We start from the raw sequence: 109,023 nt of genomic DNA, 5'->3' as shown, positions 1-109,023 counted from the left end.
CAAGATTTATTTTAAATTACTTATATTTCTTTAAAATATAATTTTTGTAACATTTTTCTCCTAAAACATAATTATAGACATTCAGTTAAGACATTTGTTTTCACATATATAGGTATAGCATCAATAAATTTTTTTCATTAAGTAAAGCAAGAAAAATATGTTAGCTTTATGTTAATTATTAATGCATTTGACACGAATCACAGTCCTTTTATGTGCAATCCAGGCAAATGATTACAAAACAGTTTGCCCTTGAACCACATTCTCAAGGTTGAAATATTTGGATTTTATTTAACCAACAGGGGGAGTAGATTTTTTTCTTAGGAATCCAGGGACCAAATCTCAGAAGTATAGCTCTAAATACAGAATCATGTAAGAATGTTCCCTGAATAGGCTAAATAACACAATGTATGTGGATATACAGAATAAATAGCTGAAAAATTATCAAAAGTAGCTAATGCTATCTACCATTGTTAAATTTGATAGTTGTCATATAAATATGTATTGAATATGTATCTCCTATAAAACAGTGAACCATATTTTTCTAAAGCTCTGGAATGCCTCAAAATAATATTTTTCCCCAAAAGTGACCCACCATAAGTAGGAAAAAAAAGACACAAAACTACCTCCGTCCAAACAAAAAATTCAAGGTAGTCAGGACGTGACTTATCTGGGTGCTTTTCAGAACATCTGGTTTTCATGTCTTTAGTGACCAAACTCATTAAATGTTCTTCATTTAGGGATACCTATGATTTTAAAATTCTAGAAAGTTATTTAAAAAAATAAGTTAAATAAATATCTGTGAAGCTTGGGTGGTGATATAAAAATGATTCTCCTAAGCAGTCTTGCTTAAGTTTCACCCCAAACATCTACAGATATAACCTATGTAATTGCTAAGTCTGCATTAAATATATATATATATACACACATATACATACACACACACACAGACACACATAATCTGAGGAAGCACCAAGCAATATGAACCTAGCATGAAAGCATTTTTTCTATAGTAAAATAATTACATTCAACTTAACCGAAATAAATGTCAACTGGATTTCTCCTCCATTCTCTTAGTAACAAGGTGAGCGCTTGAGTAAAAATTACTGCTAATATTGACTTATTCAGTCTAAAAATATTCATTCTGTGCCTAGAATTGCATCAGATTCTGGGAATGTGCCCTGGAAATTCTCACAAGCTCCATGGGAAACAGACACATAAATAAAATTACAAATAATTATGAGTGAAATTGGACAAGTAACCCAGTCCAGGAGTGAAAGTATAGAGAAAAGATTTTAGGAGGTAATGTTCCTTGCCTGCCTTAATATTTTAAGAGAAACTTAGTCCCATGAAAATGATGGCCTCCTAGTCGAACCGAGTTGGTATAGGTTGTGGTACTAGGAAAATGCCAGGGGGTACATCTTTAGCAAAATCATAAATAAATGGAAAATAATGTATGTGGAAAATTACAAGAATTGTTACTAGGCCACCTGAGACCAAAGAATCCCATTTAGGCTATTCTTAAATTAATAACTACTCCCAATATAAAAGTCATACATTCAGACATTACTTACTAATCCAACAAATTGCCTTCATCTGTGGTTCCAAAACCCCAGCACTGAACATGTACTTTTGTGACTTCAAGTTCACCAGACCCATCTTTATGTGAGGAAATATTAGTAGCTGTACACATAGTATTAATTTAGTGATGTTGCCTTTCCTTCTCTGGATACCCTCCATTACCCCCTTATCTTCCACCCAATTTTAACAATGTCTTAAGTTGAATTATCAGATAACTCTTCCTGTAGGACAATTATCCACTTTTCCCAAGCACTCATAAAAACAAAAGGAGAAGGTTTCACTGACTCTAACTACTGTGTGTAGTGTATTATAAGTTACAAGTGACTTTCACTGACATGATTTTATCTATTTTTATAACTATTCTTTGAAATAAACTTGTTTTATTCCACTTTTATTGAGGAGAAAAATGAGATTCAGTGAATCATGTAACCAGTGATGAAGAAGCAGCATGTGTTTCTCACCATTTAATATCTTGTCAAAGTACAGATCCTGATTCATCAGGTCTACAGTGAAACCCAAGATTTGGCAATTCTAATAAGTTTCCAGGATCACCTGCCCGTGGCCCACACTTAGACTATCAGTGGTGTTGACTGAGTACGAAATGGGAAATGAGCTGACCTGAATTGGGGTCCTGAATTTGCTGATTTTTATCCCTTATAACTTTGAATCAATCACTAAACTTGAACAAACTTCAGTTTCCTAATTTGTACTAATTAATGCTTGTAGTAAATGATCTCTATCACCCTTTCTACTTATAAAATTCTGTGACTTTTTCATTAATTTATTCATCGATGTAAAGTCCTTAGAGTAGTTTTCTTCTGCTCTAAGACTTTCCTATTGCATGTGAGCTAAATGGCTAATAATGAACTGAGACAAATGCCAGTAAAATAGAGAAACACGCTCCTTTCTCACAGTTGTCTTCTTATATATTTAAAGAAGAGTACATTTGTTTCTTTTTCTATTATGAGTAGATGCTAAGTTTCATATGCAATTATGTAAACAGTTGCCTGATATTATTCTTTGAAATTCATGTGATATAACACCTAATAGCACTGAGATGGGCTTTCATTTGTTTATATCCTCGTGTGAGGACATACTTTTGAGAAATGATTTAAATGTCTTCAAATGTTGCCCTCTGGTGGAAGGATATGTTATTCTTCTAGAAGCAATGTAATCCTTAATGGTGTAATTAAAACTTTTATTGTTTTCTTTCTTCTCCTTATCTGCTTCCCCTTCTCCCCATCCTGGACCCTTTTCCTTTTTTTCTACTCTTTTCCTCCACCTTTTTTTTTGATACTTGCTAAATTAAAATCTATAGTTAAACATATAAAATATCTTTGTGAGCAATGTGTTTGCTATCACCTGACCAGGAACTAAATGTCTTTTAGAAATGGTTTCTTTTTATGAGAATCCCTCAGTTAGCTAAAGTTATTATGAGAAGTGTCACTCCATTAAAATTTAGCAAGGTAGTCATATGGGGAAATGGCTTGACGTTTCTCATTGCAATAGAAGGAATTGTGATAATTTTATGAATATTTCAAAATAGTAATGTTTGATAAGTTTCCTTTTCTGTCACTGTGTGTTTATGTATACATGTATACACATATAAGGCATAATATTTAATGCTATTTATAAATTATTGCTAAGGCATTCTTAAGGAAAATTTATTTCAAAAAAATGTTTCAAGGTGTCTAATTCTGAGGGTATTTTGAATGCAACAATTTTATTTATTATTATTTTTATCATATTTTTCCATTACCACTTAGCCCTGTTACACCCCCTTCCCCTCTGCAACTGCCACATGGTTGTCCATGTCCATGTCCATGTCCATGAGTCCTTTCTCCTTTCTGCTCGTTTCCTTCACCCCCATGGCTGTCAGCCTGCTCTCTGTCTGTGACCACATCTTGTGACTTCAGTTTGTTCATTAGATTCCACATAGGAGTAAAATCATATGGTATTTGTCTTTCTCTCACAGGCTTATTTCACTCAGCGTCATGTTCTCCAGGTCCATCCATACTGTTACAAAGGGTAAAGATTTCTCCCAAATAGCGTTTCGTTGTGTAAATGTCCCACAGTTCTTTTATCCACTCATCTGCTGATGGACACTTGGGATGCATCCATATCTTGGTGATTATATAAGTAGGATCTAATCCTCTCCACTGCTATATTTAGTGACCTAGTATAAAATATCTTCCACCCTGGCTTGTGTATCTCAGTGGATTGAGTGCAGGCTGCAAACCAGTTCAATTCCTGGTCAGGGCACATGCCTGGGTTGCAGGCCAGGTCCCCAGTGGGTGCCACATAGGAGGCAACCACACATGGATGTTTCTCTCCCTCTTTTTCTTCCTCCCTTCCCCTCTCTCTAAAAATAAATAAATAAATACATTTTTTAAGTCTTCTGGTTTCTCTGTGATCTGTTTGATTTAAAAAAACCTGGGAGCAGGAAGTTTTAAATAGATGTACATTGTAACCTGAAGAATATATATCTACTTAGCAAAAACATATGTGCATAATCACTGATGCAATGTGTCCTGTTTGTGCACATCTTACGCTGTATAGTTCACCACTGCAAAGATTTGTACATTGAATTCCAGTTCTTTAGTTTTGTACTCAAGGACAAAAAAAAAAGAAGAAGAAAAACCTATTCACTACATGCCATTGTACCTTGTAAAATATCCAAGGTTTGAACTAAATGAAGACCAAATATTGTTTTTCATTGTCAGAACAGTTTTTCTATCTTTAAACTCCACACTGTATACACTGAGTAATGAAATAAACTACAGAAGGACTTTGAAAGCATTAGGTCTCAAAAAATATTTTTCTAAAATAAAATGTTTGATTGTTTTTAAAAATTGGGGAAAATTAAGAATAGAAAAAATGCAACTTGTAAAGTGGGTAAAAAGAATATTATATTCTTCAGTATGAAAAGGGCCAAGGCAGAAATTACCACAACTAAAGATATTTTAGAGAAAAATAGATTAAATGACAAACAGTATGTCATAGTTTTGAGGTCTGATGAAATCATGCTTGACTGCAATGTCTATTTCTGGGTCCTAGAAGATCTTACTTTGCTTTCACCACCCTGGGTTACTGACTGCCTCGCCCTTTGGGTGCCATACGTTAGTCATTCCAGGTTGTAAAATACTGTCTTCCTTGAAGGAAAGTATCTAATGCTATTGAAATCCCCCATTTGGCTTAAAACACCTAGATAATAAAAAATATTTTGCTGCTGAAAGCATACTTTAATTATAATTTTGGAAAAGTAAAATCAGTAACACCAAAAAGTAATGAAATGCAGTGGCAACCATAAATATTTTTAACTGCTGCCCTCTTGTGGTCATAAAAGGAAAAAATTTCTTTGTGTTGAAAAGGCCAAACTAAAGCAGGTTGGTTTAAATTGTTTGGAAGGTAACAGATAAACGTGTTTGAAATAATTTTCATATTATATGTGTGACTTCTTCACGAGCATAAAAATAAAGTGGCAGATAAATTGCTATTTAAAAGCTGTGTCACAACTTACACAATTTTTCATGCCTGCCGGTGGGATTATGATCATGGTAGACACCATTACACTGTGGTGAGAACCACAGTGGGCAGGTCTTACCGTGTAAAATAGGCCGTGATAATTCACCCAGACTCTTTGGATATTCAGTGCCAATCCTTTCAGTCATATATCGTGGAGAAAGAGCATCAGAGAGCTCTCACACCACACTTAAAACCTGCTCTGTAACTGAACTGAGTTACCAAATTATTGAGTCAACGAATCCTTTTTAATTGACATTTAAGCCAGTTTGAGCTGGAGTTTCCATGACCTGCAACTGAGCGAATCTTGATCTATCACCTTAAATGCATTTGGATGGATAAATGTATGAGTGAAAGAAAAATGGATAAACAGAGCCAAGTTTTAGAACGTAAATTAAAAACACTGGAAAGGGGGTAGGGCCACATAAGAGTAATTACAGAACAACATAGTAGAAAGATGAAGATATTAGCTTCTTTAAAGCCTTCAAAATATTTGCTTATAATATTTAATTTTATAGGGAATTTCCCCCATTCTTCCTGACATCTGTTCATTGGCCAATGACTGTTCTGATGCTACCATTCCAAGTTGATTCCCACTTTCCCTTGTACATACTCTGTGAACCAGAACATGCTGTTACTCACAGAAGCCCCATTTCAGGCTCTTTTGCCATTATCCGCAATGTCACTCTCAACCTAATACCATTTCCCTTTCCTTCCATCCGCCAGTGTCCACATTGCTCATCATTCAAGACCCAGATCAGCCCCAGCTGGTGTGGCTCAGTGGACTGAGCATAGGCCAGCGAACCAAGGGGTCTCCAGTTTGATTCCCAGTCAGGGCACACACCTGGGTTGCGGGCCATGTCCTAAGCAGGGGGTGTGCAGGAGGCAACCACACACTGATGTTTCTCTCCCTCTCTTTCTCCCTCCCTTCCCCACTCTCTAAAAATAAGTAAATAAGATCTTAAAAAAAGGAGAGAAACCAAGTGTTAACGGTCCCTTGGCTTCTTAAGAAAACAAAAGACCCAGATCAAATGCATTCTCTTTCATGAGGTTCTTTCCTTTATCCCCTCACTGGAAATGGAGATCTAGCCATGTCGTTGGAAGAAATGTACAACAGTGGATAATGTCATTAAAATGCATCTTGTCTCAGATTCCCATCTGTTAAATAGAATAAATTGTAGCTAACTTTAGCAGATTAAACTAAACAATGCATGTAAGCCACCTCTCACAGGGCCAGGCACATAAGTGTTTAATGTGTGAGAGCAATCATTAAATCGATGGTTATTGTTATTTATCTAAGCTTCTTACATGACACTGGTCTATTTCTACCATTCGGTCTTTGAAAGTGGATCCCATACGGGCATCATATGCATTTTCCCTAAGTCTTGCCATAATACCTGACAAACTTGATAAACAGCAAACAGCTGAATAAACCAAGCCTCCTAATCTTTACTAACAGGTTCCTCTTGTGGCAGAGGGTATCGTATCAGTTTCCTAGGGCCGTCCTAACAAATTACGATATTGAAATAACAGAAATTAATTCTTTTACAGCTTAGGAAGCTAGAAGTTCAAACTCAAGAAGAGAGCAGGATTGGTTCCTTTCGTGAGGGAGAAGTCACCCATGCTTCCCTCCCAGGGTCAAGTGGTGTGTGGCGACCCCTATAGGTCCCTAGTTTAGAGATGTGACACTCAGATCTCTGCCTCTGTGGTCACACTGTTTTCTTCTCTGGGTCTTTGTGTCCTTTCTTCTTACAAGCCCAGTGGTCACTGGATTTGGGGCTCACCCTCACTCGGGAAAGATTTTATCTCAAGGCCCAAATTTCAGCTCATGGCCTATGTAAAGCCACATTCTGAGGTCCAGGTTCACATGAATCTTGGGGAGACACTGTTCAGCCCACAACAAATATGAATAAGGCTCCTTCTCACTTATAAAATGTTAAGAAGAATATGTATTTTACAGCTCGATTGCATAGATCCAGGCCCTGCCCTCCTCTTATTGGATCTGTGGCATTGGTCATATTACTAATTACACCCAGTTTCATGAGTGATCAGTTTGCATGAGTGATTATAATAATATTTATCTTAAAGAGTTCTGCATAGGTTAAAAGAGATAATTCTTGTAAAGGGCTTAGTATAGTCTGATTGTTGTTAATCAACCAATAAATGTTGGCTTTTGCTTTAATTTTTTCTTTTCATAGGGCAGGTATATCCACCTGGAAAGCTCAGGATCATCCCACTTTTTATGTAACTCCTTCGAAACATTTTCATCTTGGTTTAGGTGTCAATTTCTCAGGGAGGCATTCTCTGACACCCTCAAGAAAAGCTGAAAGTCCTTAACCCTCAAGAAAAGCTGAAAGTCCTTAACCTTTCATTAACCTCTCATTTCAGTCCTTAAAACAATTGTATGAGGTCTGTCTAGAAGGTATCCACCCATGTAATAAGAAAAAGAGATATTTACTGAAGAAGATACAAGATACAAGAAACATTGTACATAGGACAATGATGCCTAAGTCGCTTTTAAAGTAGGCACTGTGGGACCTCACACAGTTCTCCCAGTCGCCATCAGCTGTCCTACTATATTTTCCTGAATCTCATCAATGGTCTGAAATCTCTTCCCTTTCAAAGGTGATTTTAGTTTTGTAAAAAGCCAGAAGTCACAGGGCACCGAATCTGGGTGGTAGTAGGGGCTAATACATCTGGGTGATTTGATGTTTCACCAAAAAACTGCACAAGATGTGGTGCGTGAGTGGGTGTGTTGTTATCATGAAGCTGCCAATCACGGTTGCCCATAGCTGAGGCCTCCTGAACCGGCCAAATAGTTTCTGCAGAGGAACATTCAAGCTTAATGCAAAATTTGATGCAGATTTTGCATTAGAGTAGATACTCTACTCACTCAGTCATTTTGAATGTGACAGCAACACATGCTTCCTGAATAGCATCTACCACCCACCATTGACTAGAGCAGTGAAGTCATCATCGTTCACACATGCACATTCCAGTCCACTCTCCTTGGCTGCCAGCTTACATTGATGTCTCTCATGCCATTCTCATTATATTAACAATAGCCGGACTTTTTCTGGACAGACCTCATATAATGATTATTTCCATCAAATAATAAGTGAATGCATTTTAGGTCATTAATATTTAATATCTGCCTCCTCATGGAGCTGTACATGCCATAGGGACAAGAACTGTCTTTAGTAAGATAAGGACTCAGATTGCCTGGGACTGAACCCTCCTTGGGTGAGTTTCTTAATCTGCTGAAGTCTCAGTGTTCTCATATGAAATGGCTATAAGGACGTTACTTACCTCTAGCAAATGCTGTGAGGATTAAATGAGATCCTGTATATAAAATATAGATCTCACAGTACCCAACATATCCTAGGTGTTTAAACCTTGCTAATTAGTATTAGTATATTTTTCAGTCTCTGGCATCTAGTTGGATAAGTGAATGAATGAGCCAGGTTATTGGGCAAACCTAGGAATGCAGTCTCTGCCACAGATCAGCGTAACTATCCAATAGGCTCCAGTGACCTTGTTCTCATTAGAGATTTTCTTGAACTAAATGAGCTACAAAGCCCAAGGAAAGAGAGGCCACACCTCTGCCCCCAAATAATTTCCTCTATTGTGACTTTTACAACCCCATTTAGAAACAGAATTAAAATAAAACAGTTTGGAGATTTCAATTTGGTTCTAGCCCTAGGGAGTCTTTTGGAGCTGGAGAAAAGGCTTCTGGGAAGAGAGGGACAAAGATCAGAATGAGCGAGTCTGGCTCAGTAACAGTGAAGCGTGACTTCAGGCAGCAGTGCCTTCCCGTGAGGAGGGCTAGAAGAAGCTCATCAGGACTTGGTAGCTTTTACAGTGCTTTTCTACAGTCTAGGGCAACCCCCCAAAAAAACCAATAAAGGCAGCTATAAAATTTAAAAGAACGTCAGTGACTACCCTAAGAATAGATCGGTGTTCTGGAACAAATATGGCCATGGAAGAACATGCAATATGTATTTCTGCCTCACTTCTACAGCATAGTGACAATTCAGGGGCACAGCTTTGCCATCAGACTGACCCGGTTTAACACTCTGGTGGAAATGTCACTTTCTGGTTAAAGGGAGTCATGAATCACACAGCGTTTTAATCTACTTTTGCAGGGACCTGGTGGGAGGGCTGACAGATTCCCCTCAGGCCTCGTCTCCCAGGGAGTGTGACTTATATTTCCAGGGTGGGCCAAGGCTTCTAACTTTAAACTCAGGAATTTTTAAAAAATCAAAGCATTTCTGATGCTGATGCTCTGCAGACCTTATCTTGAAGAAAAAAAAACAGCAAGAAAATGACTGCTGCAGACAACACTTGGTGTCCACACATAGAGAAGGTACATATTTACCTGTGTCCTGTGGCAGACACGGCTGGTTGGCTCCCCCACTGACATTTGTGGTCAACCACAGCCCCTCCGCCTGTGAAGTAGACACTGACTGTACGACTGCCCACCATCTTTCAAATTGCCCAATACAGAAGTGAGAATCTTGTTAACTGAACCAACTGCCTCTGTCCATCTGCCCACCACCCTCATAAGAACGACCCGAAGTGCAGCACTGTCGAGTGTCCATTTGTTATGGTAGATGGTTGATGGTTGAGGTGCCTGGATTTGGGCGCCCTTGGTGGCAGTGGTGGCCGTTTCCAAGTGGTAGTTTGCCCAGGGCTTTCACAGTTTGCCACGAAAAGGCCTGTGTCTCCAGGGCCCTGCTTAGTACCTGGCAAACCTGAGTTATCTGTGACCCCCATGGGCTAGGGTGACATTGTCGACGCAGGCTTGGTGGTTAACTCAGGTTTCAGTAAACCAAGTTTCTGGAATGTAGTGCTGAGCAGTGGCAGTGGCTGAAGTTGCAGGTGTGTTTTGCAGTTGGATTTTTAAATTTTCTCCTAGAAGCTGAACTGAGGGTCTTCCCCACACCCTTCCAATGGTTCCCTGGGCTGCTGCGTTCACTGTGAATTACTTCTAAGCTTACACCAGCAGGAGTGAATTTACTGTTTCCAGCTAAGGTTCCTGTTTAGTACACCTTCTTGCTGTTTCAAATACCACCATGACAATGAGAGATACAGTAGGGAGGTAACATGAAATGATGAAAATGAGGATAAAAACTAACAGGAAAGGATGACAAAGTGAAAGGGAAATGGAGTTGGTGGTTTTGCTGGTATAATTAAAATGATGAGCAAGCTCTGGAACTGCCTACCTGTAGGACTTCTCGTACCTGAGCTGATAAATGTCCAGTGTTAGAGCATCACAGCCCAGGTAAGTAGCCACCCTAACTGAAACGGGCTCGTGTTCATCGTGTTGTTTATGGAACCTGTCTTTTCTCTCTCCATACACAGTATGTGACTTCATTTCTCTGCCAAGAGAGCGGACTGACGTGTCTACAATGATTTAGCCTACATTTCCTTGGACGTCCTTCCTGCCTCCTTTTCCCACAAAGTTTTAATTCATCTGTGTTTTCAAATATTTTTTATTCTATCTCATGCTAATTGCTTGTTAAAATTTCAATAAAATATGAGAGTAAACATATTGTTATATTTGAATAGATTGATAAATTCTAGGTATAAACTGGTTGGAAATGGTTAAAAATCACTATGTAAAAGCTGGTGGATAATTGCTGCTGCAGCACAGGTTTCTGTACAACAAAGGAATTACATCATCTTTTTTTGTGCCTTCAAAACCTTACATCCTGACTCTGCAGAACTGGCCCTAGAAGAAATACTTTAGAACATTGTATGTCTCCTCCAAACAAGGAATGAGACAGTTGTCAGTGGTGGGACATTTCCCCGGTGCTCAGAGCAGAAGGTTAAAAGAGGAAAAAGAAAGAAAAGGGGGGAGATAGTTAAGGGAAGGTAAGGAAGGAGGAAAGAGTAAGAAAAAAATAAAGGAACAAAAATAACGTAGGATGTAAGAAAGAAAAGATTAATCTAAATTGCATGTCCAGTATGAAAAGCAAGTGATTAAGAACACACATTACCTGATTTGTTTTTTAAGTAAAACCCCATTTGTCATCTTATTTAAAAACTCTTTCGGCTAACCCTTGCAATGTTTTCCCTTCAATATGTTAGTGATTCCTGTATCTTCCCAAAAAGAACATTTTGCCAGGACAGGAAACTACCAGCAAAGCCACGGCGCTTCCAGCCCACTTCTCCCTCCCTTACCCTGCAGTCTTCCTGGGGCAGAGACACAGGTGATGCCGACACCCCAGTCCCGCACGTCAAGCCCTGCTCTCTCCGGATCTACCATGCATCAGACTCACCCAAGCCCTTTGCTGCTGACGTGCTGCAGGTGGGTCTCACGGTGTGCGGAACCTGCAGACACCTGTACCACAGCCCCTGTTAGTGTCTTTGCCTCCCTTTAACTTGCTTTCTCTAGCACCCTGCCTATTTTCACACTGTTTGTGAGAATAAAAACTAATCATTTCCAACCCAGTATGTCAACCCAATATATCATGAATCTTCCAGAAGAGCCTTGGTGTTGGAACTGAATCTGCAGCTAATGTAAACTATTTTTTAAGCAGGTAATTCATTTCACTTCTGGGCAGGTTTAATAGAAAAAAAAACCATGGGTTCCACTGTTACAGATTGGAGAAGTTACTTTATCCCTCTGAGCCTCCATTTTTTTCCACATGATATAAAGACAGCAATCCCTATTTAACAAAATTGTGTTGATAAAAGAAATAGTACATGACATGTAATGTGCTTAATTTAGCATAGCGCCCAGCACATGAGCAAAAGCAGTTTTCTCCCTTCTGATCCCCACTACTCTAGCAGTGAAGTTTCTTTTAAAAGAAAATATTTATTTTTTAGAGAAAGGGGAAGGGAGGGAGAGAGGCAAACATGGACACTGACCTTTGGCTTTGTGGGAAGATGCTCCAATCAACTGAGCCACCACAGCCAGAGCCTGAAGTTTCTAAGAAAGTCTGGGTTTTGCCAGAGTACTGGAGTGGGTCTGCAAGAGTATTCTTAGAACATTTTGTGACAAATACAACAGCAATAAAAGACTCAAAGGGTCTCAGCCTGGGAACAAAGAAAGTTTTCAAGGATGGGAAGTGCCATCAGTTAAAACAACCTGCTCTACTTGGAAGAGAATGTTGGAACTTTATCACTGCATTTTATTTTTCAGCAATTCCTCCAATACGAATACATGAAGTGGGCACATAGTGGAAACTATAGCTCAGTCATGAAGAACCAGTCTTATTTAGCCCCAAGTCTAAATCCTCTTATACCGAGTGCTGACTGTATGCTTATTGAAAAACATCTATGTAGAAGCAGATCCACAAAGGTTCACCTTGCATTGCTCAAGGGTCAGCTGTAGATTGATTTGCAAGTACTTGTGAGATTAAGTCAACCATGAAAACACGGTGACCCCGCTGTCCATTGTTAAAGATATGAAAATAATGCAGATAACAGAGTGATTGGCATGATGATAGGTGGTACTATATGTCATTGTCATCATTAATACTTTGATTTTGGGTTGAATAAAATGTATTTTCATAAAAATAAAAAAAATCATCTCTCTGGCATTTATTAGCAATACCTAAATAGGTTAGTTTACTTCTGTGACTAAATTTCTTCTCTAGTTCAATGGGATACTAATATTTCAAATACAGGAATAATGTAAGAACGAAATGTGGTATTTAGTGGTAAGCATACAATACGTAAGTGATCATTCCATTCCATTCATTCGACGCATGTGTTGATGCATGGACTTAGCAGGTGCAGCCGTGTGATTGTCTCCTGAACTGTGAGCATCCCGGTTGCCTCAGGGTCACGTGTGGAAGAGAGCAGATATTGGTCTTTGCAGCACCAACTGTGTGGCACGGTCATCACCAAATTGCTGTTTTATGAGAACCACAGATTTGACTATAGAGACCAAGACAGATTTAGATACTTTCTGAGCCCATCGAATTTTTCATCCATCTACGTTATTCTTAATATTTATTGGTTATTGTTTTAGTTAGCAGTACCAACTTAAGGATCAGAAATACAAATCTGAACCCCAGCTTGGCCAAATACTAGGAGGAGACTTATGACTATACATTTAATGCTCCACGATATTTATTTCAGGATTTTAAAAATGTTTAGTTAGTGCCACTGACATATAATTGATAGATGTTACTCCTTTGAGGTATTGAGATGGATGAGTGTTGACAAATGAACACCCATGTAACAACTGTGATCAAGAGTAGAACATTTCCTTCATCCCTAAATCTTTCCTCATGCCTTTTGCCTATCTCTACATCTAGCCCTGTGTCCTTAATCTATTTTGTTTGTTCCAGAACTTCCTATTATTGGCGTATGACTCTGGCATATGACTTCTTTCACTAAGAATAATAGTTTTTATATTTACCCATGTTGTTACAAATATAATTAATTCCTTTTTATTCTATTCCTCTGAATGTATATACCAGTTTGACTACCAATTTATTGTTGCTGGACCTTGAAGTTTCATTTTTGGCCATTATGAATAACGCTATAAATATTGGAGTATGAATCTTTTGAGGTATAGTTCTTATTTTCTTGGGATTGCTAGGTCACATGGCAAGTACCTATTTAACTTTTTAAACAAACTGCCAGTCTGTTTCCAAAACAATGGCAATCATATCACTTTATATTCCCACCAACCACATGAGTTTCAGTAGCTACATCCTTGCCAACCTTGGGTACAGAGCTTTACTTTTCTTTAGCCATTCTAAAAAGTGGGCAAAGGTATCTCATTGTGATTTTAATTTGTAGGTCCCTAATTACTAATGATTCTGAGTATTTTTCAAGTGCTTATTTTACAGCCACAAATGCAGGCTTACCTCTATTTTTTCTCTTTTCCTAGATGTTAATTCTATTAGGTTGACCAAAAAGTCCATTTAGTTTTTTCCATAAAATGAAAGGCACATCAATTCATTTTTATCAACAACTTTATTGATCTGGATATTTTGAGTATGCCAGCTATCTCCCATGTGTTATAATGTTGACTGTCCTCAATTAATATCTCAATGTGATCACTATCAGCTTCAACTAGTCTACCCAAACGTGGAGCATCATCCAGCAAGAAATCTCCAGTACAAACTTCAAAACCCACTTTTGATATGTTTGATCAGTCACAGCACCTTCTCTGTACACTGCACAAATCCTTCTTTTTGCATTCAGTTGCATTTTTACCTTTCTTGAAAAAATAAAGCAGATGCTGAAAACCTGTATTTTCTTCCATCTTCAACATTAAAATGGCTACACAAAAACTCACCAATTTTGATTTTTTTAGTGCACACTGATATGACAGCTATCACAATACAATCTAACAAAATTGTTTTGAATGAAGGTAAAGACAACTAACCACTATTACAGCCATCTTATAGAAAAAAATAGATAAACTTTTTGGCCAACCCAATATATGGCCACAAATATGCCTGTGCCTCATAATTTTGATACTTTTCAATCAATTTTTTAAAAACCTTCTAGACAATTTTTCTAGTTTTTTTTCAGGGCTTCAGCGGTCTTAACAAAGCTCAGGGTATTATTCCTGAAAGTGTAATTTCTTCTTTCTAATTATGAATGGAGTGAATCTAACATGTTACTTTGAGAACAATGTTTTCTGATGCTTTCCATGAATTTCTCCTCCTAAAATTGATTTTCCTTCCTTTTTAATAATTTACATTGCTGTTCTCTGACTTCTTTTGATGCTTGTCCTGTTTCTCTTTAAAAACTTAAAGGCCATACATTTCCCCTAAAAACAACCCTCAAGAGGTACTCAGTGGACCCACATTTGAGCTGTACAGTATATTTGATACCATGTAATCAAAAAATTTTAAATTCCATGTTAACTTTTTGATATGTTATTTCAAAATTTATTACGTTATTTTCCTAGCTATCTTTTTGTTTTCTAGTTTCATTTGATTGTGGTCAGAGAAAATGATCTGATTTAGTTGTTTGTAATTTGCTGAGGTTTTTTTTTTTTAATGGCCTGGTATTTGGTCTGATTTTTGTCAATGTTTAGACTATGCCTACAAAGAAATGTTACTTTTCAGTTATTTAGTACAACACTCTCTGAAAGCAAACCAAGTGGATTTTTAATCATGCTGTTCCAATAGTCAAAAATTTTGTTTATCTACATGGTGGTTTGTACTGTGTAACTTGGTTAAGCTAGAATCGCATGACCAGTTGTCTTTTTCTCATAGGGTGTCAGGTTAGATTAGTAAGAGGAAGCCTGAGGCGAAGCTGCAGCTATTTCTCTGTGAAGGCCTTTGAGGCCAGACATGGTGAAGGACACACAGAAAGGGAACCATCCATCCAGTGGGCTCCGGCTTGCTGTCACTTTTTCCCACTCAAGGTCCAGGCTTTCCTGGCCAGCAGCGGCCCCAAGCCCGTGAGTGGAGTGTGGCGGCGGACTCACAGGAGCACTAGCCGCACAGAAGCCACAGCTCTCCGTAGACGTCAACAGCTTTCCTCCCCAGACTCACGCCCGTACTCGAATACCTGTGTCAGCTCCATCTGCCCACGTACGGCAGCGTTTCTCGAAAGTGGTGGGGTCTTTTCACTGACCCTTCAAGTCTTACTTCCGAGTTCCTGCCACAGCTTCAAAAGGCTTCCTTTCTATGCCAAATCCTTTATTCTACAATATTCATAGTAGCTTTGTTGCCCTGATTAAATCCTAAGAATCTATTTGTTCTTTTTATAAAAGATTTTATTTATTTATTTATTAGACAGGGGAAAGGAGGGAGAAAGAGAGAGGGAGAAACATCAATGTATGGCTGCCTCTCACATGCCCCCAACTGGGGGCCTGGCCCACAACCCAGGCATGTTGCCCTGACTGGGAATTGAACCAGCAGCCCTTCTTGGGCCTGTGCTCAATCTACTGAACTACACCAGCCAGGGCTATTTGTTCTTTTAAATACTTAGATTGTGATGTATTCACCTTAATTTCTGGCCTGTACGCACTTCTCTTTTTGGAACACATTTTACCTTATCCTCTTTCTCTTTAACGAAGTAGAAAGTACAGGTCTAGGGTCCTTGGAGTGTAAAATTTCTATTACTTCTGCACACTGCAGGACCGGCGGGCTTCTACAGATTTGGAAGTCCTGAGTCTACATGAGTTGGCAGACTAATGGGTTGGAATGGCAAATGAATATTTGATTTTATCACAGAAAATGATTGAGGCTAGGGAATTTGGCATTTTTATGAAATTCTTGTCAGTCTCAAACCCCCCAAAAGGTAATCCTGAAGGTTTTTTAAGACTCCTCTCCCAGAATTTCATTCTGTCCCTAGAGATCTTGGATAGGACCCGGGGACACTTGCTTCTCACAAGCAGCCCAGACAAGTCCAGTGAAGGCAGCTGTGTATTTCTTATTGGGCAAGACCAGACCAGAAAAAATTCAGAAAATATCTCAACATATTATTTATGTCCTTGGGCCTTTCTATTCACCTCTATTGCCTCAAAAAATAGAAAAAGAGGCAAAAGAAAACTACCATCTTCAGTTTTTCTGGGCCATCCAACCTCTATTTCAAAGAATTTGCATCTTTAAGTATAACAAACATGTAATTTTGTGAATTAAATGTATTACATAGAATGCATTTTAATATCCCTAATAAAAAAATGATGTAAAAACTCTTAGAACACTGAAATTCAGAAAAGATTATATCAACATCTTACTATAAGAACAAACTGAGCTCATGTCAAGATGCAGTGAATGTGAATCTCCTAAGATTTATTACTTTGGAGCAACTTTCCCTGTATACTGACCTCCTCGCACTCACGTGCACACACGCACACACACACACACACACACACACACACTGGAAGAAACAAAAAGCAAAACTTACTTTCTTGGTTAACAGCATGGTATATAATCATTTACAGGAAAGACACACCTAGTCAAATATTTTGCGAGGATGAAAGCAGGTATCTCACACACATTAAATCATGTTACTTTTAATATATTATCATAAATTTTTACATAATAGTAGAATAACTGATACACTTAACTGATATTACACATAAAGGAGAAGAGTAATAATTGTCTAGAAAAAGTAATAAAAACATATAGTAATAAAACATATAGTAAACCATGGTAGCAGAATTGTAAGCCTGGTCAATGGTACTTCTTTCAATGCTATTTTCCTTAATAACTTTATTTGATGAGATAACAACTATTGCTAATTAAAAACAACTAGTGGAGAGGTTCTTTCAAGAACAGCTGATTCCCCTTCTGCATGAGCAGTACAAACTCCTTTCCCTCAACTGGAGTCAATCAATAGAGACCCAGGGCTACATGTCACATCTGATACTATAAAAATCGCTTGGAATCAGTTTTTCCTTTGACACATAATAGTTTCCAACTTGAACTTTGTTGGCCTTTCTTTCACCCTCAGTACACAGCTCAGGAAAGAGACCTTCTTCTTCCCCTACAACAGCTGCACCGCGACAACCCCTGTCTCCCCACGGAAACGTGAACAAGTTCATAAGAACTGTCTGATCTCCTTCTTCCTTTTCTTTATCATCTTCTTTCCTTCTTCACCTTGATAACTGCTTAATGGTTTAGATAAAAGGAGAAAGTTAAATCCAGTAGTTACGAGATGCAGCAAAACGAAACAGCATTCAATTTAATTAAAATATTCCCTTTTGATGGATTACTCTAAAACAAATGTTTTGAAGTGGATTCTGCTTCTTGTATTCAAAGAAAAACTGATGAAGACAAGGCAAAAGATGACATTTGAAAAGAGTTATGTATTTTTCAGCTTTTTCCATAAAATTTCAAATAAAATCTCAAATGTTTCCTGGAACATTTCTGACAAAGTAACTATGGGTTTGACTGGATGATAAAAACATCTGCCATGCAGATAAATATCAACTTGCACTTGATAGATGCTCTTAATTCAGTCCTCCCATAATAACAAATGGGTTTTTAATCAGGTAGGACAAATCATCTGAATCAATTTGGCTTTGGACTTGGGCTAGTGAACTTTTAGATTAGTGAAGGATACTTGTAGTTCATTTTAAAATCTGTAAAACTAGGAGAAACCTCTTGGTAGAAAAAACATGAATACAAATATTTATCAGTAATATTTTAAAAGAAAAATACCTACCAGTCATAAGTACTATTAATTTATTTTAAAACTGCTACTTCCTTTTGTCTTCCATACATCCTAAAAACCCAACACTTGTGTTGGTTTAAGATTGCAATGAACAGACAACTTTGTGAGATAAATGTCTTCACTTTCTTATAATTAAACTCTATAAATACAGACAGGCCATAACAATTAAAAGCTATAGAAAGCCAATGTCCACATTCTTATTTTTATTAGCACCCAAGAAGGAAGCAGTATGAGCTGTGCACAATGTACAACATGGTGGCAATGCAGAGGTTCATTGAAAACATACTACATATCTACAGCTTCTTCGACAGTTAACACTGACTGGTTTTCTCAAGCAAGAAAATTACCTTCTCCACAAGTGAAACCATGCTCCAAGAATGAGATCATGTCAAATTACACAAAAATGTTCACAAGATGTATGAAAATGATGGACACCAAATCATTACTGCTAATACTGGGATCGCTGTCTCATAGTCTTATAAAATTCCTAATCCTCAGATCTAAACACTTAATATTGATTACTAGGTAAGACTGCCTGCCTTACACTTAATAATGACAATTCCATAAAAATGTATTAGCATCAAATAATGAAACACTACTTTAAAAAAACCACAGTGAAGTTTCTTCTTTCATATACAATTAAAAACACTATTTTTTGGAACCAAAATGTAATTTAAAACTAGAGATTCAAATAACATATAATTGAAATGTATCTCTCACTCTATAATGTTAAAATATATATAACATATAAAAAGAATTTTTTACAAGAAAGAAGAATAAGAACTAGCATATATGTGCTATTGGTCTGAGAGAAATAATTCAACAATTTTTTTAAACTTAGCTATCAAATCTATCACCTCATTCTTAGTTCATCCATTTTGGGTGTTAAACTCTGTAATTGATGTTAAACTGACAATTTCTCTAAAGCAGGCTCACATTTGAGACATTACATCCCAACAAATCATCAGCTGCTTGCATGTCAAAAGCACAGGGACAAGGCATGGAGCATTGCATAAAGGGGCGAATCAATACAAAAGACTGTAAATGCATTAAGAGATTTGAGATTGCTTTAAACAAAAAAATAACATTTCATGAACAACTTGCACCTAACTTATACAAATAGCTGATGCTCACACAAGCTTCATGATGCAAAAAGTCATTGTAGAAGACAAATATTTTTTTAAATAATTCAACAAGTTTTTACATTAAGGTCGATAAATGATCAGTGTGCCTTGTCTTACATTCCTTAACTATTAAGAAGAGACATTTACTGCTATATAATAGCTTTCATATACTTGAAGACCTGAAGCAATGTAATAACTTCTTAATGTGTTTTTTCCAGATAAGACAATGCGGTCTTGAAATTATTTTTTTCCCAAAATGTTATCTTTAAAGAACTGAGTTGTTAGTCTTTTGTTGAAACCCAATGTTCAGCCTCTTGAAAAATCAATTTTGCATTTACCTGGAAGGGCTATCTGGGATCCTGATGGAAACTTAACTTATCCAGGACAATTGCAGAAACAAACCCTCACCATGATATTTACCCAGTATATTTAATATGTGAGTTTTCTTATGTCATCTGACTTTGGTTTTTCATTTGCATAGTCTAACATTGCAGGATAAATACGGCTCATTGGGCCCCTTCTCTTCTTTTCTTTTTGTCCCAACATTTTTCTTGATGGGAAAGAGATATAAAACCACCCAAGAGAAGATCATAAAAATGTGCAGATTCTCTGGAAAGTGACGGGACAGCCCAAATCCAGTGTTTAATACAAACTGCAACATTCCATGATTTCCCATATTCTGATTCCACATGCACTTTTAATAATCATTTATGGAATCCCAGAAAACACCACCTAGGAAGGGCCCAGCCAATGGAGCAGACAAGTGGGACTCTTCTGACCTCCCAGAGTTAGCCTCTATAAAAATATATAAAAACAGAGTTAAAAAAAAGAACAAGGAAAAGGGGTAGAGTCGACACATGGCTTCGGGCCTCTGGCCCTAACCCAGGGAAAATGTGACGCTAGACAGGCAACCAGCTGCTTACTCATTTTGTTGACTAGATTGTTGATTTAGCTAGCTGTACTTTGTTTTCCTGAATCATGACTTCCTTGGCAAATTCATTAGAACCATCTCTCAAGTTCTCTTTTAATTTCTTAAGCTCAAAGTCATGGAGGATCTTGATAGTCATTAGCTTTTCTCGTTTGATTCTCTCCAGAACATCTTTTGGAACATCGGGGATCATCCAGGCCAACAAAAATTTAACTAAAAACACAACATGCTAGAGAAAACATAAAAAAATAAAAAACACTGTTAGAATTGTCAAGTGTTCAGCAGGAAGTTCCTACAAATCATTTCATTCATTCAAAAAACTGTGCTTGACACATGTGGTACAAAGAAAATAAAAAAGATACCCCTGTCCTGGCACTTTCCTCTAAAGACCAATAATAAACAGATAAATATATTCTAAAATATGTAACACAGAAACTGAAGTTCAACATGGTTATTGAATATACTCCTTATCTATGCTCCCTTCTGAAAACCAATAAAATATCTGAAAATGAATTTTTTAAAATGACATAACTCACAAAGACATAAAGAAAAAAGAGGGGACGGTGATAACAGACTCCAGAGCAAAGAAAGCTGGCACTTCTTAAACTTGCAATTGGTGACATGGTGATGTCAGAAACCAAAAAGACAAACACCAATTTTGTTTTAGATCATTAGAAAAGCTTAGGAAAGAAAGTACTAAGGACTTTGAAGGTGTATTTGTGGATGGAACTGAAACCAAGAGGATTTGTTAAAAATTTGCATATGGATGGCCCTTGTTGGAGTGGCTCAGTGGATTGAGCGCAGATGGGTCCTGGGATCAATTCCCAGTCGGGGCACTTGCCTGGGTTGTGGGCCAGGTCCCAGTAGAGGGCACAGGGGAGGCAACCACACATTGATATTTCTCCCTCCCCTCCCCTCTCTCTAAAAATAATAAATAAAATCTTTTTTAAAAATTTGTGTAAGGAGCAGTTGAATTTCCAGAACCTCTCTACCATCTGTAGATGTAGCAGCATTCCTTGGGTATGAATATAAAGCTTATAACTGTCTCTCACTGATCAGTCTTTTTTTAAATATATTTTATTGATTATGCCATTACAGTTCTATTTCCCCCCTTCATTCCCCTCCACCCTGCACACCCCTCCCCCACCATCCCCCTTTAGTTTATGACCATGTGTCTCAAGTTCTTTAGATTCTATATTTCCCATACTATTCTTGCCCTCCCCTCTATCTATTTTCTACTTACCGTCTGTGCTACTTATTTTCTGTACCTTCTCCCCCCTTCTCCTTCTCCCACTCCCCTGTTGCTAACCCTCCATGTGATCTTCACTTCTATGGTTTTGCTCCTGATCTAGCTGTCCTCTTAGTTTGTTTTTGTTTTAGGTGTGTGAATATGAACAGATTGCCAAGAACCACCAAATAAAATGTAAGCAGATATCTCACATGGAAGAAAAAGACTGAAACACAAAAATAAGAACTAAGAGGAATGACAGTAATGAACAGAGCAAAAGAATAGTAGAATAAAAAGACAAAGATATGAATCCATCTACTTATAGGAAAGAAAAAATGATAATTAATTTCAAAATAGGATGTATACTATCTGAATAACAGAAATCCCCCAAAAATAGAGTAGAGAAAAAGAGAAAATTGGCAAAGAAATAAGCCAAGAAAATTTTCTTAACTTGAAGGGTAAGTATGTTTTCAGACCTACAGGGTTTAGTGAATAGTCACAATGATGAGTATGGTCCAATGTAAAGAAACTGTCTTGTGAAATGTCATAAGACAAGGACTACTGAGAGAATTCTTAAAGATTACTGACATATAAAAACATCACAGAAAGGCTTTGCATTTTACAATACTGGAAGCTGACAGAAAATAGAGCAATGTCTTAAGACATTTCAGGAATACCTAAATAAAGCTGGCTGAAAAATTTTCAGGAAAAATGACTTTTAATCCTGAACTGTATGCCAATTAATCATCTATAAGGAAAGAAGTTTTTAATATATAAGTTTTCAAAAATTGATGGCCCAAAATTTTCCTCAACAGATTACAGGATGATGTGCTTCATTAAAATAAGCTAGCAATCCAAAAATGGGAGAAACATAGATTGCAGAAAATGTAGTGTTTAATACAACAGAAGGTGCAGAGAAGTCCAAGAAAGATGATCAGTCAGAGCCTGGGATGGTTAAAAAGTTAGTGAGAATAAGAAATAAACAAAACACACAAACAAAAAGATTCCTAGTGCAATTTACCAGACTGAAAGGTAATGAAAAATGTGGGAGTGGAAGAGTGATATACGAAGAACTGAGAGAGAGAGAGAGAGAGAGGGAGAAAGAGAGGAAGAGGGGGGAGAGGAAGGAAGGAAGGAAGAGAAAAACATGCAGATGAATATTACAGAAGACTGATGCCTTTTTTATCATGTAAAAGTATATGAATTTAAAAATTATTTTTATGGATAAAGATAAAGAAAAACTGATTAGACTTTGTGTGTGCTTGCATTAGACTTTTCCATTGTTGGGATTTACTGTAGAGTGCAAAAGTGCCACCTACTGAGTTAGCTCTCCCTTACTGGCTTTCACGGTTTATGACGTGTAACACTTAATTTGTATCTTAGTCAAATATCCCCTCTGTATTTGTTCATTTTTATTGCATGTCTTCTATCTATCATTATACTAGAAATCCCATGAGGCAGAAACATAATATATAGTGGACAGAGCAGTCACTTGGGAGAGGGATATCTGTCATTAAAACCCAGGTTTAGTATTAGCTCATTATCTCTAAAGCAAATACCTAATTTTACTAAGTCTGAGATTTATTTGTCAAGGACTAATAATAAAGTCTACATCATAAGGTTATTATCATAGCCTCTGGAACCATTATATAATAGGTATTCAGAAAGATCAGTGGGTTCTCTGCCCATTTTCTGACCCTCAAGGGGTGTGGCCATATTTCTTTTTTCCTGTCACTTTGATATCTTAACAATAGTAAATGAATAGTAGGCAATCATTATACTGAAAACATCCCTATGCTGCTTTTTATGACAACAAATATGTCAAAACAATTGATTGAGATAATGCCATTTTCCGCTGAGCAGATACCTTTAGAAACATATGACCAAAGGGAGCAAAGAGACTAAGGGGAATGAACGGTAAGAAGGGCTACAGGAACCTAAACAGCAAAGCAAACAAGCAAGCAAAATATAACCAAAGGCACTGAAATAGAGAAAAGGCTGACAGTGACCAGAGGGGAGAGGGGAGAATTTCAGGGGAAAAGGGGTTTACAGGAACAAGTATAAAGGGCACATGGACAAAAACTAGGGGGGATAGAAATGGGAGGGAGGTGGGGAGGCCCAGGGGGGTTGGCTGGGATGGGAGTAAAAGACAGAAAATTGTACTTGAACAACAATTAAGTTTTTTTAAAAAGACAAAATAGTAAAAAAAAAAAAAGGGGGAGGTACTTACCTCCATAACTATGATGAAGGTCATCTTGGCAGCAAGGACGTGCCAGAATTGCATATTATGAAAGTACTTCAGATCATGATCGGGAGGATATCTGTAATCTTTATACCTGAAAAATAGAAATACAAAAATTAGCTGGAGCTTCAGAGAGTCCTAGCATAAATTCCTATTCCTTTTATTTAACCTCCAAAGTCAAATCACAGTAAGATAATTGCTACCTTAAAACATTTCTGTGCTATAATACAAGTAGAAATGATGGCTGATGTACAGTATAGAGGTAGCAGGAAACACAAGTGCAACTTCTCTCTTGCCCTTCAAAGACAAATTTTGCTATCTCCATTTCCTCTCTTCCCACCCGCCTTAACACAGTTAGTTGTATCCATCACCACAGTGAAACCAACTGTCTCCTCTATTTAAATGGAAGGGACATTTTAATCCTCATCTTATTTGATCTTTTGAGAATAAAACTTGACATTCTATTTCCTTGAAATTCTATTTTTTCTTGGCTTATCTGACACTGCATTTTTTTCCTTACTATCCTTCTGCTGATATCCTTACTATCCTAAGTGTTCTTAGCACTCAACTTTGTGAGCTTATTGTTTTCTCCAAAGCTGCTAGAGACTGATATTCTTCAAAGTTTTAGCCTGGACATGACATCAAGAACTATGATATAAGTGACCATACTCTTAAAGACTACACTATGATTATTCCAGATGCAAATATGAACTGTGGCAATGCTTCTGTCTGCCTGCATTGCAACACTCTGCAGTTTCCTTTTTGGCATCCAAGATGAGACCACTGGTTCAAGGTTTAAGTTAAGGGGCCTTGATGTTCTTTCTTTCTTCATATCTATCTATCTGTCTAATAAAATATAACTACATACATATGATATACAAATTTTACATGAATATAAAATCTTTAAATCCTAGAGTAAAACGATCCTCACAGACATGAGACACTAAGTGGGGAAAGAGTACATTTACAAATTCAATTTCACACTCACTGCATGAAACCCTTTAAGTGGGATATTTTTATTTTTCATTCTTTTTTTCAGGATATATAATTAAGTTCAATTAGATTAAATGTATGTATAATACAATTATGCTGTATGATATATAGATATCACAATTTGGGGGCATTTGTTGCTGAGAAATATTTCCAATAAATAGAAAAGAAGAGACAACTCAAAATTGATGTTATTTTACTCATAATATTCTCTTACTTTGGGACATGCTGTGTTTCCAGATCAGAACCTTACAATGTGTGAATTCCAGAATCGATGCACTTTACTATCCAGCATTTGTACTGCCCATAGTAAAGCCTTTATATTGTAAGGCATGAAGGAAATAAAGAACAAAAGAAATATATCCAAAGGGCAAAATTAAAGAAAACAAGAAGAAACCTGCAAGTGGTGAAGTCTCTTCTTTCCGAAGGCGCAGTGTGGTTTGGTAAGTCATCTATCAGGAATATCGACAGGCTGTTATTGATATAGCCTTTCAAAGGGTCAGTGGAATTTTTTGAATAGGCGTAGTAATAAACTAGACGAGGAACGATGTCCGATGTAAATGCCACAATAAAAGCCTAAAAAGGATAAAACAAGAGGGAGATCATGAGCTAATAATCTAGTGTGAAAAATGCCTGATTTCTATTGCTCAGTTCCTTGTGCTACAAGGATGCAAAATGATTAAAATGCTATTATTAATCATGTTAATATGAGTCTTTGCCCAAAACATGAAATACCTCATTTATAGTATATGACTAGTAGTCCAAGATTTCACAGCTAGAAAGTGACTAAGTTGAAATTGGAACCTGAGTGTATCTGCTGCCAAAAACCAAGATCGTCCTACCACACCTCTCTATTTCCACCCTTCTCATTGTTTCATTCACAGTTTCCACTGTCCTGAACCAGGTTCGTTTGCCTGGACCAACTCCATATGCTAGAATCAAGGGCGTGGGCATCATTTCCAAAGATCCAAATAGTATGAACAATGTGTTTCCTTTAGGTTATTAGGGAAGTCAATTTAAAACCACCTGGCTCTGATACCTATAGGTTAGTGGTACATTTAAAAAAAACCTTATAATATTATTTCTATAGCTACTGGTCTATTCAGTTTTTCTATCACTGAATAAATTTTGGCAGTTCTTATTTTTTAAAAAAGGAGTCATTTCAAATAGATTTTAAAACTTATTGACCTATATACCAGTCTCTTGATTTTCTCACCTGTACCTTGTCACTTTTTCTTGTTTGAGGCTTTTGGAGTTTTGGTTATTTTATTTCTTTTCAATGAGCCAATCCTTGATTTACTTAGCAATTACATTGTTTTTTGTTTGTTTTCTAATTTGACTATTCCTGTTTGTATCTTTATTAATTGTTACTACTTTCTATTGATTAGCTTACATTTTTCCTTAGTTTCTTAAGTTAGTTTCTTCTTTTTTAAATAATAAAAGCATTTATTGTTATAACTTTTCTGTACCAGTGATTTTAGCTGACCTACAGGTTTTCCTTTTAATAATTTCCTCTTTATATAATGAAGTTGACTTAGAAGTGTGAATGTTAAATGTTTATTTACTCTTTTTTGGGTACTTTATTATCAATTTTAATTTTCATAATATTATTTTAGGTGAATATGCATTATAAAACTTATGCTTTGAGGAATCTATTTTTATTTCTATTTTTAGTGGTCCATAGACATAACAGGCAAATGCTGTGTATTGCTGTATATTATGTATACAACTCTACGTATAATCAAGATTTAATGGTACTATTCAAATCTTTACACCATTACTTGTTTCCTGTCTACTTTGTCATATGCTATGAAACTGTACTGTGCTATTTTAATGAGAGTGATCCTACAGTTTTCCTTGTGGATGATCTTAAAATTTTCCGAGTTTCCGTGTCAGAAAGTTCTCTATGTTGTTTAGTGCATCAAAGTTTAGGAATGTTTTATCTTTCTAGACTGTCCGCATGATGAAGTCAAAATAAATAGAGATTGAGTTAAGCATCATTCACATCTCCCGATCCCCAAGAAAACAAAATACAGTCACCCACCAAAACAGGTCCACTTACGTTACTTGCAACAGAAATAACAGTCATTCCATAAAGAATGTCTTGCCAAACACCTATGCTATGAGCTTTAGCAGCCACAGGTCTCCTGTACTGAGTAGTGAGTTTCCAGGCATCCACTCGGATCTCTATAACATTATTCAAGAGAGCAAGAAGAGGAGCCAAAGGAAAAGAGGCCACAAATAATGTAACAAATCCGAATTGGATTACTGCAGGGAGAAAAGAAAAATGTGCAACTCATTATCATGGAGGGGAAAAGAGGGAACACTCTGCCCAACTCCCACCACCTCCTGCATTTTGGGAGGATCTATACCAGCAAAACACTCCAGGTCTCTTTCCAACTGCCCACTTCTCCTCCCCATAAGAAGCAGTGACTAAAACCTGTTTGCTCAAACAGGAACGAGAGACAGGCCATGCATGGCTCAGTTTCAAACTTGCTGCTTCTTTTGAGATCTGCTTATCTAAAGAAGCATCTACTCTTGTTAGATAAGATATTCTTCTTAAAAGATAGTCTTTTATTTTTTAAATATATTTTATTGATTATGTTATGACAGTTGTCCCATTTTTCCTCCCCTTTATCCCCCTCCAACCTGTATCCCCCCTCCCACCATCATTTCCCCAGCTTAGTTCAAGTCCACGGGTCATACATATGGCTTCTTTGGCTTCTCGATTTCAGAGATAACATGCAGAGTCATCAGCAGGGAGGGGGAAGGAAGAGAATGGGGGAAATGGTACAGGGAATAAAAAGCATTAACCGTAGGTATAAAATAGACAGGGGGGGAGGTTAAGCATAGTCTTTTATTATAGTGTATGTTTAGGTCTATGATGGTCTAGCCTTGACACTGGCCCTGCCACAGCAGTGGGGTAATCAAGTTTCTCTGTCTTGCTAATCTGTGTACTTCCTGAGATCACACATAATGACTGATTCATTTGTATGCTTCCAACAGCCAGTACGTGCTGGGTATATAAACATATTCAACTATAAGCCTTATGAATGAATGCATTATTAAAGATTTGAAGAAGCTAATAGATAAAAAGGCAGTAAAAAACAACATATAGCTGAGAATAAACCAGAAAGTGAATTACTAAAACATCAGAAATATATGTAAATTATATGTGGAGAGGAAATATACATTTCCTGGAATAAAGTATTTGTTAAGGTCCCAATCCTTTGGGATACCTTGACATCTTTCTAAATTAGTTTTACTCTCCCCATTAAGACTTAACACCTGTGTCAGCTGTATTCTGTCACTTTTGGTTTTTTGTCTCCAACAATGTTTGGAATAAAAAAATCCACACACCTGGCAGTCTGGGCTTCCCACATGAGTCAAAAATAATCATGAGAATTACAGAAAGAAATTTCCACTGGAGGAAGGGAGGATCTTCCACTTGTCCTCTATTTTTAGGTGGATCATGAGTATTTCTGGATTTCAGCTTTTTTTTTTAATTTTCTTATTAAAAAATCAGCCTTGTCATCTACTAAACCAAGTGAACAAATAGCCTCATTTCCTGTCTTCTCTACTGACTCAAGAAATAAGAAATTAAGAGGAAGTAGTATACATAAACAGTTTAAATTTTCTATGTACGAATTCTAGATCTTTACCTAAAATCTTTGTGACCATGGGAAATAAATTAACTCATCCACATTTCAGCATCCTCTAAAATAAAATGCAGTGAATAATGACTACTCTGTAGAATGTTTCAAGATTAGAGATGATGTATGTGAAACATCCAGAATAAATTAATTTAGTTGTGTCTCAATAAATGGTAGTCAATCTTATGAAGCCTTGTATTTCAACTTTTTCATTTCAGCGATCATTTCTCTGATGCATTTATATACAAATCCATTTAAAACTTATATAATTAAAAATTAGCCTTAACACCCCATAGAGTAAGGACTAGCTAATTTCACTGCCAGCTGTATATCAATAAAACAGATTTCTTACTGTGTGTCCTAAATTTACCTATTTCAACCCCGGCATCACATGTCTGTACTACAGTGGAGAATCAGTAGCAATTTCAGGCCAGCTGGTTCATTCCACCATAATTTTATGGGCCTTAAGAAAAAGTTTTTAAAAAGCGTCTTTAAGTTCACCAGAGAAGCAGAGAAGCACCACTCAAAGAAGACACTCTGAGGAGACTACACAGGCAGGCTCCGTCATTCTCTCTCCTAAAATTTCACCTCAAGGTCTCTTCTCTGTTGAACCCTTGGAATATTTTGTGGATTTACTGTGTTCAATCTGGGTTTCCCTGGAATAACTGCTGTTAGTCTTCTTCCTTTTAGCATTAACTAAAGGAAACACCAAAATGTTTTGTGCTGAAAATGTTTTTCAACTTGTTCTCTCTCTGAGCAATCACTGAGGCAAACAAAAGGAGAAAGAACTATTTAAGCTAATTTGAGTCAGTTATTAAAAAGTGGTCCTTATTTTGTTTTGTTCAATATTAACACTCGATAGGAAAAAATTTTGTGAGCTTAGTGTTTTGAAACTAAACTTCATTCTACATTCTGTTTGGTAAGTAAAGTCAACATTGAACCAATCTTTTATATATTAATCCATTTATCTTCTCATCTACTGTCCAGTGATTTACTGAACACCTGCTATGTTGAAGGCAGAAAGAAATATTAAGAGCTGAAAAAACACTTATTTTAGTCAGCCTCACTCTATGTTTCAAGACAAGTGGTTAAAAATGACCTGTTTCTAGGTATTCATAGAACAGCCCAAGAGATCCAAAAGTTTCAAGGTCATGGTCCTGCTCCCATCGACTGTACAGCTTCTCAGAGTTGGTCCGAGCTTTTCGGCGTCTCCACCAATTTAGAACCAACCTGTTGGAAGTCATCAAAGTAAACACATAAGATAGTTTTTAAAAAGGGTTACAGAATCAGAGTGATAAATCTAGAAATTGACAGTAAGAGAGGTAAAGAAACAAGATCACAGAGCAAGCAGAGCTAAAGTCCACATCAAAACATAGTGTTCTTTTCATAGTACAAGACAAGGTCAAAGTTCTTTATTGGACTGAGTAAGAAAATATAACAACACTGACTCTCTTGATGGAAATATATTTACTCAGAGATGGTTCTGTTAAAGAACAAGTGGAGGCAAGCTTCTATAGAGGATGTTTTTTTTCCTATTTAATTCACTAACCTTTCAGTTGTTAAGATACTAAGGACACTCAAGGAAGTGAAAAATTGGTTACAACAGAAAATGCATGACAATGGAAGTGCAGAGGCTTATCTAACATGAAAATAAATGAAATAATCATAAACATAATATTACCTAATTCCATATTATATAAAAAATAAAACATTATGATAATGTTGGATTACTTTAAGGACCAAAGGTTTTTTTTTCATTTTATTAGAAAACCAAACAATGTGATAGACCATATGAACAGATTTAAGTAGAAAATATGAAATCATGTCAATTACTACAGAAAAACATACTTATTCAAGTATTTTAAGTACTTATTTATGATAGAAAAGTAGAGGAAAAAGAAAATTACCTAAATCTAATCAAAGGCATCTAGCATAATTTGGAGGAAAACATCATTCTTAATGGGGGGAAAGTTAGAAGCATTCCCTTTAGAACCAAGAACAAAGAAAGGGGGTATATTATGATCATATTCAAGACTCTACTAGAGATCTTAACCAGTAGAATAAGATAAACAATGGAAGTGAAGGTGTAATCTATAATTATTAACAATAATAATCAATATTAACAATGTGATTCAACTGTCTGCACAGAAAATCTAGATGGAGTTAAACAAAAATATTAGAATTAACTAGTAGAGTACATCAATACATTTTATTCCTTTATACTCATAGAACACAGGTATAGAAACATAATATTTATTCATTTTAAGGATTTATTTATTTGTTTTTAGAGAGAGGGGAGGAAAGGAGAGAGGGAGGGAAACATCAGTGTGAAAAAACACTGCCCCCAGCGCGCCCCCAACTGGGGGCCTGGCCAGGAGGCCAGGCAGGTATCCTGACCAGGAGCTGAAGCAGAGACCTCTTGCTTTGCAGGTCAGCTCTCAATCCATTAACCCAACCAGCCAGGGTAAAAACCTAATTTTTTAAAAAGATAACATTTATAACAGCAACTAAAATGAAAAGTACTTAGAATTGGATTTGACAGAGGACTGATATGACCCATATGTAGAAACTTAAATCTCAAAGTCATTAAAGTCCAAAATAAATGTTCATGAATTAAAAGACTTGGCATTATAAAAATGGTAGCTATTTTTATTAAAACTATTGTAAATCAATATTTTTGAAACAAATGTAATTTTATTCAAAAAACAAACTATTTTCATGCCAAGTTTGACAAGATGTTTCTAAAGTTTACACAGAAAGACAAGAAACATGGATCACCCAAGATATTTCTATAGATAACAGAATAAATCTTACCCCACCAGATACCAAGACTTACTACAACGCTGTACTAAGAGAGAGCAGTACTGGGGCAGGGCCTGCCCAGTCATGGGCCAGAGTGAAGACCGAGTAATAGTGCTTGCTGTCCTTGTTATATATGGCACAACTGGTGTATAGGTACCAGAAAAGTGGGGAAGAGGAACTTTTCAATAAATGCTAACAATGTTTTTCATTTTTAAATATCAGTTTTATTTTTTCCTCAGTGATGCGGGAAAAAGCTCACTATAATATTAAGTCTTGAAAACAAACAAAGTAAAGTCAGAGAGTAAAATGAGAATCCCCCCCAAATAAAACATGCAAGCACGTCAAAATTTTGTCAACAATCTAGGTTTAGAAATGTAAGAAGCTTGCAAGAGGAATAAAAGATTCCACTTTTGTTAGTCAATACTTGAACTTCAATCTGCTGGAAAAACTGTTCTTGTAAGTTGGTGGTAGCATCATTTGAAGGTACAGGGAGATGCAGAGAGGAGCCTGGCTCATTAGAGAGGGCGTGTTACTAAAAAAGCGGGGAGATGTGTGTGTGTGTGTGTGTGTGTGTGTGTGTGTGTGTGTGTGAGAAATTAAATTTGAACTTCACAGCGATCACAGAATCTTTTTCATATGCATTAAGAATTTAAAAGAAAAAGATAATGATGCTAAAAATTAAGAAATAAGTATATTAGAATATCTATTTGACCTTGGGGTAGGGAAGGACTTATTAAATAAGACAAGAATATGCTAACCCATATGAGAAAAGGTTAATACACTTTATTATATTAAAAATATGTATTTTTGTCTTCCTATAGTGGTGGTTCCTAACTGGGAGTGACTTAGCCACAAGAGTGCACTGGCAATATCTGGAAAACTTTTTGATTGTCACAACTGGGAAGAAGGTAATCTATGGGCATCTAAGGGGTAAAGACTGAGCATTTTGCTAAATATCTTACAATGCAAAGGGTAGCCCCCCACAACAAAAAGTTATCTGGCCCAAAGTGAGTGCCGAGGTTGAGGAACTGTGATCTAATGATGCTATTAAAACAATAAAAAGACAAAACTTCTGATGGTATAAAATACTTGCAACACATATAACCAACAAGACAAAAATATAGTAACCACAAGTTATAAAGCATTCCTACAAATGAGTTAGAAAGATAAACAAGTAAAAATGGTTAAATACCAACAGGCATTTCACTGAAGAGAAAATACACATGGCCATAAAATGTCCATTCATGTTCTTAATCAGGGAAATGCAAAATAAGACTAAAATGAAATACCACTTATACCCTCCAAATTGGTAAAAATGAGCAAATAAGACAATAAAGTACTATAGTGAATGTTTAAAAGGGACACTTGTGTACTGCTTATATTGAAACTAAAACACAAAGAGCTGAGACTGTTGAAAAGGTCACAGAACACTGGAGAATTCTGATGCGCTGACAAACAGATGGACATGTGCAGAACGAGAGTCAGTGGAAAAGGAGACTGCCCAGTTCAGGGCAGAGAGCTTGGCCGGGACCCCGGAAGGGCTTCTCTGTGCTTCTTTCCAACTACAAACTCTTAAGTCCCCACACACGGACCGTTATCTTCAATTTTATAATAATCTCTTGGTTGCTTTCTTAAAAAAAGGTTTATCATCATGATTTATTTTGAGTTAACTTTTGAATGAAGTATAGATTTACTTCAAATTTCATTATTTTGCACATGGACATCCAGTTGTTCCAGCCCAGTTAAAAACTGTTCTTTGTTCAATGAGTTATTTTTGCAACTCTATCCAAATAAAATGGCCCTATTTGTGTAGATTTATGCCTGCAGTCTCTACCATGTTCCATTGATCTATATATCTATCCCTTCACCAATCCCACTGTCTTGATTAATATGGTTTCATATGAAGTTTTAAAATTGAGTGGTGTCATTTCTCCAATTTTATTCTTCTTTATGTTTTGGCTATTTAGTTCCTTTGATTTCTACATGCATTTCAGAATCTGCTTATCTATATCTACAAAATCTTGCTACTTTGATTAGAATAACAAATCTATATATCAATTTGGGAGATAACTGGCATCTTTACTATGCTGAGTCTTCCAATCTAACTCTTTTCATTAAGCTTTGTAGTTTTCAGCACATGAGTCCTACGTATTTTTTAGATTTATACCAAAGTACTTCATCTTTCTGGAACTAGCGACTCTACCACTGATCAGTGTTTCTCACATCCCACACTCTTATTCTGTATTCTCTTCTTGCTCAGGTACATCTTTCAGTATTGTCCCAGTGAAGTTCAGGACTAGGAACTTTGTAAACTCTTAGTTCTTTCATCTTTGAAAAATGCCATACTTCCACTTGTACTTTTTATCATAGTAAACTGGTTCTAGAAATTTAAGGTGAATGTTCTTTTCATTAAGAATCTTCAAAATGCTCCTCTGTCATTTGTATCTAATACTACTTAGTGAGAAATCTGTCCACAGTAGATATTTCTTCCTCTTCAGAAAGATGCTCACGTAGCCTCCTCTCACTCTGTCTAGTCCTGCTGTCTCTCTGCCACACTGCACAACGTGCAGATTTCTCAGTGCTATTTCCCAGTTCACTCTTCAGAGAATTCTGTTCAGTCTGTAACTAATCCCATCTATTATACTCTTTATTGGAAGTACCCTTTTTCATTTATATATAATTGATTATTCTTTATATTCATTGTTCTTATGTCATTTACATCTGTATTCAAATTATTTCCTGATCCTTTTTAATGACAGTATCCCCTCCTTCTATGTTTTCAGGCTTTGCCAGAATCTTCTAGCAAGAGTAAGTTCACTTTCTAAAACCTGATTTTATTAGCAGCCTTGGTAGCATTAAATCTCAACATAAGTTTCAGAATTTTGCTTGTAGCATTAATTTTACTCATTTTTTCTTTTATTTCCCTGTCTGTCTCTTTCCCTCTCTGCATATTTATTCTCCCTCTTGTGTTTGGTTCAGGGGATACCTCTATTCTGCCCTCAGGTTCTCAATCTAGAGCCAGGACTTAACATTTAACAGTTTGGAGTTATTTCCCTGTGGCAATATTAGAGATGTGGTGATCAACTACTATTTTAAAGGACGTCTGTGTTTCTCCTTTACTAGTACATGAGCTAGAACCGCAGGGGCACTATGAACCTGTGGGGCACAGGTGGGAGCCGAGGAGAGGGAAACTTTTTTCATGAACAAGAGAAAATGAACACATTCCCTGGTTTAAAATAGACTGGACTGGGCAAAAGTAGGGTTACAGTTGTGAGTATGCAAATCAGTTTATTGTGTATTATTATTTATTAATTAGTGTATTCTTTTCCATATAAACAATTGTAAACCTACTTTTACGCACACTGCAGTTAAACTGGCCAGGCACTTGTTTAAACAGAGCACTTTTAACACACTTTATATGGCATGTGCTAAATAAACTCAACACTATCATTTCCTAACTAGGAGCCTTGCACAAGTGCAGGCTTATGATTCTTTGTCTTTTACTTTTTAAAATTTTTTTATTTTTTGATTCTTTGTCTTTTAATTCAGGGGAATTCTCATCTTATATTTGAGATCAACTGTTATGTTGTTTTTCTCTTTTTATGTCTTCATTATTGCTGTGCTTTTTGAACAGAGAGCAAACCTTTCATGTATCAGTATTTCATCCATATCCAATTTTTGTGCTTAAGTGTGTCCATGAAAAATGGAAACTTTTAGAGTTTAATTTTTGTTATCTTGATAATATGCAACATGCAGAATAATCTACAGAAGATAAAATATTTATATATCTCAGCAGAATCTTCCCGGGACAGGGAGACAATTACCTTTACCTTATTTAAAAGCCTGTACGTCCTTAATGCATTCAACTGTTGATTAAATGTGAAGGTTTTTTTCTTTTTTTTACTGATTTAAATACCTGCTAATGAAGGCATCATGATAACCAAAGAATTTTATCTTCTTCCAGAGGAAATCTCTCATGGTTACTTAAATCAAGCAAAAACTTCTAACTCATACATACGGGTAAATGGCTTCTTTGATGTTTCCGAAGATCTGTTTCCCAGTCATTATTATGGTCAGCTGGGTTGTCAATTCTATTAGACAGCCTCCAGGGTCACACTAGTCAGAAGCAAGAAGAGAAAGAAAGAAGTGAATGATGGAAGATGGGACTTGAGCCACCAAGGAAATCCCCAACCAGAAGAGCAGTCTGCAGATTTGGGCTGAAATGGATACTGACGGGATATCCAGGGTAGTTCGTTCAACAGGCCAGGTGTGATCGCAGACCAGTGCCAGGCTAGACACATTAGATTCAGCTGTGGAATGTGTTAACGGGAGATTTCTAGACCTCGTTCTTAGAAAATTCTGCATCTTTGTGTCTGGGTGAGAGCTGGAAGTTGTTATTTTCTCCATGTGATTTGGAGGCACAGCCAGGTTTGGAAACCACTGATCTGGACTTTTACCCACAGTAGAGCCCTTTCTGCCATACTTAGAGAAAGTCATTGTTCTTCCTTTGCTGGAAGCCTTCTGGAACACACAACTCATGTATTCCATTTCACGGCTCCTAGTTTGCTACGAATAACAAGCACAAAATGACTTCCGGCCCAAAAGGAACTGGAATGTCTCTCGGATGACAGGGTTCTAAGACCAGTATTCTCTGTGGACAGAGTCAGTGTCTTATGCACTTGTCTTGCAGTTTGAATAAATCTGAGTCTATGCTGGGCACAAAGAAGGTATTGACACCGAGTTACTGAGACCACAAACCTCACCTCTCAAGAGAGCTCTTACCTCTTCACTTCTCCACACATTAAACAAATACGTATACTTTCCAGGATAGCCCACAAACTTCCCTTTGAAGAAAGCCACGTAGAAGCAGGATGAGTAAAAATTTACAAACTGGAACAGGAACATTTTCAAGGTCAGACTGCTTTCATACTCCTGGTAAGTTCGAGGAATTTCTGGTAAGTAAAAAACACCCAGGTTTAATAATGCACTTTCCTGTTTCTTCTTAAAATGTTTTACTCCCTGGGACAAACAGATATCTAGTTACGTTATTCTGGGAGCCTGTTGACATGTTTCCCACTCTGCTTGTAATAGACCAATATTAAATTAACTATGGATCTGCGCGAGCCTTTCCACTGGAGACTTCATGTTAATCCAATTACTGGAGAAGCCCAGGAAGCTGCATTATCACAGGGCGAAGTGCTTGCCTGGAGACACACAGTGAGAATATGGAATTCACACCCCTATCAGACTAAAGAGCACTATGTTCACCCCTACACCCCATAGTACCTGACATTCTGTAAACATATCTGATCTCTCGTCTATTTTCAATGAGGTTTAAACAAAGTAAACATATCGAGGGCAGAGGATAACTTCCAAACCAAACTGTTTTCCTCTCCTGAATTCCACAGTTATGTAAATTTTTAAAGGCATGTCCCACGAATGGTGGTAACAATAGTCCACATTTTCCTTCTCCTTATCATGATGTACCATTTAATGACTTCCAAAGATAAGACATTAGGTACTTTTCACACCACAGTAAAGCATCACGATGCACAAAAGTAAAAGAGCATGTCTTTCTGTGCTGATCACCTCCAATCCAACCAAATCCACAGCAGTTTCAGTGACACAAATACTAACACACATCATTCTAGACACACGGGTAACACCTCCATTTTAGTGAAATTTAGTTGCATTATTATAAAATCTCAAAAGTGCACACTTCAGTACTCGGCTTCAAATGCATCAAACCCTATACTCCTTGCATTTTGACAAGAAAAACTTGTTTCAGCACTCGGCACTTGCTCAAGACTTGTCACACTGGCTAGAACTTGTATGAGACACAATGCCACCCCACAAGAGAAAACACTTCATCGTCTGGTACTCGGTGCTCATCGCTCTTGGCACTCATCACGAGTCCTGGAACAATTAACGATGAGTACAGAAGTACCACCGTACAAGTAATTTTTTCATCGAAGAAAGCTACCATTTTTAAAGTACTTCGCCCTTGGGTGTTTTCTGCTACGATGTTTTTGTTGTTGCTAGCAGAAAAAGAGAAGTAAAGTTGAGAGAAGAACTCCAAATTGGAGGATGATAGTTAATGAAAGTTGCTGCCGAATGCTCCCTGCTGGGTGGAAAACGTGCTCTTCCGGTCCCAGGGAGCATGTCAGCGCGCAGATTCGGAGGGGGGCTCCGGAGAGAGAGCACTCTCAGAAGGAGCTGGGGCCTTGAGCAGAGTCTCTGATCTATTTCCAACTTGCTGGAGCAAGACTTGAAGTGACTCTGCTCTGTGCTACTCTCCCGGGTTCATCCTCCCACTCCACCTGTGACCTCTTTACCCTCCTTCATGACTTTAGTACACCTTTTATTATCTTAAAAAATATGAATCTCCCAGTCAGGGCACAGGTCTGGGTTGCAGGCCAGGTCCCCAGTGGGAGCCACGTGAGAGGCAAGCACACATGGATGTTTCCCTCTCTTTCTCCTTCCTTTCCCCTCTCCCTAAAAATAAATAAATAAAATCTTAAAAAAAAGAAATGAATCTAGAGTCAAAGACATTGCAACTGGACAGAGAGGCACTAAATTTTACATTTATTAAGGAGCTGATCTATTTTTCTCATGATGGTTTTCAAAACCAAATACCTTCTAAACACCACACACATGAAATAAAAATTATCTGTGCTTGAAAAAAGTAAGAATTTTATTTAGGATTCAACTAATCCCATCAAGGGATGATTAAGATAAGAATACTCAAAAAGATCTATAGAATCTTTATTCTTCTTTTTAGCTCTTCCTCCTGCTTTCACTGTATTGGCCTGAATGTAGTTGTGAGGGGGTTCTGAAGTACCAGGCTATTGGGTCTACCTAGAGAGCAAAATTGCCCATAGATGTACCTTTAAAAAATCAACTCCCTGGTTATGATCCAAAAATGGCTGTGAGCACCGGTAGGAACCTTGTTTCAGAGTCGTACTAATAACTAGGCAGCTTACCCATTTTTGTAATCCAGGCAGATATCTTTTCATAAAAGAAATTTAAGATCAAGATGACAATAAAGTTCAGGCAGGATCCAGTGAGTGATGTGGTTATCTGAGGAGTGAGGAAACTTTTGACATGTTTTAAGGATGCGTCACTCTCCATGAAGCTAGAGAAGGTAGCGAAGACCGACAGGCGGTACACAATCACAGCTACCATGCACGCAATGACAAGAGACATCTGTGGAAGAGAAAGACAGGCCTGGTCACTCTGGTCCCTGCAGCCCTGCCCTGCGTGCACTTCTGAAACATACTGTTCTCTTCTAGTACGCTTAGCAGATCTGACATGGAAAAGAAACCAGATGAACACTGGTAAGGCCTAAGTTAGAGACAAGGTACATGAAGCGTCTGGGTAGGTCTGAACTAGAAGAGCATCCATGGCCTGTGCTCTCACAAGAGTTAAAAAAAACTAGTGAGGAGGCCAAATCCTGCCTGTGGTCTTACCAGTTTTGGCATGGCCTTGGAGTTACAAATGTGTTTTACATTTTTCAAGGTTGTGAAGAAAAATCAAGACAATTGTGTGCCAGAGACTGTTGGTGGCCCACAATGCCTAAAATACACATGGCCGCTTTATTAAAAAATGTTTGGCAACCTCTCCTGATTGTAGTTAAACATGTAGTGTATAAAGATGACTTACTTTCCCAAGAAAAATACATTTAAAGATTGTATTTCTCCTTAGAATATTGCCATTTAGTGGCCTGATAGTTTAGATATTTGTATAGATTTGGTATAAGTTTTATATATTTCGCATAGGCAAAACCCCAAAAATTTAGGGACAGCTTTATATCAATGCCTAGAGAATTTTACTCTGAAAGTTGAGGAACTGAATCAAATAGAATAAATACTCGAAGTAAAAGATAGAAAAACTTTCTGGGACCACACTCCAGAATACTTCTCAAGGAGAAACTGATTGTTACACCATTTATTCTATCCTCTTTTCTTAATAATTTTTATATCATTTAAGAAAATGTATATTTACAATAGTAAAATCAATACATTTAACAAGTAATGTTAAAATAAGAAATTACAGGACAACACAGACTGGCAAGGCTAAGCTATCGTCTATAATTGTTGATTTTTTATACTTCAACCTGTTAAACTCTCAGAGGTTAACATACTTCTTTTCCTAAAATTAAAGTCCAACTGTAAGAGGCACATGTTTGGAGAGAGGGCAGGAAACAGATTGTGGCGATCAAGGAATCTATCAGCTAAAAGGCACAGAGAAAACTTGCCTCCCTCATATGGGGTATGATAATTAAATGCTTCAAGTAGACACTTTCTGTCTATCCACCTCAGCAAGATAATGAAAGTTTAATGGCATGAGGGTTTTTTCTCTTTGTGCAGATATTTTAAATGGTGATAAAGATAAATAAATTGTTTTTAAAAAGTAACCAAAGAATGTGCAATGAAATTGTTTAGGCTGGTCTGGTTTCGAGCTGTCCCCTAGTCCAGGAAGAGCTGGGAGCGGGAGAGAGACGGGCTCTAAGACAAAGCGCCTCCCTCTCACCCCAGCTGTCTTTCCAAGGTTCAATTGTGGTCCATTATGGGAATTACAGTTTATTTTATCTAAGAGTTCTACTCAAGATAAAAAGAGGGGGGGGAGGAAGGAAGGGGCTCACAAGTCGTTCGGGGTAAGACTGTTGGGATAATGCTCCCGTGGCTGCAGATCCAAGGGATAAGTTTTTTGAAAATGCTCACCCATAACGTCACTGTGGCTCCTGACAAAAAGTACCACGGAATCCGATTGTACAGAGGCATGTAAGGTTCCAACTCCTATAGTTTTGAAGAAATTAAAGCAAATTTCAAAATCTACTCTCAAAGTTGGGACTTCAAGCAGTAGTCAAAATCATGAAGCCCACTTAAAGTAGAAACCTCCCGGAGTCCACTGCAGCTCGTGGAAAGCTACCTTCTAGCAGGTTCGTTCCCTTTAGGTAGAAAGCTTCAGGGCTCTCAGGTGAGATATTTTACACATGATATGAGACATCCCAGGTACACGCTATTTCTTGAATGCTAAAGTAGAGTGGTATTTAGGTCTCAGAGACAGGAGGGCAGCTGCTTAAGTAGATATGCTTTAATGATGTTACAATTTCACTCTAACTCAATTGAACTGAGTTGAATTGTGTTGCTCTGTAACTGCTCTGCGTGATATGAAACAGGATACCTTCTTATACTGATGGGATTGTGTTCTTCCACACAGGTCAGGGGCCCAGGCTTTTCCATTTTTATGCTTTTTAAGTCATTAATGGAAGATAGTTATTATACCAGCTGACATACTGTAAAAAATACCTATGAGCATAAATCTAAATCATATAATTGTATCTAAAATACAAGGCTTTACATCTTGTGAATTGTCAGGGCAGATAGTGGACACACAAGTCAACAGGTGGAGCCAGCTGTCCTAGGGCTCTATCGAACCGGGGACATGCGCATGTATGTGATTATGTCCATGTGGACGTGTGTATAGAATGTGTGTATGCACACGTGGTATGAGAACATGTGTGGATGTCCACATATGGATGGGTGTGTCCCTAATACGAGCTCAAATGTGAAAGCTTTGGTTGTTTTTAACCACTAATGAAGCACTGCAAATAAGTAAAAAAACTCAAGTCTTGATTTCAAAAGCATTACAGCTAAGTGGATGATTCACAGTGAATCAATACCTACTGTGTCATCAGCTAGTTTCAAAAGTAATCATTCAGTACATGTGGTTTTCATTTCAATTATTTTTGGCAAAGACAAGAGGCCTGCTTTTATTTTTTTATCCCATGAAATATGAATAGATACACATAATGTCATTAGTATGACAACACCTCTTTTAAACAATTTCATAATTTCAAAATGTTAATTTCCCCCAAGTTGCTAATGTATTTTCTCAGTTGTTTTTCCCCCTTTACACATTTACTCAATTTTTTAATGTTTCAGTGCAATTTAGTAAATGTTGAATGAATGCCTGAACTGGGTAAAGAATTTTGAGTTCTACACTGCAAGAACAGTGCCCTGAACGAGTAGGAAATTCTACTGAAGAGGCTGCATTACAGACATATTCTAGTCTCCTTTTAATAGCATCCATTAACACAGTGATTACAGATTATGGAAATGTAGGAGCTCTAAGAATATACAATCAAGAGTCTGGTGTTTGATGGCAAAGTTTACCTTCCGCTTTCACATGAAAAACACTGAGGTACCGAGAAGTCCAATTACTCAGTCAACATATGGCTGGTTTGCCAGTTAAAGATTCCAAAATAGAGACTTTTACCCCAGATGGCAGTTAAGTGATCTTCCCATTATAATCAATTAAAAAGGGACAAGTGGAATAAAATTTGATCTAATAAAACAAACATTTGTAAACCCAGTATCTTAATATAATACTAATTTAATTTTGCACATTAACTTTCGTTTCATGTCTACATATTTACATACTATATTTTTAAAGCCCACAGCCTTGGGGTTATTTCAGAACAACCAAGTGCCAGGGAGGAGTCTCTGTATAAATAAACGAAGACTGCCCATGAGTTAAGATTAACTGAAGCTGGGCCACGGGTCCACCCTGAGGTCCATTATAGTCTTCTGCCTACTTTGTATGTGGTTGAAATATATCATAAAAGTAAGTAAAGACATTTATAGGATTTTTACATGAGAGAATATTTTAAAGGCAAATTAAAAGGCTCATCATCGTTTGAGAGACAACCCGCGGCAGCATAGACACGCTGCCCGCTACAGTGTTCTAATCTACCTTGGTCACCGGGTTCATTTTCTTGTGTTTACACATAGCTTCAAATTCAGGCCTCAACTGAAGTTGCTGCTGTTCCTCTTCAAAGTCCACCAGGTCCCACTCATATTCCAGTCTGGCTTGACGCTGTTTCCAAAACTCCAAAAACAGTGTGACTATAGAGACATAAATAGATAGAAATAAATACAATCAAGAGATGGTGAAATAAAGTGAATAAGAAACTAACTTGGTTCTCCTCTAGTTTTATTTGTATATTTATTTTTACTGAACTTATTGGGTAGCATTGGTTAATAAAATTATATAGGGTTCAGGTCTACAATTCTGTAATAATTCTGTTCAGGTGTACGATCATCATTTGAATATCTCATTGAGTGTTCACTGACCCAAATCAAGTAAGTTTCCCCTATTTTTAGGTAATTTTTAAAATCCTCACCTGAAGGTATGTTCATTGATTTTAAAGAGAGAGAGAAACATGGATGTGAAAAAAGATCCATCAGCTGCCTCCCATACGTGCCCCAACTGGGGACCAAACCCGCAAGCTAGGTATGTGCCCTGACCAGGAATCAACCTGCAAATGTCTGGTGTACGGGACGACTCTCCAATCAACTGAGCCATCTGGCCAATATCAATTTGGTTACATAATGGTTCTTCTGTCATTAGGTTGAGGACAAAATTATAAAATCATTAATATTGGCATAACTATGTAATAATATTGAAATAACTAATATAAAATTCTGAGTTAATTTCTCAGATAGCAGCCATGCAAGGAAAAAAATCAGGCTTATTACTCTCTCTCTTCATTAAGATAATTTGAAGGGATATTTAAACTTAACTTTTTACTAACACCTAGATTTTGTCTGCAAAATCAGTCTTTTACTGAAATCATTCTTTTAGTGAAAACCATGTGAGCATTATACCTTAGCAAAATTTACGAAAAACATATGAGCCATTCCACAGAACAGTCTCTCTAAAATATATATTCTTTGTTTGTGACATTATTTACAATAGTCAAGCCAGGAAAACAACCTGAGTGTCCATCCATAGATGAATGGATAAAGAAAAGGTGGTTTATACACACCATGGAATACTACTCAGCCATCAAAAAAGGAAAGTCGTGCCATCTGTGACAACGTGCATGGACTCGGAGGGTATTGTGCTAAGTGAGATAAGTTGTACAGAGCCAGATAAACGCTGTACAGTCTCACACGTGGAATCTTAAAAAAGGAAACTCACAGAAACAGAAACAGAGGACAGTGCTGTGGTCGACGGGGGTGAGGTGGGGTAGGGCGTGTCCACTTGTAAAATCAGTAAGTTCGGGGCTGTAATGTACAGCACGGGGGCTATGGTTAAAAACACTGTGTTGTGTATTTGACAGTTATTAAGAGTGGATCTGAAATGTTCTCATCACAAGAAAAAATTGTAACTATGTGAGGTAATGATAACTAAACTCATTGTAGTAATCATTTCACAATATATACATATGATAAAATAATTATATTTACACTTTAATAAAATATTATATGACAATTATACCTCGATAAAACTGGGTAGAGTGAGTGGAGGTGACCTAAGTATCTAACAATAAAGAACTGGGTAGATAAAGGGTGATAATACAAGGCAATTCAAGGCAATTCTATTCATTCATAAATATATACACATACACATCAAACATACACATATTCATTACTACAAAAGGAGTCCCATTGTTCATTGTTTGTTTTATAAGGAAGTGGCTTAAATTATATATAATGGAATACTATTTATGGAAAGTTATATGAACACACAAGCCAACACAGAGAGAGTAAAAGGTTCTAAAAATCATGGCCGAAATAATAATTCTATTTCTGGTAATTTTAACATTTTTTCCTGTTTCAATGTTCTGCTTGAACTTCCTAAGATGGGTATGTATTTTCATTATAAACAGGCAATTTTTTTTAAAAAAAGCACTTTTACCCTTTGGTACAAAGCACAGCGTACATTATTTCCAGGTCTTAATCCCTTGGACAAGTGTTGTTACCGCCTGCGTTGCCGACTCATCCTTTGATTCAGCCTCACTGTTAGTTGTCTTTGTACTAAAACAAACATCCTGGAAGTTCTGTGTTCATAGAATTTGGCCAAATTCTTCAAAAACCAAAACTATACCAACTCACTGCTACAATCAACTTTTCTGAAAGAACCAGCTGAGGGCAGCATGTCTGCAAAACTCTAGTGTTGCAGGGAGTTCCAGCGGCTGCTCCTCTGCTTGTGAGGGACGGTGCTGGGGAATGGTCTCCGCCAGTGGAAACAAATGGAAACTACTGCCTGTAGTTTAATGTGCGTGCCTGTCAGTCACTCCTGACTCCACTTAATGACTGAGGCAGGATACGGCTGCCACATCACGAAGAGAGTCCACACATCAACTTACCAAAGTTAGGGCTGCTGGGAAATCGCTAGTAAGATTTCTCTATCCACTGTTCTCTTTGAATCTGGGCTGCTTTCTCTTTTTTTAAATTTATTGTTGTCCAATTAGAGTTGTCCCGCCTTTGTTCCCCTGGTGCACCCAAACCCCAACCCCCACCCTCCCACAGTCGGTGTCCCCAGTGGCCGCTCTCGTTGGACCACAGCAGCCAGGCAGAAGCGATGGAAGCCCTGACATCCCTCTGCCTCACACACACCCCAACAGATTTTGTTGTCTCTTTGCCTGGATCGAGCTACCCTTGTGTTTTGCCCAGTTTTTAAATGCACATATTTGTGTTTGCTAAAGATTCTTTTTTAACTGTAAGAAAAAAAAACTACTTTTTTTCCTGAATTTTGGGACAGGTTTTAGAAGTCTGTAGGCCTCCTCTCCCTGAGTTACTCTTAGAGAAAGTATCTTCCTCTTTGATGGCGGAGCAATTTCATAACACTTCTACTTCCCATGTGAAATAAAAAAGGTGAGATTCTGGAACATTCCCAAAATTAAGGGCCCTTCCACTTAATGTGAAACATTTTTATCAAAAGGAACTGGAAGCTGGCGCTAGAGTCAGCCACAGGAAACGTAGCCTCTACACCAACTTACTAACCTTCTGCAACTTTTTTATTCTTATTCTACTTTGTATCCGTGACTCAATATCCTCTAGTCCCCCAAATTTTGTTACTCTGTCCTGAATTAACCACTTATTGACCCTGCATTTTACCACAGCTGGGAGACAGTGTGAGCCAAATACTCATGCAATTTCAGAAATTAGGTTTTCTCTTAGAGAAATGCGCAGATGATTCACAGAGACATTTTGTGGACCGAGAACTGAGGACCACTGATGTGGACTCCGGCAGTGTGCTGATGCTACGCCAGCCACAAGGATCCAGAGTCACCGCTGCTGGCACACAGATGGGCCATATAACCTGGAACGCGGAGAAAGTCGTTTTTTATGTCACTATATACTCACCCCAAATTCCCATGAATATTGCAAAGAACACTGTTGACTCATTATCGAACAAATGGGAGACCTGTAAAAACAAAAAGAACATCACGAAGAGTAGATAGGAATGCAATGTAAAAGGAGAGAAATTCCAAGAAATCCCAAACACATACACACCTTTGAAGCCAAACACGTGGAATTTAGTCTCCAATAATCACATGTTGAATCACAGAGTGGGCACATGATAATCTGGCCTCCTATCTTGGGGTCACAGATCTCCGAGCTGCAGAGGGAACAGCAAAGTGACTTTCAAAGCAATGTGTGTCTGGGTGAGAGCACAAAGCTGTTCTTATCAGAACCGTTCATACAGCTTCACTCATGGCAGAAGGGGGAACGCAGCAGCAATTTCTGGGCTAGGTCAAGTCATGCTTTGAGGAACCGAATTTTTGGAACTAATCATTAAAAACAGATTTCCCATAAAGCACCAGGTGAGGGGCAGCTGCTTTTTTGATATTTCTTTTTCAGAAATATCAATTATCTGGGCTGCCATAAAGAAACATTCTGAAATGAATGTCATGACAAATAACAACACCAGTTACAAGCAGCATGAGATGGAGACACGTTCTCTAGCTGAGCAACTCGGCGGCACTTACCTGCTTGTGGTGCTGTGCATCGACAATAAGCCATAAACAAAACAAGCCAAGCCAACTACAGCTGCAAGGAATAGCATTTCTGTGTAAAATCCGAGAAAGACAAAATACATGCCAATTTTTTCTCCATAATAATTCCTATGAAAGAGAATAAAGATAGAATCAGAGGCTGGAAAACTGATCCAGTCCAGACCGCCTTGTTTTGCATTCAGACACACCCGTGTTCTAATTTTGGCTCCACTGCTTTCTGGACGTGTAATTTTGGTAACGTGACTAAACCCTCTACACTTTAATTTCCACACCCTAACATGTAGGTGATGCTTATGAGAGTAAAGAGATAACATGCCTAAGTAGGAAGCCAGCTGAGTGAAAGTTAACTTCTAATTTTGAAATAAGAGTGATTTAAATTTTTTCTAAATTTCAATAGTTTACATGTTTAAAATAAACTGGAAAACATTCTGCAGTGTGACTTCTAGCAATTAATTTAACAAATCAAACTACCCACACAATCTGCACAGACTTATGCTTTACTCCGGTTTCTGAAACTGAAGAAGGTACTCTGACCACACTAGACAAGAGTGCTTGTACGTATCAAGTTCCACCTCCCTCCAAGTCTGGGTCTCTGATAATACTTCTGGAACTGTGAGGTAGGTAGCACCCCAAGGAATTTTAAAAGTGACTGCTGCCCTGGCTGGTGTGGATCAGTAGATTGAGTGCCAGCCTGCAAATAAAAGGGCTGCCAGTTCGATTCCCAGTCAGGGCACGTGCCTGGGTTGTGGGCCAGGTCCCCCCAGTTGGAGGCATGTGAAAGGCAACCACATACTGATGTTTCTCTCCCTCTCTTTCTCCCTCCATTCCCCTCTCTCTAAAAATAAATAAATAAAGTATTTTAAAAAGTGACTGCTTAGTAAAAGTTCCACAAAATCCACGGTTCAACTCTTGCTTACAAAAAGGTAAAAAGTAACATCATTAATTGGCATAATAGTTCAAGTCTTAAGCTGTTTACTCCCAGTACCCCTTAAGGAATCCCTTGGGAAACCAGAGAATGTAGAACAGCTCACCATAAATTCTTTTCAGTTTCCTAATAGCAAGCTATATATAAATTTATTACAGCACACAATACTAAATTGTAATTTCAAAAAAGCAGCTCTGAACATGAAGGGAATAAGCTTAATTTCACAATAAGATGTAAAAATGTTTTTCATATTCAATATTAATTTTATTTAACCTTTCTTCAGTTTTCAAAATTTCTAATTACTTCTAATTAAACAGACATTTTACTGCTTGCATCTTTCATTCATTTTGTCTTATCATTGAGTTGTAAGAATTCCTTAAATATTTTAGATAAGAGTCCTTTATTGATATGTATGTTGCAACTATGTTCTTCAGTCTGTGGTTCATCTTTTTATCTTTATAACAGTGTCTTTTAAAGTATACACGTTTAATTTCAATGAAATCAAATGCATCCATTCCTTAAATTGTGCTTTTTGTGTCTTATTTGAAAAGTCGATACCTAACTCCAGGTCACATATATTTTTGTTCTATGTATTCTTCTTTTATAGTTTTAGCCCTTATACTTGGTTCTCTGATCCATTTCACATTAGTTTAAATTTTTGTATAGCAAAAGATAAAAATTCATGTTTTTCATATAGATTTCCATTTGTCATAGCATTTTTTTAAAAAGAGTCTGCTTTCCCCAAACAATAACCAGGCACCTTTTGGATCTGTTTCTGGACTCTTCTTCCATAAAGGTCTTATTTGGAAATACTTTTAAGTACATAAAAATGTTATAAGAATAATTCAAATAATATCCACACACCCTCTATTTCACTGCAAAAGTACTGTTCTGTTTGCACTTTCTCTTCATATGTGTATTTCTTTATATAAATAAATATGTATATTTCTTTTAAGATATATATACCTTTTTCTCAACCATTTGAAAATACATTGGTTGAACACATCATGGTCCTTTATCCCTAAATACTTCATTATCTCTTCCTAAAAATAAGGGACGATGACCCTCGAAAATAAACCATAGAGATAGTAGCTATTTTCTGCAAAAGCTGCCTCTGTGATAACAGTGTTTTCTTTTTGCCTTTATAGTTCCTTAGTTTAAAACTTTATATTATCAATTTTTAAAATAAATTTTGTTAAAAACTTACATTTATTTAAATGTTATTGCACTATTGAAACAGAAAAGGAGTATAAACTTGCTATAAATAACAAGTTACTAGGATAAAGAAAACCTTAAAAAGTCGTTAGATTTAAGCTTGACACTGTCATCTGATGAAACATCTAAACTATGTTGTAAAATTAGCAAGTTGGTAAAATATTACTGACACACCTGCAACGACCTGAGATGTATGTGTTTATGTGTATCAAGGGTTGTGAACACGAACCTTAGGAGAACACTTACAGCTGCAACACCTGCAGACAGTTCTAAAATGTTAGACGACTAAATAGTCTCAATATATTTTGAACAACGTATAACGTGAAAACCTTCATTCTCACAGCTTCACTTCTTTGAAAATATACTATGAAAATATTCTCCAAAGAAACAATGTCTGGAGATGTTCTTAGCAGCCTTGATCTTACAGTAAAAAATTTGAGACAGCCTCATGGTTTTCAGTAGAAAAATAGATCAATTAATTATGCCAAATGTTTAATATGGCACGCTAAAAAGCATGAAGTACATCAGTGTCTATTCACAGGGGTGGGTACCAATACTATATTATTTAGCAAAAAAAATAAAATCTCGACAAAAAGCAAATAATGATATCATTGCTCTAGATGAAAAAAATGGGTGTACTTTATTATACATGCACATAAAAATAAGACTGAATGGATATTACCAAATCAGCAGTAGTTACCTCTGCAGAGTTCAACTGAAGTGAAATTTAACTTAAAACTTTGCATACCTCATTGTTAGTTACACTTAAAAAAAGATTTTTATTTATTTAATTTTAGACAGAGAGGAAGGGAAGGAGAGAGGGAGAGAAACATGAATGTGTGGTTACCTCTCATTTGCCTACACTGGGGACCTGGCCTGCAACCCAGGAATGTGCCCTGCGTGGGAATCGAACTGATGGCACTGTGGTTCACAAGATGACACTCAAGCCACTGAGCCATACCAGCCGGGGCAATTAGCTAAACTTTTTGATAAATATGTTATCCTATAGTTAAGAAAATTAAATGATCCCTATTCAAAATAATTAAAACATCCATTCAACAAAGAGTTCACAAGATGATTTAGAGAAAGCATCAGGTTATATACCCAGCTGCCTTTTATTCTTAAAAGTTTCTCCTTACTTGCCTTCAACAAAACTGTTGAGATAACATTTCAAATGATTTGCATTTATGCATCAAAATCAGTCTCCTACAAAGGATGCTGTGATGCTGTGCAACCATATAAATCACCAAGTGAATTGTTCTAATCGATTGTCACTTTACTGAAATCATAGCAGGAGTCTCCGAACGACCTGTATGTGGTATCATAATGGTTCAAAGCAGAAGCCTACAGCCAGTCTTCTTACTTAGCTAATAAAACTGTCTAAGAAATTGTCTGATGGCATGGAACTCAGATAGGCTCAGATATTGAGACTGTCAATGCCCTGAGACCAAAGATAAGAAAAAAAAATAATTAAGGTTACAGAACAATTGTCTCCACACTTCTGAGATCAATATACACACACATGCACACTCATACACAGCCTTTCTGCTATCTTCTAAATTCCTGGACTGAGAAGAAAACAAAAGTATTATTATGTATTAAGCAGTACATGCTAGCTCCTATGCCAAAAATGTGCATCTCATTTAATAATCAAATAATCCCATAAGTGTTATTTCTATTCCCACTTTACAGCTGAGCCTCATATAAGTAACTTGAACAAGTGTAGAGAGCTTCTAGGAGGAAGAACTTGGATTTGAACCCAGCCTACCACAGGACTGAAGCCCAACCTCTGAACCACTGAGCTATTTGTGCAAGGTGGTTAAGAGCATTCTGAACAGCACTGTGTTCACAAGTTAATGACTAAATGATAGTGTAGATACAAAACTAGGAAGGCATAAAATGTAGAGGCTAAGAACAGTTGTAAAGAAAATGGAGAACACCGTGCTAAGTGAAATGAGCCAGTCAGGGAAAGACTAATACCATATGTTTCACTCACATGTAGAATTTAATGAACAAACTGAACTAACAAGCAAAACAGTTACAGACTCATTAGATGGAGGACAGGTGACAGCCATGAGGTGGGGTGGAGGGGGAGGTTAGGGGATGGAGGGGTTGAGCAAAAAGGAAAATGACTCATGGACATGGACAACAGTGTGGTGATGGACAGCAAAAGGGGAGTATAAAAAGACTAAACGGTAATGAAAACAAATACAATAAAGATTAAATGAAAAAAGTAGAATATGATGCCATTGTAAATACAAATCACGTCAAACTTTAATCATTGGTAGGACCCTACCTAAGAAACTTACCTAATCAAATCTAAAGGTTGCTCCTTGTAAAAATAGGAAAATCGAGCCCAGTTCTGGAAAAGGATGTACCTTTCATTGACAGGATTAGGAGGTTCTGATGGCTTCCAATATTGACCCTGCGGATATTCAAGGAGAAAGTACATGAGTGACACAGCAAAAGACTGGAGTGCAAAGTAAACCAACACTGCTTTTATGAGGTTAGCGAATGGGGCAAACGTTCTCTTTCACTCTTAGGCTTGGACGTTCGTATTCCACTGATGTGAAATTATTTATTGAAATCCATAATAAACCATAGTAATAATGATTTATTTTTGACTTCTTACACCCAATTATTTTAATATTCACAGCCCAGGAATTTATAAAACTAGGTAAGTGGCTGAGATTTCAGAAATAACCCAACATTGTTATTGTAGAGACTGAAGCATAAGCCCCAGGACCCAAAGTCCTGCTGCTATGACAGGAATCTCCCCTAGGGAACCTATCTTCACTGACATGCATGTCTCAAAGAGCTTAAAATATACACGAGAACTTCAGCGCTTAGAAGCCTCAGTACTGTTTCGTACACAGGTCCTTTCCCCACTGTTAGATGCTGTTGTTTCCACTTCTTCAGAGCCCAGCAGAGCACTGACTGCACACCGCTGCTCGATATATTTTTTCCAGCTGTTCGCCTAGACAGGTGAATGACTGAAGACAACACTAAATCCATATCCAGTGCGAAATGAAGCACGTGTGAAAATCCCTGTCATAAGGTGTAAGATTTGAATCTTCCAGATTCCAACAGTTTTCTTCTCCTGTAGCTAACCCTCTGAATCTTGAGAATTGAAATAGAAAAAAGAAATGCCACCTATTTATATATCAGGAATAATGATTCTTTAAAGTACGTTGGTGAAAATCCAGTAACTAAACTTGAATTCAGAGGAAAAGAAAGAAAAAAAGTAAAATCAACACTAGATTAAAGCTCTCAGTAACACTGACTTTCTAATAAGCATGAAGGATTCTACTGGAACGCTTCATGTATGGGTTAAAATTTCTGGTAACTGAGGATATTTGGTCTTTCTAGTTTGGCTTTATGGCCTGGTAATAGGAAAATGAGAATTAATGTCCAAAAAACAAACAATCCTCAAACTGTTCAAAAACTGAATGAGCTCATCTACGAAAAGATTGACAAAGAATGTATTGCCAATGTTTATTCACACCACAGAGATCTCTCCTTTAAGCCCATGACATTTTTTAGAATCCATGTTTTAGAAATTCTTTTGCCCCAGAGGAAAAAATATGGGGGATGAGGAAAGAGTGGGGACTGGAGGGGTAGGGAGGATGCTTTCACCTGAACTGATACTCCTCTTGAAAACTGCTATTCACTTTGGAAAATTCTACGGTGCCCTTATAGGAAACATGTCAAAGACAACCAACTACCCAGTGTGGAACGGACTAGTCAGTCACCACACCGTTGAATAGACACTGGCAGAGGAAAGCTGGCACAAAGGTTAACATCCTGGAAAAGAGAGAGTTCAGCTTTGGGCTTTTGGAAACTACTAGAGCAACATTACCTTAAAAAAAAACAAGCAATGATTAAGAGGCCACTTGTTTAAATGGACATACTTGGTTCTACATTCCTAAGGAATGGGTTTCTCATAAAAGAGGGTATGTCATCAAAAAGTCTAGATAAGTATGGAAACATAAAACAGGAATAAAAGAAATGAAAGGTCCAAGTCATGATTTATCTCAAAATAGCTCGTATACGTTTAGCCATAGATGTCTACTGCCAACAGCTGGTGGTATTTAAACATGTAATATTCAAAAGAAAAAGTTTCCCCCAGAAACTAGGCCACCAAGCTTTCAGGTTTGACTGAATGGGTGCATCATATAGAATGCCCCTTCTTTGTTAAACTGATGAAGGTCAATGGTTTCACACAATGATCTGACCGCCTCCAAGAATCATTCTTCTGAGCCGCAGTAACTGGTCTGAACCTTTCTTACGGACTGAAGTAAGGTTCAGACAGGGGCCTGTTTCGATGTTGTGCACACCACTAATTTCCCGGAAATCCCAAGTCTGTGAGCAATTCATGGATGTATTCCAGTAATATCTAACAGAATGCTTCAATATAATTAAAACAAGTTATGCCTTTGATGAATGAGTACCTGAAGGCATTTAATTCATGCATGTAATTTAAGTCCTTTACAGCTTTAAAACTTTATACATGAGAAAAGATCTGAAGAACTCAGATAGAAGTTCCAAATATTATGTCCTAAAATGTCCTTTTACTAGAACCACTATTTTCAATATGGGTCCTAAAGAAAAATCACATGCAAATGTAATAATTTTCCCAAAATGAACTTCCATTACAACCTCAGTGTAAACAGGTATTAATTCTGTGTATCAGTATTGGCGATAAAGCTCTCAGATTGCAACCAGGGAGCCTTTAGGGACTTTCCCAGCATGTGAGAGGATTAAGCAACCGGTCAAAAAAGGGAAACCAAGCTAATACTTACATCATGGAGTGGATAGGCAGAGGAGTAAGTGTTAGAATTCAGGAGTCTTTCAATCCCAAACCTTTTCTTCCCATCTTCTGTGCTAAAAGGACATCGTGACAGAATATAATAAACCTACAAGGTAAGAATAAAGAGACAAGCATTTCATGAATGTAGGTTTTCTACATTCTTTTCAATCACAATTTAACAATGTCTGCTTTGACTGTAAGTAGGGACTGTGATTACAGAAGAAATCTTCCCTTTGTGGTTTGGGGGAAGATGTAGAGGGTGGGCTACATGGGGTTTGCGGGTATTTCGGCCCCTGGGTATGAGAGCCCATTGTTCCCTTGGGGGGAGTGGAGACTGAATCTCAACTTGTTTTGCTTCTCTGCCAAGTTCCTCTGGGAGTCTCTTGTGCCCAAATTCCTGTTACAGTTAGGGCTTCAAGATGGAGTCAAATATCACTACAACTAACGATTCAATTAGGGGAATGTGGAGTGGATTTGATACTTGGGCAAGCTGTCTGAATAATTCTATTACTCTGATATTTATACAAGGCATTTTCTTGGTATCTACATTTATTAAGTCAGGATTATCATACCTCTGCAACTATTTTGCTGTCACTTGTATCTTTACATGAGTCTTCTCCTCCATATAATTTGGGCTTTGGTGTCCTCAGGTCTTATATTTTGGTCAATTCAATCTTACCTGCTTTTTGTGTTCCAGCAACTTTTCAGAATGTCTGCTTTCCTGATTGCTGAATTTGATCCTTTTAGTACTATTTCAGATGTATTTGCTTCCCCCCATTTTTATATTTTAGCATTAAAGAAACTGTGATTGGAATGATTATTGTACTTGAATTACCATTTTTTAATCTGGTTAATTTACATTAAAAGTGAGCATAATATTCCATCTTGGTCAATCTTAATTTATGTACGGTAGCTTTAATATTTATAAACAATGTGATAAATATTAAGTATTGCACATACTTTGAATTATATTCTCAGGAAAGATTCACCAAAAGAACTCTGTCTTGGGGTGTTAACAAAATTAAGAATTTTACTCTACCAGATACTAGAACTTGTTATAAAACTATAATACATGTAGGATGGTATTGTCAAATAAAAACAAATCCAGACTTAGGAAAGATTTTATTTGAAAAGGTTATTGTAAGAGGATGAGGTGGACCATTGCAATGGGGACATCTGTGAGCAACTGTGAGCATTTCTCAAAGTTAGGCAGAAAAGGACTTTTTTTTTACAGGGAGAAGTAAGCCAGGTTAGGGAAGTATCTTTCACTGTGCTTAAGGAAGGGCTATTCTAGATGCCAGTATTGGCTCAGGTTGAGGGTGAGTCAGAGTTTAGGGTCCTGAGGAGAAGAAAGAACTTTCATTAAAGTTTGGTCAATGGGGATAAATAACTCAGCTAAACTTTCAGCAAACAGAATGGGAATGTAGAGGGCCCCAGTCTGACTGACCCTTACTACTACGAATAACAGAGGGAGGTATCTGAGGGTAACTATGGGTGTAGAAGACCTGAAATTTCCCTGGTGCCAAAAGGAATGAAGACTTCCTCCAATTTCCCTTTCTTAGCGCATTTCCAATAGAGTACTCATAATTCTAAATTCTTTCTCTAGCCTTTGGATTTATGTAAGTCTTTTTAAAAGCTAATTAAGCCTCTTGCCAACCCAGGAGTGGTTTTCTTCAATTTGCTAGGAACTATCTCTTTTAAATGTACACATCAACAAAGAAGGCATCCCTATCGTCCTGTTTCTATGGGAGTATGGCCCGGGCTCCTGGCTCCCGACTGTAACTACCTGCTGGACATAAAGATACGAGAAGTTTATTTTTTGGATAAAGACAACCAACCCAGATGAACACTTCAATTACCAGGTGAATTTAGGTTGAACACTGTGGCAAATGGTTCTGCCAAGTCAGACTGGGAATGGGGAGGTTAGCTACGGATATTCTCTAAGTCGCATGGAGACAGGTGGTTCTCTGTAGCAAGCAGTTGCCCGGAATGAGAAGAGTGGGGGATTCCTTTAAATGTCCCAGTTTTCTAGGACTGGAGAACTCAGATAAAGTTCAACACTATTAGTTTTTTTAATCTTCACCCGAGTACATGCCTACTGATTTTAGAAGGAGGGGAAGGGAAAAACAGAGGGAGAGAAACATCAAAGTGAGAGATAAGCACAGATTGTTTGCCTCCCCAGGGTGCCCTGCACCCTGAGCAGAGATTAACCGCCCACAACTTAAGCACATGGTCTGACTGGGAATCCTGGGAATTGAAGCTGCCACCTTTTGGTTCACAGGGAGCATGGTCCAACCAACTGAGCCACACTGGCCAGTGTCAACATTGTCTGTATTGATACAAAAATAGAGAGATCGAAGCCACAAAATCAAGCCTTGCGGGACACTCAGACTATATAGATACTTGAGTTATAACAAAGGTAGAATTGTAAAATACTGTAAAAAGTATCGAATGTTTGTTTCAGTAGTTGGTGCAAGTTAAATTACTACGCATAGTGGGGGAAATGGACTCCATCTCACACCATGCACAAAAGTTCATTCCAGGTGGATAGTCCTCAATGTGAAAAGCAAAATAACAAGTCCTAGAAGGTAAGATAGGAAATGAACTTCATGATCTTGGGAGGAAAGTTTAAGAGCATTATTTTTAAAGCAAAAGCCTGAAAAAGTGGGCTATGTGAAAATTAAAAACACCTGTTTAACAGAAGAAACCATTAAAAGAAAGAAGGGAAGCGCAAAGTAAGAAAAGATCAGTAAAATATATAACAAATAAAGAGCTCATATAAAAATATATACCCTAGTCTTACAAATCAACAAGAGAAGACCTATATGAAAAACAGACAAAAACTTTAGAGGGGATTTCATAAAAGTGCCTATCTAAATGCCCAATAAATATATACAAGGAGATCAGCCTCATTTCTATTGGGGAAATGAAAATTAAAAGCATAACACAAATAAATTTCCATAAGAAGCAACCTCATACAAAGCTTCATTAGTCATCCAAATAAATGCTGAGCCAAGTGCTGTATGAGTCAATTCTCCTGTAAAAAATTTAGTAACAGGCTAACCCGATCTCTGCTGTGAGCAGTCAGAGTTGCCCTTTGCTGAAGAGGAAGTGAATAGCGACTGTGAGAAGGCACTCGAGCTTCTGGGGCACCAGAATGGTCTTCTCTTTTGACGTGGGTGGTGGTTACGCAGCTGCATAGTTTGTGATAATTCAATGAGGCACACACTTACGACTTGTGGATCTGTCTGTATTTATGTTACTAGGACTCTAAATTAATACATATTTTATAAAGTATATGTAATATATATAAAATTTTAAATGTGCTTGCTTTTAGATCCAGAAATTTTACAGATGGTATCCACTTCACAGACACATTTACATATATGCTGAAACATGCAAATACTAGGTTGTAAACTTGCAGAATTGTTTGTAATATCAGAAAAGCTGGAAACTCAATAGCTGCCAGAAGTGGAAATGTTTAATGAAATTGTTACATTTATGTAAGATGTTACAAAATACACATTGAGAGAGATATTTGTCATGATGATTGTCAATGTGTTTTGAAAAGTACAAAATTCCACACCAATGTAAAACGTTCTTATAACACTGTTCAATTTGTACAGACATAAACTAGAATGTAAGGGTAGTAATGAGGATAGTAAGGAAGAGACTTTTCTACATTAGCCTCCCAAATAACTTTCTCAATGGAGCAAGGACAGAACTGGTGTAGGAAGGGAAATTGTTGATCTTTAATGCTAAATGAACCTAAGGTATTGACACTCTTTACAAAGATCAAGAATGATTAGTGAATACTGACATTTCTATTCCCGATCAAGTTCCTAATTTGTTTCTACAGGTTCACATGATGGCCTTTTGTTACTTTTTAATGTAACATGGGTATCTGAAGTAATTTACAGTTTGCAGAGGGTCTCATATACAATGCATTCTTTCATTTAGTTCTCCCAATAATTCCAGTGTTATCATTATCTTTATTTTATGAGAGGCTATCTTGTTTAGAAAGTAGCAGAGCTAGGACTTGAAACCAGGTTTTCTGATTCCATGTCATGCGCTCTTCATTCCTTTATAGGTTGCCTCATAGGGTTGTTGCTTTTTAATTCTGGTAAGAATTAAAAGGGAGGCAATTTTTAGTTTGTAGAGTCACATTTTTACATGTTAATTGTAGGCATTGCATTCTATTTAATATGATTGTCAGTAAACTTAAAAATAGATGAAGGAACTAGAAAAATTATTATTTCAAGATTCCTCTAAGACAGGTAAGAGTACTTACTGAACCTAAAGGGAATGAAGGGTCCCACTGCTCCGGGAAACAGGGGAAGCAGACCAAGGGGAAGGGCCAGAACCCTGGCCATTCCATTACCAGGCAAGAGATAGAAGGGGTAAGAGCAAAACAGAACCTGAGTTTTTTCCCTTTAAAATCACAGCAATAATAACTAGCATTTATTGAGCATTTACTTAGTATGTTCCAGAAGCTGTTCACAGCCTTTCCTATCTATGACGTCTCAGACATCAGTCCTTGCTCTACACAAAGCAACTGAAGCACAGAAACAACCATGATTCTTCAGGGGAGAGGTTTTCAATGGTGAACTTAAAAGATTCGGGACTACAAATGGAGAGAGAATATTACTCAAAAGACTGAAAATTGTTTTAAATGAAAACAAAAAGTTCTGAGGCTTCTCAAATCCTATCTATAATAGAGAAATTAAAACATTCCATTTCCATTTGGAATGACCAATATGCCTCCTACTATACATTGAATTTACAAAACCAAACTCTAAGGTCGTAAAACCATTTTCCAGAGATCTTACAAAAATCAGAGTTCTGTCTCTGAATTAAATTCTTTCCTGAGCATCACATGATGTTTCGTTCTTTACTATGTCTGCAACAGCAACCATTCATTTTTAAACAGCTAGGGAGGTTAACACATTTCGGTGGCCCAAGCAGACTTTCAAACCCACCCAGTATCACTAAATAAATGACTGAAGTTAGGCAGGAACACCTTGCAGACGTAGGTTTGCAGATGCACATGTAGTAAAGAAAACGCAGACTCCCATCCCTTATGTGAAGGGAAATGCACAGAGGTTTTCTCTACCTACAATTCTGTTTCTTGCTGAGGACGGAAAGAAGCTTGACTGGTCATCAATGAGGAAGAGTTCCTGGCGATGTCGGCTGAATTGGGCAGTGAAATATTCAGGGTGAGGATGCTTCACATTCCTTGCCAGCTTCAGAGGCCCGAGCAAAAAGCTAAAGGGTATTTTCTCAGGTCGGGGAATATCACTCTCTTTAATGGGCATTTTGATCCCCAACACTTCTGCATAGGTAACTAACACCTCCCAAGGGGCATGGATCTTGACAAAGTAAGTTCTTCCATCTTCAGAGTTCTGTATACAGAGGAGGCAAGATAAAAGAAAGCTTACTGCTCTTTGTTATTGACCTAAGGAAGAGAAACAAAATTGTATAAAATCACGAACGAATTAAAAATATCACAGCACAGTCAATTTATTAAAATTTTTAGCATAATATTTAGAAGAGCAATTGCTCAAAACAGTTATATCCTGTATATATAATTACATATACATGTATGTACATGTTATGTGTGTGTATGAGAAAAAGAGAGAGAAAGACAAAGAGAGAATATTTTTTCAAACATATTTCAGGGTCAGTGTATACTAGCCTAAAATAAACAGATACATATGTGTTCTGGGCAATCTCTTACGTGTTAGCAACTAGCCATGAGCTCAGTGCTTAGGGTTATCACAAGATACTTACAAAGTGTAAGATGCACTTACTCTTTGTACCTAGCTTCTATGTACAGCCTACACCTAGAGGAAGAACTTTAGATAATAACAGTTCATTAAACAGGAGAAGAATCTCGCTACAGATTGTGTGGTATAATACACATTTATTAGTTCAGTAAAAAAGAGGCATAACTGAGGAGTAAGGACTGTTCATTTAAAACTAGAGAACATTAGAGTTTCATGTACAGCATAGAACCTTATATATATCTGTAAAAACAATTTTGAAGAAAATTCTAGAAAACTAGTCAATGGTATGGGATTAAAAAAAAAAAAAAGAACTGTCATATTCATGAGTAGATAAAGTTCCTTGGCTTAAATGCCGGTTGTGCTATGAGCATCCAGGGGAGCTCCTCTGGCTGCCAGATTACAGGAGCCTTGCAGATGAGACGGCTATGAAACAGAGGGCGTATCTGCACTTTCCCTGTATCCTCCAGAGTGTTCTACTCATCGCCTCAGCGCGAAGACCAGTTTACCTGAACCACAGCAGACATTACCATTCCCAGTACACACATTTGGAGCCAACAATAAAAAACAAAACTAGAAAATAATTTTTTAAAAACCCTACTGAATTACTCCCAAGCACAAAGTGTATCTTATTCAAAGACCAGAGTAGAAGAAAATAACACTTAACATGCCAAGCCTCTGGTATAAATTATCAACTATTTTTACCGTTTTGTCTTCAATTTCCAACTCAAGACCTGTTTTTCTGAGATTTTCTTCAAACTCCTTTCTCCTCTCCTATGGAAACACAAGCCAACAGAATTATGTAGAACACTTTTATTTACACAGTAACACACGGACTTGTTCCACAGCGACTAGGCCTCCGATGTTCGGGTCCCCCCACGGGCTCCCATAAAAGTGCTCCATGTATTACCCCATCTTGCTGCCATGTACTGCTTTTCCTCTGGACTGTAATTTCACAGTTTGACAAGGAAAAACTCAGTGTATTTAGGAATAATCTCCAGGAAATGTACCAGGTCTCTATCTGAAAAAATGTACAAAACTTGACTATATAATGTTTAAGAAACCTGAATATACGGGAAAACAGATCATGCTCCCATTTGGGAAGACATGGTGTTACAAAGCTCTCAGTACCCTTCAAGTAACTGCGAGACTTCACGTGATTTTAAGCCAAAATATTACCATGCCTTATTGATCCTGAAGAATAGAATAGCTTCACTTAGTAAAATTAAATTAAATGCAAATAATCACTACTTGTGGACTTCAAAACCCTGTGCTGATTGCTAAAAAAACACTGGCTCCCCAGAAGGGAAACTGCTATCCTCAGAAAGACCTGCCTGCAGGGCGGCACTGGTGCCTGGGGACTTGGTTTTCCAGAGGGTTCCCACAATCCCCCAAAGTGACAGAAGTTGCTCACTTTACCTTAACTGTTTGTACAAACAATACAGTTTATGCTAAACACCTGCTTTCCTTCTGGGACTATGACATGTTGGTATGTGCCAGGCAGAAGGTGAGAAGGTGAGCGATCAGCCCCCAATAAAATCTTAGGGCAATGAGTCTTTAATGATCTTCCCTAGCAGATGACACTTCATGTTATCAGAGGAATTAAGTGCATTCTGTACGACTTCACTGAAAGAGAAGTCTTGTGAGCCTGCTCTGGTTTTCTCTGAACTTTGCCCCACGTATCCTTCCCTTTTGCTGATTACTCGGTATGACTATATGCAGTGCCCTGTGAGTCCTTCCAGTGCATGACCAGACCTGGGGGAGTCTTGGTGTAGGCAAGAAGAAAAGGCACCCAGGGCACAAGTGGAGGTGTTGGCTTTAGGCAGAAGAATAGTTTTTCTATGGTAATGGGCAGAATGGGAGATTATGCAGGTGAAGATGGTGGCAAATGGATGGAGGTGGTGATGGAAACTTAGAACTTCTCTTCCACTCCAGTTTTCCCAGTGAAGTAGAAGAGTATGGTCAGCTAAGCCTGAAAATGGGGAGGAGGTACTGGGGGTGTGAGGAGAGAGAAAAACTAATAAAACGGTCATCCAAAAGAGTGGGAGCAGAGTAATACAAGGAAGGAAAGTGTGATTGCCAGACAGTATTAAGGGCCTGGCTGAGGTCCATGGGCACAAACATGAGGTACAGTCAGTAAGTGAACTGTATGTCTTTCTTCCGGCATGCTGCTGGCACAGAGTAGGTGGGCAGTTAGGTTTAACTAAAGTTGTTGATTTGCCAAGTAACTATAATTAAGGCAAGGAATTTGAGGCCTAAATAATGATGTAATTAGATTTTTTGACATAAGACTTACACCGGATAAGCAGAGGAAAGGGGCGAATATAGAATGGCAGTAAAAAGATGGTTCAGATAACTGTATATTATCTGGTGTAGTTGAAAAACAGAATGGTATTAGTCAGAAAGATCTGAGGGGTTGATCAGACCAATGAATGCCTGGAATGAGATTATAAAGAGTTGCAGTTGTCGCTAGTGATGTATTCTAGGGGAGTGAATGGCTGAGTTAGAGACTAAGGTCATTAGAAAAGGGAGTTCAAGGAACAGAGAGGGTAGGAGGCTAAAATAATCATCTATATATGCATCAAGATTATAGATAATTAAAAGGAAAAGAAACATTGCTGGAGAGTGCGATAGTGAACCAGAGGCTGAAATCATTGAGAAATAAAGGGAAGACCCAGCAGGGACAGATGAATGACAGCAACAGTGCATGGTAGTGACAACTCGGATAAAATTTAAAGCTCGGGAATTCTGGGGAGAATGGATGGTAATCAACAATATCCTACGAGCAGGTAAACATTTACCCACCTCTGGGAAAAGGCTGTATGAGGAAAACACAATCACCACTTGGGAGAGCTGTTGGGGAAGGCAGGCAACCTCAGTGAACAGGCAGGTGTGAAGGGGACACTGAGAGAAGGGACAGAAAAGCTGACAGTGTGTACATGCAGAAGCGTAGCAGAGGGGCTTCCAGGGAAAGGGCAGAAGAATTGGACAGGAATCGGTAGGTACAAGGTCCTATGGGGATAATATCCGTCATTTTTTGTTTTTATTTCATAGAACATTTATTTCTTGTGTGAGTATGTTAGTAGATGTGTATATATATTTACACATAAGAAACAATGTATTAATTCATTTTTTGAAATACCTAACCTGTATTGAGCATTCATTATGCTCCAATCTCCATCCTTGGCATTTTGGTATATGGCGGTGAACAAGACAAAGTCCTTGGTGTTATGAATTAATGCATGGTGTTTGATACAGTGCATAAGTAAAAAATAAATAAGTTCATGAAGGGAAATGGTATAATGAAAATAAGGACCAGAGCATAACCTAAAGGCTACTTCATATACAATGGACTAATGAACATTTAAATTAAAATTGTATACAAAAGATATGTATTTAGACATACGACTCAAATTTTAGAGGTCACATTTAATATTTAAGGTAAACTATATGCAAACATATCAGAAATTTGCAAGATAAAAAAGAAGTTGGTGTCCAAAATGTTCCAAAAATAGAACTGACTATACCCGTCCACTTTTACTCTGCCTATTCTGTTGTCTTCTTAATCAGTTTCAGCTTTTGGTAATACCTCGAGGGCTCTGTCTTTTACGATTAAATTCACTGGGAACCTCCCTGTCGAATTAGATTGTGTTTCTTTTTCATTATTCCCATTTCTTTCACATAAGTACTTACCGCCTTTAACTCTGCTTCTTTTTTTATGTCATCAACATACGAAAGCACAAAATCAATTTGCCTAATCCCATCTCGGAAGAAGATAGAGTCTTTACTTTGTTTGTCTTTTTGGAACTGTAGGAGACAGGAATGACAAACTTAAAATTATATTTCTATTTTCAAATGGCAAAAATATGATATCCTTATAAGCTAAAACCTAATCACCATCTCATTTTTTTCAGTCCTAAAATGGCAGGTGAAGACAACCAGGGTTTTCCTCAACAGAAATTTATGCTTGTTTTAGAAAATGAAGTTCCATAAAGGAGATATATATTAAACAATAAAGACTCAAGATGAAACTAAGTATATTAACAACATGCACACAACAAAAATGATAAAATTATACCCAAATATAAAATTAATATATATATATATACATCGATCCCAAAATACACATTCAGAAAGAGACCTGTTATTTTCATTAAACAACATGCCACTTAGTTCAACAAAGAAATAATGGTCACATACTACTTTAGGAGTATTTAATTATAGAACAATTAATGAACCTCAGTATCAAAAATAAACTTATGATTAAAGTTTATACTATGATTTCATAAAATTGCCACTTTCTAATTCAGCTTTTTAAGGGTTAAAAATAAAATCAAGGTGCAGTTAAAAATTAGGAAGCAGGTAGCTTGCCGCTGGCCTCAGTACAAGTAAAGTCTCATGCAAATCTCCTTTCGACATCAACTTCTTAGGCAAGCCAAAAGCAATCCTTGTCTAAATTTGTGTTATCAATTCTCTGTTTGGTAATCAGAGTTTCAAATTCATCTTTCACATTTTGTACAGTTCAATGGCATCTTCCCTTTCAAAACTGTAAAACACTAGAGAGCCTCAGAAAGAAGGGATTTCATGTTTGACTAATTTGGCCTTCTTCATAGAGTTTACGTATAGTGTATAATACTTAATGCTCGGAATAGCCCCCATATAACACTCAGAATGATGCAAATAGATAACGCAGTGGATGTCGGTGATCTCTCGATCCCTGTGATGCTAACGTATATTAGACAACTTTCTGATTCCTGTATCTAACCACTGAGTGAAGAATTAAATTTAAAAATTTTATTAACTGTTGTATCAGTTTATGAGTTTCTTTTATTATGGTGTTCTATGCTGTTTTGCACCCAAGTCAGGCCAGACAGTCCTCCCATTAAAAAGAATAAATGCAGATCAGTCACAGACAAACAAGACAGAAATCTCACATATGACCTGTTGTCTATGAACAGAGTAATTGTATTTTATCTATATGAAGACAAAGCTGGTGTGTCTGAGAAAGAAGTAGCTCCCAATGCACAGAAGGAAATGGGTGGAAAAATAGAATAAGAAACAAAAAATGTTTAGGGTCTGAAAATTAAATATCAAAATACAATAAATCAAATGGTATGTCTGAGTTATTTATACCTCAAAGGATTACATGATCATCTCCCTTCTCCTAAAAGAAAATAAAGGAACCTGAGAAAACTCAAACTGTTATCTTATACATTGATTACAAATCACTGAAAAATGTAAAATTAAAGAAAACAAATTATTTGAGCTCTCTTGTAAATCATTATAGTATTAACATAGGAAATTCACTAAAACTTGGGGAAGACAACTGGGACAAAAAAAATCACAATAATCAGACTAAATGTAATCAAAGCAAGTAATGGAGGGAACAAATACCCTTTTGCTCTAAATATGGGACAGCTATCTTTTGCATGGTATTTTATTAAAAAGCAACATATATTTACAAGTGCTCCTACTGTTTGGACAGGCTAAATCTAGGTCCACAGAGAGGTCTGGTAACAGAGGATGCACACAGAGCAGCCAGCCAAAGTCACACGCAGTGTACTTGACTATGAAGGAATAAACAAAGTAGCTAGAATAGTGATCTCAATTACATTTTCCTGAGGGTTCAGTCAAAATGGGTATACGTATATGCATCCCTTCTCCTGAAAGCCAACAAACTTCTGTTGTTATGTTGTACCCTAACTAAAAACTGCAACTTTTAAAATGCAAACAAAATCACTGGTGGCCTTATAAATCACCATGAGGTACACGTCAAGACTGTTAACAAAAACTGGTTGAAACCACAGGGGCAGAAACACCTGATAATGTTGTTACCTACAACCAAATACTATTAAAACCCATCATTCTTAACTTTTGCCTAAGACGTGACACTGAGATCATATTTTGCATCGTGTGTAGGAGTCTGTGTTTGTATTTAAATTTATTTGCTATTAGAAATGCCTATATATGAGCCAAATATTAAGGTGCCTTTTTTTGAATGAGGTATTTATTCTGAAGTTCATAAACTTAGATTCCTGTTGGGGGTTCATAAACCTCTGAAATTGTATATGAGTTGTATTGGTGTATATGTGTGTATATGTATATATGTATGTATAACACACACACATATACCCATTTTTAGGAGAAGGTGCCATAGCTTTAATCAGGTCAAAACGTACATTAAAAAGCACCATTCTAAAACCTCAATAGCTGGGAAACAGCAACCAGTAACAAAGTGCCCCTTACCCCAATCAATACTAGTCATTGGGATAAAAATGACACAGACTGTCTATCAGTGCGGCCATCCAGAGCATAAGCAGCGTCATTCAGCATTGCTTTTACCATAAGACGTCGCCTCAGGAACAAATTGTATCTCTTTGCAGGCTGTGAAGCAATCAATAGAAAGTTAACAAATCCTGCCCAGGATTAAAGAGAAGATTTCTGAAAGCATGAATGAACCTGGAAAGTATTTTATGCTCAGTGAAATAAGCCAGTCAGAGAAAGACAAGTACCACATGATTTCACTTACATGTAGAATCTAATGAACAAAATTAACAAACAAAATTGAAACAGACTTATAGTTACAGAGAATGGACTAAAGCTGTCGGAGAGGAGCAGAGAGTGGAGGGAGAGAAGAGGCTAGGTGAAAAGGCGGAGGGATTAAGCCAAAACAAACACACAAACAAACAAACTACCAATCTCACAGACACACACAACAGTCCTGTGATTACCTGAGAGAAAGGCGTATTGAGGGAGGCAGAAAGAATTCTGACTTTGGGTGGTGGACACACAACACAATACATAGACTATGTACTATAGAATTGTACATTTGAAACCTATATAATATTATTAACCAATGTCACTCCAATAAATTCAATACATTTTTTAAAGAAATAAAAAATCTAATAGTGTGTTAACCTTTTTTCACTCATCTGCCAAACTGACAATACTAATACAAATTTGATCTATAGTACAGACTCTCAAGTAACAACATACAGCCTTTTTTCATACTATGTGCTAAGAGATATAACAGTTTAGGGCCAAAGAATATTTTTTAAAAAGAAAGAAAACATCTGCAACAAACAGACACACAAATTCAGTATTATCACTCACGTGAATGTGTACATTTGTATGATATTTAAATTAGAAAGGTGGGAGAAGTTAGAAAGAAGAAAAATAACAAAAATAGAAAGAAAAGACTAAAGAACAAAGAAAAAAGATGACTTCAAAGTAAATTTCCCTAAGTCCTTTATGCAGTAATGTTATGTAATACATCTTTGTAGAAGTGAATTAAAGAAAGGAGAGAGATAAAACAATGAGGAAGGAAGACATGGAAATAATAGCAAAGTAAAATAGGTCTTCTGTTAAGCAGCATGCCATATATCAAGCAAAGAAAGTAAAATCACTACAATTATACTTGGACTGTATATGGTATTGAAAGTTTACCCAATAGTGTAAAATATTTCATAGCCTCTCAAAATGCTGAAGGGAGAAAAAGAAAAGTCATTCAATTATTTATTTATTTTTAAAAATATTTTATTTATTTATTTTCAGACAGAGAGAGAGAGAAACACCTGCGTGTGGTTGCCTCTTGCGCACCACTTACTGGGGACCTGGCCCGCAATCCAGGCATGTCCCCTGACTGGGAATGGAACCAGTGACCCTTTGGTTTACAGGCCGGCACTCAATCCACTGAGCCACACCAGCCAGAGCTCAGCTTATTTTTAAAAGGACAGGAAATGAGAAATTGACTGAAGGAAGTGACTGAAAGTGAAGCAAGAGCCCAGCAAGTGGCATTGTTCCCTCTCTGACCTGTCCCCCACATACAGTCCCACAACAAAGCAAAGTGGCTTGCCCAACCCTAGCAAATACCGAAGGCTTACAACATAACACGTGTGCGGAGACAAAGAAATATGACCCGAATGAAAGAACACATCAAAACTCCAGAAAAAGAACTAAATGATGATAACGTAGCCAACTAATCAGATGCAGAGTTCAAAACACTGGTAATCAGGATGCTCACAGAAGCTATTGGGTACAGTCACAAAACAGAGAAAAAAGTGAAGGCTATGCAAAGTGAAATAAAGAAAAATATACAGGGAATCGACACTGAAGAAAGCTAGGGTTCAAATCAATGATTTGGAACCAAAGGAAGAAATAAACATTCAAACAGAACAGAATAAAGAAACAGGATTCAAAAAAATGAGGAGAGGCTTTGGGACCTCTGGAACAACTTTAAACATTTCAACATCCAAAGCATAGGGGTGCCAGAGGAGAAGAGGAAGAGCAAGAAATTGAGAACTTATTTGGAAAACTAATGAAGGAGAACTTCCCCAATCTGGCAAAAAAAAAAAAATAGACACACAAGTCCAGGAAGCTCAGAGAATCCCAGAGAAGTTGTACCCAAGGAGGAACCAACCAAGGCACATCATAATTATATTAGCCAAGATTAAAGATAAGGACAGAATCTTAAAAGCAGCTAGAGAAAAAGAGACAGTTCCCTATAAAGAAGTTCCCATAAGATTGCCAGTTGATTTCTCAAAAGAAACCTTATGGGCAAGAAGGGGCTGGAAAGAAGTATTTAAAGTGATAAAAAGCAAGGACCTATATCTAAGATTACTTTATCCAGCAAAGCTGTCATTTAGAATGGAAGGGCAGGTAATGTTAAAGGAGTTCATCAACACTAGGCCCTTATTACATGAAGTGTTAAAGGGACTAATCTAAGGTAAACAAGATCAAAACTATGAACAGTAAAGTAACAACAAACTCACAACTATCAACAACTGAACCTAAAAGAACAAAAACAAACTAAGCAAACAAGTAGAATAGCAACAGAATCACAGAAATGAAAACCACATGGAAGATTATCAGTGGGGAGGGGGTCAGAGCAGAATGGGGGAAAAGGTACAAGGAGTAAGAAGAGTAACTGGTGGGTACAAAATAGAAAGGGAAAGATTAAGAATAGTATAGGAAATGAAGAAACCAAAGAACTTACATGTATGACCCATGGACATGAACAAAGGGAGGGAATGCTGGAGGGAAAGGGGGTACAGGCCAGGGGGGGATAAAGGAGAGAAAAAAATGGGACAACCGTAATAGCATAATTAATAAAAAATACTTCAAAAAGAGAAAGCGTGAAGGTGAATTTTAAAAGTGAAAAGAAAAAGAAAACGCTGAGGACCATACGATTTCCTATACGTGGGAGTAAAACTGAAAGTGACAGACACAGACAACAGTATGGTGGTTACCAGAGGGAAAGGGAGGGGTAGTCAAGGGTAAACAGGGCCAAATATATGATGACAGAGGATGATCTGACTTTGGGTGGTGGGCACACAATGCAATATACAAATCATGCACCACAGAAATCTACACTTGAAACCTATATAATCTTGTTGACCAATGTTACCCCAACAAATTTGATTTAAAAAGAGAAAAAAGTTGTACTAATTGCTGCTCACCGTTGGTTCTTCCTTGATGAGAAAGCTGGTCTCTCTGCTGCTCAGGCTCTGCTAATAGCACCAGGGGAGATACAGTGCTGTTAATAATAATGCAAGTGGAGAGGATATGACTTTCAACAACCAAAGCTCTAGCTTCTCTACACAGATATACTAATCCAGCAATTCAGGGGAGCTATGAAACACCTGAAACGAAATGTAAACCTGTGTACATGTGTGTATATGGGTGCATGTGTATTCATGCAAGTGTAGGAGTGTGTGTGTAAAGACAGCTTGAGAATGAGAATTTTAGAGGTAGCTTTATTGAATCTTAACAAAACCCGACAAATGGTTAAGAACTACTATATTATAGAGAAACAGTGAGGATCTCCATTGTTTTAATGATGCTGAATCCTCAACAGGACCACAACAAAGGGAAGAATTAATCAGTGATTTAAAGCCTTTTAAACATTTCATGACATTAAAGTTATACTGAAACAGTGGAAAGAGCCATGGGGAAAACTGAGTCTATGAGTTAATAAATGCTGAAAGTCCCATTTTGCTGATCCTGGATTCCAGCTGCCTGTGGACCTTAAAAGAATTCCATTAACTCACCTAAAAAAGTCAGATATCAAGTAAAGCTAATGAATACCTTGCTCATTGAATTCTGAAATAGCAGCCTCTGATAATAAATTGTGCACCTACATTTCTGCATTTAAGACAATGTATGACTTTACTATAGCTTCATATTACATTGAATCCTTGTAATGTTTTCAATTATGCTAGAAATCAATTAGGTATTTTACTTATAGAAGGGTACAAAAAACATATTACATATTTCAAAAGCAATCAGACTAGGCACTTTACAATTTCTCACTTTAGGAAAAATGAGTTTGTTGTGACTTTCTACTCAAAAGCTGTGGTGTTGTTTGCAAAATGTAAGATAAAATAATAAAGGTTCCTTCATACCTTTTGCTGAGTATTTCATTGTCTCATTTCTCACTGACCTTAGTCTCAGGAAAAGAAATATCTATGCTGTTCTCAATTCTACATTTCCCTTTTCAGTGTGTCCTTGTCTCAGGGTGCCTCCAACCCTTAAGGAATTGAATGAAATGGTATAAAATGTAATGAAGTGAGTACATGGATGAAGGACACAAAGTTCCACTAGCAACAGAATGTGGAAATATACTGAAAATCTATGAATCCTCATAAAAACTGAGTAGTTATCCTGAATATTGTAAACACAGGAAGCGATGATTTGGAGATGGATATTCAGGAAAAAAAACTTCTAGACAGGGCTCCTAAAACAGCATCTCAAAGAAGTACCACTGCAGAGTGACTAATAGAACAGCTCTAGACTCGGACTGCCTGGGTTCAGAACCCCTGCACCAACCCCAATGCATATCCGACATTTTGTGGATATAACAATACGGCAATTTACAGTCTCAGTTTATAGACCCTTCATAACCTGGTTTCTGAGAATCTGTGTAGTTACAGGAATTGAATTTATGCCTTTTCCCTGAAAACAATACACAAAATCATGTTTTATTTTTTAGTCTTATTATGATTAAGTATCTCAATTGATTTTTGCATAATAAACGAGCCTTCCATCACGAAATTATCTCCACTTGGTGTGGGACTAAACTCTTTACATATTTTATTAGTTAATATTTAACTGAGGATGTGTGTGTCTATGACCATGAGAGAGGCTGGTTCCCCTTTTTTGTGCCGTCTTTGTTTGGTTTAGTGCTGGGATAACGGAAGCCTCTAAAATGCATTGCGCTACTGCTTATTCCTAGTGTATTCGCTGGAAGAAACTGTATAAAGCTGGTACTAATTATCCTTTAAATAAACATTTGGTGGAATTCTCCAGTGAAATGATTTGGACCTAAAGATTTCTTTGGGGAAAATTTTTAAATTATACATTTGATTTCCTAATCATTATAGGAATTTCAAATTATTTATCTCATATCAAATGGGTCATGTATCCTTAGTGTTCCTTTATTAACTTTTTCGTATCCACAGTCTATAGTGACATACCTTGTTTTTTTTTTGGTTATGTCTCATCTCTTCCCCTCCCCTCTCCTCTCCTCCCCTCTCCTCCCCGTCTTCTCCCTCCTCTACCCTCCCCTCTGCCCCTCCTTGTCAGTCTAGCTAGAAGTTTGTCAATTTTATTACCTTTTCATAGAACCAACTTGTTTCAATAATTTTCTCTAGTGTTTTTGTTTTGAATGAATTGATTTCTGTTCTTATCTTGATTTTTCTGTTATTTCTTGAGATGGAAGTGTACCATTGATTTCAACTTTTTCTCTTTACTGACATAAACATTTAGCGGTGTAAATTTCTCTCAGCATTGTTTTGGCTACAACCCCCAAATGTCAAGTCTGTTGCATTTTCACTTTACTCAGTTCAACGTTTTGCTTTGTTTTTTCCTTGAGACTTTCCTTCATGGACTGTTTAGAAGTATGTTGTTTAGCTTCCAATTGTTGATGCTCCTGTTACCGTTCTATTACTGATTAGTTTGATCCAAGAACGCTCTAGGATTTCCACTGGCCCAGATATAGTCTATCTGGGCAGATGTTCCATGTGTACTTGAAATAAATGTGTGCTCTCTTATAATCGAGTTGATTAGTTTATACATATCAATTATATCCTGTTGGTTGATGTATATCCTTACTGGTTTTCTCTTTAGCTGTGCCACCTACTGTTGAGAAAGGAGTGAAGTCTATTATATCCTTACTGGTTTTCTCTTTAGCTGTGCCACCTACTGTTGAGAAAGGAGTGAAGTCTATTATAGATTTGTGTATTAGTCATTTCTGTCCTATTATTTTTTGCTTCACATATTATGATGCTATTATTTGGTACATGCAACTTCAGCATTGCTGTATCTTAATGTTGAATGAACACTTTTAATTCTTATATAATGTCCTGCTCTGTCCATGGTAATTTTCTTTGCTACATAGTGTACTTCATATATTAATTTAATACTCCAGCTCTCTATTAATGTTCGTATATATTTTCAGCCATAATATATATTTTAATCCTTTTACTTTCATGTTTTAATCCACTTTGCAAAACTGTCTTTCAACTGGGGTGTTTAGACTATTTACATTTCATATAATTACTGGTACATTAAGAATTAATTCTGCCATTTTATTTTTGTTTTGAATTCTGTTTGTTCTATTATATTCCTCTAGCTTATTTTTCATGATTTCCTGTAGGTTATTGAAACTATTTTTATAGTTCAATTCTGATTTATCAAAATAGTTTCTGAGTGTATCTCTATCAGATTTTGATACTACATTATATATATACATACACACACATTATTTATCACAACATACAATGTGTATGTTTCATCTATCAAGTGAAATATATAACCCTCCCTTCTTAAAACCCCAAATCTGTTTATAATTTTCTTTTTTAAATATATTTTAATAGAAATATATTTCTATTTAAATATATTTTCTTTTAAAAATATATTATATTTTATAATTTTTTTTTTTTTTTTTTTTTTAATTATGCCATTACAGTTCTATTTCCCTCCTTCATTCCCCTCCACCCTGCACGCCCCTCCCCCACCCTTCCCCCCTTTAGTTCATGAACACGTGTCTCAAGTTCTTTAGATTCTATATTTCCCCTACTATTCTTACTCTCCCCCCATCTATTTTCTATCCACTGTCTATGCTACTTATTTTCTGTACCTTCTCCCCCTTCTCCTTCTCCCACTCCCCTGTTGCTAATCCTCCATGTGATCTTCATTTCTATGGTTCACTCCTGATCTGCTGTCCTCTTAACTTGCTTTTGTTTTAGGTGTGGTTGTTGATAACTGTGAGTTTGCTGTTCTTTCACTGTTCATCTTTTTTATCTTCTTTTTCTTAGGTAAGTCCCTTTAACATTTCATATAATAAGGGCTTGGTGATGATGAACTCCTTGAATTTGGTCTTATCTGAGAAGCACTTTACCTGCCCTTCCATTCTAAATGAAAGCTTTGCTGGATAAAGCAATCTTGGATGTAGGTCTTTGGATTTCATGACTTGGAATACTTCTTTCCAGCCCCTTCTTGCCTGTAAGGTCTCTTTTGAGAAATCCACTAACAGTCTGATGGGAACTCTTTTGTAGGTGACTGTCCCCTTATCTCTTGCTGCTTCTAGGATTCTCTCCTTCATTTTAATCTTGGCTAATATAATGATGATGTACCTTGGTGTGTTCCTTCTTGGGTCCAACTTGTTTGGGACTCTCTGAGCTTTCTGGATTTCCTGGAAGTCTATTTCCTTTGCCAGATTGGGGAAATTCTCCTTTATTATTTGTTCGGATAAGTTTTCCACTCGTGGCTGTTCCTCCTCCCTTTCTGGTACCCCTATAATTCAGATGTTGTAAAGTTTAAAAACGTCCTGACACTTTCCTAAGCCTCTCCTCATTTTTTTGAATCTTGTTTCTTCATCCTTTTGTTTGGTCATTCTTTTCCTCCTTCTGGTCCACTCCTTTGAGTCCTAGTTTCCTTTCCATTACTATTGGTTTCCTGTGTATTTCCCTTCATTTCAATTAGTTTAGCTTCCATATGTTCCTCTAATTTGTGACTAAAATCAACCAGTTCTGTGAGCATCCTGATCACCAGTGTTTTGAACTGTGCACTGAAAGTTTGGCTATTTCTTCATTGCTTAGATTTATTGGCTCTGGGGCTCTGAGTTGTTCTTGAGCCATGTTTTAATCTGTTTGTGCCTGTTAGTATGAGGAGCGGAGCCTTAGTTGTTCACCAGGGCGGGGCCACCCAGGTCGCTGGTTTGTGATGCTGTAGGTGGGAGCGGGGTCAGAGAGGGACAATGGCGATTCCCTCTGCCGCTTCCTGCCACTGGGGCCTGTGTGGTCTGTCTCACTGCTAGCTCCTTCACCGGTTTATCTGCGCAAGAATGTGTGACCACGATCAACCCTCAGTGGGTCCACTGCCTTGCACCCTCAGTGGGTCCGCCTGCTTCTCCACACCCGGGATCCTTCCATGGCTGCTGGAACTCCTGGGCCGCGTGCCCAGGTGGGTCTGGTGGATCTTTCCTGCCTGACCCCGCTCTGCTGCTGGCTCTGCCCCTCTTACCGGTTTTCCTGAAGGGTTTGTTGTTGTCAGACTTCCATGTAGTTCAATTTTCTGTGGTTTGGTTGCGTTTTTGTTGCTAAAATTTTGTTGTTTTTAAACTTGGTTGTGTGAGAAGGTGCAGTGCTTCCACCTACGCCTCCATCTTGGCAGAAGTCCACCTAATTTTCTTAAATATTTATCTGCACACATTGAGAATATCAGAAATTGTTAAAAATTTTTACTTCAATTGTCAAATATAACTGGAAACTCAAAAGAGAAAGTCTATTGTATACTCATATTTTTACACTTTGTTTTTTTTCCCTCCTTGCCCATGTTAAAAATTTCTTGTTTTATCATTTTCTTTCTGTCAAACAACTTCTTTTGGCTAATCTTTTAGGGCAAATGTGCTGTTGAAATTTTTCTTTAATCTTCCTTCATTTGAGAATGGTTTTTCTGTTTATTCCTGACGGATATTTTCACTGGTTGTAACACTCTCGATTGGCATTTTTTTGTGAGCACTTGAAACAACTGTACTGCTTCCCCACATTTCTGAGAGAAAACTACCATCTAATTACTGTACCTTTCCCCTAGAGTTAAGGCATTGTTCTCTCTCACTGCTTTCAGGGTATTTTTTTCTTGCCTTTAGTTTTCTGAACTAGCATTAGTTCAATTGATGTTAATTTCTTTGGGTTTATCCTGTTTGTGATTCCTTCAACTTCTTGAATCCGTAGGTTTGTATATTTTTGATCAATTGAGATATTCACCTATTTTTTCTTCAAATATTTTTAGCCCACTCTCTCCTATTCTAGGACTTCAGTAACACAAGGACAAGATCTTTGTTAGCACAAGGATAAGATCTTCAGTAACACGAGGACAAGAACTTCAGTAGCACAAGGATAAGATCTTCAGTAACACAAGGATAAGATCTTCAGTAACACAAGGACAAGATCTTTGTTAGCACAAGGATAAGATCTTCAGTAACACGAGGACAAGAACTTCAGTAGCATAAGGATAAGATCTTCAGTAACACAAGGATAAGATCTTCAGTAACACAAGGACAAGAACTTCAGTAGCACAAGGATAAGATCTTCAGTAGCACAAGGACAAAATCTTCAGTAGCACAAGAACAAGGTCTCCTCTAGCCCCATAGGTGCCTGAAGTTCTGTTCACTTTTCTTTATTTTCTTTTTTCTTCTGTTTAAACTAGGTAATTTCTACTCTATTTCCAAATTCAGTGATTCTTTCCTCTATTCATCCCACCTGCTGCTGAGTTGTTTTTTTAATTGCAGTTACTGTTTTTCAATTCTAAAATTTCCAGTATGTTATTCTTTAAAATGTGTTGCCTTTTTGCTAAGACTTTCTGTTGTTTTTATGTTTTAAGCATGATCACAATTGCTCATTGAAGCATTTGTATAATAGGTGTTTAAAATCCTAATCAGATATTCTAACATCTGTCACCTCAGCACTGATATGTTGTCTTTTCTCATTCAAGTTGCTATCCTTCTGGTTCTTGGTATTATGGGTGATTTTCTATAAAAATCTAAACTTGTAAGCTATTGTATTATAAGATAGCTTCTAGATTTTATTTAAATCTTCTGTTTCACTAAAGCAGACTTATTAAGTCTTCCCTGATACCACTCTGGTGGGATAAGTGGAGTGATGCCTTATAACTCGGTGGGGACAGAATTCCAGGTCTCCAGCTCAGCCTCTGTGCAGGTGAAGGGGTGGAGGGGTGTTGGAAGGGTTTTTCATCACTACTGGGTGGGGTAGAAGTTCAAGCTTACTGTTAGGCCTTCCCTGATCCCAACCAGGCGGGGAAGTGCACGGATGCCTCTTTTCTGCTCCCTACATGGCCTCCACTGTCACCTGGCAGAGAGTGGAGTAGGGGTGGCTTCTCTACTTCTAGGCAGTGCTGAAACTCCTGGATTTCCACCGGGCTACCTCTGACAACAACCCCTCAGAAAAGAATTGAGCACCTTGTTACTACTGAGGAGAGTGAAAAGCCCAGGCTCCCACATGTTCTCCATGGACTCTATGCAGATGAGTGTGTGGGAAAGACACATTCTCACAGGGCCTACCTTTTCCAGTGCTGAATATATTGTACATCAGCTGAAGAATGATTATTTCGAATCAGAATATTTTCACTATGTCAACCAGTCAACAGTTTTATTTCAGCACAACTAAAAAACAAAAACCCCAAAACTATGACACATGATAGTACTAAAATACTATAGCTGAAGTTCTCTGAGTTTGATGAGCCAAATGTAAAGCCTTAGAAATGTGAACAAAAATGTTCAACCTGAAGGCAAGGAAGTAATATTCACTGTTTTCGAAATGTGCAAAGGGATAAGGAACAGCTTAAATATGACATGAAATTATTTCCTGTTAGAGAAGCGTTAAGTCTAGACCATATATAAATGTGACAGATACAGAAGCACAGAATGTGAACTGTAATTGAAGTTAACTTGAGAAATGCATATAAAGATCTGTGAGACATCTATTATTATGATATCAATATGGACAAAGTAAAAATGACAGTATGTTATCATTGAAGTTGGTTCAATCTCAGATCTTTGCTTAGTCTCCCCTATGGACACGAAAACTTCAATTTTCCATGTTCTTTACTTTCTAGATAATAGTCTTGATACATTTACTCAATAAATATGTTCTCCATACCACATCACTTTAGTTGTGGAGACTCTAGTTTACGACAGTGGTTTGCAAACTTTAATGAATGGCAGTAAGAGTTGCCTGGGTGCTTTTTAAAAATCAGGACTTCTTGCCCTTACCCTAAATAGTAATTAGTCATCTGAATAGTAATAGTAATTAGTAATCTGAGATTGGGCCCAAGAGTCTGCATTTTAAATAAATTTTTCATATAATTCTTATTTAGGTGGTCTACAAATTACACTGTAAAAATTACTGGACTATACAATTTTCATAGTCCCTTCAGTTCTCATAGTCCATTTCTCTAAGCATTTTGGCCATTGAGCTTTTAAAGGAAACCCAGGACTTCTGGGACTCTTACGTCAACCAGCTTATCCAACCAGTTTATCAAGCTGACTAGCACACTGCCAATCTACTGGGACAGGCTTTCTTTCCCAGGGTGGGAATTTCAGTCATTCCTAAAAAGCTATTTTTAAAGAATCCGTTGTTTTTTAAATCTTGCTGACTAGCCCTAATCCAATTCAAAGACATATACCTCTGTAAGGACTGCTTTCAGTCAATTTGAGTCTACTGGAAAGATTAATTTACCTGAAATACCTTCTGGATGCTTGTATTCTGTATATTAAAAATCCTGTTGGTATATTTTTTGCAAGTTTATGTAAATAAAATAAATAAATCCTTTGGCTAAGAAAATTCTGTGTTTTTATTAGTGTGTTTGGTAGTTACTATTTTATTTAATATGTTTACTTAACTCAGGTTGAGTCGCTTGAGCCCCAGCACAGTCACCAATAAGCACTAACCACATCCTAACAACTGTGATGTAAAGAGCTGTCACCTATTACACTTGCCTTGCACTTTAGCACAGTGTGAAGAAAAATACTATTGTCTTGCATATAAAGTCTTAGTATTCTGACTTTATTTCACAAGGAGGCTGAAAAGAAATCCAAACTTCTGTTTGCTCCCTTATAACATCTAGAAAGTACCAATATTAAATCTGCATGGAACATGGAATTTGCTTTACTTACTAAAAAATGAATAGGAATTTGCTTCAGTTACTAAAAAATAAAAGATGAAATAGAATGTAGTATGAGTAAATAACCAAAGTACAAAGATCTAAGTAGTCATATGAAGTACATCTCTAACCTAGTCTCAATTTTTTGTTCTGACTCTTAGGAAGCTGGTATATACTTAACTTACCTCATTCATTTCAAAAACATAGTCTGCTTCCCTAACGTTTCTTCCCTCTAAAATTGATAAGAAAGAAAAAAATGTTAAAATGGCCTATTGATCAGAATATGTTAAGAGTTTCCACATAGAGAAAATAGCAATTCAACACTCAAAAAAAGAGTTCAAAGAAAAAAATACTGGAAGAAAATGCCCAAGATCTTCCTGAAGCTAAGTTGTTCAAAGCAGCCTCCAAAAGAAGTTAGTACCAAAAGCTGTCTATAAGCTAGGGGAAAAATGTCATGATGTTTTTCTGACATGTAAGATATAATTGCACCAACTAAGAAATAAACTTAACCGGGATAAATGCAGTTATTAAATACAGACATGAAACTGCTGAGAGGAAAACATCCAGTAGGGATGTTCACTGTTACTTACCTCTTAGTTCTTACTGTGTGAGATTCAATATTCTATCAGCACTGTTTTCCTGAAGTTGACCCAAACTGTTTGCTAGTAAAGCAACTTCAGCACACAATGTAATTGAAAAGTTACAAATATCACTTAAGTGGCATTAATGTGCACCTCCTAAGGTTTGTGCAAGCATTCCATTAGATGATAATGCAGGCAAAGAAAGGGCTTCATGCGGTTGCAAGGTCAAGGTCAATGAACATTAGTTGTTCTTGTTGACATTGTTATTATTATCAGGATGTGCTCTGTTCTTTTGTTGATTTTCAAAACTGTTTTAAATTCTCTGGGATACATTTTAGAGTGTCAGAATAAATATAAAATCATTTCTCTTGTATTCAAATCTTTCTGTTACAGGATGTTATTTTAAAAGTTAACAGGAAAGCAGGAAAACAGACTGTGACTTTAGCTGTATCACTTAACTTTTTTAGTGCAGGTTTTCTCATCTATAAGATTTAATATGTAAGTAAAAATCATTTTAAAATATGAAACATTATATGGTATCATCATAGTACTGTTTAAATGTACAGTTCAAAACTCCATAATGCCTTAACCATTTCTCACTGAAATTTTTAATGAAAAAGACATCAATCTAGAAAATAAAGAATTGGATTCTAAAATGTACTTACTTTGTCTCTCAATGTACGGTACTTGAGAACTGACTTAGGAAGCCTTTCATTATTTTCCAAGACAAAAACAGTCACTATTACACAGAATAACTGAGTAGAGTTTCAAATACAGAGCAAACAAGTTCAAGCCTTAAGCTAGGGGTTACAGATGCTGATATTGAGAAAAATGATACCTACAAAGAAAGGCTCCTGGAAGATTAAACAAACAACAAAACTCCCAGCCATTTCTATTCTGGAGCCTCGCATGCAATCACACTTCAGGAGAACACTGCACTAAGATGCCCTCCTCCTGCACCAAGCTACCTTCCTGGACTGTGTTTCTGCCATTAGAGCTAGCCCTTATAAAGGAGTTTGGAAATTTATTTCAACCAACAGGACTGAAGCTTTCCCCCTCCAAGTGGAATTGTGCAGTTATATCCCCATCAGCATCTTCACCAACCAATCAGAGTGCCTCCCTTCTGACCAATTAGGAACATCGCCTTTTGCACAGAACTGCAAGGATTTGCAGACCTCTCTTGCATGAGGATGGACCAATCAGGAGCCAGGGGCAGGGACTTCTGTCTCTATAAGCCATCTCCCCTGAGGCTCAGAGAGTGCACTTTCCCTTTCCAGTAAAGACTGCATTCCTTGGATGGAACTGAAACTCAGTCACCAAAGGTGACTCCTGGAGCAGACCGGAACAGAGTGGAACACACAGAGGCAGAACAGAGTGGAGTGAATGAGATGGGAGCTGATGGAGTAGACCAGAGCAGAGCCGGCTAGCAGGAGAGGGGCCTGGCCCCGGGGTCCCTTGGAGCTGGGCCACCCTACAGCCCTGCTGTTCTACAGCTGTGCTGCTTCATCATTGAGCTGCTTCATCATTACTGTGCTATCCCGCAGCCGCGCTGTATCACTGGATAAAGTTTCCTTCTTCACTGCACTTCAAACTGTGGATCCTGTTGGCACTGACTGGGCACCAATCACCATCAGCCGACACATAGTATTTTACACTTCTAGCTTTTCGAGAACCTCCTTCATCTATTTATTTATTTTGCTGCATTTACCATATAGCTAAAAAGTATTTTCAAACTGCTACTGGAACTTCATACAAGGCATTTCTTTGAGAATGTGGAAAAGGGACATTATTTCTCCAGATTGTCTCCTATTCCTACTAGCTCTCCCTCAGGCTTTACTGCTCCCTTTCCCTAGAACTATTTTCTTCCTAGGCCAACTCTAATTTTCCACGTTGTATCAGTCTGACAACCTCCTTGCCTGAAAACCCTTCACCTGCCCCGTGGATTAGCTTCCTGCCTGCTCCCACGGCACCATGAACTTGGCCCTCTCCCAGCACCTAGCCCAGTTATGACCCCTCCACAAGACTGCAAGCTCCATGAGAGCCAGGTGGAGCATACTGTGTAAACCGTATCCTTTTTTGGAAAAACGGAAGACTAAAGAGGAAAGGCGTATTACCTCCAACACTATGTTCCCTCTTACACATAGTGTTCACTGACTATCCTTTTTCTCCCCGACACAAAATAGATGTTCACGCATGTTATGGATCCAGACACACTTTCACACTCATTCACAGAGTATAAGGCTGTAATAATTGCACAAAGCAATAAACCACTGTCAAAATAGAGGCTTATCTGAAGAGGCAAGGATTTGAATCCCACAACTCTCAATGAGCTCTTTGTTGTGCTTCCAACTTCCTCTAACATCACTGAAAATGACTACACTCTACCTAATGGGATAGAAACCTGCGGTATGAAGGGCTTAATACCAACCAATCACTGTAGCGAATCATAAAATATGAGCTAAAAGTCAAGTCAGCCCGAAGACTGAGCTTTAAGTTTTCACTGAAAGCACATTACTAAGAATACACACTCCAGCAAACCCAGAGCCCAAAAATAGCTCCCGCATTTACCAAGTGATCTTCTCGGTTTACACCCCTCCCAGGAGCATAAAATGAAAATACACTTGACCCTTTAACAATGCAGGGGTTCAGGGCACTGACACCCAGCCACCCAATTCGATCAAAACTCTTCAATATAACTTTTGACTATCTAAAATCTCCACTAATAGCCTATTAACACATATAAACACAGGAAGCCCATCAACACATATTAACACATACTTTGTATGTTATATATAGTACATACTGTATTCTTATAGTAAAGTTAGATATCAAAAATATTAGAAAACTCAGAAGGAAAATACATTGACAGTATTTATTGTAAAAAATCCACATATAAGTAGACCCACACAGTTCAAACCCATGGGGTTCAAAGATCAACTGTATATGCAATCAAATATTTACATTACCAAAGGGGAGGTGGTTTGATTAAATACAATGTTTAACATAGTTGTAAAGATGCAAACAACTTTGTATTCCACTTTAAAACTGCCCTTTTCCATTGTTAAGCCCTTAAGCTGCCTTTTCCAATGCTGGATGTACGGTAAATCAGCTAAAGAATAAATATTTCAAATCAGAACATCCTTTCTATGTCAACCAGTCAACAGCTCAAATTCCACAACACTGACATTTAAACGGCAGCATTTGTTTACATAACCATTTAAGTGTTCTATTCATTTGCCCTTGGAATTACATTTAAAAAATGACTAGATAGTGGGAAAACTAACTGGATATCACTGATTGCTTAATGTGTTCAATTATCGAGAAAATAAACAGAGAATGTAACATATCCAAGAAATATGAACTAGTATGACAAAAGGCAAAATGTTAACAGTCTCTCTGGGAAGAAAGCTTATCACATGTAAATCAATTGGTTACCTTTCTCATATTTTTAATGTGATTTAGGAAATACATAATATATAAGATCCAGGCTTTCAGCAAAGCTATATACAAATATATATAGGATAAATATATAAGATCCTGTTTCAGTAAGCTTATTCTAAGAAATGTGTTTATATTTTAAAACACAGAAATAGAAGTAGCTTCTAAAATCTCAGACTACATAATCCAGTATTTTTCCACCTTCTTCAACCGCCACTTTTTGTTTTTTATCCTCACCCTAGCATGTTTTTTCACTGCTGTTAGAAAGGAGGGGAGAGAATTTTACTGATTATGCTATTAATAGTTGTCCCGATTGTTCTCCTCTTTACCCCCCTCCACCTAGCACCTCCCACTCTTTCATGTAATCATTGTTCATGTCCATGGGCCATACATATGAGTTCTTTGGCTACTATATTCCCTATACTGTACTTCACATCCCCAAGGCTATTCTGTAACTACCTATTTGTACTTCTTAATCCCTTTACCTCTTCACCCAATCCTCCACACTCCCCTCCCACCTGGCAACCACCAACATGCTCTCTGTATCCATGATTCTGTCTCTGTTCATCCTGTTTGCTTAGTTTTTTAGTTTCAATTGTTGACAGATATATATATTTATTGCCATTATATTGTTCATAGTTGTTATCTTCTTGTTTTTCTTAAATAAGTCCCTTTAACATTTCATATAATAATGGTTTGGTGATGATGAACTCCTTCAGTTTTTTCATTTCTGGGAAGCTCTTTATCTGCCCTTAGATTTTAAATGAAAACTTGCTGGGTAGAGCAATCTTGGCTGTAGGTCCCTGCTTTTCACATCTTTGAATATTTTTCTTGCCAATCCCATCTCATCTGCAAAGTTTCTTTTGAGAAATCAGCTGACAGTCTTATGGGGACTGTCCTGTAAGTAACTAACTTCTTTTCTCTTGCTGCTTTTAGATTCTCTCATTATCATTAGCCGCTGGCATTTTAATTATGTGTCCTCTTGGAGTGGGCCTCTCTGCATCCATCTTGTTTGGGACTCTCTGTGCTTCCTGAACTTGCATGTCTATTTTCTTCATCAAATCAGGGAAGTTTTCTTTCATTATCTCATTATCAAAATAGATATTTTATTATCTATTTTTCAAACAGATTTCCAATTTCTTGCTCTTCGTCTTCTCCTTCTGGTACCCCTATGATTCGAATGTTGGACTTCTTGAAATTGTCCCAGGAGCTGCTTATACTATCCTCATTTTTTTGATTCTTTCTTCTTCCTGTTGTTCTGATTGGTTGCTTTTTTATTCCTTATGTTCCATATCATTGATTTGATTTCCAGCTTTATCCATTCTACTGTTGTTTCCTTGTAAACTGTTCTTTATTTCAATTAGTGTACCATTTGTTTCTGATTGGATCTTTTTTATGCTGTTGAGGTCCTCACTAAGCTCCCTGAGTATCCGTATAACCAGTGTTTTGAACTCTGCATTTGATATTTTGCTTATTGTCATTTTATCTAGCTCTTTATCTGGAGTTTTGATCTGTTCTTTCATTTGGGCCATGTTTGTCTCTTCCTTTTGGAAGAGAACTGCTTTGACTCCGTGTCTTGGTAGCATGGCCTATTGTGGTAGGTGTCCTGTAGGGTCCAGTGGCACAGCCTCCCCTTTCACCCAAGCTGGGTACTTGAGGTAGGGCCTTTGTGTAGGGTGAGTACACCCTATTCTTATAGTTGAGCCTTGGTTGCTCTTGGCAGATAACTGGGAGCAATCTACCCAGGCCAGTCAGCTCCAAGGATTGGTTGTGACCACTGACCACCAACCTCTACCCTCTATGGAGGATCAGCTATGCAGGGGCAGGGTAGTGGTGCTCCAACATGCTCTATAGGTGTACTGGGTGTGCTGGCCCTGGGGTTTCTAGGGTGGTGCAGGCCTAGGTCAACCATCACCTGTGTTTTCCCCAGGGTCACCCTGCCTGGGTTATAAAGCAATATGAGATGGCTGCTACTTGTGCTGGGTTTGGAGATCCCCAGGAGAATCCAAGCTGTGAATCTAGGAAGTTGTGTAGCATGATCTAAGACCAGGCATTCACATGGAAAAGCAGCTTGGGTGGGTCCTTATGTTGGGTGGGGCAGTCTCGGGATTTCCAAGGTGGGTCAAACAGTGTTAGCCAGGTTGATGGATTCTTAGATATGGCACCAGCTTGCCAGCTCTGTGGGGGCAAGGGTTCAGAAACAGGACAATGGCTTCTGCTTGCCTTGATGCCAGACACTTCAGTTTCCCCTTATATGACACTGGTGCCTTTTAAGCTGCTACCCTGGTGCTGGAGCTCAGCGGGAGTGAGTCTCAGTAGGAGAGTCCATGTGTGGATTCTTTAAGAGAACTGCCTGGGGCCCAGAAGTTTCTTCCAACTCAATCCCTGATGATTTTTGCAGCCAGCAGTTGTGAGGACTTATCTCCCTGGCACTGAACTCCTGGGCTTGGGGGCCCGATGTGGGGCTGCAACTTGTTGCTCCCAAGATATTATTCTCCAATTTTTATCTGCCACATATGGGTGAGGGACCATTCCATTCCGCCTCTGTGCCCCTCCTACCGGTCTGGATGGATGTGGTTCCTTTTATTCCACAGTTGTCAGATCTCCATTCAACTTGATTTCTGGAACTTCTGAGTGATGGCCGTTCTATATTTTAGTTGTGATTTTGATGTGGTTGTGTGAAGAGGTGAGCTATGTCTGCCTATGCCACCATCTGGATTAGGAGTCTCAATACTTTTGTTTTCATAACTGTGTCATTAAGCTCCAGGAACAAACTATATATTTAAAACCAGTCTTCCAAAAATTTACTAAATTGCTCATGTTAAAAACAAATCCTCCTACATTAAATTTATTCCTAGTTTTTTTCTCTTTTTCTGATGCAATTGTAAATGGGATGTTTTATTAGTTTCCCTTTCTGATCATTCATGATTGGCGTGTAAAAATGCAACTGATTCCTGGTTACTTATTTTGTATGCTGCTACTTTACTGAATTTATTTATCAGTTCTAGTAACTTTTGGGGAATAAACTCAAAATGGATTAGACTTAAATGTCAGACTTGAAACCATAAAATTCCTAGAAGAAAACATAGGCAGTAAAATCTCAAATAGTGCATGCAGGAATAATTTTTTCTGATATATCTCCTTAGGAAAGGCAAATAAAAGAAAAAATAAACAAATGGGACTATATCAAGCTAAAAAGTTTTTGCCCAACAAACAAAATGAAAAGGCAACTCACTGAATGGGAGAGCATATTTGCCAATGGTACATCTGATAAGAAGTTAATATCCAAAATTTATAAAGAACTCATAGAATTCAACATAAAAAAAATCAAACAATCCAATTAAAAAATGGGCAAAGTCCCTCCCTGAACAGACACTTTTTCCAAAAAGGGCATACAGTGGCCATAGACATTGAAAAGATACTCAATGTCTCTAATCATCAGAGAAATGCAAATTTAAAACCACAATGAGATACCGCCTCACAGCTGTCAGAATGGCTATCATCAGTAAGTCAGCAAACAATAAGTGTGGCAAGGATGTGGAGAAAAGGAAACCCTTGTGCACTGTTGGTGAGAGTGCAGACTGGTGCAGCCACTGTGAAAAACAGTATGAAGTTTAATCAAAAAATTAAAAATGAAACTGCCTTGTGATCCAGTGATTCCACTTTTGGGTAAGTATCCAAAGAAACCTGAAGCACTAACTCAAAAGATATATGCAACCCTGTGTTCATTCTAGCATTATTTACAATGGCCACGATACAGAAAAAGCCCAAGTGCCCATCAATAGATGAGCACATAAAAAAGTGGTGGTGCGTACATACAACAGAGCATTACTCAGTCATAAAAAGAACGAAATCTTTCCCTTTGTGAGAGCATGGATGGACTTAGAGGGCATTACACTAAGAGAAATAAACAGGGTAAGACAAATATAATATGATTTCAGTTATCTGTGTAATCTAAAGAAAAACTAAACAAACAAACAAAACAGAAAGAGACTCACAGATACAGAGACAGACTTACGGTTGCCAACGGGGATGGAGGTTAGGGGAGCACGGGGTGAAAAAGGTGAAGGGATTGAGAAGTGCAGACTGCTAGTCACAAAACAGTTATTGGGATATAAAGTACACATAGAAAATATAGACAATAGTATTGTAATAATTACGTATGGTACAGTTGGATAAAGGAATATATTAAGGGGAACATTTTAGTGAAGTGTATGATTAGCTAACCACTATGCTCTACACCTGAAATTAATACAAAATAATACTGAATGTAAACTATAATTTAAAAAAAAATTTAAATACATTCTCACTGCAATGCACTTTTCATACAACCCTAGTAATAACAAAGGTCTTGATAATGGGTAGTAAAATCAACCTGGCAAAATAACTCATGTAGTGAAAAACATTTAGAAACATTAGTATCATCTAAGTGGCTGGGGCCACCCTGTTCTTTAGGCCCCACTGTCACTAACCCACACTACCACGCCAAGCCTGGATTCCGGGTCTATGAACAGAACATCGGCAGGAATCTGGGCAGGAGCAGTCATCAGAACCAACAACCAAATATATGTGGCATTCCACATCAATATCCTTTTCTCCTACTTCCACCCAAATTGGAGGCAAAACTTCAAACACAATGAGAGAAAATATAAATAAATTACAAAGGCCTTTGCCAAGAAAAGAAAAAACTGAAATTCCTGTGGGAAAAGTTCTAAAACCTTCCTGGGACAGATTCAAGCTGCAATATAACATATGCTGGGGTATTTCTGATTTAAGGAAACATTCTAGTAAGTAAAATTATCCTGAGGCTAAATTAGATCACACTTCTGACACCTGCAAGAGAATAATGGTCAATTTCTCCAGTGTCATGTTGGTATCTTTTTTCAGTATTTATAGATAGTGACATACTTCACATTTTTCCTCTACTCTTCCTTCAGAGAAGGGTCTATTTCTGTACCTTTCCATGGCTTTACTTCAGCAGGACTGATTACAAGGAATTATCAAATTCTTTATATTAAAAAATATCTATTAAGGCCTTCAAATTACTACTGAAAGTACAACAAAAAGTAATTCTCAGCAAAGAAGAAAACCAATAAATAAGTATACAAAGGGACTTCTAATACATTCAAAAGTCATTTCATTCTTTTGCATCAGTGAATACCAATCATTTCCCTAATAAATAAATTTATTGTGTCATTCAGCAGAGCTATTAGTCACAGCTGAAAATTTTCAAGTTTTCCCTCTATCCTTAAATTACTTTTTTACTTGAAAATGGGGCAGTTGCTTCACACAGAATTGGAGAAAATACTTGCAAATCGTAGATATGGAATATATAAAGAACTTTTACAAAGCAATAGTAATATGACAAATAACTCAATTTTTTATATGGGCAAAGGATTTGAACAGACATTTCTCCAAAGAAGATATATGAATGGCTAATAAGCATTGGAAAAGATATTTGACATATTAGTTACTGGGTAAATGCAAATCAAATCATATTGAGGCCCTGGCTGGTGTGGCTCAGCAGATTGAGCACCAGCCTGTGAACCAAAGGGTTGCTGGTTTGATTCCCAGTTAGGGCACATGCCTGGGTTATAGGCCACACATCCCCAGTAGGGGGCGATGAGAGGCAACCACACATTGATGTTTTCTCTCCCTCTTTCTCCCTCCCTTCCCCTTTGTCTAAAAATAAGTAAGTAAAATATTAAAAAACAAAAACAACCCACACTGAGATACCACTTCATAACCACTTCAATGGTGATAACTAAGACAGATAATAAAAAATGTTAGTGAGGATGTAGAAAAATTAAAACTCTTATAGAGTAAAACTATAAAATGATGCAGACACTTGGGAAACAGCTTGGTAGTTTCTCAAAATTTTGCCTATAGTTACTAACTGATCCAGCAATCCCATTCCTAGGTGTGCACCCAAGAAACAATTTCATCCAAAAGCCCATACACGAATATTCATAGCATGATAGGAAAAAAAGTGGAAGCAACCTAAATGTCTACCAACTGATGAATGGATAAAGTGTGATGTGTATGTATGTGTATACATATATAATGAAATAATATTCCATTATATATACATGTTTATATGTATATGTGTATGTGTACATATATACACATAAACATGTATATATACATATACACATAAATATATGTATATATATATTATTTGGCACTACAAAGGAATAATGCACTGATACAAATTATAACATGGTGAACTTCAAAATCATTATGCTAAGAGAAAGCAGCCAGTTACAAAAGACCACATATTATACGAGTCTGTTTGCAGTATGTGTCCGGAACAAGTAATTTTATATAGCAAATAAATGAGTGGCTGCCAGCAGCTGGGAGTAGGACTAGGAGAAAGGGGGATGGGAAGTGACTATTAAGAGGTTTCTATTTGGGGTTATGAAAATGTTCTAAAATTAGATTGTGGTGATGAGTGCAGAACCAAAAACCACTGAATTGTACACTTTAAATGGCTGACTTCTATAGTATGTAAATCATAGCAATAAAACTGTTAAGAATGTGGAGGAAGAGAATGCAATAATGTATTGCATTTCTTGGTGCCTTTGAAGACTGACTAGTCAGACTACCTAGAACTTTTATCAGCTAAAAAAAAATTGTTTCCAGGTTTATATCTAATACTAAACAAGCTAAGAAAACAGTGTTATTAAGGGAACTGAGAGTCATTGAGGGTCTTGGAGACAGCCCGAGAAAAACAGGTGCATTTTTTAAAAAAACGTGTGTACTAAATAAACCCACAGATTATAGGTCTGTGAAAAGGCCTTAACAAAGAATGAGCAAATATTCAACTTAAGATTCAATGAAAACAGGTAGTACCGCAGCGTTCATTCCCAAGTGCACAAGAATCTGAACCCGTAGGGTCCGGTAATTTACAAATTACTGCTCAAAGCTTGAGCAGTAATCGGCGAATAAAGCAAGGCAAAAGCACTCAAGGGCCGGCTTCCACAGGAGGGTCGATTGCCGTGCATCCTAAACTGTAGCCCTCAGTAGGAGACAGTTCGAGTGCCTGGGCACTTAAAATTCACACGCCCAGCGCGCTCACCTACAGCCTCCCAGCATTTTTCCTTAGCTCCGCCGAGTACCCAGAAGCAAAAGAGGATGGTCTCGGAAGCGCAGGGGATCACAGGACCAAGGCTAGGGGCTGGCCGGAGCAGCAAAGGACTTCAAGGGGCGCCTACCCCCACCCGCCGGGGGAGGGTCTGCTCGTCTTGCAGTCCCAGTGTCCAGCAGGGCACGCCTCCCAGGGAACGTCCCCGGGCTCCAGGCCGCAGGGCCGCCAACATCCCCCGCGATCCCTGCGCCTGCGGTGCAGGAGTGTGCGCGGGGAGTCTGACAATCCTGCGGCGCCACTCCTCCGGCTCCTACCTTCCTCCTGCACCATTTCCAGGACCTCCGGATCGCCCATCTTCGCCAGCTCGTTAATGACACTAAATGAAGCGACAGAACCCTGCGACCTGCGGCCAATTCTTGGGCGGTGATTGATTGTGATCGTGGGCCGACGGACAACGTGCTCCGAAGAGGAGGTGGAGGTGGCTTTCTTCGTCTCCTCTGGGAGGATCTCGTCCCCCGGTCTCTCCGCCGTCCCTGGGATCTCCAGCCAGTCGGGCTTCTTCTCCAAAGGATACTGCCCCTTGACCGGCCCCGTGCCCTCTGCCTGCCGCTTCGCCGCCCTCTCCCGGCGGCGCTCCTGGAACACCTCCCAGTACCTCTCCCAAAACCAGCGGGGACGCCTCTCTCCCGGCTCCCTCGCCTTGCCCTCGGGCTTCCCCAGGGCCTCCCCACTCTCGCTCTCCTGCTGCCCTTTTCTCCCGCCCGCTCCGTCCCTTTTTCCCCGCCCTTCCCTCCACCCCTGGACCTCAAGACTCGCCATCGCCCCGCCCTCCGGGGCCGCCATCTCACTGCCCCCGGGCCGCACCGGTAGGGGGCCGGCCCACTCTTCCCCGCCGCTGCCGCTCTGTCGGTCCGAGCTCCACAGCTCCACTACTGCTGCCTCCTCGGGGCTGGTCTGTTCCCCTCCCTCGTCGGTGCCCGCCGCCCCCAGTCCTTCCTCGGGGCCCACCGCCTCTTGGCCCGTCGGCTCCATTCTCAACCGACGTTGCTCGTCCCATTCCACCGAGTCGGCCCACGTCCAGGACTCCGGGTTCTCTGGAGTTGCCGTCTCCCCTCTCTCCCAGCCGTCCTCCTCGGATCCCCTCCGACCAGCCAGCTGCTCCCTCAGCCAGTTGTCCTGGTCCGCTTCCATTCGCTTGGCCCTCCGCCTTAAGCAGTGGCTCTCGGAGGGAACCCCCTCCCAGTTGGAGAGTTCTTTTTTGTCGGATGAGCAAAAGCCCCCTTTCTTAAGGGGACCCTTCCCCTTAAGGCCAGGACCCTCCAAGATTCTAGCAGCCCCTCCCTTCGGCGTCCCGAGCGTGACTACTAACTTTACTTCTAGCAGGTCCGACTTCCAGAACAGGGAACCTCCCAGATCTCTGCCGAATAAGGTTGGGGGAAGGTCAAACATTTTTTTTTTTTTGTCCTGAATTCGAGTTCAGCCTCTACCCCTAAAAGGTGAGTGGTGTTGACCAAGTTTCTGACAGCTTCAGTTTCCCCATCTTTAAAATGAGAATGATAACAGTACCCGCCTCCTAGGAATGTTGTGAGTAAAGTGTTGAGTGCGGGCATAATGTGTTAAAAATTAGCCTCCATCAAAACTAACCCCTATTACTTTGGGACAGCAGTTCAGCTCAAGCAGCGTGAATGGGTCCCATTGTTCTCAGGCTCCTCTGAGTTCGTTCTGTTACTGGGACCCCAACAGCTGCCAGCTACCCAATGATTGGGAGATATGAAGAATTACTGTCTAATGGGTGGAAAAGACACGAGTGATGCACTCAGGGTAAAGCAGAGGTATGAGCTGGAAGGCCTTAAGAGTACTGAGGACTGTGTGACTTTGCCTTTGGGGTGGGGATAGGGTGGTTTAAGAGTAAGGAGGAGCTAACCAAGGAAGATTTGCCTTTTCTTTTTTTCTTATGCTATTCTGTTTTCTTCCCCTTTCTGCTGACTGTTTAGAACTAAGAATTACCATTTACAGATGAGGAAAAAGACCTAGACATAAGTGTTTTGGTGAAGGTCATGGTTAACTGTGGAACTGGAAATCACCTTTTTTTCCCCCTCTATTTTGCTGTTTGTGCTCTTATGAAACCTCTAGGAATACATTAGTTCCGGTCAAATGATTTGAGACAAGCAATTCCTTACTTGACGCATTTCGGAATTGTCTTTGAAATGTGAATCAAGCAATGGACTTACATGTAATTAAAATAAATCTGAAGTTATGATGCAGGTGTTTGGTTTTTACTTCTTGATTATTAGCCATTGTTTGATTCTAATAAAATATTTACAACATGATTTGTTTCATGTTCTTCCTGTATCCTGGGTACTCTGGTAGGTACTATGCATATTGTGATTCAACAGATGAGTACAATCTTTGCTTTATGTAGATTAAAAATAAACAACAAAATTATTTCTACGGCTTTATATGATTACCAGTTTTATAGTTCTTGATTCTGCACCATATTTGAAGTGACATATGTGAAGAGACATTTAATGCCCTTGATTTTGCACAGAATTAAATGGACAATTTTGATGCTGAATTGGCTGATATGTTTTCAACTTTCTGTAAACGTTCTTAACAAAAAACACTCCCTGTGTGCTTTAGATGAAGGTCTGTATCTTATCCACAACTATTTAGATCTTGAGAAATTTTCTCAGTAGTCTTCTCACTATACTATTTTATGATGCTTATCCATCTATAATTTTAGGATCTCTTCATGTTCTTTATCTCTACACCTGCTTTAGACACAGTCTTCAACTATACATTTTGAGAATTGTATTCTAAGTAATGAATACACATTCTCTCAAGGGAATTGAGCACACCATCAAGTGTGGCAGTCCCCCTTATTTGCAGTTTTTCTTTCCCCAGTTACTGGGGATCAACCAAGGTTCAAAAATATTCAACAAAGATTTCCCCAAATAAACAATTACTAAGTTAAATTACAAGCTGTTCTGAGTAGCATCAAGAAATCTCGCAACTTCTCGCGCCATGTGAGCTGCCTACTGCCCAACACCTGCCTGTTACTCGCTTAGCAGCTATCGGCGTTTTCAGGTGGACTCATGGTATGGCAGTGCCTGTGCTGTGGTCACCATTATTTTACTTAAGAATGTCCCCAAAGCTCAAGATGAGTGGTGCTGGCAAGTTGAATGTGCTAAACAGAAGTCAGAACGTGTGTTCTTTAAGTGTAAAGGTGTAAGTTCTGGACGCAGTAATAAAGGAAAATAGCATATGCTGAGATTAACGAAGGGCTGTGGTAAGAACAAATCTTCTATCTGTGAAAATGTGAAGAAGAAAAAACAAATTAATGCTAGCTTTACTGTTGCACCTCAGACTGAATACATAGTGCATGACGAGTGCCTTGGTTCAAATGGAAAAGACACTACATTGGTGAGTGGAAGCCACAAACATAAAATGTGTTCTGATTGATGGCAACGCATTGCATTAGGAAGCAGTGAGCCTGTCGAGACCTCAGCAAGGGACCCCTTGACAAGCCACACCAAGCCATTTCCTCCAAGTAGGGGGATGATTCTCCAAAATAAGATTTGGAGAAGCCACATTCACACAACTTTATTACAGTATATTATTGTAATTGTTCTATCTTCCAGTTATTATTAATCTCTTAATGTTCCTAATGTATGCATTCAACTTTATCATAGTCATGTATGTGAAAAAATCATTTACGAAACTAAGGCCATATTGGTTAACTGACCACAGTTGCATAGCTATTTAAAAATTTTTAAATTTATTTTTAGAGAGAGGGGAAGGGAGGGAGAAAGAGAGGGAAACATTGATGTGTGGTTGCCTCTCATGCACCCCCTACCAGGGACCTGACCCACAACCCAGGCATGTGCCCCAACTGGGAATCGAACTGGAGACCCTTTGCTTCACAGTCCAGTGTTCAATCCACTGAGCCACACCAGTCAGGGCTGCAGAGCTATTAAAAGACAGAGCAAATGCTTGGATTCAGAAAAGCTTGACTCTTCAGTTTACAGTCTTAATCACCATACAGGTTTGCAAGATGCAAACTAAAATCAGCTTTGATTTTGTTCAGTATTTTTATAAATAGATCTAAATGTCCAGTTTCCTGTCATTTCATCTTTTGAAATGTCTCACTCATCAACTACTGGATGTGATTTCATGTAGCTGGAATCCATAATGGGTAATTTCCTACAATTGTCATTTGACCCCCTCCCTCTTTAATTCCTATAATAGCTGATGAGTGAGGCTATTCAATATTCAGTGTTGCCTGGTGGGAGGCCTTTCTTCTTTCCCATCAGGCAATATTGTTTTTAGATAAGCGTGTTGGTTTTGCGTTTGATGACACTGATTCCAAATTTGAGCTCTCTTAGTCCTTAACTGTGTGCTATTTGGTGAGACTCTCACCCTTTCCGAGCCTCGGTTTCCTTACTTATAAAATAAAGAAAATAATTCCTTCCTCACAGGGTTGTTTGGTACAAGAAATGTAAGAACTCTGTTTTTACTTCTTCAAGTATTAAACCGAGGGATGCCATTTTAATTTTATTGAATTTGTTATTGTTGGTAAATTGATTTTAAGTGGTAGAGTTTTTCAGAGAGCTTTAGAGAAGCCTGTTATGGTCAACTATATTCGTTCCTTTAATTTTCGTGACAATTTATTTTTATTAGTGTGTAACAATTCAGGGAATCTATAAAGCAAACCCACAGATTTCTGGACTTTGAAATCGAGTACATGATGCATAAAAGTGTCAATACAAATATTGCTGGGAGCAATGGGAGGAACTCTTAAGTCCCAGGGGACTCACATATTGATTAAAGAGCTCCATTATGTAGCATTCGGATGAGTTTTAGGGCTGTGGCAATGAAATAAAAGCTTCCGAGAAATAGTAGGTTCCTGTCAAAAGATGATTTAATGTTTGGATTCAAATATGCTGTCGGCCTACTTGTGTTCCTTAAAATACACCCAGTACTGAAATTCTGAAGGAGATCTTAAAACTTGGGTTAAATACAAAACCAAAAGATTGAAATACAGAAGCTTCAAGTTAGTGAAAGCATACAATTATGAACACTAAAATTGGTCAGGCCTTGTATAAAATGTTTATGAAAATATAGTCTATTTTCAAAGTATCTAATTTGGTTATAATTTCAACTGTGAGTAAGAAAAAATGCAATTAGGGAGTTCCAGTGTCTCAGTAGTTACATTTGGGGTTTTATCCACCTAATTAAATCCTCTTTCCTCTGCTCCACCCAGTGGCTCCATGGTTCCCACCAGCAGCATAAGAAGCATGAAGACTATACTTGACTCCCCCCGAAATTGTGAGCATTCTTATATCTGAGCCTGCGGCGGTCTGTAATGTCATGTTTAAAGGAGAAAGTTGTTCATCACATTCTTTCTTTAGTTCTTCCAAGCTAGAAATTTATTTGTAGTTGCAAGCAGGCAGGAAAAAAAAAAAAAGCTCACCCTGTGTTATTTCATAGTTGCTTTACATTAAGGGATGGCTCTAATCTTAAATTGCTAGAAAAGTAATCTTTAAAGACAAAGAAATGGGAGTCTGTAAAATGAAAACAGGCTGTTTCAAAAATGAACTGATTAACATCCACTTCACTGAAGTCAGAGAAGACCGGATGGGCCCTGGGGCAGGGTCGGCCGAACAAGGCTTGTCCCAGCAGGGTGTTTAGACAGAAGAGAAAATAGCTGACAGCCACACGCGATATTTTATTGGGTTGGGCAAAAAGTTTGTTTGTTTTTTTCTGTAAGATGGCTCTAGTAGAGCTTAGTTGTCTTTAACTTCATTCAAAACACTTGTGTTAGATTGTATTGTGACAGCTGTCACATCAGCATGCATTAAAAGAAACCAGAATTAGTGGATTTTTGTGTAGCCATTTTAATATTGAAGATGGAAGAAAAATAAACATTTTCAGTATATTATGCTTTAATTATTTCCAGGAAGGTAAAAGCGCAACTGAAACACACACACACACACACACACACACACAAGATTTGTACAGTGTATGGAGAAGGTGCTGTGACTGATCAAATGTGTCAAAAGTGGTTTGTGAAGTTTTATGCTGGTGATGTCTCCTCACTGGATGATGTTCCACGGTCCAGTAGACGCAGCTGAAGTTGATAGTGATCCAATCGAGACATTAATTGAGAAAAGTCAGTGTTATACTGCAGAGGAGATAGTCAACATACTCAAAATACCCAAATCAATAAAGTTATTGGTGAAAATGGAAAACGGGTCTTTTATGAAAAAAACCATAGGGACTTTTTTGCCAGCCCAGTACAGCCGTGATTATTTAAGTATTTGTTCATTGTTCTCCCTTTGTTGCTCCATGAGGACGTGAACCATGTCTCATACCATGTTTCTTACTCATCACTGTATCAGCCAGAAGCAAGCAGAGGGCTTGATGCGAATGTCCATTGACTGAAGGCCAGTTGAATCTCTCCTTCACTGTTTTTGCTCTCTCATAGCTTCTTTTGTGATTGTCTTATCTTGCCAACCAGATCACAGTCATCTGATAGCAGAGACTGTATCTTATATTCCTCCAAATCTTTCCCAACGATGTTCCACTCAAATCAGTGTCAATAGCTATAGGATAGTTATGGATGAATTTGAGAAAGTAAAGGAAAATATAAGGAAGCAAGAGTGCTCGCAAGGAGTTGTGATGATTTCTGCACAGCACGTCTTGAAGTACACATTAGACTGTATGAAATTTCCAAATTTGACCATATTTGTCTTATAAATTTCACATTAAGCTTACACAGTTACATCTAACTATTGGAGAGTAATAAAGGTTGAGAAACCAAGAAAAATCCTTGGCATTTTATGTGGGGCAATGAGTTTAAATCATAGCTCATCTACTCACTAACTGAGTAACTTGCACAAGCTTCTAATTCTTGTTGGATCTCAGTCTCCTCAGTTGTGAAATGGACATCATGCCCATTTTGGAGGATTATCGTAGAGGTTAGGTGAGCCGAGAATTAAGTTTGTAGCCCGTTACAGATAAAAGTAGCTCCTAATCTTCTTGTGTATATTAACATCTCCTTGTCTCAATCTGCTTGTCTGCAAAACAAATAAGGAAGTTAAGGATAGCTCAGAGTTCATGTTCATAATTACTGTACTACACTATAGTTTTTTAGAAGTGTAGGCTTTAAACTCAACTTGTATAAAAAAGAAAAACTAATAGTCCTTCAGACACCAAGATGTGGAGTAGGTGTAGGAGACAGAAAAGAATTGTGCGTACCCATGTGCGTGCATGAGTGTGTTTTGTGTGTGTGTATAAAGGGGGTGACTAAAGATGTCTGTGTCTGCTTAGGTTGTCTGTTTTTCTTCTTCATGGGTGAGTAGTGACCAGCATGTGTCACACTTCATTAACCTTTGTGTACCAGCCTTCATTTGGTGGAAGCCCAAGGTGTTTACTTCTGAGTCAGAGTCTGCAAGTCTACTCATACTATAGGTTTAGCTGTTTCAATAAGATCGTTTATACCACAGAATATGTATCATTTTCTTTATATTTAGAGATCTTCCTTTTCATTATGTTAATCAACTAATTTCAGTTTTAACACTGGCACTGTTCTAAAGACTTTACATATATTAATCCATTTGATTATTATAACAACCTCATACAATAGATGCTATTCTTCTTCTCTTTTTTTTTTTTTTCTATGAGCAAACTGAGGCACAGAAGGCAGAGGGCTTTGGTAACTCGCCTAAGGCCACACTGCCGGTGAGTGGCTGGTGGAGCCAGGGTTTTCAAGGACGCAAGTTCTAGAGGTCATGCTCTTACTCTCCATGCTATTCTAAATCCTGCTGGCTTATGAATTTTACACATTACAGCTGCAAACCTACGATCTAGCAGATGCACTGTAGGCCAAAGTCATTACCGATCATTGTTATGGAATGCCCCTGGGGGATGACTTGGCATTGATAACTCTTTAGCTTTCTCTAAGTGCACCATTAAACTTTCATTTATTTATATCACAGGTTCCCTTCTTTAAGATTCTTTTAGTGGATGAGCACATAAGGCTGGGCACGGGGAAGGGAGGAGGAGAGAAACAAATCCGGGAGCATGGGAGAAGTGCTGCAGGGTGTGGCTAGCATTCGGTGCCTCTGTGAGAGAGAGGAAGGGGGGGGAGAAAGAAGTGTTTCTGTGAAACTGTCACAACAGCAAGGTTGTTACCATGGGTCCCAGCTTGTGACTGAGGAAACTGAACACCAGAGGTTAAGGACTTGCTGATGGTCACATAGCTGGTAAACAGCAGAGCATGGGTCAGAAACTGTGTTTAAATTATCCCAGATTTAAGTGCTATTTCTTCCATTATCCTGGATACCCTTTTAGGGACTGGGAGAAGAACAGAAGGATGTGTGCCCTTGGTCCTGAAAAGGGAAACAGGAGAGGATGGAGAAATAAAAAGTAGTCCTCTTTCTAATTTTGTAAGTTTGCCCCGCTACTTGACTTTTTATTTCTATTCATGTATTATGAATTCATATTAACTTGTTATCCCCTATATTCTGCTTTACTTGAAAAAGAGTGACTGGTTGTGATGTATAAAGCACTGTGCTCACTGCTGTGTAGGTCTGTAGTTAGCAGTGTGGAGTAGGGGTGGGGAGCAAACATACATGCTTTATCCTTTAAACCTTCAAGAGCTCATGACCTGGTTAAAAAATAATATGCACATTTCTTCTGGATAAAGCTCAAATTTCTGAGCCTGACACTTTGGACCATAGCCTTCCTTATTGTCCTCAAACTCCATCCTCCTCATCTTGACCTCAGTTGAGAACACACAGCTACTCACCATGTAGGCTCCTGCCTTGGTGTTCTTGGTAAGTACAGTTTTCCAGAATGTGTCTCTGATTGGGGGTATTCCCTCACCTCCTAATACATCAGCTGATAGAGTAGCAGCTAAAGAGCAGTCACATGACCTAGACTTTGCCAGTTGGATACTCACATTTAGTTCTTTGAAATGACAAAAAGGAAGATCCTAATTCATTTGCTATGGTGGTAGGGGGACTATAACAGGGACCATGCTCAACTTGCCAAGATGGCAGTGACACTACTTGGATTGGCACAGTGTCCTGGCTATACTATCCCTGCCATGAGATGGTCATTGTCCTTCCTGTCCCTGGGCCCTTTGGAATTACTTTGATTTCTGTCCCTTTCCTAAGCCTGGCCCTCCTGTGAAAGGTTGAATTTCTGAGCCCTGACAGTCTTTCATGAAGCCCCTCTTGTTGCTGCAACCCCAGAACCATTGATTGTCAGTCTGCCCTCAAACTGTGAAATCTTCTCAAGCATCTTTCTGGTGTCCTTGATGTGAATTAAATCTTCTCTTGTGAAATGTGTCAGTTACTACATGAGATACATTAAAAATACAAATAAGTAATTCCAAAGAATATTATTCTGTAAGAGTATAGTATAGTACAGTGCAGTATAGTATATATTAGGTCCTTTACTAAAACAAAGAAGAGATGTACTAAGGACTTAGGAAAGTTTATTTTAAGTATATAAGTGATTTTCTTGGGTATTCTACCATTTCTCTCTTTTTCTCCTTTTCTCCCTCTTTTCTCACCTCATTCATTCATTTATTCACCAAATATCACTAAGCATCCTTAGTGTTCATTGGCAGGCATTGTTGAAAGGTCTGGAGATGCAATAGTGACCAAGAAAAACCCAGAGTTTTTTCTTGTATTATTATTATTAATTATCATATCATTTTCCTTATAAATGACTGTAAATCTACTTTCACTTACCCCATATATCTACTATTGGCTGAGCTGTTTCTACTTCCAAAGTCAAGTTGGTTCTGCCCCCAGATTCATGTTGAACCTCGAGTATGTCATGATGTGACTGTATTTGGAGAGAGGGCCTTTAAAGAAATTAAGTTTAAATGAGGCTGTTAAGTGGTTCCTAATCTAATATGAAGAGGAAATTCGGATACACAAAGAGACACCAGAGGCATGCACACCCAAGAAGAAGACCATGTGAGGACAGAGAGGGAAAACGGCCATCTGCAAGCCAAGGAGAGAGGCCTCAGGAGAAACTGAACTGCGTTGAACTGAAACTGCTGACACCTTGATCTTGGACTTCTAGCCTCCAGAACTGCAAAAAAATTAAATTTCTGTTAAGCCACCCAGTCAGTGACATTTTGTTACAGAAGCCCTAGCCAACAAATGTCATCTGTCGTGTATATATTTGACATCTCACAGTGTCCCGTACCTTCTTGTCCTCTGTTTCTAACCTTGGACTTATATCTCCAACCTGATTCACTCTGTATTTCCTCTTATTATTCTTGGCATCTTTCTTTAGCTGCAAATGGCCTCCTTCCCTTTGCATTAGGCCTGCTTTTAGTCTCCACGTGTACAAAACAAACAGATGATGTAAATGGGTGCTGATACTTTTCCCTGAGGCTTCTTTTACAGGGCTGAGGCAACTACCAAATCCCATTCTTTACATTCTCAACCCAAATCCTGTGGTTGAATTGAGCCAAATCCCAACAGCTATACCTTTTAAAGTTCCCATTAACTAATATCCCACCAAGACACGGGGACATGAACTTCCTTCCCTATGGTATTGGAAATAAGTAGCAAGTCATGCAAGGGCTGGAGTACAGGTTCCAAGTCTTCGATGGCTCATCAGCACAACAGGATCAGCCTCAGCCTCAGCCTCAGCCTCAGGGGAAGTGCTGTTTGTCTGTGACAACTTCATGGTTGCTCCACAACAAAAATCTCTACTTTTATTTTTTATTTTTCTTATGCAAGTGTTGTGTTACCTGGAGCAAAGCTGTGTGTGGTTAGGAGACATGCCACCTTTGGCCAAGAGTTGTCATTACATAAATTGTTATACATAGGGCTTTGCTTTAACTAGAATAACAAAGATTCTCTCTCTCTCTCTCCCTGTTTCTTCCCTCCCTCCTTCCCTCCATTTTCCTTCCTTCCTCCTTCCTTCCTCCCTGCCTTATCCCACCCTCCCTCCCTCCCTCCTTTCCTTCCTTCCTTCCTTTCTCTTTTTTTCTTTTTGAAAGAGGTGCCAAAGCAATGGAAAGAGTAGAGGCAATTGATGAGGTTTGCTGCCCACCAAACCCCCTGGACCCATGGGAAACCTCTGGACAGAGGAGGAGTTAGGACCTGAGTGTGATGAAGCCCAGTCTGGAGGGACCTAGTGAGAGTCCGAGAGTGGGCATGGCCACTATAAGTCTCCGTTGCCCTGAAATCAAGGAGACGGTCATGTCCATCACTTCCTAAAAATATTCTGCTTTGACCTCCTGGGACGCCAGTAGCTTCATGGCCACTGGGTGTGTGTAGTACCACAGACACGCTGAGATTCCTCCAAGCAGCTGGAGCAGTGTGTTGGCTGCAGCTGAGCTGAGAGACTGCATTTTGAGTATATGTTACAGGTGCTCTTTAAAGATCCCTAGAAATGATGTAGGGAGATAGTTTGCTGGGTAAGAGAGTGTGGGACATTTTGGAAGTACTGCCTGGGACAATATTAAGGTGGGAATCTACTTTCTTCTTGCCTCATATTTCCACGTAGAGGGACCTCTACAGAGACCTTATTTTCAAATAAGGTCACATTCGCAGGTTCAGGCTTAGCACTTGGACGTCTTTGGCAGGTGAGAACACTGTTCAACCCACTAACTGCCCTACAGAAATGTTCCTTCACTTGAAAATTTCTATATTTTCTCCTCATTTCAATCAGGCAAGAAGATTTTGTCCAGCTTTATTTTCTGAAGTTGTATTATCAAAACTTTAGTGTTTTTCAATTTCGAAATCAAAATTATACTTTCTCAAGTTTTTAAAAACGCACTCTTCTTTTACTCACTTCCATCCTATTGGGTAGAAGGCTCCCAGATGCCTGCCCATTACACTGTGTTCCACTGATACTGATCAAGAAACTTACCAAGACACACGGCCTCAGCAATTCACTGCACAGGCCAAGATTGGTTGAACTACATCTCTATTCCCGGGCACCATTAAGACTACATTTTTTCACCCCCCTTCAAGGTTTGGCAAGGTCATACCACTAAATTCCGCCCAAAGAGATGTGACAGACGTGCTGCTCATCACTTGCTGCTGGCCCATTAAACCCCCTCATGAGACCACACACCCACTCCTCACGTCCCACTCCCCAGCCCACCCTGGTGGGCACAACCACATCCAGGGCAAACTTGAAAACTGTGTTTCGGTTATGGTGAATCGTCCATCAGTTTGGGTCCCTTAATGATTAAAACAGAGGTCTCGGCCACTTATTAGGAACACTATTTTGGAATCTATTGGGGTAAGAAATAGGCTTCTTTTCCACCCAGAATTAAGTCACTGAGATTCTGAGGACTGTCAGAGGAGTAAACATTCTATTAGTTAATACAGGCAACTAAGGCAGTAAGTATTCTATTCAATTAGATGCTTCCTGATTAGGAAGTTAGACATCCAGAGACACAGAAAGGAGTAGGGGAGCCTATTCCATGGGAAGGAAAAGAGAAAATTCAAACATTTCCAAGCGACACATTAGACACTGACAAAAGAGCCCCTACCTCCCCCTCTTACTTCCTCTCCTATTATTCACACCTTTGTCACTTTGTTCCCTTCACACGGGTTCCTTCCTGGACTTGAATGCATCTTCAGTTCTTTGTAAGTAGCTTGTCCTTATCATTCAGGCCTCAGCTGAAACATCGTCTTCCCAAAGAAGCCTTCCTAGATGTCTCTATGGAAACTACATGTCAGGTAACCTCTCTCATGTCTCCAACCCAATAATTCTAATCACATCACTTTGCCATTGTTCCTGTAACCCTTTAATATGATCATTTAAATTATTTGACCTGGTTTGTTTTAGCTTTTTCCCAGACACTAGAAAGTTTGTTAGAATAGGGACTTCCTTACTAGCTAGGTAGCTGTATGTTTCTCACTTGCTAGCTGATGTTTCTGGCTTCTAGACGTAAAGAGAGAAGAAAGGAAGTAGATGTAAGGAAAAGCACTGTCTTAGCTTGGGCTGCTATTTAAAAATACCATAGACAGGTGGCTTAAAAACAGACATTTATTTCTCACAGCTTGGGGACTGGGAAGTCCTGGACTAAGGTGCTAGCTATTTTTTCTGGTGAGGGCTCTGCTCCTGAGTGTAGGTACTGTCTCATCATATAGCCTTTTGTGAATGTGTTCAGTGCAAAGAGGGAAGGATAAAGGGAGGAAGAGAGAGATCCTCCTCTTCTTATAAGGGCACTAATCCCATCTTGAGGGTTCTACCCCATGACCTACCTAAAACTAATTACCTCCCAAAGACCTCACCTTCCCATACAGTCACACTGGGAATTCGGGCTTCAATACATGAATTTTGGAGGACACGAACATTTAGCCCATAACAGGCACAGAGGATTGATGAGCGTCTCTCTACTGAAACTCCCCTGACCTGGGTAGATGCATTCTTATTCCAACTGGTTGCTTTTGCTCATTTTTTAGCCCCCAGGAATCTGTTGGTCAGATCCAGCTTTTTGCATCCAGGGCTCCTCTGCCCTTTTAGATAATTGTTAGCCATGAACTGGTTAACCGGTTACTGCCCGTTGAACCTGAACAATTTACATTTGGTTTGTGGGAAATCCTTATCATTTTCTTTGCTTCGACAAAGTCTGAGAGTCCAAACCTAGTTCAATTTGCTTTGCTTCCAGGCTACAATGGCATTCTCAGACACACAAATCAGTTATTGCTCCTCAAGTCTTCTTGTTGCAGAAACACATTTTGAGTCTTGTTTGTGGTCTTACAAGAACTCCCTTGCCCTGATAAGCTTCAAGTAAAGGTTTATCTGGGATGAAGTGAAGTGAGAGCTCACATTGTAGGAATAGCTTTTTATGTATTCTTCCACATATTCTCCAATCCTTCTGTATTCTCAATTTGATTGAGACATTCGAGGGTCAGTTAAAATTTCAGTATATTTTATTTTAGAGTCCTGGTCAAATCACAGATACACTTACCCAAAGAGAGTTAGCAAATGTTAGAGATAAAAAGAAAAGTATGCTAAAAACATTAGAAGAGATCAAAATAAAATAGAGGGATAACTAAGGGGGGAGGAAAGACGAGAGAGGAAGGAGGGGGAGAGAAAGAGACAGATAAAGATAGTGAGAGGGAGTGAGAGAGAAAGTAAGAGAGAAATATGCTAAAAATACTAAAGGTATTTTTGTAGAAATGCTACAGAAGATTAACTTTTTCTCTCTCTATATATATATCTTACATTTTCCAAATATTCTATACCAATTTTTAAACTAAACTAAACTTTTTATTTTAGAATAGCTTTAGATTTACAGAAATATTATAAAGTTATGGTAGAGAGAGTTCCATATACCCACAAACAACTTCACCTGTTTTTAATATCTTACTTAGTATATTACATTTGTTACATCAATGAACATAAATTGCTACAAAATTTCATTAACTAAAGTTCATACTTGTTTAAATTTCCCTGCTGTTTCTATTCCAAGATCGTACCCAGAATAGCGTATCACCTTTAGTAGGTCATGTTCATATAGGCTCTTTTTGGCTGTGCTAGTTTCTCATTCTTTCTTTACATCCAATGACCTTGAGAGTTTTGAGGAGTAGTGGTCAAGTGTTTATTAGAATCTACTCAACGGGGATGTGTCTGATGTTCTTCTTATGATTGGATTGGGGTAATATGCTTTGAGGAGGAAGACCAGGGAGGTAAAATGTCATTTTCACCCCATCATTTCAAGGGTAAGTACTACTAATATGATTAATCACTTTTGATGTTAACCTTGATAACCTGGATGAGAGTGTTTGATAGATTGGTTGACTGTAAAGCTACACTATCTGCCTCCTTTTCACACTGTACTTTTTAGAAGGAGGTCACACACAGCCCACACTGGAGGAGTAGGGAGTCGAGCTCCACATCCTTGAGGACAGACTGCGTAAAGTATTTTTTAATTTATTTAATTATTGTTCAAGTACAGTTTTCTGTTTTTTACTCCCATCCCAGCCTACTCCCCTAGTGCTCCCCACCTCCCTCCCATTTCCACCTCCCTTAGTTATTGTCCCCGTGTCCTTTATACTTGTTCCTCTAAATCCCTCCCTTTTTTTCCCCCTTACATTTCCTCCCCTCTCCCCTCTGGTCACTGTCCCCCTGTTCTCTATTTCAGTGTCTTTGTTTTTATTCTGCTTGCTTGTTTGTTTTGTTGTTTAGCTTCCTGTTAAAGGTGAGATCATATGGTATTTGTCTTTCAACACCTGGCTTATTTCACTCAGCATAATGTTTTCCATTTCCATCCATGCTGTTGCAAAGGGTAGGAGCTCCTTCTTTCTTTCTGCTGCATAGAATTCCATTGTGTATATGTACCAAAATTTTTCGATCCATTCATTTACTGATGGGTACCTAGGTTGCTTCCAGCTCTTGGCTATTGTTAATTGTGCTGCTATAAACATTGGGGTGCATAGGTTCTTTTGGATTGGTGTTTTAGGGTTCTTAGGATATAATCCCAGCAGTGGAATTGCTGAATCCAAAGGCAGGTCCATTTTTAGTTTTTTTAGAAAATTCCAAACTCTTCTCCACAGCGGTTGTACGAGTCTGCAATCCCACCAACAATGGATTAGGGTCCCCTCTCCCTAATTCTCCATAACCTCTCCAGCACTTGTTGTTTGTTGCTTTGTTTATGATGGCCATTCTGACTGGTGTAAATTGGTATCTCATTGTGGTTTTAATTTGCATCTCTCTGATAGCTGGTGATATTGAGCATCTTTTCATGTGTCCCTGGATCTTCTGTATGTCCTCCTTGGAGAAATATCTGTTCAAGTCCTTTGCAGACTGTGTAAATTATTTAAAGCCCATGGGGGATTGCCTCTTGTCCACATTTATTTACTTAATTGTTTACTTGTATCAGTGTGGACTCTGATATTTATTTTATACTTTTGGTCATATGATATATTTTATTCTCAGAAAAAAGAAACATTGTAAAAAACTAAATAAATTAAAATATTTTGAATTTTGCATTGAATGGAAATGTGTTAATAAGTCCAGGAGAACTTCAAATTAGCTTATTCACATAACCTTAATTTAATTTAATCTAAAATTAATTTTTCAAATAACATAACCACACTAAAGAGAATAAAAGAGCTAACCAAATATCTTTTAAAATATTTTTAAACCAAATAACTTTTAATCAATATCCTTATTCTAAAGACAAAAAGAACCATGAACTAATTTTTAACTCTGCTTGGTAGGTTTGCATTTCACAGTAGCCTAGAGAAATTCTGAAGCTACTTATCTGTGTGTCATAGGACTGAGTGAATGAGTACAGACACCGGTGATGTTCAGAGGCAGGATTTTCACTATTACAGAAGAGAGAGGCAAAAATGGAGTAGAGGAAGTCCAGAAAGAACCTTGTCGTGTTAGACTGAGCTTTTCCAAAGTTGAGACATGAAAAGTACAAGATGATCTTAGAACATGTTATGGTGCTACAAAGTAAGGAAGCAGCACCATAAAATGTAGCTTAAAAAACAATGGGGGTGTGTCAAGAGGACCAAGAGGCCAGCCCAAAGTGATTTCCCGTGACCAAATCTAGCGACACCAGACTGTCAAAATGAAAAAAATAATGGTAGTGGCTTATAATCCCGTTAATTAAAAGACAAACCCTTGTGCCCATGCTGCTAATAAGTAAATTGGGAAGAAAAAAATTAAAAAATAGAAGGCCAACCATTAAAAGTAAAAGGAATGATGGTTAGAAAGTCACCATCTTGTGCTTCAGGCATGAATAATCAAAGATGACACCACTCTATTTTAGATTTTGATGAGGTACAGGGTGTGTACATGATCTCAAAGCGTGTTCCCAGAAATAACTCATTAGTCACCACCAACGGGACATCTGACAGGATTTACTGAGCTTCTGGTTTTACTTCATTCATATTCCAGACAAAAATGTATAACCAGAACTGAATTATAAGGAAAACCCCTGCAAATTGTTGAGAGACATTTGCAAAGTAATTGGCTTATTGTTTTCAAAAAAGCGTTGGTAAATACATGGCACAATAGGTACTCTCATACGTCACTCACATGCGTGTATACTGATGAACGGATGGACGGATAGAAAAATTGCAATATATAGTTTAACTTGAAAAATATCAGTTCTTTAAACTTACCCTAATAAGAGATGTTTTTACTATTCTTGCATATTTTTGGAAACTTTGATTTTTTTTTTCAAAATAAAAGTCAAAAATGTTTTTTCCCTCTAACCATGGGATTGGTATGTTGCGCCCTGGCTAGTGTGGCTCAGTTGGTTGAAGCATCGTCCTGTGCACCCAAAGGTTGCAGGTCTGATCCCTGCTCGGGGTGTGTATGGGAGGCAATCAATTGATGTTTCTCTCTTACATCGATGTTTCTCCCTCTCTCTAAAATCAATAAACATATTTTTTTAAAAGATGAATATGTTGCCCATTTAGAAAGTATGGAAAATTGAAAAAGAAAATTTAAAGTATCTGTAATCCTGCTATGTAATCTAACCACCACTGATAAAGGAACTTTTAAAAATATTTTGGGAACATACTGTATGTATAGTTTTATTTTCTGCTTTCTTAAGAAAATTACCAAAATAGCACGATATTATCAAATGTTATTTAATAGCCCTGGCTGGTGTGGCTCAGTGGATTGAGTGCCAGCCTGCAAACCAAAGGGTCACTGATTTGATTCCCAGTCAGGACACATGCCTGGGTTGTGGGCCAGGTCCCCAGCTGGGGGCACATGAGAGGCAACCATACATTGGTGTTTCTCTCCCTCTCATTCTCCCTCCCTTCCCCTCTCTCTAAAAATAAATTAATTAATTAATTAAAAAACTAACAGGAAATGTTATTTAATAATGTTTAAAGACTTCAATTGTAATGTAAGCATAATACTTTTGCAATGATATGAAAGCTATAGTTTACCTTTCCCTTTACATTAAGTTTCTTTATGCTTTTTTACTATCTTATTGCTCTGTCAAATGTTACTGTACATTCATATTTTACTTATCTCTTATGATTTTCATAAGGTAAACTAAAAGAACTTTAAAAATATATGTACCTACTTACCTACCTACAAACATGCATTTCCACACTGCTTTCTGGGAGATATTTTTTAACCAGTTATTACTTCACAGTGGCGAATGAGTGCCTGTTTTGCTACATACTTACTAACATTGAACACTATAATTGGCTTTTGTTTTATGTTGCATTGCTGAATTACTATTATAGATGAAAATTTTTTCCTTGATTTTTTTTTGTAATGCTACTTTTGTGAATTCTATTTTTATGCTTTTCTCACTTTTCTATTGAGATGTTAGAGTTTTTATCATTTGTTTTATGTAATATATAGCTATATTTAGATTGATATAAGGATTATATGGCTAAAGGTATAAAGCTAGAGATGAAAATAGAAATAGATAAGTATAGAGGGATAGAAAAAGGAAGGAAGGAGAGAGAAAGAGGGAAAGAAGGAAGCAATGATATATAACATATACAAGATAGAAAATATATATGTCATATGTATTATATAGGTATAATATAGATATATGTTTCCTATTACTTTAAGATTCCTGAGAAAGAGATTTTGTCTTTTCTGGTTGACTTTTATTAAAATCATCCTGATGGTAATATATTTCTTTAGGTTAAAAAATGTGTTCCTTTCTCTTAAAAAAAGTATATATATTTTATTGAGAGAGACTTTCTAGAATGCACATAGTATATTATTTCAACTTCACTTTCCCTTTGCTCCCTCTAGTGAGAAAATCTATTTCTGAACATGTTGTAAAATTTCTAGCCTGCTGTTTCAGTAGTTACTGCCCTCTGGTGTTCGCGCAGAAGGGTCGACTTCTGCTTATTAGAATTCCTTGGCACTGAATGAATTGTATCTATACAGATTGAGATAATGTTTGAATATATTCAAACTTCAGAACGTAAAAATAAGTGGCAGTCTTCAGAAATAAAAATAAGTGCATAGTGGCAGTCTTATTAAAATAGTGGCAGCGTGTAGTTATTTTGGCAGACTACAGTTGTTTTGGTAGTCTATAGTTATTTTATTTCTATAGAAATTAGTGGCAGTCTTCAGATAAAAAACAATTATAGTTATTTAGAGAGAGTTCTGACATTTAAAGATATCTGGTATTTCCATCTCACAAATGAAAATAAAAGTTGCCTGAGAAACTTAGTTATTGGTGGCTGTCCTTTACTTAGTCACAAAGTGATATATTCACCTTCAACCTATAAAGTCTATTTTTTGACAATGTAGCAAAAATGATGGGAATAACAGCAGCAAGAGGGCAAGGGAACACCGAGGAAGAGAAAGGAGTGATTCCGCCTTGGCATTAGAGGACTACTGTATTCTTTCCAGGGGATTCTCCTCTTGAGAGTTTTTCATTATTTAATCTAACAGAGATTCTGTACTAGCCATTTCTGCAGCTTGGGGTTATTTCACTCATTTAATGTGAGCTTCAATTTTCTTAAATGTGCATTGATATTACTTAGTCCAGAAATTTTCAAACCATTTTGAGTGGGAAGAGGAAGAGGAGGCACTTATTCAAACAAAATACTCCATGGAAGTCTAATGTAAAATGCAGGGAAGAATCAAAGTTAATCTGGTTCAAGTGCAGCAAAGAACTTGGAAGGGGTGTCAGCTCCTTACCTTTGACCTTCCCTCTTGTTGACCTCCCTGTTCATATCTGGATCACCTCTGAGGCTTGCCAAATTCTTGAAGAACACATTTTGATCAATAAGGGCAGCAAAAAGGAAATTTATAAAATGCCTCCTCCTGCAAGTGGTTAAATGTTACCCTCAAATGCAGAAAGTCTGCTTTCTGTAATTTTGTATTTCAAAACCCAGTAAAATCTCTTTCATTTATTTATGTACCTAACAAACACTTAATGATATCCAGAGAGTATGCTGCATTCTAGGGGTACAAAACATTAATATATTTCCTGTCCTCCATAAATCCTATAGGGGAGAAAAAGGAAATGATTACATAAATCAATATATTGTGACAGTTTTTACATGTAATGAGATGCAAATGTTAGCAGGAGAATGTATGATAGCAAGATATGGGCTACACAGAAGTATCAGGAAGGCTTTCTGGGGAGGTGATGAGGGAAGCAAGATCTAAAGATAAGTTAGACATTACCTGGGTAAAGGGAAGAAGGATGTCGTGCAGAATATAGGGCAAGACACAGCATGGCAATCCAGTTATCTGAAAATGGTCAGTGGGGCCAAACCAAAGGAAGCAAGGGGCTGGGGAGGAATGGAAGCAGTAGGAGTCAGGATGAAGAGCCTTGTAAACTACTCCAAGATTTTGATCTGTACTTTAAGAGAAATAGAAAGCTATTAAATTGTTTCAGGGAGAGGTGACATCAGAGCACTCTGCCTACAGCAAGGTGAATGTGTTAAGAGTGGGGCGCGTGAGAAGTAGAGACATGGACAGGGATGCATGTGAGACTCGTTAATGTCTGGTAGAGAGATTATGGTGCTTTGAACTTGGGTGTGGCTATGGAGATAGAAATTCTTAAGGGATAAAACTGACTGAACTTGGTGATGAATTAGATATATAGTATATTGGAGAGGAAGGAATAACCCCAGATTGGTGTCTTGCTTAACTGAAGGGACTAGATGTGGATTATTGCAGGATAAAACTTTTTGGTGAAAGAAGGGGTATCATGGGTATGATTTGGATGTGTTATATCTGAAGAGTTTTTGAGATAACTTGTCAGATTGACTGTTACAAATTCATACTTCAAGTGCAAAGAACTATGGAAGCAGGAGGTCTAGATGTGGGACTCATCTATGCTTAGGAGCAATGGAGACATAAACAGTGATGCTGGTTCCAAGAGAGAAAGTAAAAGTGATCATATAATAGGGTCTTTGATAGAACTTTCAGGAACTTCAGCATTAAAAGGCTAAATAAAGAAGGCAAAAGAATTTAAAGTGAGCAGCCATAGCTATAACCAAATCAAGAGAGTATGATGACTATGTCCTAGGATGATGGGGAAGAAAGTATTTC

The 109,023-nt window shown here is 38.0% G+C and overlaps 1 protein-coding gene across 6 annotated transcripts; it reads right to left on the bottom strand.

The window, feature by feature from the left end:
- Positions 1–17,089: 17,089 nt before the first annotated feature.
- On the bottom strand, positions 17,090–89,407 carry ANO5 (anoctamin 5). Of its 6 annotated transcripts, none has more exons than XM_053673125.1 (23): positions 88,323–89,407; positions 77,088–77,134; positions 68,181–68,231; positions 65,065–65,106; positions 62,416–62,529; positions 59,428–59,496; positions 58,057–58,341; positions 52,932–53,045; positions 50,439–50,554; positions 45,963–46,097; positions 45,487–45,592; positions 45,337–45,397; positions 41,936–42,087; positions 39,901–39,975; positions 38,161–38,383; positions 35,960–36,129; positions 35,196–35,293; positions 29,475–29,605; positions 26,785–26,990; positions 25,120–25,298; positions 23,721–23,826; positions 20,258–20,491; positions 17,090–17,644 (listed from the first exon to the last, which is right to left on the bottom strand). In XM_053673125.1, exons 1-22 carry the CDS (start codon positions 89,197–89,199, stop codon positions 20,270–20,272), a joined length of 3,579 nt encoding a protein of 1,192 aa, XP_053529100.1. In that variant the 5' UTR covers positions 89,200–89,407; the 3' UTR covers positions 17,090–17,644; positions 20,258–20,269. The 6 variants fall into 6 exon arrangements, with proteins under 6 accessions (XP_053529100.1, XP_053529101.1, XP_053529099.1 ...); XM_053673126.1 differs by having other exon boundaries at positions 17,090–17,641; XM_053673124.1 differs by lacking the exon at positions 17,090–17,644 and having other exon boundaries at positions 18,399–20,491.
- Positions 89,408–109,023: the final 19,616 nt, after the last annotated feature.

This window comes from Artibeus jamaicensis, unplaced genomic scaffold (genome assembly GCF_021234435.1).
Source record: "Artibeus jamaicensis isolate MK-2021 breed Jamaican fruit bat unplaced genomic scaffold, CSHL_Jam_final contig_797, whole genome shotgun sequence".
NCBI lineage: Eukaryota > Metazoa > Chordata > Mammalia > Chiroptera > Phyllostomidae > Artibeus > Artibeus jamaicensis.
The sequence above is the reverse complement of the archived record's forward strand: the minus strand, read 5'-3'. Positions and strand labels throughout refer to the sequence as shown.

Coding starts and splice junctions, on each gene's coding strand:
- ANO5 (XM_053673125.1), bottom strand. CDS start 89,199: ATGGAAGCGGACCAGGACAACTGGCTGAGGGAGCAGCTGGCTGGTCGG. Junction 26,991..29,474: donor CTATGAATACCTAGAAACAG/GTCATTTTTAAC, acceptor TTCTCCCTGCAG/TAATCCAATTCGGATTTGTT. Junction 23,827..25,119: donor AGAGACTTCACCACTTGCAG/GTTTCTTCTTGT, acceptor TCTATTTTTCAG/GTATAAAGATTACAGATATC.